The 117184-nt window shown below is 40.7% G+C and overlaps 6 protein-coding genes and 1 pseudogene across 16 annotated transcripts; 4 read left to right on the forward strand and 3 right to left on the reverse strand.

The window, feature by feature from the left end:
- Window positions 1–4022: 4022 nt before the first annotated feature.
- On the forward strand, window positions 4023–12794 carry LOC110520559 (aspartate aminotransferase, mitochondrial). The gene is made up of 10 exons (XM_021597949.2): window positions 4023–4209; window positions 5112–5268; window positions 5453–5581; window positions 5687–5746; window positions 5886–6047; window positions 6178–6282; window positions 10874–11024; window positions 11136–11301; window positions 11393–11543; window positions 11733–12794. Exons 1-10 carry the CDS (start codon window positions 4130–4132, stop codon window positions 11853–11855), a joined length of 1284 nt encoding a protein of 427 aa, XP_021453624.2. The 5' UTR covers window positions 4023–4129; the 3' UTR covers window positions 11856–12794.
- A 3157-nt stretch (window positions 12795–15951) lies between these two features.
- On the forward strand, window positions 15952–20811 carry LOC110520570 (synaptotagmin 1). 2 transcript variants are annotated; one of them, XM_021597967.2, is made up of 7 exons: window positions 15952–16189; window positions 16757–16938; window positions 17083–17162; window positions 17416–17817; window positions 17890–18009; window positions 19364–19475; window positions 19598–20811. In XM_021597967.2, the coding sequence occupies exons 2-7, from the start codon at window positions 16770–16772 to the stop codon at window positions 19906–19908; spliced, it is 1194 nt and encodes a 397-aa protein (XP_021453642.1). In that variant the 5' UTR covers window positions 15952–16189; window positions 16757–16769; the 3' UTR covers window positions 19909–20811. The 2 variants fall into 2 exon arrangements, with proteins under 2 accessions (XP_021453642.1, XP_021453635.1); XM_021597960.2 differs by having other exon boundaries at window positions 15953–16189; window positions 16749–16938.
- Window positions 20812–28220: 7409 nt separating this feature from the next.
- On the reverse strand, window positions 28221–65002 carry LOC110520584 (choline kinase alpha). 2 transcript variants are annotated; one of them, XM_021597978.2, is made up of 12 exons: window positions 64506–65001; window positions 61541–61649; window positions 59216–59269; window positions 47026–47139; window positions 44995–45128; window positions 43968–44072; window positions 42081–42139; window positions 41885–41972; window positions 33606–33714; window positions 33398–33504; window positions 32755–32836; window positions 28221–30203 (listed from the first exon to the last, which is right to left on the reverse strand). In XM_021597978.2, exons 1-12 carry the CDS (start codon window positions 64739–64741, stop codon window positions 30144–30146), a joined length of 1257 nt encoding a protein of 418 aa, XP_021453653.1. In that variant the 5' UTR covers window positions 64742–65001; the 3' UTR covers window positions 28221–30143. The 2 variants fall into 2 exon arrangements, with proteins under 2 accessions (XP_021453653.1, XP_021453662.1); XM_021597987.2 differs by lacking the exon at window positions 59216–59269 and having other exon boundaries at window positions 64506–65002.
- Window positions 65003–69332: 4330 nt separating this feature from the next.
- On the reverse strand, window positions 69333–76705 carry LOC110520608 (histone-lysine N-methyltransferase KMT5B). 8 transcript variants are annotated; one of them, XM_036975282.1, is made up of 11 exons: window positions 76573–76705; window positions 75611–75662; window positions 74662–74847; window positions 74353–74500; window positions 74082–74247; window positions 73884–73993; window positions 73605–73771; window positions 73473–73492; window positions 73240–73376; window positions 72925–73121; window positions 69333–71549 (listed from the first exon to the last, which is right to left on the reverse strand). In XM_036975282.1, the coding sequence occupies exons 3-11, from the start codon at window positions 74792–74794 to the stop codon at window positions 69817–69819; spliced, it is 2811 nt and encodes a 936-aa protein (XP_036831177.1). In that variant the 5' UTR covers window positions 74795–74847; window positions 75611–75662; window positions 76573–76705; the 3' UTR covers window positions 69333–69816. The 8 variants fall into 8 exon arrangements, with proteins under 8 accessions (XP_036831177.1, XP_021453715.2, XP_021453707.2 ...); XM_021598040.2 differs by lacking the exon at window positions 76573–76705 and adding an exon at window positions 75945–76020; XM_021598032.2 differs by lacking the exon at window positions 76573–76705 and adding an exon at window positions 75888–75975.
- Window positions 76647–78715, forward strand: LOC110520650 (F-box protein). The gene has a single exon (XM_021598074.2). It carries the CDS (start codon window positions 76674–76676, stop codon window positions 77805–77807), a length of 1134 nt encoding a protein of 377 aa, XP_021453749.1. The 5' UTR covers window positions 76647–76673; the 3' UTR covers window positions 77808–78715.
- Window positions 78716–78788: 73 nt separating this feature from the next.
- Window positions 78789–94550, forward strand: LOC110520598 (aminopeptidase N). 2 transcript variants are annotated; one of them, XM_021597997.2, is made up of 21 exons: window positions 78789–80135; window positions 80258–80299; window positions 81592–81734; window positions 83220–83362; window positions 83640–83766; window positions 84300–84454; window positions 86188–86301; window positions 86426–86569; window positions 86704–86769; window positions 86933–86998; window positions 87137–87285; window positions 87892–87971; window positions 88243–88376; window positions 91740–91795; window positions 91990–92137; window positions 92260–92348; window positions 92438–92548; window positions 92808–92975; window positions 93072–93212; window positions 93776–93857; window positions 94053–94550. In XM_021597997.2, the coding sequence occupies exons 1-21, from the start codon at window positions 79543–79545 to the stop codon at window positions 94218–94220; spliced, it is 2919 nt and encodes a 972-aa protein (XP_021453672.1). In that variant the 5' UTR covers window positions 78789–79542; the 3' UTR covers window positions 94221–94550. The 2 variants fall into 2 exon arrangements, with proteins under 2 accessions (XP_021453672.1, XP_036831144.1); XM_036975249.1 differs by lacking the exon at window positions 80258–80299.
- Window positions 94551–97035: 2485 nt separating this feature from the next.
- LOC110532163 lies at window positions 97036–116686 on the reverse strand (annotated as a pseudogene).
- Window positions 116687–117184: the final 498 nt, after the last annotated feature.

Genomic DNA, 117184 nt, shown 5'->3' on the forward strand with positions numbered 1-117184 from the left:
TCTGTGGCAACTTCAACAAGGATCTGCTATCCAGGTCAAGCAAGCCCATCTTGACATTGTTTCATGATAGAGGGGCACGGTGGTACGCACGGTTGATACAAGCTGCTACCACAGAAAAGAATACCAGGCTGAAAATCCAGTGTTCATTTCTCATCCACAACATTGCCTCCATTCAGGTGTGCTGCAGACGTACTACAGCTAACACAACCATGTGTACTGCATTTTCACTTCAGACATCTCTCAGGTATGAATCTTGACCAAAACATTGGTATCGCATTAGTTCTTCCTTCATGTTAGTGTAAAAAAGCAAAAGTCAAAATACGTTGTGAAAGCGAAATACATTTTTAACTGTCTACATGCTCATGGTAAAAAAAACGAAACTACAATTGCATTTCAAATAATGATTATCAGATGTATGCTATGCTCAGTTAACTTGTGTCCCCCCCTGGGCGCAGAGGGGCTCTGAAGGAAGGGGTTCCCCCTTTCTGGCCGGTGGGTCCCTCTTCCCATTTATCCTCCTCCAGCCCAGAGAGGATTTAATGAATATCCTGCTGTCGTCCAAATATGTTGTGAAAAAATACAGTTATGTTTTATTTAAAACTTCATCAATGCCTCATTATCTTCTGTAATCTGTTATTACAGTTGTCATATACTGTGATATTCAAGTAGGAGAGTGTATAAAAGTTTAGTCTGGATGTAGTTATTTCTGATGAAATGTGTGCTCTAACTGCCCCACAATCCAAGGTAATAAGGTTGATAAAGTAGTATATCAAAGTAAGCAGACCAATTATTTTACTACATTTAGCTTTGACTATATTTAACTGATTAGCTTAATTAAAATGTTTTAAACTTCTTCCACTACCACAAAAATACTTTTAAAGAGTTAAAGCAAGTCCCACAAGTTTTCTTCATGGAAAATTACCATCTAGTTCATCTATGTATATATCTGGTATTTCATCCTTATATTATTACCCTGTTACATTTAGATTTTTTATGTTGCGTTTTCTGGCTGATACTGTTATAATGAGGATGTGATAGAAAGCATTAAAAAATATATATTACGATTAAGATTCTCAGTTTTTTTTTGGTCTACACCTTACTCTCTCTCTACACCTCCTTGTGCTTGGAATTTACACAAAGAATATCTGGCATAGTACTCCAGTAGTTAAAAATGTTGTTGATAATCCATTAAATTGAATATTGATTTTGAAAAAAAGTACATCAATTAGTATTAATAAAGATTAAGTTGGTGTATGAGTAGCAAATAAAGAGAGCCCTGTCATTACCAGATATCAGGGAGGTACTGCAACCACACACAGAAACACTCACATTTTTTATAATTACAAGAGAATACCTAGCCTGGTTGCAGTCTCTGTTCAGGTATTACGTTCCACCCCTTGCCACTCCGGTTTTTGGCAAATGACAGGAGTGGCATGGAGTGGAATGTTAGCTAAAAAGACTGGTAACCAGACAAGAGAATACTTGTATAAATTCCTAAATTTCCTCTATCAGTATTTCTGAAGCACGACTTCATATTTCTAGTAAAAATCCCCTCTAATTGTGTGCAGATGCTTTTAAAACAAGTTCAATAATTCAGCAGTAAAACTTCCCTCTCTCACAGCAGAGCTTGTAGAAATTCCTATCAATTAATAATCACTATTTAAATATTTAATTGAAAGCCATGTTTTGCAGGAAAAGACTGGCTTTTTTTATCCAATGTGCAATGCACAGAGATGAGCATTTGCGTTATGTTGTAGTAATTTCTATGAGATGCTTATTAACAGACCATATTAGTGTACTGTATATTTTTTAGTCAGAGTACTACCTCAATTTACTATCTGCATGGGCACCTCCCATCAAGGTCTCCTTTGGAAAGAGATATTCCAAATTCATGATGACCATGTTTATCTCCATATAGGTTTCACATGTAAGGATGTCAATGAAAAGAGTGAACAAAAGTAACAATCTATCATTAAGATTCACATAGACGTGTTTTAGCTTTGTTGAATGTGCAATCACCATCCTGATCTTAACTAATAACTGATATTATGACTAGATATCAGACACATGGAGAGGAGAACAAGGGAGAACAGTTGCATACATGAATATACCTTTCATTATTTAAACATATATTGTATGAAAGGAAACTTGGTGTTTTATTGATGTACTCTTTAAATATAGCTCCTGTGAATTAAATAACTAATCGAATGGATGTCTCTGCCTAGATTCCCTACAGTATATCCACTGAGTACCACACACACAAACACCAATACACACTCTGGTGACTAAGACATAAATACTGAACAAATTAGCCTTTTTGCTGTGCAGTATACTACAAAATAATGAATATCTGCATAGGAGGCTGCTGAGTGGAGAACAGCTCATAGTAATGGCTGGAATGGAGTTAATAGAATGGTATAAACTTGATATGTTCGATACCATTCCATGTATGCCATTCCAGCCATTAATATGGGCCCGTCCTCACCTTATTAAGGTGCCACCGGCCGGCTGCCTGTGATCTACACATGGATGGTCCTGTGAGTAAAACAAACAAGTTTGAAAAGCTTAATCTCAAGATGGTTTAAATAATGAAATACGTACATATGTACAGGGAAGGGGCAAGCTGATAGACAGATGTAGGCAATGCCCAATTAAAACAAAACCATATTGGGAACATTTTGAGGCCTGGCCCAATTCCAGTGATAATCACTGAACCGGCACTGGACAACTAACAAACTGTAAATTAAGTCAATAATGTTATCTAACACTGACAACATGCCATCAGCACATGACAGAGGTATTTCTAAGCATCCCACTGCAGCGTTGATAATTGCACACAGACAAACCAGTCTTTATCCTAAGGGACTATCCTCCCACAAACCCATAATGCAATATAATACATTTGCTATGGACTTAGGCCATCCCAACACATAGCTTCCTGTGTGGTGAGATACAAGATCCAAAATAATATTGGTGCCGTACAAAGGCAACAAGGAAATCCAATAATATAACAGGAGTAGTCTATATTCTCTCAACTTCAATTATGTTTACACATTCATTGATTGTGGTATCAGAGCATTTCACTGCTATACTTACTAAAATCCATTCCATTTTCCACACAGATTGTAGATGACAATATTAAAATGGCCTTTTCATCAGACTTGCTGTTTCAATCAGAGAGGAAAGGCAGACTAATATAGAAGCAGACAGGAGAGGAAGTCGTTTGGGTGATGGTAAGCTAGAAATACAAGATGGGGGAAGAAAGGGAGAGGCTTCTCGGAGATAGAAGTACACTTACTCTTGCTTCACTAACCCTAAATCACACCTCACTTTTGCTATACACAGCGGAATGCACTTAGTCCTTCCTGCATGAAAATGTTATCTGCAATTTCATCACTCAGTCATAGAAAAAGTCCACCGAACATCTCTCCCTTGACTTGAGAGAATCTCTAAATTTATTGCATTTACAAACATTCCCACACATCTATTTCACAGTTATAAACGATGGACTAATATTGCATCTAATATTCTAGATCATAAGGATAATTTTTTTTGTTTTAAAATGGAGTGATAAAGCACTGAAAGACACTGCAATGACTGGACATGGTAAGCTACAGTAACCATTTGCATGCATTGGTAGAAAACTTATTTTTCAATGGTAACACTTTAAGTGAATGCAACCAACAAATAAAGCATTCCAGGTAAGGCTGTGCATGCTTGATTGCCGTTGGGACTGTGGTCTGTATAACCTAATCAATCTTTGAATGTGACATATTTAATGACAATAAAGAGCTGATTATCAACTTATTTAAGATGTCAACATTTACAGTAAGTACACTGGGTGGGCTAATAAATACAATAGCATTTACAAACCCGTATGGGCTGTGGAATCTTCTGCATGGAGACCATGTATTTGATAAACTACTATGGGGCTGTATTGCTACCAAGTGGCCAATAATATGTATCACATGCTACTCCCAAACCTACAGTGCACTCAAAAAGACTGAACTCTTCTTCGTGGCGCTGTTGAGCACGTGGGGGTGTGCTGCAATTGACAGCAGAGCTACATAGTACAGTTTGTGGGAACTCAGGAGACGGTTTTCCGTGCGTGTTGTGTTGAGTACCAGCAATGGCCCTGTTGAAATCTAGCAAGATCGTTTCTACCGTCGGTGTACACCCTCCATTGGGTGTGCTCTCCATTCGTGCCAGGTAAAATGTGCTCCGAGAGTACTTACTACTTTATTGACTAGCTACCACGTTAGCTGACAGCCATAGACAACTAGTCAGTGCAGAGCTAGCTAGCAGACGAACGACCCCTTGTATTTTCCCTCAAAGGGAGCAGGTTGGTTGCTAGCTATCTCAAGACAAATGGACAACTAGCATGTTAGCTAGTTGGTTTTTGCAGCCATTTTCGGGTAATTAGCAAAGTAGCCAATGATATAACGTTAGGTAACTGATTTCATAGGCTTTGTGTGGCTGGTTGGCTATTTGCAACCAAGGTTGTTCAGTAGCTAGCTGCCAAGCTAACCTAACGTTACTTAACTAGGATACAACGATGTGTTTTGGCAGCTAACTGGTAACCAGATAGCCACAGCTATAGTAGCTACATGCAGTTGGATGAGTTGAAACAGCTTTAGCACTGTTAGAAATATTTGACTTTAATGTGTAGCAAACTAACAAGGTCACAAAACACTAACGAGCTTAGCTGGGCATGTAGTGCTTTTCCCTCTCCACATGACTGGTCAAGCATGTTTCATTACTGTACTGCTGGTGACTGGCTGACCACTGAAAGAAAGATAGGCCCATCAACTGAAGCCATTGATGCAATAAATTATGATATAAGTGTATGACAGAATGTCATCCTTGCAACATTAGTGGTTGGTTGTTGCTGCCACATGCATGCTGCCACATCCAACATTCCTGTGTGTGAAAGCAGACTAGTTTAATCAACTTCAGACTGTTAGGGGATTATCACCTAATTTGGATCAAATCCTACTTAGTGCAAAGGCATCAGACTACTTAATCGGGTGTAAATTGAGTTGATGCAAGTCTGTAATTGACCCTTTCTATCTTCTACGGGATGGTTCAATCTCCTTCCCCAACTGTCTCAGCTCATGGTGGTCCGAGGTGCAGATGGGTCCCCCTGACCCCATCCTGGGGGTGTCAGAGGCCTACAAGCGTGACACCAACCCTAAGAAGATGAATCTGGGTGTAGGAGCATACCGTGATGACCAGGGCAAACCATATGTCCTCAGCTGTGTTCGCAAGGTGTGTAATCACTGCTTGATGATGATGATGACGACTCTCATTATAAACCTTAAAACATGAGAAACAACCAAATTTTATGAGAGACTATAAGTTAAAAAGAAAAAAAAAAAGCCTAGCTGCTTACAATCACTTGGACACAGAGAACAACAGACTTTGGCTGGACATTTACCCTCTGTATTCTTAGGCTGAAGCTCAGATTGCTGCAAAGAAGCTGGACAAAGAATACCTGGCTATTGGTGGTCTGGGGGACTTTACCAAAGCATGCGCCAAGCTGGCTTTGGGAGACAACAATGAGGTTACCAAGAGTGGCAGGGTAAGTTGAGCCTTTCCTAGAACCTCAGACATCCTGATTCCACATTCTACAGCACAGCTTTAGAAGCCTTATTTTGACCGTTTGTTGTTTATTCCTTGTTCCCAGAACATCACTGTCCAAACAATTTCTGGAACTGGGTCCTTGAGAATCGGAGCCAACTTCCTGGTAAGAGCCCTGATCCTTTTGCTTTTAAAAAAAAAATGTATTTTTTATTTTTTTTACAAATCCAACCTTCATCATGAATGCTAATGAATGAAAGTCTCTTCTTTTCCCCACTGTCTTTGTTCCTGCTCCCCTCCCTCAGTCCCGTTTCCATACAGAGGCCCGGGATGTGTACCTGCCCAAGCCCTCCTGGGGGAACCATACACCCATCTTCAGAGATGCTGGGATGCAACTGAAGGCCTACACCTACTATGACCCAAAGACCTGTGGCTTTGACTTCCAGGGAGCCCTGAATGACATCTCTGTAAGACATGGCACAGAAGCCTAATCATCCCCTACCAATGTGTACACATTGTACTCTCCCTATCAATGTGTACTTAAAGTAACTGCTGGATTATAGATGAACAAATGTGTTATTGTTTCCTCTTATTCAGAAAATACCTGAGAAAAGTATCATCATGCTTCATGCCTGTGCCCACAACCCCACAGGAGTGGACCCTCGGCCAGAGCAGTGGAAGGAGATTGCTAACCTGGTGAAGGTAAACGCAACTGAATATAAAGTGAAAAAGTAGTAGGGTCGTTCCATGAAATGAGTGCCTTTTGCGTCCCTTTGATATTTTAGGTAGAAATTGTGCACAAATATTGAATTTGAGAAGCCTGTTATATTAAATGAAGTGCCCTTTTTAATATAGACAACATGAAAACAAACAAACCTGTCCCTAATTTTAAGGTCAACCCTGTTAAATGAACTGAACTCTCCTTTTAATATGGTAAAACTATTCCTTTAAAAAATTGTTTTAAAAGATACTTGAACATCTGTTAGTCAAATCATAGTGTAAAAGCAGGTGAGCTGATTCTACTCTTTTTGGCCATTTTCTGTTTTTTTTGTGGAGGGAAACTGAACGGGTCGAGAATAACACATCAACCCTGTTACCCATAGATTAACAGGCTAGAAATGTTTTTTAACAATCATTTTTGGGTGATGAAGCTTGCATTCATTTGCCCCTCTCTGTTGTACACAAGCAGCTTCTATTCCCCTTGTCACAAGGGGATTTATGGCTGATATTTAAGATTAAACGTCAACCCTGTTACAGTTTTAGGGGGTGGGCATGGCAATGGGTGCGGCTGGCCCATTGACGCTGCTGAATTTTAGAACACATTTTAGAGGCCCCTATCTTGGCTGTGTAGAATATTTAGCATTTTAAAATCCATTTCCTGCAATGCGACATTTCTCCATAGAGCGGCAATTCTTAATTTTGCAGTTTTAAAGCTAATTTCCTGCAATTTTATTAATTTTTCAATGGCTATTGCTGTTCTTTTGCTTAAACATAAAACAAAATCAATACGGCTACGGAGAATTTTCCATTCTCCCTGACTGTCTAGATTTTAATTTGGTGATTGTTAGTTCTCAAAGATTATATTATTAAAAATATTATAGGTCATAATCTTTTCTACATACTTTATATCTGGTTTTAGTCGTTTTAAGTTTACACTGAAATGTGTTTTTTATTATGTTGAACATGTGCTCTTTATGACAATGTTAAGATTAGGTGAAACAAATGTTTTCTACTACAAAAAAATGTATTAAATTGGTGGAACGACCCAGTAGCCAGATGAAACCTAATTATCCACCAACCAGGCCAAAATACAGTGCCTTCAGATAGTATTCATACCCCTTGACTGAATCCAAATTTTGTTGTTAAACTGAATTTAAAATGGATTCAATATTTTACAAAATTCTCACCCATCTACATTCAATACCCCTTAACGACAAAGTTAAAATGTTTTTAGACATTTTTACAAATTTATTGAAAATGAAATACAAATATCTAATTTACATAAGTATTCACACCTTGACATGTTAGTCACCTTTGGCAGCGATCAGTGCTTTTTGAGGTCAGTTCGATTATTTAAAAAAATGATCACGGATTTAGATAATTTAGGTTGAATGCTGTAACAACACAATTAATAAAACTCCCATGATGATAGTGACTGCTCTTTACTGCTTAACATATTTCAGTTGTGTGTATTACATTTGGTTATTTATTTCATTCCAAGTCATCATCTCATCTCTAGAGCTGCTGCATATGCTGTCTGACAAAGTCGCTATTTTGTAGTTCTTCAAACTAAATAAAGCATACTTTTATGACTGCTGAATAACAGCTATCAATCACTTAGATCATGTATTTTCAGGTAGAGCAGGGTTCGCGGAAGTTGCTTGAGGTGCTTAAATGCCGGGCAAATGTAGATTCAACCCTGCCTGCAGGATATAGATTTTTATGAATGGTTTTGCCAGACCCATCCAGGGATGTAGTAGAGGATAAATTCCGCTTACGCACCTTTTTATTTGTGAAATAGCATTTACTCGCATTTCTTTATTTAATTTTCATTTACTCACTTCTATTGCGTTCCCAGCGTTGAGCAACGCTCAGAAGGATTCTTGATCTGAGTTCTAATCGTGCTTACCTTGGTGAACGAGTGGAATCATAAATGATTCATGTATGCTCGTTATGTTTCCTGCTCCCCCGGACAGTGGTTTTTGTAGTTAAAAAAAAAAACTTCCCTCGCCTCCTGCCATGTCAACAGACATCCCACAAAAACAAAAAAAACTCACTCTCTGAGAATGAGTGTACAACTGGTAAGTAGTCGATGATATTTCATTCCGATGTCTAGCTGGCTAGGTAGGTAAGGGCTCTGGCTGTTAGCAAGTTAGCTAGCTATAACTAGCTGGCTAGAAGGATGAAGTTAGAAGCTAACGTTGAACGGAGCCTGACCTCAGCAGGAGCAGTTGAATGAAATTAAGCTAGCTATAATCAAAAGATTGGCTAGTATACATTCTCATAACAAAATACCTTTTCTTTACAATGAGTAGTGAGACAGACAGTGGTGAGTCAGGCTGAAGGAGGCAAAGGAGATTTTTTTTATTTTATTTATTTTACCTTTATTTACTAGGCAAGTCAGTTAAGAACAAATTCTTATTTTCAATGACGGCCTAGGAACAGTGGGTTAACTAGCTGTTCAGGGGCAGAACGACATATTTGTACCTTGTCAGCTCGGGGGTTTGAACTTGCAACCTTCCGGTTACTAGTCCAACGCTCTAACCACTAGGCTACCCATACACAGAGAGAGGAAACATTGAAGCAAGCAGGCAGAGAGGTTAGTAGTACGATGGTTCCCCAACTCGGGGTCTGGGCCTCATGTGTTGTCCCCATTTGAAATAGTGTCCCCTGAGAGAATCTTTAATTTTATCAAACACAATAACATTTTTCTCTTCAAATGGGCATTGAATACATTCTATAGTTAACTAAGGTCCTTTTACACTGTCAGAATTCACTTTCATGTCATGTTGGGACAGCCTGGGGGACCTAAAATGTAGTGAAATATTAAGAGGATTTAAATATAAAGAAATGTAATATCTACACTGAACAAAAATATAAACACAATAATTTCAAAGATTTTACTGAGTTACAGTTCATATAAGGAAATCAGTCAACATCTTCAGTACTGACTTACCACTCATGTATGTAGTGAAACATATTGAGTAGAACTTGTAAGGTAGTGATGAATAATAGTAAGTTAGTGTTTTTTTTTCATGGGGTTGTGGCGATATACTGCCATCTTGTGGCGACTAGAAACAATTGCGTATAGAAACTATTGCAAATTGATGGTCCTTGAAAATAAATATTAGTGCTTGAAAAAGTACTTAAGACCTTGACTTGCCACTGTCTGTACAAACCCTGGTTAGCGATAGATTAGGAAGCAACAGCTGCTCTCTCTATCCCCTCACGATCGTGCATTCTTCTGCCTCTTCCGTAGCAGGCATAAAAGAAACACAGACCGGACAAGTAGATATGCAGTGGATTATGGTCATTGTAGTTAATTACCACGTTTTATACACTAAACCATAGAATATTGCCCTGTTGGAAACAACTCCCTACTACATCGCACAGTTCAGGCTGCATCTGATTTATCTCCAGAGGAACTGCAATGTGCGCATTGAGCTCACAGGGAAAAAAAACAGAACGAAATGGAATTCAAATCATTTAACCGACATTTGGTCAATTAGTTGTTTAAAAACTGAAAAAATTACAGAAATTTAAGTCAATTGCTCAGCACTAGCAGATTACAGCTGTGAGTCTCTAAGAGCTTTACACACCTGGATTGTACAATATTTGCACATTATTCTTTTAAAATTTCTGTCAAGTTGGTGGTTGATCACTGTTAGACGGCCATTTTCAAGTCTTGCCATAGATTTGCAAGTAGATTTAAGTCAAAACTGTAACTATGGCACTCAGGAACGTTCAATGTCATCTTGATGAGCAACTCTATTGTATATTTTGGCATTTATGTTTTGGTTTATTGTCCTGCTGAAAAGTGAATTTGTCTCCCAGTGTCTGTTGGAAAGCAGACTGAGACAGGTTTCCCTGTAGGATTTTGGCTGTACTTAGCCCTATTCTGTTTCTTTTTATTTAAAAAAAAAATCCCTAGTTCTTGACAAGCATATCCATAACATGATGCAGCCACCACCATGCTTGAATATATGAGGAGTGGTAATCAGTGATGTGCTGTGTTTGGATTTGCCCCAAACATAACTCTTTGTATTCAGGTCATAAAGTTCATTTGTTTGCCACATTTTTTCAGTTTTATTATAGTCCCTTATTGCAAACAGGATGCATGTTTTGGAATGTTTTTATTTTGTATAGGCATCCTTCTTTTCACTGTAATTTAGATTAGTATTTAGATTAGTATAGGCAGTTAACCCACTGTTCCTAGGCTGTCATTGAACATAAGAATTTGTTCTTAACGGACCTGCCTAGTTAAATAAAGGTAAAATAAAAAAATGTGGAGTAACTACAATGTTGTTGATCCATCCTTAGTTTTCTCCTGTCACAGCCATTAAACTCTGTTCTAATGGCCTCTTGGTGAAATCCCTGAGTGGTGTCCTTCCTCTCCTTAGGAAGGACGCCTCTATCTTTGTAGTGACTGAATGTATTGATACACCATCCAAAGTGTAATTAATAACTGCTCAAAGGGATATTCAAAGTTGTTTGTTTTATTTTTAAAGTCCAGGGCTGTGAATACTTTCTGAAGGTACTGTACATAACAAGTTCTCATGTTTTTCTCTTCCAGAAAAGGAACCTCCTAGTGTTCTTTGACATGGCCTACCAGGGCTTTGCCAGTGGTGATATTGACCGTGATGCCTGGGCTGTCCGTTATTTCATTGAGCAAGGCCACAACATTGTGCTCTCTCAGTCCTTTGCTAAGAACATGGGTCTCTATGGTGAGTTATGATAATTGCATTGGTCAAATTTGAGGATAATGTTTTGGGGGAAACAAAATACCATATTTATTATTTAAGCTAAGCTTGTGTGGTGGTGTGTGATGTCTTCAGGTGAGCGTGTTGGGGGCTTCACTGTCGTGTGTAAGGATGCTGAGGAGGCCAAGCGTGTGGAGTCCCAGCTGAAGATCCTCATTCGGCCCATCTACTCCAACCCTCCCATGAACGGGGCGCGCATCGCTGCCACCATCCTCAATACACCAGACCTGTACAAAGAGTGGTGAGTAAGTCATCCACGAAGTGTCATATTTCAATTGCCGCATAGCCAACATGATACGGGCCCAGTTGAGTGACAGCTCTTCTCTCCCTAGGCTGGGGGAGGTGCATGGCATGGCTAACCGCATCATCACAATGAGGGAGCTGTTAGTGGCCAACCTGAAGAAGGAGGGCTCCACTCAGAACTGGCAGCACGTCATTGACCAGATTGGCATGTTCTGCTTCACAGGGCTGAAGCCTGAACAGGTAGAGTAACTTGCTGAGACTCTACACTGTCTCATAATATAGTATGTGGTTTCCATTGGGTTACTTACTGGTAAGGAATCATTGGATGAAACATTGAACGTGGCTATACTTATAAGTATCTGTCTAGATATTAAATAGCTTAAAATGCAGTTGATGAGTCGTAATGAGTAACTATTCCAACTTGTGCAGGTGGCGCGCCTCACAAAGGAGTTCTCCGTCTACATGACAAAGGATGGGCGTATCTCCATGGCTGGCGTCACCTCTGGCAATGTGGGTTACCTTGCACAAGGTATCCATGCAGTGACCAAGTGAGATGGCTAACCAGGAGTCACACCGTAGTCACCACCAGAGGAAGGAGGGGCGGTAGCTTCAGACAGGAAAATCAAAACAACTTATGTAAATGAACCCTCTCCTCTGCTTTCCTTTAGGGAAAGAATCAAACGTAATAAGATACCATAGGGTTATTTTATTTTGAATTTTCTGTTGGCATTGTCTAGATATTGTATGTTGGACTTTCTGTGACTAGGTTTTTAATGTGCGGTTCCCTGAAAAAATATTCATGGAATTCTTGAATCTTTTTTTTTACCCTCCCTCAGACATGCATGCTGTGGTCATGAGCTCAAAATATCTTGTGTAAGTCATACTTGACAATGAAAACTAACAAGCACAATATCACTGTTTGGAATCATGTCTTATATTGCAGCATGTCCTCTTACTTGGCCTGAGCACACCCTGTATCTAAGAACTGTGCTCAACTATTGGCTGTGATATGGAACACCAAAGTAATAATGGTTAAGACATTTTTCTAGAAAATTCTTTACTAAAAATACTGTCTCTTTAAGGTAATTGTATTGAAATGTGCGTCTAATTTATTAAGGATTAATTTACAAAACCTTTTTCAAAAAAAGATGTCAGGTGCTGCAAACCTTTGTTTAAACTTTAATGCCAGTGAAACCTTTCTAGGTGATGGTACTGGGGTCATGGCACTTGTTTTATGTGGGATGATATGTGCTGCATGGAGTCCCTGGTTGTGATGATCCGCCAGCCACAATGTGTGTTAAGGATGTTATTTTGCTGTGTAACGGAAGTGCACTGTCTAACAATCAACATCTGCCACATCTCCCATTGATACTGTACCATTTAATCAAACAGATTATTTATATACACTACCGTTCAAAAGTTTTTTTTTTGTCCACTAAAATATCATCAAATTGATCAGACATACAATGTAGACATTGTTAGGGTTGTAAATAACTACTGTAGCTGGAAACGGCTGATTTTTAATGGGATATCTACATAGGTGTACAGAGGTCCATTATCAGCAACCATTACTCCTGTGCTCCAATGGCACGTTGTTAGCTAATCCAAGTTTATAATTTTAAAAGGCTAGTTGATCATTAGAAAACCCTTTTGCAATTATGTTAGCACAGCTGAAAACTGTTCTGATTTTAAAGAAGTATTAAAACTGGCCACAAGGACATTTCTAAGTGAGCCCAAACTTTTGAACGGTAGTGTGTGTAATATATGCTGTATACTGTATGAACTCTTGACTCTCAATTTCAGGAGCATGAAAGGTGTTTTGTTGCTTGCACATTGCCGTTTACTCCCATGCCCCCTGATTTTCAGTGGTGCACTGCCCTCTGACTTTCAGTAGTGTACTGTACATCACAGGCTGCTGGTGGCACCTTAATTGGTGAGGACGGGCTCATAGTCATCACTAGAACAGAATAAATGAAATGATATCGAATGCAGCAAACACAAGTTTTCTATGTTTGATTCCATTTCATTCACTCCATTCCAGCCATTATTATGAGCCGTCCTCCCCTCAGCAGCCTCCTGTGGTGTATGTTTCTGAGGGGCCATGGAAAGCACAGCTCAGGTGCCCTGTAACACACTTTCCCTCAAAGCCAAGCACTGGTTTTTACTTTGTGTTGTGAAAGAACAAGATTAATGGTGGACTCCACCTTGTACATTATGGAATGCAGGGTCACAAATGTTCTAAAGCATGTCCGTAGAAGCTTTAAATGGGTTTTCAACCACCTGCTCTGAGGTTCCAGGACTCTGACACCATGTGGTCTCAGGAGTTAGAATTATTTTATTTTGCACATTAGGTGGAAGCATCTGTTTCTGTTCCGAATAGACACAGATTTTTAACTACTGTACCCCTGATCTTTTTCTGGCCAACATCACTATCCACATCTGTTTCATAGATTCATTAAACCGACGTTAATTTGAATGGTACAAATCTGATCATCGTGATTGTGCACTGTAATCTTCAGAGTTTCTCAGATTTCGGTAATGTCAGACCAGTGTAAGTTCTCTGTAAAATAAAAATGGTTACACAGTTTGTGTAAATGTCAGATTCTTCCTTTTCAGCAATGATTCAAGCACAAAGTGAACTGTATTAGTGAGAAGGTGAACTTGTCTTACCATAGTCGGGTAGGCAAAAGGATAAGGTGCTTTAGGCCTAATACTTTTGAACTAAATACTACACACATTCGGCTACATTTACTTTCCATGATGTGCTATGTAGGCCTACTGTTGATGTGGTTATTGCGCCCTCTGCCTTTAATTAGGTGACTACGCTAAACCACTGAAGTAAATCTTTGTGTACTGTAGAGTCAGTAGTCACTACAGTGCATATGAAGAAATAGGCCAAAATATCTAATGGCTTTTCATAATAACCATGAGTTACGCTTAATTTTTGGGGACTAATGTTAAAGGTGACAGGACCCAGGCGAGGCCTCGGTCTGCAAATAGTGGAATTCTGGTGATGTGAGCTCTGCTCCGGGTAAGATTATTGCCAGAAACCTAGCACAAAGGCCGGAAGATGGCGAATGCATGCAGCTGATTATACACACTTCTACACTTCCCGTGGACCAGTTCATACATGACACATTCTCCATTCAGGCTGCAAAGGCGTTGATTTCCTCCTTAACTCGATTTAATGGCAAGAAGGTGGAGAAAAAAACAGAAATATGAGGACGACGAGCACGCAGATGTGTTTCCCTGAGGGGGTTTCTGACAGTTTGTGCAGAAATTCTTTGGTTGTGCAAACCCATCAGCTGTCAGGGTGGCTGTTCGCAGATGATCCCACAAGTGAAGAAGCCGGATGTGGAGGTCCTGGACTGGCGTGGTTACACATGTACAGTTCTGTGGCTGGTTGAACGTACGGCCAAATTCTCTAAAACAACCTTGGAGGCGGCTTATGGTAGAGAAATCAACATTCAGCTCTGGTGGACATTCCTGCAGTCAGCATGCCAATTGCACGCTCCCTCAAAACTTGAGACATCTGTGGCATTGTGTTGTGTGACAAAACTGCACATTTTAGAGTGGCCTTTTATTGTCCCCCGCACAAGGTGCACCTGTGTAATAATCATGCTGTTTAATCAGCTTCTTGATATGCCACTGTCAGGTGGATGGATTATCTTGGCAAAGGAGAAATGCTCACTAACAGGAATGTAGACAAATTTGTGCACGAAATAAGCTTTTTTGCATATGGAACATTTCTGGGATCTTTTATTTCAGCTCATGAAACATGGGACCAACACTTTACATGCTGTGTTTTTGTTCATTATATATGACATAAGCTTAATTTGCTGTAACACTGATACTGTATGCCTAACCTATGTTATTAAAAATAGACAAGTAAATTGTACTGTAGGCCTATGTGCAACAGGTTGAAGTGGCAAGTAATAAAATAGTTGACATTCTGTTTTTCTTTGAGAAAGCTGTTCTTATTTGTATTTGAATTTATTAGGGATCCCTCTTCCTGGGGTCCAGACACATTAAGGCACTTACATTACATATAAAACAAAAGATAAAGCTTTGTATAAGTAACTTCCCATGTGACTTCTTTGTAAACCACAAATTCTAAGAGGATATTCAATTATAATATTTTATTTCTGAGCAGTGAATGATCCAGTTCTTTATGTCATTATATAGAAATATCCCACTGTTATGTCTGAAAGGGTGATGCATTTTATGGCTCTCTTTTCCAATGAAAAGCATTTTGGTGTTATTACATAATATAGTAATGGAGAGTATTTATTTGTACTACGTGTCTTTAGAAAATTTTGTAAGAATCCTGCAAAATAACATTTATCCCATGTGTTATCCCCTATGACGCATAGTAGGAGTTTTTCTGATGTTAGATCAATCTGAAATACAAGTTGTGCACAAAAGTTTTTAGAAAATGAGGAACAAGGAAGTGGATATGATTAAAAAAACTTTTTCATCCGTATGTTAAGAATGCTTTAGTTTGCTCTTTAGTTATCCAAACACTGTTAGGTAAATGCTGAAATAATTTAAGCCTGTTTTATTTTATTTGCACTGTCTTATCATTCTTCTGGCAGCTATTTGGGTACTGCATGTGACAAACCTTATCTAACAGTTGCTTTGCAAATAGTGCTGGTGGAACAATGAGCCAGAGAGTAATGTGAAACCGTCTATCTACAAATGTCAAGGCTGCTTGTGGAGAAAGTACAATAAGACAAGGCAGTCTGGAAACTTCCTTAGAAACTAATCAGACCTGTTAAACCAGGTGGTGGATAGGATCAGTAAGTCATTTTGCCAGAGGATGAATGTATGGTAATGGAAACACAGGTGATAGTGAATGGAGAGGGACAGACGGATGATGTCATATGGTATTAAGTCTTATTTTCTTACTTCACACATATCACATTGTGTTTAGTCTTTTACCATAACTGTAGTTCTATCAGATGATGTTTGCCAGTGTGTCACTGTATATTTGTATCTGCCAATTGTAAATGAATGGACAGAATAGAGTGATTAAGGATATAGGGTGACTTTATTGATATGTACAGTGCTTGTACATTGTGTAATACTGTAACATGTTATTGGGGAGCCAGATGACATGATAGATATCTTTAGTTTACTTATCTGATATAATCTCCTTGTTATGACTGTTACAGAGTTGTTATACAGCAACACTAACAGAAAAATGTATCTCTAAAATGTAAATGTGCATTAATAATATGAACCTGTGATGGGTCGAACATGAAAATGTTGAAGTAACATTCCATAGAGGAGACTGTGGTCTAAAGTTTGTTACTGGATCTCATGAATGTTGTTTAAACGTTGAGAATTGCACCAATTTTGCATATACTGTAGGACACCAGGGTCAATATACGATTTGAATAGAACATTACAAGTGCTGAAATGATATGGCATCCTGCTCTGCAGGGTTTTAGATGGCAGAGAGACATGCGTGTCCTTCCCACTGTAGACCTGTCTATTGGGGACCTACGCATGCCCTTCAATGAAGAGGTCAAGTACTGTATCCTGGGAATCTCTGTAACCCTCTTCCTGATTGCTATGGGCATTCTGGTGTGGCAGTTATACCACTACTGCTCACAGGCTCCAAAGGAACCTGGTAAGTTAACTAAATAAGTTATCAGTTGGTTGTTGGTTAAACCATATATGGGTCAAGCACCAACGTACAGTAGAACTGGATGGAATTCTTTATTGCAAATTCCAATATTTTTTGGATGCTGCTTTAATTCTCTATTCAATGCAGTGGATGACTTACTTTCATCTGATGGAAAGCCAGCAAAGACAGAAGACCTCTACATGGAAACCCAGAGGCCTAATTTTAAGGTTAGAGCACTCTATTACTTGTAACTATTAATTCCTTTGGTTACTCACAAGGAACGCTCTCCCATCTTGTCTTATGTCTACACTGAAATATGGAGCAACAAGCTTCTACTATGATGAATTGCTAACATTCTGTGTGTATCTTTACAGTCGTGCTGTTCTTGAATGGACATAAATCAAACAGAGGGCTTATCTCAGTGAGTTGTGGTTTAGAGAACGCACTGAAATAGACAGTATGACCATATCTGTTCCCCAGGTGGAGAAGCTCCATGAAGAGGCACAGAGGTTGAGCCGTTGCCTGTCCATGGGCAGCCATGTGGAGCTGCCTGGCCTGGGGAACCAGCTGAAGGGCTCCCTGCGCTTCTCCCTCTACTATGACCAGCTGCAGTCCAGACTGGTGGTCACCGTCCTGGAGGCCCGGGGCCTGCCGGTCAGGGACTTCAGCCGCAGTGTGGACCCCTTTGTGAGGGTTCGGCTGCTATGGGCCAAGCATGATAATGAGGAGGAGAAGGAGGAGCAGTCCTCTCCTTCACTGCAGTGTGTGCTCCATGAGTGGCAGTCCCGTATGGTGAAGGACAGCAGCAGCCCTACGTTTGGGGACCAGTTCTCCTGCTCTATGGAGGAGGAGGATGTCCCTCACACCACCGTCAGGTTTGAGGTACATAACGTAGTGTTACATTGATTAGCTAAATTAAATCAGATAACCAAAATATTTTCCTCTTTTCTGCAGGTCAGAGACTTTGATAAGTTCTCCAGGCATGGGTTCTTGGGAGAGGTCAGAGTTTCTCTGTGTGATGTGAAAATCTCATACCCTCTTGAAGTACTGGAGGATCTACAGACACCACAAAAGGTGGATGATTCACTCTATCTGGACCTACACTCCGCTATGTATTTATTTGGACAGTGAAGCTAAAACATTGATTTTGGCTTTATACTCCAGCATTTTGGATTTGAGATCAAATGTTTATGAGGCGACAGCTCAGAATGTCATCTTCTATTTGAAGGTATTTTCATACATACGTTTTACCGTTTACAAATGAAAGCACTTTATGTGTCTAGTCCCCCAATTTGAAGTATTTGGACAAATTCACTAATAGTGTGTTATATATATTTGTTATTTTCTGAACCCATCCACAAATCTTGTTTGTTTGTTTTTTTTTACAGCTTTTCTGCTACATACACAGTACCATTCAAAGGTTTGGATCCACCTACTCATTCAAGGGTTTTTCTTAATTTGTTTGACTATTTTCTACATTGTAGAATAATAGTGAAGACATCAAAACTATGAAATAACACATATGGAACCATGTAGTAACTAGAGAAGTGTTAAACAAATCAAAATGTATTTTTGTTTAACACTTTAGGTTGCTACATGATTCCATATGTGTTATTTCATAGTTTTGATGTCTTCACTATTATTCTATGATGTAGAAAATAGTAAAAATAAAGAAAAAGCCTTGAATGAGTAGGTGTGTCCAAACTTCTGACTGGTAAGAGTGTGCAAGCTGTCATCAAGGCAATTTGTGGCTACTTTGAAGAATCTATTTAACACTTTTGGTTACCACATGATTCCATATGTGTTATTTCATAGTTATTCTACAATGTAGAAAATAGTAAAATAAAGAAAAACCCTTGAATGAGTAGGTGTTCTAAAACTTTTGACTGGTAGTGTATTATATTCTTATTTACAATAAATTATTTAGCATTCATTTATATTGGGCAAAACATCATCCGAAACACAAACAACAAAAAAACTGCAAATGCATCTAACAAGTTTGTAGAGTCACACGTGTGATGTAGTCATTGTGTGCTAGGAATTTGGGACCAAATACTAAACTTTGACTAAATTGAATACACTGTAAGTGAATTGTTCAAAATACTTATGACACCTTCAGATGGGGGGACTAGATACATAAAGTGCTTTCACTTCTAAACAGTAAAACTGATACGTATACAGAAACCCTCAAATTAAAGGTGGCATTCTGTACTGTCGCCTCATGACTTGCCTAGTTAAATAAAGGTTATTTCAATAAAAAATATAAAACGTCTGATCTCAAATCCAAAATGCTTGAGTATAGAGCCAAATTTTAACTTTTAGCTTCACTGTCCAAATAAATACACAGGGGAGTGAGTGTATGTTCAAATGATATCAAACCTGTCGGTGTACTGTCATGACTTTAGTAATACAGTATTACCATTTCCAGGACATGGTTGGAGAGGTGCTTCTCTCTCTAAAGTACCTCCACACCCTCCAGAGACTGGAGGTGGGTCTGCTGAAGATCAGGGCACTGCCTCAGCAAAGTCAAAAAGACAAAGGTAAATGCCACTTTTCTTGTGTGATAAACTCATTATTGAGCAGACGTTGTATACTGTTGCGTTGTAGATACAGGTAGGATTGATTGGTGATTGTTTAAACAAAGTTAGTTTCATTTTTCTAGTTCGGTTGTATGCCCGGATCAGTGTCCTCTGCAACCAGTTCAAGCTGCGGCACCAGAAGTCCACTGCTAAGACCCTGTGTGAAGTGACCGTCTTCAACGAAGTCATGATGTTCACCCTGCCAGACCCACAGATCAGGGCGTGCTGCATTGTGGTCTCTGTGTACGAGATCCATGCAGCCAGGAAGTCATCCAAACGCCTGGTTGGCCAGGTCACCTTTGGAAAGGGAAAGAGGTCAGAGGAGGAACACTGGTGTTTGATGATGCGATCAATTTGTCAGCCAATAGCAAAGTGGCATCCATTGTTGATCTGAGGTCAGCCAAGCCCCTTACTTTGACTATGTTCTTGTAATGTACAGATGGTTTTCACAAAATCTAAGATGAAACCTCATACTCTTCCATGTATAGTGACTATGCAGGACAAGCAAATAGAAAGTGGCAAATTACAAGAATTTGGTATCTTGATAGATGAGTGTCTCACCTTTAAACCCCAAGTCGAAGGTCTTGTGAAAAAGCTTAGGCTCAAGTTTAGTTTTTATTTTCATAATAAGTCATGTTTTTCTTTTAAAGTGCGAAAGAGGCTTGTTTCCGATTCTTTTGTCCCTGTAATTGATTATGGTGATATCTTGTACATGTATGCCCCTGTGGAGTCATTATGTATGCTGGACACTGTGTACAATGGGGCGCTGAGGTTTATTACTGACTTTAAAGCGTTCACACATCACTGTATCCTCTATATGAGAGTGGGCTGGCCTTCATTAGCTCTTCGGAGATTACATCATTGGTATTTATAAGGCCATATTGAAACAGCTCGCCTGTGCTCACTTGACTGTGTTTTGGTGATTGTGTCTAAGGCCCGTACGGAGAAAGGGAGAAAAACATTCCAGTTCCAAATGAAAGGAGCTTGTCCCTTTATATTAGTTAATAGCTAGGTTAACACTATAAGGGGAAATTATGGAAAGTTATGGAAAATGAAGTGGGGGGCTGTCAATATTTTGACTCCTAGTTGCACCACACTTTCCCAAATCATCTTGCTGTTAAGTGTGTAAATTGGTGTTTTTTAAACTGTAGTTCTTTGTGTTTTACGTTGTAAACGTGTCTGCAACTCTGTGTGCTGCTATTTTGGCCATGTCTCTCTTGTAAAAGAGTTTAAATCATCTCAATGAGACCGAACTGGTAAAATAAAGATAAAATAAAAAATGGAAATGTGTGGAGGACCAGGATTACTAACATTTAGTTTTTCAAGCTATTTCTCAAAATTGATATCACCTCTGTGAAATAGACTATGCTTTACTATTATACTATACTGAAATGTGGATAAATCATAAGTTCCAGCTGCTCACCTGATATGAGCAATGCCTGATCACCTGTGAATATTAGCTTGTCGCCTTCAGACTCAGGAGAATTGGAACCATGTTCTTGAGTGATTAATCACACTTCACCATCTGGCAGTCCGACGGACGAATTTAGGGTTGGCGGTTGCCAGGAGGAATAATGGTCTGGGGCTGTTTTTCATCGTTTGGGCTAGGCCCCTTAGTTCCATTGAAAGGAAACATTAACACTACGATTCTGTCCTTCCAACTTTGTGGCAACAGTTTGGGGATGGCCCTTTCTTGTTTCAGCATGACAATGTCCCCGTGCACAAAGCGAGGTCCATACAGAACTTGTTTGTAGAGATCGGTGTGGGAGAACTTGACTGGCCTGCACAGATCCCTGACCTCAACCCCATCAAACACCTTTGGGATGAATTGGAACGCTGACTGCGATCCAGGCCTAATCGCCCAACATCAATGCCCGACTTCACTAATGCTCGTGGCTGAATAGAAGTAAGTCCCCGCAGCAATGTTCCAGCATCTGGTGGAAAGCCTTCCCAGAAGAGTGGAGGCTGTTCTGGCAGCAAAGGGGGGACCAACTCCATTTTAATTAAGTGCACAAATATTCTTAATTTATGGTAATTGTTGCATGTCAGCATCACTAGAACCTTGAAGAAATCCATGTTTAGTAAAAACATTCACATATTTATACAGTCTCAGCTCTGAAGTTGGACTCCCACAAGCAGTTTATGTATGTTCATCCTGGTCTAGCGTGTACCTTTGTTGGCCACATGAGGGTACTCTGCTGTAATTTATGAGTAGTGATGAGCTTCGGCTATTTTCGGTGAGCCAAAAAGTCTCGGAATGCCCGTCGACCAGATTGACGCGCTGTCCCCACTATTTAATCATTTTGTAATTTATCTGCAGAAAAACGTTGTTTTAAGCTCTACATGCAGGGGTAGCAGTATGCCATTTAGGGAGCCAAATGAACAGCTCTTTCACCATTCAAAGAGCCATTTGTTCGACCCATCACTACTTATTGGTAATGCTGCTTTCAAGACAACTTGGAACTCGGAAAAAACGAAGTCAAATTTTGACATCAGTGATTTTCAGATCAGCAAGTCGGAGCTCTAGAATAAATACATTTTTTTATTTATTTTTATTTAACTAGGCAAGTCAGTTAAGAACAAATTCTTATTTACAATGACGGCCGGGATTAAAATGATTACAGGGATTAAAAAATAAAATATAGGACAAAACACACATCATGACAAGAGAGACAACACTACATAAAGAGACCGAAGACAACATAGCAAGGCAGCAACACATGATAGCAGCACAAAACATGGTAAAAACATTGGGCACAGACAACAGCACAAAGGGCAAGAAGGTAGAGAATGCATCTCGACTTGGAATTCCGAATTGGGTGATTTCCGAGTTCCCAGTTGTTTTGGATGCGGCATAAAGGCCACATATGCGTCATGTGTCACACGACTAAGGGTTGTTCTTTTGCACGACGCAACGCAGAGTGCCTGGATATAGTCATTAGCCGTAGTATATTGGCCATATACCACAAACTCCAGAGGTGCCTTATTCCTATTATGAACTGGATACCAACGTAATTAAAGCAGTAAAGAGAATGTTTGTCATACATGTAGTATACAGTCTTATATACCACAGTTTTCAGCCAATCAGCATTCAAACCACCCAGTTTATAATCATTCATAGATATATACACACTGTAGCTCAGTGGTTCTATTACTGTACTTTCCCCAGTTTACCAGCTACTGTATGTCATGATACATTATTTATTATCTAGTCAGTTCTGTCCACACATGTGTCTATAATGCTAAGACATAACTGTCAACAAGACTCCCATGCCAGACTATACAGCTATGATGGTAGTCTGAGGATATGCAATATTCATAGACATGTCTGGCTTTGCAAGATCAGTCATCAGATATTCTATCATTCAGTGTTTGTCCTTGATGTGGCTGTGCTGCAACAATCATGAGGAAAAACTGAAATGTGGCAGCTGAGTCAAACCCCAACCTTACTCAAGACTAGAGAATGAAGAGCAAAGAACAATCAGAACAGAAGAGAATTCTTTGAGTTCAGACTGCAACCCCAATACATGTGCATCCCCAATCACAAAATGAAACGCGACAAAACTTCTCTCAACACTGTGAGCTGCTGATGTGAGATTAGTAGCCAGCTTGCATCTCACCCTTTCAAGGCCATTCCCAGGCAGTGCCCACCCCTTCTCCAGGGCAATGTGCTGTTAGCTGGCTGATACCCCCCTGCCCACTATCTCCTAATTTGTCTGTCCGTGAACAGAGGCATGAGAAAATAAACCCAGAGACCTTGCAATGGAAGGGGCTTACTGCCATGCCTTTACAGGGGCGGCAGTCTGCCTGCAATTACTGTCCACACTCTTCATGTTGTACAGCTGTTAGAGGGGAGATTCTGTTCAGTCTACTGAGGGGTTTACAGAGTGGAATGCACAGACATAATGCTCTTTAAGTGGTCATGCAGCTTTCAATCTCATAGTTCCCTTCTGTTTGAACAATGAAAAGTAGCTCTCGTCACATTTGATTCAGACTGTAGTAAGGTGCAGTTAGAAAAAGTGCAGTTAGTCATTAGCTGCCCTGCCATTTCGTTTATTGCTCAGTGTGAAATTAGAGGTAAACATTTAGCCACTGTTGTTTACCGCTCTACTAAACCTCCTGGGATCTCCCACAGTGAATACAGCTGAGAACTTCTCTTCACCTGTGGCGTTCTCTCATTTATAGAAACGTAAATTGTGTGTAGAAAAACAAAAATGAGGTGTATTTTACAGCTTGGCTTTGAAATGCAAGTATGGGATGTCCTGGTTATAAACAGAACAGTTATTTGCTGCAAGCCACAGCAGAACTCGATACTGTATACAGGACTTTCAGGATATACTGTAGTCAGCACACTTTACGCTAGACCATTACGTAGGTGACATGCAGCCAATCATCTGCCTAAGAGAAAAATGTAAATTCCATGTGGTGTAGGCTTGCTATACATATTCCGAAGGTGTATCACATCCGGTCGCGATTCGGAGTCCCATAGGGTGGCGCACAACTGGCCGTCATTATAAATAAAAAAAAATCTTAACTGACTTGCCTAGTTAAATAGAAAGATATATTCCCACTGTCAAATGGCCCTGATGAAGTCAATAGAGTGGAATGTTGGGTTACATAGGAAAAGGTTGTGTGTGAGTTTATTTTCCTGAGTTTCAGAGCTAAGCTGTTTGAATTTACCATGTAGGATCATCCATTCTTAGTTTTTATTTAATTTCTGAAAACTAACAAACATGACTCCCAACAGGTGGGATATGAGTATAAGACAATTACTCTAATAGTGACATCGGGTGTGGCACCATCGAAGTTGTGTGAAGTTTGTGTTGCAGCCATCTGACCTCAGCACAGGAAATCCTAACAAAGCAGAGAGGTCTCTTACCCGTCAGCCCCTCCCCCTGACAAATTCCACATTCCATCTCCAGACTTCTAAATTCTAGAAGTTTCCAAGCCCCTGACAGACCTCAAGTTCCTGTGAGGAACTACCATCATAGCTCACTGTTGTCCTGTCTGCTCTTATTTTTCCTCCCAGTTGAAATACAATTTACACACATTTGCATCTTTGAGTCAGCGTTAGAGACAAGCCAAAGACCCACCTCCCCCACAATAAAAGCTGTCTTTGGCTCACTACCATGTCTCCCACTCCCCCTGCAGTTGACACAACCTGGCTCTTAGATGGTGACAAGTGAGGGAGTCCACGCAGGCAGTTAGGAGTAACAAATATTAAGTAACTAAAGTATAAAACTACAAAGGAAAAAGAACCTGTGAAGTGTGAAAGTAGGCATGTGAGGGGTGTGATGGAGATGCATGGATGAAGGTAAAATGTGTGTCAGTGTTAAAGGGTGCATCTAATCAAAAACATACTCAACCAGATCACAAGAAAAGTGCTTGTGGAGAGAGCCAGGACTGGACACCAGGAACTTGTCTCCTAGTTGATCCCAAACCCAGGCGTAACTTATCACCCCGAACAGCTCCACCTGTCCCCAATCTGCAAATGAAAGCACAAACAGAAGAGGCAGGGAGAGTGAGTGGGCATAACATCCCCCTCCAATAAAAATCAGGGACTAAGGACTAGATAACAAAACCCACACAAATACAACTGATCAATAACCATAACTAATAAAGGTTTATACCAACCATAAAAGGTAAGAGGCCCACCGGATGCCCATGACACCAACCCAACCAAATCGACTGACCCCATCCAACCACGGTACCTGGAAGCAACAATTTAAGAGAAAGAAATGGAGAACGAGAGACAGGAGAGCAGAAGCCAGAGCAACAGGAAGGACAAGATAAAAACCTGTACAGACCACCAACCGAAAACCACACGCACAACAAAGGCATCTGAAGATCTATTAAATCGGTGCATGGGAAAGCACATCCACAACTTTCACACTGCGTACATCCAAATGGAACGCCTGCAGGAACAAACCAGCGCATAATCCTGCGATTTGGGGAAAGCATGGTGTGCAGGAAAAAGGTTGTGGTCAGTGTAAACCACAATAGGGACCACACCTGACCCCAAGTCGCTCCCAAATGTCACTATAAACAACCACATCTAAACAGCACAGCCTTCAAGGCCAGCGATTACCCTATTCATAAGACGCTGAAACATAGCAGGAGCGTTGTGTAGGCCAAAACTCACGACAGTATAGGAGAAAAGAGAAATAAAAGCAAATATTTCACAAGCTCTTGAGGACAAAGGTACCTGCCAGTAACCATTCAGTAAATCAAACTTGCTGACAAACCGGGCAGCACCAACCTGATCAACACAATCTTCCAGCCATGGGACTGAGTAACAGTCAGGTTGTCACACTATTAACCTTCCGGTAGTCAGTGCAAAATCAAAGAGAACCATCTGGCTTGTTCACCAAGAAACACAGGGAGGCCCACCTGGAGAATGGTACAGCGATTTCATTAACAGGCATGTACTTCATCTGAGTCCAGGTGACATAGGGTCTCCAATGACGCACAATAAAAACGTTTAATGGGGAAAGCATCCCCAAAATCAATATCATGGACTGCCAAACGTATATGAGAAGGTGTCAGCAAACAGACTGAAAATCAGTTAACTCTGCTTGTCAATTAGACAGGTGACCCATCAACTTACAACGCAAAATACCATCAGGGCCTGGCACCCCCTCTTCACACAGCCACTGTATGTGAAGGTGGAGTGGCTGACCTCAGATCAGATTCCACCAAAAGAACATGACTAACCACATCAGTTTTAGCACAGTTCTGATTTAGCCAATTCAGAAGACAAACAAGCATACTAGGGCTTCAACAAATTGACATGGAAGAGCTGATTCACCTTTCTGCGTTCAGGGTATGGACTGCTGAATTTGGCCTGAAAAGGAGAAGTGAAAATGGGCAGCAGGGCCAGAACCTGGTCCCCTGGACCAAATTGTCACGGCTCAGGTACTACACTTTCAATTAAGATTTTTTTTTATCCTGATTTTTTTCAGTAAATTTAGGAAACAACCGGAGAATACCAGCAATATCAAAAGGTGGAGAACGACCTAGGGAAGAACTTCCCATTGGGGAGCTTGAATAGTCATACGCAAAATAATATTCACCTGAAAGCTTGCCTTCTGACAAGTTCTAACTGCTGATGTTGCAACAGTTTAGCTTGTTCCAATCCCGCTACAACCTTCCCAAATCAAGTTATTTTTGCTTTATCAACCTTTCCAGATCTTTGTCATGATTTAGCTGCAATAAAAGTAACTCATTTTTCTGCTCAAACCAGTACTAGACACAATTGGTACATCCAATATAGCTGGACATGGTTAACTCAATTCTGCCTTCAAAATACCAGCGGAAAGCAAATTAGCTGGCAGAATTGACTTCACTGTATCGGCAGGTTGGCAGGGTAGCCTAGTGGTTAGAGCGTTGGACTAGTAACCGAAAGGTTGCAAGTTCAAACCCCCGTAATATGGGTGTATTACGTAAGTTATAGCTAAACTTAGTTGTCGGTGGCATTGCTGCGGGTATTGTTGCACTAGGGGACACCAGTACTAGACAGCACAGCTGGACTTGGTTAACTCACAAAGGAGGAACCAGCTCGCTGTTAACCCCAAACCACAGATGTGCTCCCGAGACAACTGCTCTGGCCACGATCACCACACAAAAACAACAAATGACGCACAATGTTCTCCCAGTGGGGAAACACCACTATACCTAACCGGGGAAAAGACCATAGCTCTGATTAGTTGGCCATGATGGAATGAGGGACAGATTGGGAATTTAGCCAGGACACCAGGGTTAACACCCCTACTTTTATGATAAGTTCCATGGGAAAAGTGCCATCGGTAAACCCTAGACACTGTCGTGCATGAAAAGCCCAGGAGGACGTCCATTTCTGAGATACTGGAACCGGCGCCCCAATGATCTGATCATAGTCGCTTAGGTCACTCGTTTGCCCATTCTAACGTTCAATCGAACAGTAACTGAATGCCTCGATGCCTGTCTGCCTGCTTTATATAGCAAGCCACGCCCTTGTGACTCACTAACTGTAGGATCTAACGATTTTCGGGAACAGGGTGGTGTACCTAATAAACTGAGTGCATGTCACCATTTGAACGTGATCCATTAACCTGCCCCCAGAAAGTGTATGGTAACACTTTATTCTGTCCACTGTTCTGTAAATGTCCCGCAAAATTGTTCCCGTGTCACACATTTGGGCTTTTTAGATGTGGTCACCCTGGTGAAATTTCACCGGTGGAAACATTGCTACTGCGACATGTTAACACCATCTTTTCACGTGTCTGCAATTTCACATATGAAAGTGAGATTTTCACATATGGCATTTTCTTCCATGTGAATCTGCAAATTTGATTTTCACATGATTGATTTTCATGTGAACTTGCAATTCCACATGTACAACATTTGATTTTCACGTGAAACTTCAATTTACATGTTAGGTGAAAACATGTTTTTATCCTCACATGTGAATAGTTGGTGTTAACATGTGAACTCAAAGTAATACATGTGAAAATATAGTTTCAAATGTGAAATTTCACATCAACATGATTTTCATGTGTGAAACTGCAAATGTGACATGTCTTTTTGTAAGAGCAGTCACACAGACTAATATTATTTCTCGAATCAGGTGTGTGCACTGAAATAATTTACTGCTTCATGTTTTCAATAATATGTTGTCAAATATTTTCATTGAATCCAGTGAGACACTCACAAATGCAAGACTACACATTTCCTCTTTGCTGTAGTATTTATACAATGCAGTAGAAGGTACAGTAAATGTATGCACTTGCAATAGTGGTACATTTACAAAGCACTTAACCCGTACTATTTTATACAGTACATTGTTTCTTCTTTTATAGTATTTGCATACCTGTATAGCTAAGCAAGGCTAAATGTTTGCACAAAATAGAGTAGTTGGGTTCCTTTCACAGCATAAACAAATTTGGACACTCAATTCAACTATCCATAAGTATACAATATACATTATCAACAATATTCAGTGTAACGTAGAGGAGCTCCTTCTTACCATGTTTGATAATCAATTACATGTACATTTGATTTGATCACTGTATTGGATGGCAAGACATGAAATACACCAAGGATGTACTCAGAAATTTGAATGTGACACTGTCAATTACATTTGAAAACAGTTGGATCAATTCTTATTTTGTCTCAAACTAATAATATAGCATGAAAGAGAGGTGTAAGGTATATACAAATACATGAGAATGGAATGTAGTTGATCACACAATTCTGTAGGAGGTGTGGAGAAAACAGGAGTGAGACATATTTCATAGGAAAGAGACAACTTCTTATTATGAAAAATACTTATTTCATTTGAAGAAAAAATAGAAAAAGTTTATCTTAAAAAATAAACTGGGTCAGGAAAGTGCCACTAACCTCGTCCCTAGGCTAATTGCATCCAAGCATTGGGAAGAAGTGTCTGGTGAACGAAAAAAAGTGACACTGACATTATATATAACGATGACATTTCAAAGTGAAGGCTCATAACGGTCTCAATAACATTGTAACAAGATTAAATAAACTATTTTACATAAAACAAATATGATGAAATACAGAATACAAATTCATATATAAAACATCAATAATTCTCACAGTTCGGTTATGAATTGGAAAAAAAGTCAAGTAAATATTTCCAGTCCCCAAACATATTCTAAAGATATCATTATAAACATTCAAAACCTCTACATGAGGATTTTTGTCACACCTTGCTAACAGTTCTTCTCACAACTTCATCTACAACTGCTTAACCCAGCTGAATAGCAAGCTTTGCTGCTTGCTATTTCCTTACCAATGTATTATCCAATGTGTTCTTGATGAATATATCTGTTTAAATATCATTACTGGTTCAATGACATATTCAGAGCTGAAACCATTTCTGGGGGCTGTGTAAAGTAAGAGTAAGTACAGAGTAGAGTTGCGAGGTTACCTTCACTAGTGTATTTCAGGTCACATTTTGCACATTATATTCACAGTACTGCAGGTGGAAAAAAAATGCTGTTGGCCAGAGATGCTCCCATCTCATTGGAGGTTCTAGATATTTCCATATACAAGTCATTTTAGAGGAATTTCAGTTGATAAAGAATGGAGGAAAACTGAGCATGGATGCAAAGAACCAAACATAATCAATTGAAACTGAGACACTGAGTCAACATGGCCATTTGGCTTATCACAGTTAGGTCACAGATTACTGGCTTTTCAATTAGCAAGGGTCATTGAGACTTCCTTTCTTTTCCACTATCCCAGTACATTTCCAAACAGCAATAGACTTCCCAGAGATGTAACTCAGACCTCCTTTCAGAATGAAGATTTTTTATCCCGTCTTAATCTGTCTGATATTTTGTTGAAAAGACAAGCCAAGAACCAACTGTGCCCTGTGAGTATGTGTAATATTAGGAGCTTAATATTGTGTAAATACTGAGCAGCAATGCATGGGGCCTAATTTAACACCAAACCAGATATTCATGGTTTCACTTTGGTCCATGCAATAACAACTGTAGTGAGCATTTCATTCCCAAAGCAGGGGGTCACCATTAAGCATGGTCCTACACCCTGTCTGCATTCATTTCAGGTAAAGCGCTATTAATCCATTTATCTTCCACCTCCTTGTTACTATATGTGGTCCCTCACTTAGACACCCAGGCTCCGCTTCTGCTCAAAGTATGCATCAAACCTGGCCATGGCATACTCCTGTGGACAGACAGAGGAAAGAAAAATATTGGAACATTTGCACAGAATGGATTTCAGACAATAGATAAAGAGAAAAAAAAGGTATGTATACTGTTTATACAGTTCCTTGCGAAAGTATTCGGCCCCCTTGAACTTTGCGACCTTTTGCCACATTTCAGGCTTCAAACATAAAGATATAAATCTGTATTTTTTTGTGAAGAATCAACAACAAGTGGGACACAATCATGAAGTGGAACAACATTTATTGGATATTTCAAACTTTTTTAACAAATCAAAAACTGAAAATATTGGGCGTGCAAAATTATTCAGCCCCATTAAGTTAATACTTTGTAGCGCCACCTTTTGCTGCGATTACAGCTGTAAGTCGCTTGGGGTATGTCTCTATCAGTTTTGCACATCGAGAGACTGAAATTCTTTCCCATTCCTCCTTGCAAAACAGCTCGAGCTCAGTGAGGTTGGATGGAGAGCATTTGTGAACAGCAGTTTTCAGTTCTTTCCACAGATTCTCGATTGGATTCAGTTCTGGACTTTGACTTGGCCATTCTAACACCTGGATATGTTTATTTTTGAACCATTCCATTGTAGATTTTGCTTTATGTTTTGGATCATTGTCTTGTTGGAAGACAAATCTCCGTCCCAGTCTCAGGTCTTTTGCAGACTCCATCAGGTTTTCTTCCAGAATGGTCCTGTATTTGGCTCCATCCATCTTCCCATCCATTTTAACCATCTTCCCTGTCCCTGCTGAAGAAAAGCAGGCCCAAACCATGATGCTGCCACCACCATGTTTGACAGTGGGGATGGTGTGTTCAGGGTGATGAGCTGTGTTGCTTTTACGCCAAACATAACGTTTTGCATTGTTGCCAAAAAGTTCAATTTTGGTTTCATCTGACCAGAGCACCTTCTTCCACATGTTTGGTGTGTCTCCCAGGTGGCTTGTGGCAAACTTTAAACTACACTTTTTATGGATATCTTTAAGAAATGGCTTTCTTCTTGCCACTCTTCCATAAAGGCCAGATTTGTGCAATATACGACTGATTGTTGTCCTATGGACAGAGTCTCCCACCTCAGCTGTAGATCTCTGCAGTTCATCCAGAGTGATCATGGGCCTCTTGTCTGCATCTCTGATCAGTCTTCTTCTTGTATGAGCTGAAAGTTTAGAGGGACGGCCAGGTCTTGGTAGATTTGCAGTGGTCTGATACTCCTTGCATTTCAATATTATCGCTTGCACAGTGCTCCTTGGGATGTTTAAAGCTTGGGAAATCTTTTTGTATCCAAATCCGGCTTTAAACTTCTTCACAACAGTATCTCGGACCTGCCTGGTGTGTTCCTTGTTCTTCATGATGCTCTCTGCGCTTTTAACGGACCTCTGAGACTATCACAGTGCAGGTGCATTTATACGGAGACTTGATTACACACAGGTGGATTGTATTTATCATCATTAGTCATTTAGGTCAACATTGGATCATTCAGAGATCCTCACTGAACTTCTGGAGAGAGTTTGCTGCACTGAAAGTAAAGGGGCTGAATAATTTTGCACGCCCAATTTTTCAGTTTTTGATTTGTTAAAAAAGTTTGAAATATCCAATAAATGTTGTTCCACTTCATGATTGTGTCCCACTTGTTGTTGATTCTTCACAAAAAAATACAGTTTTATATCTTTATGTTTGAAGCCTGAAATGCGGCAAAAGGTCGCAAAGTTCAAGGGGGCCGAATACTTTCGCAAGGCACTGTAGTTCGGCATAGAAAATAACAATAACAGAAATAATCATTCTCAGACACATTCCAGTGGTTATCAGGTTGCCCTGACCATGGAAAATACTTGTGTATAGTTTCAGAGTAGTCTGTGAGACCAAACATGGCAAGGAACACACTGGTCTTAGAATCTTAATTTGACCAGTATTGTCATAGCAAAATAAGCCTGCAGCAACAGGATAAGAAGGTTTAGTCCATAATGTGGCATGATTGGTGGTTAAGCTATTAGCTGGACAATAGTAGGATATATGAAAAGTCAATACTGTTAATATAACCATGTGTTAGTGCAGGTTTTCAGTGAATGTATGTAAATCATGAAGCTCATCTAAATATCCTGTCTTAAAGATGTAGGATCTTAATTTGAGACAGTTTGCTACAGCAGGAAAATAATTCTGGAGCAACAGGAAATTATTATGTGGATTCTAATTATTGGACATTTTTTGTAGGGGTTGATAAATTTATTATTAGGACAAACCAAGTCAGACATTCCTTTTAAACCTCAAATACACCACACATTTGCATTTCCTGCTGTGCTGGGACATTCTCAGCAACAAAAGAGTGATCAAATTAAGATTCTACATCTGTATATAACATACACCACTGGGAAAAACTGGTTGAATCGATGTTTCCATGTCAACAAAAAAATTCAATGTGATAATGTTGAATCACCGTGGAAAACTGATTGGATTTGAAAAAAGTAATCAACGTAAAGGGAACTTAGGGAGAATGGCTGTTTTGTTTATATCACAAATATAAATGCTTAAAACAAAAGCATGACAACCAAATAATGGACACCTACCATGTACCCAAACTCAATGGTGGAGATTCTCGCCTGAATCATCGACCACAGACCCCAGAAGAAGTGCGAAGCCAGAGCAAACCTGTGTAATTACCAACCGACAAATGTTTCAATAAAACCGTGGACAAGCACATTGACAGTACGGTCCATTAAACATACAGCTGGGTGAACTGAGCAAACCTTTGGTCCACAGCAACGGCCACATGGAAATATGCTATTTCATCACTACTGAGCTGATTCCAGGGTTTTATTTCCCAGGGAGCATTTTACAGTAACCAAGAGGCCCAGTCTTAGGGGTTCATTATTGTTATGATTTACTGCTGCTCTCTCAACAGGAGGCCATTATAAGTACTAAACCACAAGTATCCTCAGATTTGAAAAAAACAACAACAAAAAAACAGTAAGTCAACATGTCCTCATATGTCCTGTGTGGTTCAGTTGGTAGAGCACAGTGCTTGTAATGCTTGGGATGTGGGTTTGATTCCCATGTGAGACCAGTACAAAAAATGTATGCACTCATAAGACACCCTGGATAAGAGCATCCGCTAAAATGAAAAATAAAAATAATGACTCATGAGGTGTAAATACTGTGTGTCTGAGACACAGTGCCCCACATTCAAGAGGAATGCCTTGGGGCCCTTACCTGTTGACTTCCACAAACAGCTCCTCTTTGAGTTTAATCTGATCTTCAGTGCTCAGATTATGGAAACCCTGGTCAGTCTCTGACAGGTAGCTTCCAATGAAATGCAGCTGCAAAGAGAAACATCAAGGTTATTAGATGGCTTTTGCCTAAAGAGCCACTCATTAAGATTCAGAGGACAAAAAGCCTTCATTTTGTCATCCTTACTCACCTGTTGGGCTTTAGTGGGATAATTATTTGAGTTGACATGGAAAAATGGGAACTTGTCATTTGTGTAGTCATACATCCATTCACAGAAGTGGTTTCCTATGTCGAATCCCCTGAAAGCACAAAATATGGAGAGAAAAAAACAACATTAACAATGATATCACATTGGTCACGTCAGCAGTCCTGTCTGTAACACCAGATATTTTATAAGCTTATTTTCACGACAAAGGCTGGTGCGGAAAGCCCACAGGGTCGGAGTAACAAATCATAGGCCCAGGGGCTTTGGTTTTTTATTAATCAGTTACACAACCAAGGCAGTGCCCCCCAGTTACCAACGTGGGCCCCCTAAATCCTCTCCTCCACCATCTGATGATTAGTATAGCGGAAGTAGACTATCTACACTCATTGATAATGGATTCCTGTGGTTGGAGGTTGCAGTAAAAAAAAAAAATCTCTGCATCAAGGGCCCCCATAGGTATTGGGCCCCAGCCCCTGTATTATTCAGGCCCTGACAGCCCGTATATCACTGGTACTCCCTGTATATACAGTGCCTACAGAAAGTATTCAGACCCGTTACAGCGTTATTCTAAAATCGATTCAATAAAACAATTTCCACAATCTACACACAATACCCAATAATGACAAAGCAAAAACTGGTTTAGAAAATGTTTTGTTAAAAACAAAAAACAGAAATACCTTATTTACATAAGTATTCAAACCCTTTGCTATGAGACTCGAAATTGAGCTCAGTTTCCATTGATCATCCTTGAGATGTGTCTACAACTTGGGGTCCACCGGTGGTAAATTCAATTGATTGGACATAATTTGGAAAGGCACATGTCAAAGTTGTCCCAAAGTTGACAGTGCACGTCAGAGCAAAAACCAAGCCATGAGGTCGAAGGAACTGTCCGTAGAGCTCCGAGACAGGACTGTGTCGAGGAACAGATCTGGGGAAGAGTACCAAAACATTTCTGCAGCATTGAAGGTCCCCAAGAACACAGTGGTGACCATCATTCTAAAATGTAAGAAGTTTGTAAACACCAAGACTCTTCCTAGAGCTGGCTGACCCAGCAAAACTGAGCAATCGTGGGAGAAGGGCCTTGGTCAGAGATTCCGATGGTCACTCTGACAGAGCTCTAGAGTTCCTCTGTGGAGACTGGAGAAGGACAACCATCTCTGCAGCACTTCACCAATTAGGCCATTATGGTAGAGTGGCCAGACAGAAGCCACTCCTCAGTAAAAGGCACATGACAGCCCGCTTGGAGTTTGCCAAAAGACACCTAAAGAATCTCAGAGCATGAGAAACAGGATTCTCTTGTCTGATGAAACCAAGATTGAACCATTTTGTCTGAATGCCAAGGGTCACGTCTGCAGGAAACCTGGCACCATCCCTACGGTGAAGCATGGTGGTGGCAGCATCATGCTGTGGGATGTTTTTCAGCAGCAGGGACTAGACATCTTGTCAGGATCGAAGAAAAGATGAACGGAGCAAAGTAGAGAGAAAGATCCTTGATGAAAACCTGCTCCAGAGCACTCAGGACTTCACACTGAGGTGAAGGTTCACCTTCCAACAGGACAACGACCCAAAGCAAACAGCCAAGACAACGCAGGAGTGGCTTCGGGACAAGTCACTAAATGTCCTTGAGTGGCCCAGCTAGAGCCCGGGACATGAACTCGATCGAACATGTGAAAATAGCTAAGCAGTGACGCTCCCCATCCAACCTGACAGAGCTTGAGAGGATCTGCAGAAATTAATGGGAGAAACTCTTCCAAATACAGGTGTGCCAAGCTTGTAGCGTCATTCCAAAGACTTGAGGCTGTAATTGCAGCCGAAGGTGCTTCAATAAAGGACTGAGAAAAGGGTCTGAATACTTACGTAATTGTGATACATCAGGTTTTTTTATTTATATAAATTAGCAAAAAAATCTTTAAACTATTTTTTTATATTATTATTATTTTTATTTAACCTTTATTTAACTAGGGACGGGGCTGGGATTTTAAATTTTTTTTAGGACAAAACACACATCACAACAAGAGAGACACCCGAACACTACAAAAAAAGACACCACAGATACCAAGATGGTGCCGACAGAGATCGCCTCGCTTCAAGTCCTTAGGAAACTATCCAGGAATTTGTTTTTTTATGTATTATTTCTTACATTGTTAGGCAAGAAAATCTTAAGTGTTATTACACACAGCTGGGAAGAACTATTGGATATACAGTTGAAGAAGGGAAGTTTATATACACCTTTACCAAATACATTTAAACTTTGTTTTTCACAATTCCTGACATTTAATCGTAGTCAAAATTCCCTGTCTTAGGTCAGTTAGGATCACCACTTTATTTTAAGAATGTGAAACGTCAGAATAATAGTAGAAAGAACTATTTATTTCAGCTTTTATTTCTTTCACCACATTCCTAGTGGGTCAGAAGTTTACATACACTCAATTCGTATTTGGTAGCATTGCCATTAAATTGTTTAACTTGGGTCAAACGTTTTGGGTAGCCTTCCACAAGCTTCCCACAATAAGTTGGGTGAAGTTTGGCCCATTCCTCCTGACAGAGCTGGTGTAACTGAGTCAGTTTTGTTGGCCTCCTTGCTCGCACATGCTTTTTCAGTTCTGCCCACAAATGTTATATAGGATCGAGGTCAGGGCTTTGTGATGGCCACTCCAATACCTTGACTTTGTTGTCCTTAAGTCATTTTTCCACAACTTTGGAAGTATGCTTGGGGTCATTGTCCATTCGGAGGACCCATTTACAACCAAGTTTTAAAATCCTGACTGATGTCTTGAGATGTTGCTTCAATATATCCACATAATATTCCACCCTCATGATGCCATCTATTTTGTGAAGTACAACAGTCCCTCCTGCAGCAAAGCACCCCACAACATGATGCTGCCCCCCCCCCCCCCCCCCCCCCCCCTACATGTTTGTGATGGTGTTCTTCGACTTGCAAGCCTCCCCCAAACATAACGATGGTCATTATGGCCAAACAAAATATTCTTGTTTCATTAGACCAGAGGACATTTCTCCAAAAAGTACATTCTTTGTCCCCATGTGCAGTTGCAAACTGTAGTCTGGCTTTTTTATGCCGGTTTTGGAGCAGTGGCTTCTTCTTGCTGAGCCGTCTTTTAGTTTATGTCGATATTGGGAGGCCACATTACACCACTGCGCGTGTGCACACACACACACACACACACACACCACTGTGCGTGCGCGCGCACACACACACACACACACACACACACATTAAAGTAATAACCTCTGCTTCCTGTTGTTGGCCTTCTTATTGGTCTACGATTGCTCATCTCTAGGAGACAGAACGCGTCTCCTTCCTGAGCGGTATGACGGCTGCGTGGTCCCATGGTGTTTATACTTGCATACTATTGTTCGTACAGATGAACGTGGTACCTTCAGGTGTTTGGAAATTGCTCCCAAGGATGAACCAGACTTGTGGAGGTCTACAATTTTTTTTCTGAGGTCTTGGCTGATTTCTTTTGATTTTGCCATGATGTCAAGCAAAGAGGCACTGAGTTTGAAGGTAGGCCTTGAAATACATCCACAGGCACAGTCAACTTAGTGTATGTAAACTTCTGACACACTGGAATTGTGATACAGTGAATTATAAGTGAAATAATCGGTCTGTAAACAATTTTTGTAATGGCTTGTGTCATGCACAAAGTGGATGTCCTAACCGACTTGCCAAAACTATAGTATGTTAACAAGAAATTTGTGGAGTGGTTGAAAAACAAGTTTTAATGAGTCCAACCTAAGTGTATGTAAACTTCCGACTTCAACTGTAAGAGCGACGTCAACTTACCAACATTACGACCAGGAATATGACTTTTCTGAAGCGGCTCCTTTGTTCAGACCTCCACCCTGGACATTGGATCTAATCCCAGAGGCCGACCAAAAACAATGTCGTCTCCGCAGGAGAGGCAGACGGAGTGGCCTCCTGGTCAGACTTAGAAGGCGAGCACACCACCCTCCGCTTCCAAGCATTTTAGTCACCAATGTCCAGGCTCTAGACAACTTTGTGGGCGAAATCAGGGCACAAATTGCCTTCCAGAGAGACAGAGATTGTAACATTCTCTGTTTCACGGAAACATGGCTCACTCGGAATATATGTTGTCAGAGTCGGTACAGCCACCGGGTTTCTTTAAGCGTCGCACCGACAGAAACAAACATCTCTCTGGTAAGAAGAAGGGCGGGGATGTATGCCTCATGATTAACTACTAATGGTGTAACAATAATAACATACAGGAACTCAAATCCATTTGTTCGTCTGACCTAGAATTCCTTACAATCAAATGCATTATCTCCCAAGAGAATTATCTTCAATTATAGTCACAGCCGTGTATATCCCCCCCAAGCAAATACCTCGATGGCCCTGAAAGAATTTCTCCAGACTCTATGTAAACTGGAAACCATATATCCTGAAGCTGCATTTATTGTAGCTCGGGATTTATTTGAGAATTTGAGAAGAAGGCTACCTAAATTCTACCAGCACATTGACTGGACCACTGCTGCTGTAACTTACGCGATGCATACAAGGCCCTCCCCTGCCCTCCCTTCGGCAAATCTGACCACAACTCCATCTTGCTCATACCATCCTATAGGTAGAAAATCAAACAGGATGAACCCGTGACTAGAACCATTCAACGCTGGTCTGACCAAATGGAATCCATGCTTGAAGACTGTTTTGATCACGTGGACTGGAAAAAGTTCTGGGAAGCCTCAGACAACATCGATTTATATGCTGACTTGGTGAGTGAGTTTATTAGGAAGTGCATTGGTGCAGTGCACTGCAGTGCACTGTTGTACCCAGTTACTATTAAAACCTACCCCAACCAAAAACCGTGGATTTGATGACGGCATTCTGGCAAAACTGAATGCGCGAACCACCGCATTCAACCATGGAAAGTGGTCGGGAATATGTCAGAATATAAACAGTGTAGTTATTCCCTCCGGAAGGCAATCAAACAAGCAAAGTCGCAATTCAACGGCCCAGACACGAGACATATGTGGCAGGGTCAACAGGCAATTACGGACTAAAATAAGCCAAGTCATTGACACCAACGTCTTGCTTCCAGACAAGCTAAACACCTTCTTCGCCCGCTTTGATGATAATACAGTGGAATCAGCGCGTCCCACTACCAAGGACTGGGCCCCCCCCCGCTCCTTCTCCTTGGCCAACGTCAGTACAACATTTAAATGTGTTAACCTTTGCAAGGCTGGTGGCCCAGACGGCATCCCTAGCCGCGTCCTCAGAGCATGCGCAGACCAGCTGGCTGGCTGGTGTTTACGGACATTTTCAATCGCTCCCTATCCCAGTCTGCTGTCCCCACATGCTTCAAGATGGCCACCATTGTTCCTGTACCCAAAAAGGCAAAGATAACTGAACTAAATGACTACCGCCAGAGCACTCACTTCTGTCATCATGAAGAGCTTTGAGAGACTAGTCAAGGATCAAATCACCTCCCCCTTACCTGCCACCCTAGACCCACTTCAGTTTGCATACCGCCTCAACAGGTCCACAGACGATGCAATCGCCATCACACTGCCCTGTCCCATCTGGACAAGAGGAATACTTATGTAAGAATGCTGTTCATTGACGACAGCTCAGCATTCAACACCATAGTACCCTCCAAGCTTATCATTAAGCTTGAGGCCCTGGGTCTCAACCCCGTCCTGTGCAATTGGGTTCTGGACATTCTGACATTCCCCAGGTGGTGAAGGTAGTAAACAACATCTCCACTTCACTGATCCTCAACACTGGGGTCCCACAAGGGTGCATGCTCAGCCCCTTCCTGTACTCCCTGTTCACCCATGACTGCGTGGCCATGCATGCCTCCAACACAATCATCATATTTGCAGACGACACAACAGTAGTGGGCTTGATTACCAACAACGACGAGACAGGCTACAGGGAGGAGGTGAGGGCACTCGGAATGTGGTGTCAGGAAAATAACCTCTCACTCAACATCAACAAAACATAGGAGATGATCGTGAACTTCAGGAAACAGCAGAGGGAGCACCCCCCTATCCACATCGATGGGACAGTAGTGGAGAAGGTGGAAAGTTTTCAGTTCCTCAGCGTACACATCACAGACAAACTGAAATGGTCCACCCATGCAGACAGTGTGCTGTTGCGCCTCTTCAGGAGGCTGAATAAATTTGGCATGTCACCTAAAACGCTCAAATTTTCACAGATGCACAATCGAAAGCATCCTGTCAGATTGTATCACCAGTACGGCAACTGCACACCCTCAACCGCAAGGCTCTCCAGAGGGTAGTGAGGTCTGCACAACGCATCACCGTGGGAAAACTACCTTCCCTCCAGGACACCGACAACACCCGATGTCACAGGAAGGCCAAAAAGATCATCAAGGACAACAACCACCCGAGCCACTGCCTGTTCACCCCGCTATCATCCAGAAGGCGAGGTCAGTGCTGGTGCAAAAAAACAGCTTCTATCTCAATGCCATCAGACGGTTAAACAGACATCACTAACATAGAGGCTCACTTTAAATAATGCCACTTTAATAATGTTTATATATCCTACATTACTCATCTCATATGTATATACTGTATTTTATACCATCTATTGCATTTTGCCTATCCCGCACGGCCATCGCTCATCCATATATTATATATTTATATCTTATATCTTATTCCATCCCTTTACACTTGTGTGTGTGTAAGGTAGTTGTTGTGAATTTGTTAGATTACTTGTTAGATATTACTGCACTGTCAGAACTAGAACCACAAGCATTTCGCTACACTCGCTATAACATCTGCTAACCATGTGGATGTGACAGATAAAATTTGATTTGACCTAAGATAACATAGCATGGCAGCAACACAACATGATAGCAACACAGATTGATGAGGGAAAAAAACAATTTAATAAACTGTAGATTAAGGCTGAAGCCTAACAAAATGTGGAAAAAGTCAAGGGGTCTGAATACTTTCTGAAGGCACTGTAGCTTCATTCTTATGTTTTATTTCTATTGTGTTTTTATTTTCTTCTTCTGCACTGTCGGGAAAGGCATGTAAAGTAAGCATTTCATTGAATGGTCTACACTTGTTGTATTCAGCCCCTGTGACAAATAAGATTTAATTTGACTGACATTGTATTGCCACATGTATTCAGGATTATGATTCCTTGGGCTCTTTCCTTGCTTGTCCAAATGAAAACTAGACCTACAGTAAAATGTTCCCATAGCAAAGGAAGAGACGTTCTCACAAAGGGAGTGAAAATAGGTAGCTCTTTGCGAAGGGAATCACAGTTGCTGTGGAAACCAGACAAAAGGAACAACTTGGAGGCTAAACTCCATTCCAACCTTTCTCTACCCGTGGCTGCGGCAATATGGGTCAATGTTGAAAACCTGTACAGTTCAAGCCCTTTCAAGCGAGCCACACTAGCTGCCAATGAACCCGACTTGGAAGAAAAACAGTGGGAAAACAAACAAAATGTGAGTCTAATATGGGCCTCCTTGGACTTTTGTCATAGCGTACAGATGTCCATTAGACTTAATACTGTTTTATTATGAGCACCCAGCTTCCTAAACATGATCTATGTTTTACCCTAGACCCCCATACAATCAAAGCTTTGGGGAGGACACAGGAGATCCCAGTGAAACCTGATCCGGCTTGAGAATGAGGAGCACGTGTGGTGACGTACAATGACCATGAGAGAGCCTGAGGGTCAGGACGGCAGGGGTGGGCTGTTTTGACGGTACTAACTTAGCTGTGAGCCAAGGCCAACAACAGTGAAAGTCCTTTCCGAGAAATAGGGCACTCATGAATTCCACACTTTACAAAACAAACTCAATACTAAGTGGTACAGGAAAAACTACAGTAAGATACTGGATGGATTGTTTGGTCTGGCTGGCTTGTTTACATGATGAAATAAGACTCAGACACCCAGATGTTTTGGATCACAAATATGTGCGACTACGTTCTTGTCTTAAATGTTGTAAAAAACATGACAAATCAAACTACCTGGGTAAATTCCTTCCATCCCTCTCTGTGTTAAATACGATTTACATTCTGCAGAGAAAGTGTCACCTTGGACAGACAGTGTTTACTGCTGGATCTAGCTCCTTTTCTGAGGAATGTGCCTCAGCTCTCAGAAACCCAAAGAAATGCTGTACATTCAGTATACAAGTTTTGTCTATGACTCGGAAGTAAAGGGGATGATTACGGTAATAAAGGGGACGATTACAGTAATAAAGGGGATGATTACAGTATGCACTAGGGCCTGAGTTACAGACCTGTAGTTATAACTGCTGTATTCAAAGTCAATCAGCATGAGCTTCTGTTCGTCAGAGCCCTCACGACCACTGAGGAGCAGGACATTTCCTAAAGGATGACAGGAATAATTATTACACCACACAGTACAATACCTTGTATTTAAAATACTATCTTCACTAGCTTTACAGAAAGCAATGCTATGCCTAAAATCCTTACCCTCTTGACAGTCATTGTGGCAGAAAACAACAGGGGAGTGAGTGGAGTCCAGCAAAGATCTACAAAGAAAAACAAACCATATTTCAGGAGGTAAGAAGCAGAAGTTAGAATGCATTCGGAAAGTATTCAGACCCCATGACTTTTTCCACCTTTTGTTACGTTACAGCCTTATTCTAACATGAATTAAATCGTTTTCCCCCTAATCAATTTACACACAATACCCCATAATGACAAAGAGAAAACTGTTTTTTAGGTATGAAATGTCACCTTTACGTAAGTATTCAGACCCTTTACTCAGTACTTTGTTGAAGTACCTTTGGCAGCAATTACAGCCTTGAGTCTTCTCGGGTATGACGCTACAAGCTGGGAGTTTCTCCCATTCTTCTCTGCAGATCCTCTCAAGCTCTGTCAGGTTGGATGGGAAGCGTCGCTGCATAGCTATTTTCAGGTGTCTCCAGAGATTGGGTTCAAATCCGAGCTCTGGCTGGGCCAATCAAGGACATTCAGAGACTTGTCCAAAGCCAATCCTGCGGTGTCTTGGCTGTGTGCTTAGGGTTGTTGTCCTGTTGGAAGGTGAACCTTCGCCCCAGTCTGAGATCCTGAGCAGGTTTTTTTTTTTTCAAGGATCTCTCTGTACTTTGCTCTTTTCATCTTTCCCTAGATCCTGACTAGTCTCCCAGTTTATGCTGCAGAAAAACCTCCCAACAGCATGATGCTGGCAAAACCATGCTTCAACGTAGGGATGGTGCCAGGTTTCCTCCAAATGTGGCGCTTGGCATTCAGGCAAAATAGTTCAATCTTGGCAGTCCAGAAAATCTTGTTTCTCATTGTCTGAGAGTCCTTTAGGTGCCTTTTGGCAAACTCCAAGCGGGCTGTCGTGTGCCTTTTACAAAGGAGTGGCCACTCTACCATAAAGGCCTGATTGGTGGAGTGCTGCAGAGATGGGAGATCCTTCCAGAAGGACAACCAACTCCACAGAGGAACTCTGGAGCTCTGTCAGCGTGACCATCGGATTCTTAGTCACCTCCCTGACCAAGGCCCTTCTCCCCCAATTGCTCAGTTTGGCCGGGCGGCCAGCTCTAGGAAGAGTCTTGGTGGTTCCAAACTTTGTACATTTAATAATGATGGAGGCTACTGTGTTCTTGGGGACCTTCAATGCTGCAGAACATTTTTGGTACCCTTCCCCAGATCTGTGCCTCGACACAATCCTGTCTCTGAGCTCTACGGACAATTGCTTCGACCTCATGGCTTGGATTTTTGCTCTGACATGTACTGTCAAGGTGTGTGCCTTTCCAAATCATGTCCAATCAATTGAATTTACTACAGGTGGACTCCAATGAAATCGTAGAAACATTTCAAGGATGATCAATGGAAACAGGATGCACCTGAGCTCAATTTCGAGTCTCATAGCAAAGGGTCTGAATACTTATGTAAATAAGGTATTTCTGTTGTTTATATTTTTAATACATTTGCTAACATTTCTAAAAACCTGTTTTCGCTTTGTCATTATGGGGTATTTTGTATAGATTTATGAGGGGGGGAAATTATGTAATCCATTTCAGAATAACGCTGTAACGTAACAAAACGTGGAAAAAGTCAAGGGGTCTGAATACTTTCCGAATGCACTGTATATGTCCACTAATTCACTGTTTACCCCCCAAAAAACAGAATGCCAAATTCCAACACATATTTCAACCACTCAGACAACAGAGTCTTTGTATGGAATTATTGGCTTATTATTGTTGACTGGATTCCACACCAATTTATTGGAAAACACCACGTGACTATTACATATCTGAATTACTGCATATACATGTTCATGTCTGTTCCTGTGTGCTTAGTCTAAAAGGTGTTATGTACGTGATTCAGGAACCAGGGTGGCCTTACTTGAGACTCTCCATCTCCTGGGGCAGATTATAGCTCCTCAGACGGGCAAACTTGCGAATGTGTGACTCCCTGGTGAAGGTTAGTCTCATCACCTGGTTCAGGTACCTGTGGATAGGGGAAACATTAGGACAGTCAGGGTACATATGGGATGCAAGAGGTTGTAGAGTTTAAAGATAAGAGAGATATCACAATTTTATCACAGCGATGATGATAATGCACTTCTTGTCTATACTCGTACAAATGACGCATTATCTGTGAGGACAAGCAACTTTTTCTCTGTGATTTCCTTGAAACTATCCTTAGGCCACGAAGCAGGTCAACAAGTCAATATTTCACTCCGATAAGCTAACCCATTAAACAACTTATATGCCCTGTTTTAACTGTAAGTAAATACTGTAAGTCAATTCACTAGGCCATTCATAAAACACATAATCAAAAGGAAGGCAAAGAACATTCACTAAGTCTGTTATTGGCGTGTTTTATTCTTCAAATACTTTGGGAAACATACTGTTTCAATTTTAACATGTAATCAAATCAATTTTAACCCATGGAATTTGGTGTACCGTTTGTCAGTCCGTTGCATTCCACACGTTAACGCTCTAACCGCTGCTTTCTCCACAAGCTCTATTTGTTTCTACTTGAGGGCTATTGCATGAAATTATATTAGATCATTAGAGAGAAAAAACAATTCAATTACCTCTAGAATAAGGATGCAACGCAACAAAACGTGGAAAAAAAACAAATCAATTCTAAAAGCTTTAACAAGAAAAAGGTATTGTGTTTCATTTGAAAACAGCATCACATTTTGTAAAAGCAGAATATTTCAGGTCATCCTACCCCCCTAACCTCTCTGTTATTCTCAAACCAGGTGACTTGAGGATTGACCAACAAAAGCAAACTAGCAACCATTTTGTAAGAGGAGATATGTGTGATAGCTAATGTTTGTTTGGAGCTTTCAGTGAGGTCAGGTTAGGCAAAGAGGGTTTACAGTTTCTATTGGAAATTGCATTATAAGAGACCAACTCACTTGTCGATAGTTCCAAACAGCCATTTGGGCTCCTTGTTGAAAGGCATCCTCATACCATGGAACTTGGCCATCTTCTCAGCTATTTCAGCAGATATGCTTGGCATGCTCAGCTCATCTGTGTCCAATTTGCGACTCTATTAACACAAAGGACATCAGGTCTTCAAGTCTTAGCTGAATACAGCTTGTCTTAAATCCCATCAAGCTGACAACTTTTTATGCAACAATAAACAGAGACAACATTATCAACTGCTGATAGGGTTGTCAAAAAGAATGGAGGATATAACCAGCTTCAATGCATTCTTCCCTCCACTCTGGCCACTGTCAACACTAACAGTTTAAGATCTTATCACAGCAGAAGCTGCTTAAAGGCCATTTGCTTGACCTCTGTGGTTTCTTGGTCTCCGAGGACTTTAAGTGGATAACTAAAACATCTTTACTGCTGTTCTAAAAAATGTATTAAGATGTACCAGTCAAAAGTTTGGATACACCTACTCATTCAAGGGTTTTTCTTTCTTTCTTTTTTACTATTTTCTACATTGCCAGCAGCATACCACCCTGCATACCACTGCTGGCTTTTTTCTGAAGCTAAGCAGGGTTGGTCCCTGGATGGGAGACCTGATGCTGCTGGAAGTGGTGTTGGAGGGCCAGTAGGAGGCACCCTTTCCGCTGGTCTAAAACAAAAAAATATCCCAATGCCCAAGGGCAGTGATTTGGGACATTGCCCTATATAGGGTGCAGATGGGTTGTTAAATGGGTGTCCTGACTCTCAGTGGTCACTAAAGATCCCATTGCACTTATTGTAAGAGTAACCCTGGTTTTAACCCTGGTGTCCTGGCTAAATTCCCAATCTGGCCCTCATATGGTCACCTAATCATCCCCAGCTTACAATTGGCTCATTCTTTCCCCTGTAACTATTCCCCAGGTTGTTGCTGTAAATGAGAATGTGTTCTCAGTCAACTTACCTGGTAAAATAAGTGATAAATAATGAAGACATCATTCTGTCAACCAGCTTCACGAGGTAACCACCTGGGACACTTTTCTTGGTTACAACATGACTCCATATGTGTTATTTAATAGTTTTGATGTCTTCACTGTTATTCTACAATGTAAAATAAAGAAAAACCTTGTATTGAGTAGGTGTTTCTAAACTTTGGATTGGTACTGTACATCATACAAGCAAAACTGGTGATTCAGATAGAACATGACTATACTCTTGGTCTGTACCTATTTCAATTGATTAAATTGTCTAGCCTGAGGTGTGGGTTGAATTTTGCAAGATAACTCTTGTTAGGACAATGCCTCGGCAACATGGGCATGGAATCAATTTACTTATCACTTCAAGCTATTTTTTGCCACTTTAAAAAGGGAAGATATTTAGTATGGTTAGGGCAGCAGGTAGCCTAGCAGTTAAGAGCGTTGGTCCAGTAACCGAAAGGTCGCTGGCTCAAATAAAAAAATCTGTCATTGTGCCCTTGAGCAAGGCACTCAAACTTAATTGCTCCTGTAAGTTGCTCTGGATAAGACTGTCTGCTAAATTACTAAAATGTCAAATGTATTCCCTTTGTACATACTGTAAATTAAACACACATCACTGAACAGAACATGCACAGATCCTACAGGTTTCCTATCTTAATTTGAACAATTTCTCACAGCAGGAAAATAATCCTACAGGAATTGTGGATAATAATTTATGTATAAAAATAAAGTATAATCAATACACTCTATGGATTATAATTAATGGACCTTTTTGTAGAGGTTGATACATTTTTTGTTAGGGGAAATCAAGTCTGACATTTAAAGTGGAAATTACAAACTTTAGAATACTTTTTAAACCTTGAATACACTACAAGTTTGCATTTACTGCGGCGCAGGATCATTTTCTGTGACAGCAGAGTGATTAAATTAAGATAGTACACCTGTACACACATACACGTACTCAGGCACGCACACACGCACACACGCACACAGAGGCACACAGTCGTAAATATTTGTTTTCTCTATCAATGATTATCACTCCACAGAGTCACTTACAGGGACAAACTGCTCCAGTCTGCCCTGGGGGAAGATGCCATAGAGTTTGGGCCCAAGCTCCCGCTCTGCCAGAATGGCAAACATCACACTCTCCAGCACCATGGCCTCAGCACCCTGCAGACACATAGAACAGAAAGTTGTTAACTTCTATTGAACTTCAGGATTGTCAGTCACTGTTGCCTTGCACAACCAACCTTAGAAATTAGGAAGGAAAATGACTTAGTCATTGGTTGATGTTTTCATGGTAACTGGAAGAGAAGACAATTAATAGGATAAGCTAAAAACGACTGCAGCCAACCTGTGGTCCAATGTTAGCTGTGATTTTTCATCAAGTGGGGGTTAGTAGGACAGAAACTCATTCAATTCTATAGGATTAAATGAGAACAGCTTAGACAGCGGAAGCTGATGATGAGGCACATGACCTTACATCACATGAAACAAGCTTAGGCTGTCTGGAAGAGATAGGATCATTTTCCCAGGGATCTAGCATTCACAATTTATAAATCAATGATACACAGGTCCAGTTTAAAAGCAGATTTGGACCAGAAAGGGAAGAAGTGAGTTGCGTTCCACATGAGGAGAATAATAAAACGAGGGGCCAATTGTACTGAGAGAGGCAGAGCCTGCCAACAGCATCAATTAGTAATTGTGGCTGCTTAACCAAAGAAGATACCAGGGCTTTCAACTGTGGAGTAAAATGGTGGCAGGAGCAATTATCTGAGCCCAGAGCTCTAAAATAGCTAGAATTCAAAAGATAGGCCTATACAGTCTGACACAATTTATTAGAAAAGTCTGTTAACTTACAGATAAATATACAGTGCCTTGCGAAAGTATTCGGCCCCCTTGAACTTTGCGACCTTTTGCCACATTTCAGGCTTCAAACATAAAGATATAAAACTGTATTTTTTGTGAAGAATCAACAACAAGTGTGACACAATCATAAAGTGGAACGACATTTATTGGATATTTCAAACTTTTTTAACAAATCAAAAACTGAAAAATTGGACGTGCAAAATTATTCAGCCCCTTTACTTTCAGTGCAGCAAACTCTCTCCAGAAGTTCAGTGAGGATCTCTGAATGATCCAATGTTGACCTAAATGACTAATGATGATAAATACAATCCACCTGTGTGTAATCAAGTCTCCGTATAAATGCACCTGCACTGTGATAGTCTCAGAGGTCCGTTAAAAGCGCAGAGAGCATCATGAAGAACAAGGAACACGCCAGGCAGGTCCGAGATACTGTTGTGAAGAAGTTTAAAGCCGGATTTGGATACAAAAAGATTTCCCAAGCTTTAAACATCCCAAGGAGCACTGTGCAAGCGATAATATTGAAATGGAAGGAGTATCAGACCACTGCAAATCTACCAAGACCTGGCCGTCCCTCTAAACTTTCAGCTCATACAAGGAGAAGACTGATCAGAGATGCAGCCAAGAGGCCCATGATCACTCTGGATGAACTGCAGAGATCTACAGCTGAGGTGGGAGACTCTGTCCATAGGACAACAATCAGTCGTATATTGCACAAATCTGGCCTTTATGGAAGAGTGGCAAGAAGAAAGCCATTTCTTAAAGATATCCATAAAAAGTGTTGTTTAAAGTTTGCCACAAGCCACCTGGGAGACACACCAAACATGTGGAAGAAGGTGCTCTGGTCAGATGAAACCAAAATTGAACTTTTTGGCAACAATGCAAAACGTTATGTTTGGCGTAAAAGCAACACAGCTCATCACCCTGAACACACTATCCCCACTGTCAAACATGGTGGTGGCAGCATCATGGTTTTGGCCTGCTTTTCTTCAGCAGGGATAGGGAAGATGGTTAAAATTGATGGGAAGATGGATGGAGCCAAATACAGGACCATTCTGGAAGAAAACCTGATGGAGTCTGCAAAAGACCTGAGACTGGGACGGAGATTTGTCTTCCAACAAGACAATGATCCAAAACATAAAGCAAAATCTACAATGGAATGGTTCAAAAATAAACATATCCAGGTGTTAGAATGGCCAAGTCAAAGTCCAGACCTGAATCCAATCGAGAATCTGTGGAAAGAACTGAAAACTGCTGTTCACAAATGCTCTCCATCCAACCTCACTGAGCTCGAGCTGTTTTGCAAGGAGGAATGGGAAAAGATTTCAGTCTCTCGATGTGCAAAACTGATAGAGACATACCCCAAGCGACTTACAGCTGTAATCGCAGCAAAAGGTGGCGCTACAAAGTATTAACTTAAGGGGGCTGAATAATTTTGCACGGCCAATTTTTCAGTTTTTGATTTGTTAAAAAAGTTTGAAATATCCAATAAATGTCGTTCCACTTCATGATTGTGTCCCACTTGTTGTTGATTCTTCACAAAAAAATACAGTTTTATATCTTTATGTTTGAAGCCTGAAATGTGGCAAAAGGTCGCAAAGTTCAAGGGGGCCGAATACTTTCGCAAGGCACTGTATGTTGATACTTAAAAATAAAGGGTTCTTATTATTGCATATTAATGTAGCTAAGTACATTAAAAATAATCGCCATTATTACACTTTATATACAGTACTATACAGTAGTAACCCATATAGCCTTGAGTACAATCCAAATACGTTGTAGCCGACAGGTGCATGGCCGCGGGAAAACCTTAGTGCTGCTTTTGATACCATTGATCGCCACATTCTTTTGGAGAGATTGGAAACCCAAATTAGTCTACACGGACAAGTTCTGGCCTGGTTTAGATCTTATCTGTCGGAAAGATATCAGTTTGTCTCTGTGAATGGTTTGTCCTCTGACAATTCAACTGTGAATTCCGGTGTTCCTCAAGGTTCCGTTTTAGGACCACTATTGTTTTCACTATATATTTTACCTCTTGGGGATGTCATTTGAAAACAGAATGTTAACTTTCACTGCTATGCGGATGACACACAACTGTACATTTCAATGAAACATGGTGAAGCCCCAAAATTGCCCTCGCTAGAAGCCTATGTTTCAGACATAAGGAAGTGGATGGCTGCAAACTTTCTACTTTTAAACTCGAACAAAACAGAGATGCTTGTTCTAGGTCCCAACAAACAAAGAGATCTTCTGTTGAATCTGACAATTACTCTTAATGGTTGTACAGTCGTCTCAAATACAACTGTGAAGGACCTCGGCATTACTCTGGACCCAGATCTCTCTTTTGACGAACATATCAAGACTGTTTCAAGGACAGATTTTTTCCATCTACGTAACATTGCAAAAATCAGAAACTTTCTGTCCAAAAATGATGCAGAAAAATGAATCCATGCTTTTGTTACTTCTAGGTTAGACTACTGCAATGCTCTACTTTCCGGCTACCCGGATAAAGCACTAAATAAACTTCAGTTAGTGCTAAATACGGCTGCTAGAATCCTGACTAGAACCAAAAAATGTGATCATATTACTCCAGTGCTAGCCTCCCTACACTGGCTTCCTGTCAAGGCAATGACTGATTTCAAGGTTTTACTGCTAACCTACAAAGCATTACATGGGCTTGCTCCTACCTATCTCTCTGATTTGGTCCTGCCGTACATACCTACACGTACGCTACGGTCACAAGACGCAGGCCTCCTAATTGTCCCTAGAATTTCTAAGCAAACAGCTGGGGGCAGGGCTTTCTCCTATAGAGCTCAATTTTTATGGACTGGTCTGCCTACCCATGTGAGAGACGCAAACTCGGTCTCAACCTTTAAGTCTTTACTGAAGACTCATCTCTTCAGTGGGTCATTTAATTGAGTGTAGTCTGGCCCAGGAGTGTGAAGGTGAACGGAAAGGCTCTGGAGCAATGAACCCCCCTTGCTGTCTTTGCCTGGCAGGTTCCCCTCTTTCCACTGGGATTCTCTGCCTCTAACCCTATTACAGGGGCTGAGTCACTGGCTTACTGGTGCTCTTTCATGCCGTCCCTAGGAGGGGTGGGTCACTTGAGTGGGTTGAGTCACTGATGTGATCTTCCTGTCTGTGTTGGCGCCCCCCCTTTGGGTTGTGCCGTGACGGAGATCTTTGTGGGCTATACTCGGCCTTGTCTCAGGATGGTAAGTTGGTGGTTGAAGATATCCCTCTAGTGGTGTGGGGGCTGTGCTTTGGCAAAGTGGGTGGGGTTATATCCTTCCTGTTTGGCCCTGTCTGGGGGTATCATTGGATGGGGCCACAGTGTCTCCTGACCCCTCCTGTCTCAGCCTCCAGTATTTATGCTGCAGTAGTTTGTGTGTCGGGGGGCTAGGGTCAGTTTGTTATATCTGGAGTACTTCTCCTGTCTTATCCGTTGTCCTGTGTGAATTTAAGTATGCTCTCTCTAATTCTCGCTTTCTTTCTCTCTCTCAGAGGACCTGAGCCGTAGGACCATGCCTCAGGACTACCTGGCATGATGACTCCTTGCTATCCCCAGTCCATCTGGCCGTACTGCTGCTCCAGTTTCAACTGTTCTGCCTGCGGCTATGGAATCCTGACCCGTTCACCGGACGTGCTACCTGTCCCAGACCTATTATTTGACCATGCTGGTCATTTATGAACATTTGAACATCTTGGCCATGTTCTGTTATAATCTCCACCCGGCACAGTCAGAAGAGGACTGGCCACCCCTCATAGCCTGGTTCCTCTCGGTTTCTTCCTAGGTTTTGGCCTTTCTAGGGAGTTTTTCCTAGCCAATGTGCTTCAACACCTGCATTGCTTGCTGTTTGGGGTTTTAGGCTGGGTTTCTGTACAGCACTTTGAGATATCAGCTGATGTACGAAGGGCTATATAAATAAATTTGATTTGAAAATGTTTTGGGGTGGAGGTGCTGTCAAGGGGTATTTTTCTCTGCTCATACAGGAGTAATAGGCCTAGTGCACTAATTTGGTGGGAAAAAGTTTATTTTATACATATATTATTTTTTCTTTAAATATATTTTGGCAGGATTTTGATTCATCAGCACCCCTACTTCCTGCGGCTATGAACAGGTGCCCTTATCGACTGTAAAGGCTATGAGCTGGCAGTGGTCTGTGGACTCTGACTATCGGGCAAGAAATTTGCTAAGTGTGCACTTCAAAGTGACTCAGCTCTTTCTGTCGGAAGCCAAATAGGAGGAAAATAAACCATAGTAGTGCTTTGCTAATGGCGTGTTGAATGCACATTGGACTGACCTCATATGACTATAGACATAGGGAAAACATTATTAGTAAACAGGGTTGGGTAGGTTACTTTCTAAATGTAATCTATTACAGTTACTAGTTACATGTCCAAAATTGTAATCGGTAACGTAACTTTTGGATTACCCAAACTCAGCAACGTACTCCGATTACATTCAGTTACTTTTATTGCAGGATAAATCAATGTTAAAGTTTACATAGCTGGCCTTTATGGTTTGGTTATGTAGGCTTCTTCTAATCCATCAATTTCTACTACATATAATAATGATTAAATTATATCTTTACATTAACAACCAAAGTCTATCAGAATTCCAGTCATTCTAATAAATGTTGTACCCCTTCCGTCTCAAGGAGAAAAACAAGCTTTTGGGTGTAACAGTTGAACTAAACTCATGAGGCAATTCTAAGTTAGATCCTTCAAGAATCAATGGATATATATATATAATTTATGAATCCAAAAATGGATGTAGCATCTACAGATTGCCCCATTAAGTCTATCAAAAGTGTGCGAGTTTGAGCATGTGTCCATTAGGCCTATGGACTTTAAAAAAAATCAGCATGAATTAGATTGAGCAAAAAAAGCCGCACTTTTCTTCCATAGGCTTGGATCCGCACTATGCAGCTGTTGCAAGAGCACATTTTTCACTGGCTGTCCACTGGTTTCAAAAACAATTATTGATAGGCAGCTTAAACTTCTTGAATTCAACCATTATTTGGTTCAAATACACATTTGTGAACAGCCATCCACAACAACCACAATCCGTAATACCGTGACTACACGGTCTGCGAGCGTTGCAAAATAAATGTAGAAATCTATGTTATTCAATTATTGCACCCACACTGTTCGCGCGTCAACGAGCGTCTGCGTTGCCAAGGGCTAAAATAGAAGTCCTTTCTATTTCTGACACAGATCGTGCTGCAGTTCCTGCCTCTCCCATCTCCTCATTGGTTTATAGAAGCAGGTACCCACGTGCCATCTCCTCATTGGTTATACCCACGTGGGTGATTGAAAGACGAACTGTGTTGCCGGTCGTCGTGGTAATACTATGAAGGTTTAGATGCCAATCACCATATAAGTTCAAAGATGAAAAAGCCTGGAAGGAGGAGAGATGACTAGAAACGATTCGGTTGACCGTTTTATGTGTGGATTAATTGTCGGAGTAGAGGACCTTGTGCATTTCAGGTAAAATAACAACTCAATGTTTATATCCCAGGACAAATTAGCTAGCAACAGCAAACTAGCTAAAAAGGACAAATTAGCTAGCAAGTGCAAGCTAACTAGCTAAATTGCCATAAATGTTTAATGCTTTTCGACCTGTCCCCAAATTAATGTAATTGGTTCAGAGTTTTTTTTATATTTTAACCTGAGTGTCGTGATCGCGTTTGGTGTAGGGGGAAAAAATAAATGTATGCACGATGGCGCACGCACTCAGCCGGTTTGAGTTCCGTGTAAGGCGCAAATAGCTAAATGAGAGAGCAAGCAGTGGGATTCACATCAATGCGCTATGTAGATATCAATAATAAGTATCACTGTAGACTACACCAGTGCTGTCATCCTTACCTATAAGCGTTTATTCAAGTTGGATAATCTTTGGATGCTGACCTGGATGCTCACCTTTGGAAGACAGCTTGAACTGTAGCCTACAAAAGCCTATTCCTGATAATTTCCCTTGATCCATCAAACACATCTGGTGTGTTATCATAGTAGTCTCTGACTTGTGGTCAGACTCACTCAGGTGGAACAAATGTAAATTTGCGCCTTTTTTCAATGCTGATTTCAATGTCATTGAGAAAACAGAGAGGTGTCTACAATGTTTTTCCGCAAACATACTTTCTGAATTTAAAAGTAATCCTCAAAGTAATCATCTAGTTTTTCAAAAGTATCTGTACTCTGATTACAATATTTTTGCTGGTAATGTAACGGATTATAGTTACCATTACATGTAATCCGTTACATGTAATCCGTTACTCCTCAACACTAAGTAAATAATCACTGACAACATGGGGAACTTCTACAGTACTCATTTTTGAATGGCTTTCCCACTATTCAAAAGAGAGATATCATCTTTAGGTCTATCCACTGTGTGGATTTCATGCCATAAAATGGGTGAGACCATAGATTTGTACATGTGAAGCCATAATGATCCTTAGTGTGGCAGAACTATTAAAAACAACTAAGCCAATTTTAAACTCTGCAAGTATTCATATTCGACACATTCGCAGATGGGTTCTGCTCCGATGATATTAACAACATATCTCTGTGGTGCTGATGGATGCCAAATGGAAATCTGCTCAACCTGTTTTCATAATCATCCTGACGAACATTGTGGCCTTGCAGCCTGTATGTAGGTCTACATGTACAATGCATTTCCATGTCCATGAAATCACTCTAAAAGTGGGTCAGCAGTCCAACGACATTTATTTTACGACCTATCACAACAGGTTGTTGAGCAAGGCTTTTCAAATTTAATTGGCTAAGTAGCCTAATTTTCAGGTTAATAATCAACAATGCTATCTATCATCCACATCCTGGTCTGTTGATGACCACTTTGTCGTGAAACTGTTCAGCACTCCATTCATTCAACCTTCCTCAGTATTGAAAAAAAGAAAAAGTGTTTTTTTTAATGGCTACCATTTCCTCTGTTGAAACTGAATATGCAGTATGATTTGTCAATTTAAATACATGATTACAACTAATCTGTGGAACAGAAAGTGATACAATGTGATGTCCCTTTTATCAGGATACTGAGGTCCACTGTGGGCTGTCCAGGTGTGAACACTACTATTCTGACTGCTAAATCACAATTCCTCAAAAACACTACTGTGGTCCACATTTCCTAATTAATAATAATTTAGCTGGAACCTCTAGCGCCAAAACCGTGAAAGCTACAAACACCAAAACAGCTTTAAAATGTCCAGACTACCATTGGTTAGTGTGCTTGAAAAAAACATTTTGATACTACTTATACTTTTCACACTGCAACCACATTTGCATAAATCCCAATGCTTTTCAATGGTCATAGACTTGAATGGGGAAAATGTCCACCGTAACTAGTGCAGACCGGTCTGAAATATTGTCTTTGGAAAATGACTTCCCTGTTGTCACGACTTCTATCGAAGTCGAAGCCTCGCCTTGTTCGAGCGGTGCTTGGCGGTCGACGTCACAGGTCTTCTAGCCATCATTGATCCATTTTTGTCTTGTCTTGTCTTCTTACACACATGGTTTCAATCCCATTCATTACCTGTTGTGTATTTGACCCTCTGTTTCCCCTCATGTCTTTGTCAGAGATTGTTTGTATTTCAGTGTTGTGTTGTTTTTGTATTGGTGCGCGATAGGACCTCGTACCCACTTTGTTTATTGTTACAGTTAGTGTTTGGAGTATGTTTTGTTTATTGTTATTAAATAACTTCATTACACTCCGTTTGATTCTCCTGCGCCTGACTTCCCTGCCACCTATACACACGACTCTGACAGAATCTCTGACCAAAAAATGAAGTCAGCAGGAGAAGGTACCCGGCCATGGAGGTGGAGGAGCGCGTCATGGAACACATGGAGATGATTGACAATCTGAGCGCCTCCATGGATCGCGTTGTCCAGAATATGGACCGCTGGGAGAGACTGAGTTTTTCCAGTGCCTTCACCAGCACAACCAGGGTCTCCCCTGAGCGCCCTTTCCCGCCTGAACCCAGCAGGATCCATTTATCCCTACCTAAGGGGTACGACGGAGATACTGCCGGCTGCCAGGGTTTTCTCCTCAAACTAAGCTTGTATCTGGCCACGGTCCACCCAGCTCCATCGGACCGTGAGAAGAGTTACGCCCTCGCCTCGTGCCTCACCGGGAAAGCCCTGGAGTGGGCCAGCGCTGTGTGTAGAGGAGGTTGCGGCGTTGGACCATTTTGAGGAGATTCAGGACAGTATTCGACCACCCACCCAAAGGCAGAGCGTCTGGTGAGCGCCTCTATCATCTGAGGCAGGAGACGAGGGGCGCACAGGAGTTTGCTCTGGAGTTTAGGACCCTGGCTAACGGTGCTGGATGGAGCGACAGGGCCCTGATCAACCATTACCGCTGTAGTCTCCGCGAGGACGTCCATCGGGAGCTGGCCTGTAGAGACACCACCCTCACCTTCGACCAGCAGGTGGACATGTCCATCAGGCTGGACAACATGCTGGCTACTCGTGGACGTCTAGATCGGGGTCTGGTTGTTCCATCCTCCCGCACCCTCTCTCCTGTACCCATGGAGTTGGGAGGGATGGTGCGCAGGAAGACCGGAGGGGGTTCCCGCTCGAGCACCATATGTGGTCGCAGAGGTCACACTGCTGGTCGGTGCCGGGTTGGTTCCTCTGGGAATCAAGGCAGCAGGCAGGGCACTCTGGCGTTACCCCAGGTGAGTAGGCACCATTCTCATCCAGAGCCCTCTCTTGTAGATATGTTTGTCTCTGTCACTTTTCCTGAATTTTCCCCGCGTTCCCAGTATAAGGCGCTAGTAGATTAATGTGCGGCTGGGAATTTCATTAATAAAGGTTTAGCTCATAGTTGAGGGATCCCCAATGTTCCTGTGGATATGCCTTTCCCCGTTCATGCCTTAGATAGTTGACCATTAGGGTCAGGGTTTATCAGGGAGGCCACCGCTCCTTTGTATATGGTAACGCAGGGGGGTCACAAGGAAAATATTTGTCTTTTCCTTAATGATTATTCTGCGTATTCTGTGGTGCTAGGCCTACCCTGGTTAGCTTGTCATAACCCCACTGTTTCTTGGCCACAGAGGGCTCTCACGTGGGGTGGTCGCGAGAGTGCTCAGGTAGGTGTTTAGGGGTTTCCGTTGGTGCTACCACGGTGGAAAGTCCAGACCAGGTCTCCACCGTGCGCATTCCCCCAGAATATGCCGATTTGGCGACTCAATTACCACCCCATCGACGGGGGGATTGTGCGATAGATCTCCTGGTAGAAACTCCATTTCCCAGGAGTCCCGAGTATCCCCTGTCGCAAGCGGAGACAGTGGCTATGGAGACATATGTCTCAGAATCCCTGCGTCAGGGGTACATTCAGCCCTCCATTTCAACTGTCTCCTCAAGTTAATTTTTTTGTGAAGAAGGATGGCGGTTTGTGCCCATTCATAGATTATCGAGGTCTCAATAAAATCATGGTGAGGTATGATACCTGCTACCTTTTAACACCACGGCGATTGAGTCAATGCACGGGGCGCGCTTCTTCACTAAACTGGATCTCAGGATGGCGTACAATCTGGTGCGTATTCGTAAGGGAGACGAGTGGAAGACGGCATTTAGCACCAACTCAGGTCATTATGAGTACCTCGTCATGCCATATGGGTTGACGAATGCTCTATCAGTCTTCCAATCATTTGTAGACAAGATTTTCAGAGACCTGCACGGGCAGGGTGTAGTGGTGTATATCGATGATATCCAGATATACTCCACTACACGCGCCGAGCATGTCCCTGGTGCGCAAAGTGCTTAGTCGCCTGTTGGAGCATGATCTATACGTTAAGGCTGAGAAATGCTTGTTCTTTCTCTTTCCTAGGGCATTGGATTTCCATGTCAGGAGTGGAGATGGAGAGCGACCGCATTGCAGCCGTGCGTAATTAGCCGACTCCCACCGAAGCTGGGATAGGAGCAGTGCTCTCTCAGCGCTCGGGTACGCCACTGAAGCTCTGCCCCTGTGCCTTCTTCCTGCCGGAAGCTGGGCCCGCGGTTTGTGAGGTCATTTAAAGTCCTGAGGAGAGTGAACGAGGTATGTTACAGCTTCCCCCTAATTACCATATTAACCTCTCATCCCATGTGTCTCTCCTCAGGCCGGTGGTGGCTGGTCCATGCGTTCTGTCACGACTTCCGCCAAAGTCAGCTCCTCTCCTTGTTCGGGCAACGTTCGATGGTCGAAGTCACCGGCTTTCTAGCCATCACCGCTCCATTTTTCATTTATCCATTAGTTTTGTCTTGTTCCCTGCATGCCTGGTTTTCATTACCCAATCACACTACATGTATTTATTTATTCCTCTGTTCCCCCTCATGTCTTTGTGTGTGATTGTTTTGTGTTACGTGTCATTTTTGACACGCTATTTCTGGTGTGTGTTTATTCAGTGTTTTATATTCACAAGGTATGTTAATTTGTTTGTACTTTATTGTTGTGACTGTTTGCGCGTTTTTGCACTTTGTCATATTGGATGGAGGTTTCCACGCAGTGGCGTCCGTCTGTTGGTTTCTCCTGCCTAAATAAAGTGTGCGCCTGTTCACAACTCTCTGCTCTCCTGCACCGGACTCCGCTCCCAGTACGCACACCATTGACAGCACCTCTATACAATGTATTAACACTGTTCAGTGCCAGAGTACCATCCGATGGGTACCACTTGCCATCCCTCTACCCCCTTTGTGCCAGGGCTACGGTCACATGACCATGGCACAGCAGGTGTGGAGATTTTCCACTTGAAGCTACAGTTAAGACGACATTACTGTAATTAGTCATGTGAGTCTATATTAAAGTATGCCACGTTGCCCTTAAACCGTATTTAAATAACCTTACGGGCAATATTGTTGTCCATGTGAACCTAAATCACACTGTAATGAGAAAATGGCTACAAACATGCACACAGTTAAGAAGCAGTGAGGTCTATGAGGGGACAGACTGGCTAGCCAAGGTAGGATTAGCCTCTAGGATAAATCTGTGAATCTCATGCAAAAGATACTAATGGCATAGCAATGACAGATGAGTGACATGGACACATTGGTCGGATTACCCTCTCTTTATCTTGCTGTCATCAACTAACACAGGTGACCTCCATCCAAAGTGGTGACTCAACATGGCTATTTCTTAACACACTTTTATACCATCCCGTTTGGGGAATGGTCTGGTATTTTTCAAAGTGATCACTACGTCCATTGGCAATTACGAAAACCTTTCATGATAAACTATTAAGACTTATTTGATCAGACTCCAGAAAATGAAAACAAAAACAGTCTTCAGGCCAGAAAAATGAAACATTGTGGGGATTTTCACAATCAGATGGCAAATCTAACCAATAGTCTGGGTAGATCACCTTTGCCATTAGTTACTTACTTGAAAGAGATTTTCTTTGTTTGACTGTCTGGGCTCCCCCTTATTACAGGACATCTATCAATGAAAGAAAAAGCAAGAAACTAACCATGAGTACATGTACATTTTCAAAAGACTCATCATGCTACAGCATCCTCACAAAGAGACAATGACAGAGTACAGTATAGTCCCCAAGTTAACGGCCAAAAAGGCAATAGGAAAGCGCTCAGTGCCTTTTAAAGACCGACTTGAGATATTAAGGTCGTAGAAACAGAGAGATGAGCTCTATGAAAGGGATCTGTTATCTCCTGATCAAGGCAGGTGGCATGAAGGTTAAGGTTTGGCTTCAACACCAGCTAAATCACTTACGGTATGCTCTGGCATAAAAGGCAGATATTGGCATGGCTGCCCTATCTATAAACTAGCACTTTAAATATTTTCTCCTCTTTGGAAACCCAGTTACTCATGAATTTCAGAGATATTAATCACATTCGGTATTTGATAAGACATTTCTAATTCCTCTGTAGATATGGTCGAAACATTTGAGAAAAATGTATTGTGTAATTTTCTGTCAAAATGGGCACGTTACTTTGGTGAAGTACATAGTGTTGCTAGCAACAGGTGTGCTAATATTGCACTGAGAACATTGGCATTAAAGGGTACCCACTGCCATTATCATTCAGAAAGAATCTCCTAAACTGCATGAGACCATAATAAATAGATATTAATATTCAATTTTATTCGATTCTTACAATAATCTTTGTTGCTTTACATCTTATGGCTAATTCTACATGTTTAATTCATGGGTCTTTGTCCTCAGGTTCCAAATGGTGTATGACTTCTTATTAGATATGTGGCGTGTCTCATTCTATTTTCTATTTTATAGTGTTACTTCAATTGTTTTACGCTAAAATGGTTTAGATCAGAGTTGTTGCTTTTGTCATTCCCATCCAACTAAAGGAGAATGTCAGCTTGACGGACTCTTGACCTGGATTCTCTGGTCATCTGATTTTAGCCAGGAGGTTATCTTGGAGTTGTCCTAACTAGCCTTCCATCATGTGATCTATGAGCAATGTAATGTGGACCTAATGACACGTCATCAGCAATGATATCCCCCTGTGTCATTTGGCAGTAGCTCATGACGCAAAAAAAAACTAGATTACGAAATGTTGTTATTACTAGTTGTTATAATTACTGCGCAACACCTCACATTTGAATTGCTGTCAGGTGAGCTCCAATTTATTTATTTATTTGCAATGTGAGTTTTCTCATTGGTCTTATTTTGTATTACTATGTTATTTGACAACTTTTTTCCAATATGAAAAGGATAGGAAAGGTTAACACACAACCCCCCACCCTCCGTATCTTCACAAGTGCATCAATTCACAAGCTGCCTTCCATAACAATGTGGATGAACTTTGTTGTGGACAATACTGAGACTTCAGGGATCTCATACTCTACCGTGTATGGTATGGTGGAATCACCTGGAAACAAGTGTGCTCAAGGCACGCTCCTTTTGGAAGGCCTACGGCAAAGAACATATGCATGTACAGCCATGGGGGTACATCACACCACAACAGCAGAAACACACACACACACACACACACACACACGCACACAAACACACCCACAAACACACACACACACAAGTAAGCGTACACACACACCAACACACATGTGCACACGACTTGAGCCACCCATCATGTGGGTATTTGGCCGAGAGGGCATTTCAACCACAAGATGTTTGAGGAAGAAAATATCTCCTTCCCCTCCTGTCAAACCCCAAATTCCAGCAGCAAAGCCTAGACCACTGCTCAGCTTTCTTAGAACCTATCAGGGAATACATGTAGGCTGTGTTTTTCCTAAACTTGTATATTATCACATTCTATTCTATTCTAAAACATGACCAGAAAATCAGGTTAGTTCAAATGGAACTTTTCAAGGGTCCAAGATTGTGCCTTTTGGTAGGCTACGTATTTAGCCTAAAGAACATTGACGGAATTTTTCAGTTAAACTGAATATAAAATTCAAAGGACACACAACACATACAGTGGGGTCCGAAATGATTGACAGCCTTAATAAAGATGATCAAAAATGACCACATAACATCTTTATAAAGGGTGTTCTTCAATCTTATAAAGGGTGTCAATAATTTCGAAATTCCACTGTATATGGGTGCATTTCATTGAGACATGATAATGATCACCAGCTTAGTCAATGAAATTCAAACAAATAATATATTAAATGTATGTTTTATACACTGGACATTGTGTGATAAGAACATGTGTTTGGTAAGATATGACTGACTCACTCAACATTTCATTGTCTGTTTATAGATGTTATACACACCTGTAGAATAGCTCCATACAGGCGCAGGAGGACGTTACGGGGTTCATCAACTACACTGGTTTGGGTGTCGGGCAGGGCGCAGAGGAAGAGCTTGTTGCTGAGGCCACCCCTGTCACAACATTACAAAAAAACAAATAAAGTTCATAGAAGAGTCACATTCCCCCAGGTCAATGAATGTGGCGGGCTAAATAACATTTTTGTTCTGGGATAGAAAGCCCATAAATAATAAGTGATGCTTTAAAGGCCAAATACAGACGTTTTTATATCTATATCAAATCATTTCTGGGTAACAATTAAGTACCGTACTGCAATAGATTTCCATTCAAATGGGCAAATATAGATTTTTAGCTAAAATTGTTTCTCAAGCAAGATTTCTGCTATAGGACTGTCTGGGTGGGGAGGGAAAAACTGAAAATTAGCTGTTATTTGCAGAGAGGTTTGGAACTCTCTTTGTTATTGGTCTATTAACCAATTTACCACATGATTATGTCACCATGGAAAACCGAAACTCCCACCAGCAACTATCAGGAAATAACACTGGTCATTTTTTTCTCACTCTTTAATAGTGTTAGTTTCAACAGCTGTTGTACAATATGATATAAAACAGGAATAACATAATTTTGACTGCACTGGGCCTTTAAATTCAAAAACACATAATACAATCCCATATAGACATAGGAATCGTTTTAATTTGAAATTACATTACTTAGGTTTATCACAGTATCATATTCTCTGTTTATTAAACCCTATCATACCACTGGACACCATGATATGGAGGACCAAGCATGCCATAATAATAAATAAATACCTAAATAAATGAATACACATACATAAATAAATAAATAAATAAATACATGAATAAATAAAGAAACGCACACATAACTAGATAAATAAATGGATGAATGAATGCACACATATAGATAAAAAAATATATATTTAAATGAGTCACACTTTCATTCATTCATTTTATTAATTTAGATTATATTTTCATATATTTATTTCTGTATTTCTTCCTCCAATATGATGATGACGGGGTGTCAAGCAAATGTATGAATCTAGCAAACCATTGGTTAATCAATGTCACTGTCATGCCCTGACCTTAGAGAGCCTGTTTATTTCTCTATTTGGTTAGGTCAGGGTGTGATTTGGGTGGGCATTCTAGTTTTCTATTTCTTTGTTGGCCGGGTATGGTTCCCAACCAGAGGCAGCTAGCTGTCTATCGTTGTCTCTGATTGCGAATCATACTTAGGCAGCTTGTTTTCCACCTGAGTTTGTGGGATGTTTTTTTTGCACGGACGTAACAGTCACAGAGCGTTGCTCGATTTCATTTGCCTGGGGTGAATTCAGTACAACAGAACAGTTTTCAACATTTAATTAAACAGAAACGATACTGTACTGAATGACCAGTTGAAAAACGATGTGATTATGGTGGCCCAGAGGGTGATTGTATATGGTGTGTTGCACCAGGACTCTCTGTTATAACCTGAACTCTGGTGAATTCGTCGGGAAACTTCCTCCAAAGAAGTAATGGGTCCACCTCTGTGCCCATTGTAACAGCTAGCTGACCCAAGTTTTCAATGCATGCCTCTATAACCAGGGTCAGTGTGCTAGCTTAGCATATAGCGCTGCCTCCTTGAACATTCCACTGACTGGGCTTGAACGAGGGTCCTATACCTCACCAACACATGTGACTGCCAGCTTGACAACATGTGAACCGAATAAGCTATACAATAGGTACCAATTGGATAGCTCCATCTGTGACATTTCAAGCTAGCTGTGGAGTGAGGTTATGGTACGTTCTTACCTTCATTTAGCCCTTGATCATGATTCTCAGTTCCATTACATTACACATAAGTGTCATTGGACGAAGGCGTCTTCTGTATGGGGGAGCATTGTTAAGATTCGTCTGAACATTAACATGTATTGTTTGCGGTACGGGTTTGGAAGCATAAGGACCTTATCTTTCTTTTTACCAAGAAATATTTTTTTAAACACAAAAGGTTAAATTGACGCACCTTAATAGGGTTAGTGTTCCCACATGGTTATATCTCCATGTTACAGCACTTGTTTACTGAAAACAGATGGAAGACAAGAGGTTTACCACCTGTGATTATTAGATATCTAGCATTCTCCAAACAGCGTGTAAGTGTAACTTGGGAAGTGTAGTTTCCTCAGATGGAGGCACCCATAGCTGTATGGATCTGTGCAAAACTGCTACAGTAAGTGTATCTTTTTTATTTGAATGATTATTTCTCGCTGATGAAAGATAAGGGCCATATGCTTCCAAAGCCATACTGCAAGCAATGATTATTGATGTTTTTAAATGTTAAAACACAGCGTCCGGATTGTAGTTCACATGAGGCAGTTGTGGGCGAAGATAATGGCTGAGAACTGTAAGGAGTTCACAAGAGCTAACCTCCGTTACACTTCCACACGGAAAAGCAGGTAATCTGGAGAGGTGTTGTTTTCAGCAGCGTTAGCCAGCACTGCCAAGTCTCTGGCTACTGCTCGCCTGATTGCAGCCATCCTACTTGTCAGAAGAAGTGGGCTACTGTAGTTATCTACCGGTTGTAAATCTATCAAATGTGTGTAGTTTAATTGTTTACATTTCGGACCATCGGCCAGAAAAAAGCAACACACAGTGAAATTGATCAACCAATGGTGTGTTAGATACCACCCACAGTGAATAATTATATAATAGATTAATAAATATTTGAATACATACAGATATGTAGAGAAAAATGAATGCATTTTGGTCAGTATTTATGTATTTTATTGGTCATTTATTTATGTGGAATTATTTATCTATTCATGTGAGCATTTATTTATTTATAATTATGGTAGGTTTGGTGTTCCACACCATCATGACTAGGGAGAGAAAAACGCAGCAAATAACGGTTTCTCTGTGTAATGTATGAAAATTAAATATTGATAAGTAATGGTTGGGCTCAAAGATTATATTTACCTTATTAAACTGATTTGAAAGTCCTCTTCTGTCACCGTTTTCCACGCACCGTGGAGAAATTCTTTGCACCATAAATATGCCTTGCGCTTCGTGTCCAGGTCGGGCTCATCCGGCCGGATGATGTCCTTGCATTCATCCTCAGTATCTGGCTGCACCTCAAGTGCATTTTCAGTGATCAACAAACCCAACGACATAGAAGGGGAGGATGACACCCCGTTGATGAATTTCGTCTTCATGTTGTCTTAAAATTAATACTAAATAACCTACAGTTTGAATTAATTAGATAAAAGTAAATGTAGAATCAGGCTTGCTTCGACAAAAAATACTCAGATTTGATTTCAAGCAATGTGTTTTTAATTAATCTAGAAAATATGCGTCTCGGGTTTATTCAAACAGCAGAGTAGACAAGACCGTTAAATGTCAAGGAGTGAATCGACTGAAGAAACACTACTGGTTACACCAGTCAATAGGCTGAAATCGACGGGGGTTGCACGGATTGCACGTAGGGTTTGCATCTATACGTCATACTACCACACCCATTCTCTTACCTCATTGGTTGGCACAGGCACGTCGTTTTAGGAGCAAAATAGGGACAGCCCAGCACCATTTCCCATGCATGGTAAAGGCCTTCTTGTAGCTGATCACAGATATTATTTTGTGGTGCTATGATAAACCTGACCAAAATATTGTTTACATTAGCCTATGCTATGGATTATGCTATTGTTACCCAAGATTGACTAATTATCTTTCTCTAAAACAACTTCCACCTCAATGAGAGATGGGATTTTATGTTTTCACAATGCATTTCCTACAAATGTGTTGACTATGCAATGTTTGTGCTGATCAGTGTGCACAAAATGGCAATTTAATATGGGAAAAGCTGAGCTGCTGAGGTGAAGTCTGTGTACCCAAGTAGACTTCAAATGCTATTTTGTCCCATTGCCCACTCTCAAGTATCGGTAGCTAGTATTCCATCCAATTGGCGACAGATTGGATATGATACATTTGATTTCCCACCAGAGTGGTATTTCCATCAAACTTACTTTTTAGCTGATAAAATGCTGTGTGTGATGACAGTGCAATAAAATCTCTTTTGCGCTAACTTCTTTATGTACAGAATTTAAAAAAAATATTAGTTTAATGTGTTTCCACCGAATTTTCAACTCTACCAATGGTTTTTATCACACACACTTGCCCAATCTGGTTTTGGTGCATGCTCTACAGACACGTTTGCTGATAAAGTAGACAGAGTAGGTAAAGCCTTGCCTATATGTCAAAATATGGATAAAAACAAGACAATTGTCCCCCACAATGAAATCGGGGAGGGAACTATGGATCTGTTTTCATCCGTTAATGTGTTCTTCACACGAAATATCTGACAGCACTGGCCCGATTTTGACAAAACTTGGGTGAATGATGCGTCTTGCCAAAGAGATTCGGCATTTACAAAATTACATTGATTGCCCCATGGGGGGCGCTGCATCATTCGTGGGGGACGAAAGGTTTACTGTTGCATTGTTTTCTTTCTATAATTGGCAGCCAAGCACCGATCATCGTGTCACCAGCATCATTCAAATGATCGCCTACCCTCAATATTTATTGGAAATTTGCATGAAGCTCATCACTGTGTACTTAACCACTATAAGTTGAAGTTATTAAATAATTTAAATTCATAATAATTTATTGCACATGCCTATGAACTCTTCATACTTTTCCATGTCGTAGTAGGCTAAAACATCATTGCGTTTACTGCGACATTATGGTTTGTCTATCAATATTTGCAAATAAAAGTGTTTCCACCTAAGTTTTCGCATAATTTATTTCCCTGGGAAAAATTGTCGAGCATTTTGTTTTGTCGACGTTGGGAAATTTTACGGACAAATTTGATGTTTCCATAAGGCCTGTTGTACACTTTTTTTATGAGTCAGATCATTCATCATCTTTAAAATGGTTGGAAGGAAACATGGTTAATGTCTTTAATGTCTCACTAAAAAGTCTACATATTATTTCAAGACACCTCATACAGTTTTCAAAGAATGCAGGCGCAGCCATAAACTAGGTGTTCATCCAATTGGCAACATTTTTCGTGTGAATATTCTAGAATACGCATAAAGAAAATATACACATTTTCCTACCAGTGGTGTTTCCACGAAATGGACTTGTTGCAGATAAAAATCAGTGCGTGATGACGTTTTTCATGATCAATACTTAAAAATATGTATTATGAACCACTAACCGTGTACCTTCTGTCCTCTGTAGTTGTGTGCTGAAATCCATGCTTTTCAATTAACATAATCAAATACAACCACCAACTATTTCCTTGTTAAGATTCAATTGGCACATGTGCATTTGCACGGAGTTGCCATTTTAGAAGAACTGCAATGAGCAATCTGTGATTGTATATGATTAACATTTATTGTTAGCGTATTGACCTTGGACGAATCAATGTGGTCAGAGCTGCATTCCACAAAGCATCAGAAGCTTCCTTCACAATGGAGTGGAGTTTAGTCAGCTCAGCTAGTCATTCATCTGCATAAAATGTTTGGATTAAAACCTATAATAAGTGAATTAATAGGATATTTATGGGGGCAGCTATTATGAATGTAATATTGTACCATCTAAACAACCACGAAATATATTATGCAGAAATCACTCCGTCATTGTCTGGTTGCAAAAACTCTAATAGTTCGCCTAATTTCAGTTGTGACAAAACAAGCAAGTATAGTGTAGAGAATCAACGTACCATCTAAACCACTGTGAAATATATTTTCCATAACCAAAAATGTTTGACGCTGGTATACGAAAATTAAAGTAAGACGCAAAAACTAAACTTAAGAACGGGAAGCATAGAAATAGAGCACATATTGCAACTTCAACTCCGCATTGTTGGGATGGGCTAGTAAGCAAGCATTTCACGGTTAAGTCTACACCTGTTGCATTCGGTGCATGCGATTAATAAAAGTTGATTTTTAGAAAGTTACAGAATGTTCCTTCCTTAGTTAAATAACACAAAAGAGAACGTCCCAAATAAACAGCAGCTTAGCACAGCAGGTCATGAAGACAAAACACTTGGAAGAAACCTTTAATTTGAGTACTTAAAACTGTAAAATAAAAACAAGCATTTGTGATTTGCATTATATAAACTACATTCACCAGAAATAAGGACACGTTTAGTACAGTTTTTTCTGAGGTAGAAAAACAATTAAACATGGAGATAAATGTTAAGAATTACATACATTAAGTTATAGAATGCACAGCCATATATATGAAATTCAACTGTAATTCTCAACATTATACAAGCAACTCAAAAAGGTACACTACATGACCAAAAGTATGTGGACACCCCTTAAAAATAGTGGATTTGCCTATTTCAGCCACACCCATTGCTGACAGGTGAATAAAATTGAGCATAGCCATGCAATCTCCATAGACAAACATTGCCAGTAGAATGGCCTGTACTGAAGAGCTCAGTGACTTTCAACATGGCACCGTCATAGGGTGCCACCTTTCCAACGAATCATTTAATAACATTTCTGCCCTGCTAGAGCTTCCCCGGGCAACTGTAAGTGCTGTTATTGTGAAGTGGAAATGTCTAGGAGCAACAATTGCAAAGTGGTAGGCCATACAAGCTCACAGAATGGGACCGCTGAGTGCTGAAGCGCATAAAAATAGTTTTGCAACCGAGGAGATACTGACTACTGAGTTCCAAACCGCCTTTGCAAGCAACGGAAGCACAATAACGGTTTGTCAGGAGCATCATGAAATGGGTTTCCATTGCCGAGCAGCCGCACACATGCCTAAGATCACCAGGTGCAACGCCAAGCGTCGGCTGGAGTGGTGTAAAACTTGCTGCAATTCGACTCTGGAGCAGCGAAAACATGTTCTCTGCAGTCCAACGGAACATGGGTTTGGCGGATGCCAGGAGAACGCTACCTGCTCGAATGCATAGTGGCCACTGTAAAGTTTGGTGGAGGAGGAATAATGATCTGGGGCTGTTTTTCCATGATTCAGGCTAGGCCCCTTAGTTCCAGTGAAGGGAAATCTTAACGCTACAGCATACAATGACATTCTTGACGATTCTGTGCTTCCATCTTTGTGGAAACAGTTTGAGGAAGGTATTTTCCTGTTTCAACACGATAATGCCCCCATGCACAAAGCAAGGTCCATACAGAAATGGTTTGTCAAGATCGGTGTGTAAAAATTTGACTGGCCTGCACAGAGCCCTGACCTCAACCCCTTTGAACACCTTTGGGATGAATTGGAACGCCGAAAGAAAGTCCCCACAGTAATGTTCCAACATCTAGTGGAAAGCCTTCCCAGAAGAGTGGAGGCTGTTATAGCAGCAAAGGAGGGACCAACTCCATATTAATGCCCATGATTTTGGAATGAGATGTTCGACAAACTTTTGGCCATGTAGTGTAGCTTAATCAAGACCACAGACAGTAGCCTACGAATGACAGCATACAGTGACAGGTCCACCAAAGTTGTACAACCGACTTTAAAATCAACCTAGTATAAAAAAAAATGATAAGAGCAATTTAAGAAGTTGAGACATGCACATCATTCACACACAGCAGACAGAAAGTCATTCAGATGAACAAATGGTGAACAAAATAGCAAAGAAAAAAATCTGATTTTCAAAGTGTTTGAATATCTACACTACCAATGCCAGACCAAGTAAGTTGTAATTAATTTGTGATTGTTAAAACGGAGACTGAGAAGTGATACAGTTTGAGAATTGAGTGACTTAGTGAAATGAATAGAATAAAAAGAAAATCTCTCTCTTCACAAACTGAAAAGTTAACATAATACATAATCACCAAGACATTTTGATTAATGAAGGAATTATTAAAAATGGGGCAAAAATGTCACAGACCAGCTCCCAGGAATCACTGGAAGTCAAACACATTTTCACAGACTTCCAGCAAGAAACAATTCTGTTCCTTTCAAACTCTCAAAACAATATATAAAACACATTATTTTATATGCATGTATACACTGCCATGCGGACAAAAGCACATCAAGTGTGTTCCCAAAAGGTTCCATTCTTGTGAATGTCAGTGAAGCAAAATTTAGCATGTTTACCCCACAAACAAGAAAAGGCTTTAAATATAATTAACAATTGTACAAAATAAAGCTGAAGATATAAAAATAAAGGCTTACACATATGCTATGTAAAATATACACATTCTACTATATGAATAACAAATCAAGTTCCATCATGTACAAAAATAGTTAACATTTTACAACAGCATGGGATTTTTTTGTTTTGTTGACTTAAATCAACTAGTCAAATAAAGATCCATAAAGCTCATGCATTGACTGTGCGTGACTGATTTTCAAGTCTCCTTGATGCAATATCAATATCTATAGAATCTTTACCAACAATGAGGCGGAGGCGTTTTGTTGGTGGAAGTGGAATGAAATCGTCAAACTCTTCATGGTCAGAGTCAGAGACGTCGTCTTCATCCTCTTCTTCAGAGGAGGACGAGTCTTCCTCTGTGTCATCATGCATCCCAAATGTTGCTACAGTCGGCCCAAAGACCTCCCCTGCTTCCCTCTCTACTATACCCGTGAAGGGCCCAGTACCATGGTGATACTGGCTGAGCCTCCTGCAGTCCTGCTCACGCTGCAGCTGAATATGCAGTTTGGAGGAGCAGATGTGGTCCACAGGACTGAGGCCATGTTTGGAAGAGCGGATGTGGTCCACAGGACTGAGGCCATGTTTGGAGGAGCGGATGTGGTCCACAGGACTGAGGCCATGTTTGGAGGAGCGGATGTGATCCACAGAACTGACGCCATGTTTGGAGGAGCGGATGTGGTCCACAGGACTGAGGACATGTTTGGAGGAGCGGATGTGGTCCACAGGACTGAGGCCATGTTTGGAGGAGTGGATGTGGTCCACAGGACTGAGGTCATGTTTGGAGGAGCGGATGTGGTCCACAGGACTGAGGCCATGTTTGGAGGAGCGGATGTGGTCCACAGGACTGAAAGTCCCATTACTCAGTCTGGCTGCATAAGAACTCCTCTTGGTCTTTGCATGATGGTCCTTAACAAATTTCATGCTGGTCTTTGTGGCGCTGGAGGACTTGACAGGGTCTGCATCACCAGGCTCAATCCTGCTGCTGCTGCTGTCCCTTCGTCTCCTCAGGGTCAACTTGGGGACACCTGAGTTGTTGTTGGCTAGGATCAGCTGGGAATCATAGCGCGTAATCTGCTGTTTCTTCTTCCCCTTGCCAAGGTGGAGAAGCTTGTCTCCCTTAGACAGGTTGTAGGGCTCATGACCATCAGGCAGGCCTTGCAGCTCTTTCCTGCCATCAGCTATGTCTGTGGTGCAGGCTGTATGGTGCAGGTCTGAAACCTCCTCCTTGAGAAGGGATGCTGGTCGGAAAGAGTGCCCTTCCTGCTTTATCATTTGCTTATATCTGTGACAGTTCTCAGTCTTTGGACAGCTGATATCCAGGCTTGAGCTGTTCATCCAGTGACTGTCTGTGACACAATCTCCAAGGTCCATAGGCTTGGTCTTACTAACCACACCGCAGTGGATGGGTGGCAAGTTTGGTTCAAGTGTAATGTTGTCAGACTCCTGTGTGCCAACTGATGCTCTGGTTGAACTGCGAGTTCTGTGAGTGCATGCTAAACCATCAGGGCACCTATTAACATCTTTCACTGATTTCTGATGGTTTTCCTTCGCAGTATAGTGCTCAAGATCTCCCCTTGTTCCCACCACTTGCACGGGCCCTTTCTTATCCATCTCTCTCTTTTGTGAGACCCTGTTATTGACAAATTCTGTGGGGTCTTTAAGGCACAAACCCATAGCTTCCACCTCAATGGGGCACTTGTGGGCAGTTACCTGACACCTTCTTCCTAACTTGAGCAAAGGCTTTATGGACTTTGATTTTAGCCTCTTTGGCACGTTGGAGTTCTTTGAGTGTCTTTGATTGAACGATGAGGTAGGGATAGGCATTTTGGACAGAGTTTGCCTGCTTAGAGCTTGTGAGTCACTGAGCCTTGTCACACTAGAGCGGGCTGTCCTCCCTACTGCTAAGATGTGAACAGAAAAGAAGAAATAACGTCAGAACAGTCATTCAAATGTTTGAGAAACAGGACAACCTACATACAATCATCGTACAATTACAATGTATATTAGTATGTACCATAAAATGTTACAGTTCTTAATACAAGTACAGCATGTCACGTAAGTGTTATAATTGACCAATAGTAGCTCAGGAGTATTTGTTTAGTTGCCAGAAGATCTGCATTGACCCTTCTATTTTATTTTTGCACTGACTCTATGCATACTCAAACTGACACACTTCATTTGCTCACACACACACACTCAAACACAATCATCATACAGTACATGCTGCTACTCTGCTTATCATATATCCTGATGCCTAGTCAATCACCTTACCCCTATACATATCTAACCCTACCACTCCAGTATCCCTACACATTGTAAATTACCTGACCCTGGAACTAACACTGTATATAGCTTACTTACTTTCTCAGGTTCTTCTTATTTCTATTTTGTTTTTGTCATACTTGACTTCAATGTTGGGAAAGACTAAGCAAGACAGGTATTTCACTGTACTTTTGCACATGACAAAAACTTGATTTCGAAAATGTAATCTTGGCCTCCCGGGTGGCGCAGTGGTTAAGGGCACTGTACTGCAGTGCCATCAGAGATTCTGGGTTCGCGCCCAGGCTCTGTCGTGACTGGCCGCGACCGGGAGGTCTGTGGGGCGACGCACAATTGGCCTAGCGTCGTCCGGGTTAGGGACGGCTTGGCCGGTAGGGATGTCCTTGTCTCATCGCGCACCAGCGACTCCTGTGACAGGCCGGGCGCAGTGCGCCAAGGTTGCCAGGACAAATGTTTGTTTCCTCCGACACATTGGTGCGGCTGGCTTCCGGGTTGGATGCGCGCTGTGTTAAGAAGCAGTGCGGCTTGGTTGGGTTGTGTATCGGAGGACGCATGACTTTCAACCTTCCACCTTCGTCTCTCCCGAGCCCGTACGGGAGTTGTAGCGATGAGACAACTAAACAATTGGATACCACGAAATTGGGGAGAAAAGGAGAAAAATTCAACAACAAAAAATAAAATAAATGTAATCTAGCTTTTTACATGCAGAAATGCCTGCATGCAGAAAAATCACTAATCAAATTCTTTGTATGTTGGTTATCACAGAAAATGTACTGAATTTCCTGTACCTAAATTGTCTGTCTTTCACTTAAACAATGGGGAGGAACCAATAAGATAAGTTTCAGGCTACTGGAATTCTTTGTATTTTGGTTGTTGCCCAATGGGGCAACCACAGAGCAGGCTCAACTTGTGTGACTGCTCAATTCCCTTCACCTAGTCTAGGAAATAGGGCAACCATTAATGTCAATCCCTGCTCAACCTCAAAGGTGCACTTACATGGATGTGTGTCATGATTTTCCTGAGAGTCTGGATCAATATTAGAGCCTTCCAACTGACTGCCAGAGCATTTGCTGTCTTCTAGTTTCTTCAGCCGATTGAGACGTTTGTCTGTCTCTCTCAGGCCATACATGCTGTTGATAATTGGAGTGGGTGTAGGCTGTCCAGTCTTCGATTTGAAAGCACCAGCACCTCGTCTGGAGGGAGTAGAAATTTAAAAGATGTGAAATCTCAAAATCCTAGTCAATGTATGACTCATTATTCTACATATAAAGTAACGACAAGTTTGATATTTAAGCAAGAAATGAATGATACCTTTCACATGTGTAACATTCACATAGTTCATTATTTTCCCCAAAGAAGCCATCTCCATAATAACAGGAGATCTCTTCTCCGGGTTCAATATCCCCAAGAACCTTGACACAAGCTGTATCTCGCCCAGTGGAAACAAACTGTAACAACATATACAGAAAAAGGTGTTATTTATTTCCACAATTCACTTCCTTTTTACATATTACCTTTGATTTGCAGGCATAATTATTACTTACCTTGCAATTTGGCCTGCAATCTGAAAAACAAGAAAACATTTGTTTAGTCTCTTAATACTGGTATTTTAATTATAGTATATGTGTGTTGAATGAGGCAGATACAGTTGGTGTCAAGTGCATGGGTATGCATACCATGGTTGATGAAGGCTGCAGGTCCCAGCCACAGTTGAGCACAGTTCTTGCGGGTGGAGTACATCACACTGAAGTCATTTTCTCCATGTCGCAGTAACACACTTTCCTCATTCTGCGATAGCTCAGCGATGCAGCCCACCAGGTATTCTATCTTATCGTTGGTTTTCCTTGGGATAATGCGAATAAGGAATATTTGAGTTTGTAAAAATGACTATATACTTAGTGCAACATTTTGTTATAACTAAATGCAGACTACTACAATTTAATTTGGATATTTACCAGTCTTTTGTTGCTACAATTTTGGCTCCATTCTGCTCAGAGGAATAACGATTGCAAGGAAGTATTTCAAACCCACTGTTCGTTGCAAACATTCGTAGGTAGACAAAAACCTGCCAAAACACAAAAAAATAGTGTTAACATTTTCGTTTTGATGGTTCATGCTTTTTGCTCAACAATGGATATTTCTAGATAACTTACATGCTCTTTGAAGAGTTTGCCCTGTGCCTTCGTCTTGTGCGGAAAGTGGTGTCTTGACCAGTCCCCTGCAGTCAAGGCAAGGAAGGCCTTCTCAAGGTTGTCATGTTTTTTAAAGCACTCTAGCACCTCCTTCAACTGTCTATGTCGGTCCTTGACAGGTCGAAACCTAAAAGTACACCATAGACAGTCAATTTCGTAACTTTGGCTGCTTACCTATGCCCAAGTCATTATATGACAAATGTGTACAATTGTGAGCCAGAAAGAAACAAACCTCCGATTCATCTTATGGGTCTGGAAGCCGAGGTAGGGGTCCAGAATAAGGCTTGTAGTCAAGTCATCATTCTCACAGAGCTCTTTTGCAGTCATACCAGATGATGGGGTATGACGTCTCTCTGCCTCTAGGGCAGAACTGCTGACACCTGAGGTGAGAGAGGGAGGAGATGAGGAGAGACAAAAAACTTGAACAATTAAACCATTTAAAAATCAGGAAAAACTGCAGTGTAATTTATTTATGAAGCTGAAAGGGGTCACTTATGGTTCTGTAATTGTGTGGTGAGCATTGCCAAAGGAAAGCACTTACGTCGACTACATCTCCTGCTTCTAAAGGAGCCCTTGCTCTGTCGCAGCGACCTGGCCGAGGTTATGGATAGATCACTGGAGAATCTGCTGCCATGCCGCCTGCCATTCAACACCATGTTCTTTGATTCCCCCATCTACTTCATTACGCCAGAGTCAGGCGCATATACTCTAATCTGTGCTTGAAGATCTGCAGAGTGAGGATGAGGGGAGGCTAGCGTGGTTTAATCTTCTGTTGATATAGACAATAATTTAGCACTATGCATTCTGGACCTAAACAAAGAAACAAACAGGTTTGAGAGTAAAGATTTGTAGGCAATGCACTTGTTGGCACTGTAAGCAAATAAATTAAGCAGAAAGTGGGGCACCACAAAACTAACAGAGATCCTGAACGGATTGTAGCTAGCTAATTCATGGCTTATCAAATGATGCCATCTTGTGGTTGCTTGTCAACTTTGAGTTTCCATAGCATTGCATTTCATCGTGGTTATTAATTTAGTCTTTCTCGAAAGGCAAAACAAGCAATGCACCTGCAGAAATAGGGTCGTGCTAGCCAGTGTAATGTGGCACAAGAATCAATTAACTAATGCCTGAAAGATTATAAATGGGTAACTAACGTTAGGCTAGCATGCCAACACCCCCATGACTCATGAGGTCTGATTTAGAGGCTATGCGTTTTCTGGTTACCTAGCAGAGGCTTCACATCTAATTAAATAGCCAGAAGTTAGGACTACATGCCATTAGTACTAACGTTACTTGCTCTGCTTTTGAAAGTGTGTTCTTCTCACTTAGCTAGCTAAATAATAACAAGCGAATGCTACAGCAAAACACCACAACAACAATTGCTAGCTAGCTTGCTAACGTTAGTAAGCTAACATTGTTCCACAAAAAAAGTCCATGAAATATCAGTAAAAAAAGTGTCGCTGATAAGACAAACTGTCTAAAATACTCACTTTGTTATTCAAGCGTTTGTACTATTACGTGATTCATCCTGCAATCCGAGATCTGAACAAATAGAAATACCATTAGTTTAAACGTCAGAGAAAACAAACATTTAAAATTGAAGATGGCGGCCAGGCGAAGATTGGGGGGGGGGGGCTTGTCTGGACATATACACATATACATTGTTTGATTTTACGGCAGTTTGTTAGATAAACCAAGGACTGCATGTAGTTTAATAACTGTTGTATAAGCTAACTTCATTGTTGTAGACAAAAACCATCACAGTACCTGGCGCTTTATAAATGCCCTATAAATGTAAATAACATTAGCCTGCGCATTGCTTACTCAAACTTGAAACCCATGGACATTTAAGAACCTTGACGCGCGGTTTGATGACGACATTTCCAACAACAACTCAGCTGTTAACCTTGTAAGCTAGCTGGCTAACCAATACTTTCTTTACATAAATTGTTCTTATAGACATTTATTCTCCGTAACCTATGTAATTAAACATAATTATCGACAAGAAAAAACGACCACGGTTGCTAGCAAATAGCTACTTCTCTTCCTTTTGTTGCATACAATCATCACAAGGTACGTGAAATGTATAACTAACTATAACGCTAGCTAGCACAACACACCAGTTGGTATTTAACTTTAGATTTAGAGCAGATTGAAAAACGAAACATATTTGTTCCATTATTTCGTTGCCACATCGATGACAAGCACAACATTTACGATGTTGGTGTCATTTGTCTGTCTGTCTACAAGCTCTCTTGCTACAGGTTAGCTACCTAGCCAGCAAATATTTAGCAAACGCTCTGTATCGTTACACATTCTGTGGAACATGCGTGTTATGCAATTAACATAATATAACATATGATACCAGTAACCAGACATGTATGCATTGGTTAAATTGTTTGGTTAAGAATATAATGTATATAGTATACTATAACGTTAGATGATTACTGACAAACACTTGATTATCTTTCTCAGACTTGGGAAGAACTGGACCAGAATGTATATGGCATAATTAAATCAGACTTATCCTGGTGGGGATTTTGTCCTCCACCAATGAACACCATGTCCCCAAGGAAGAAGCTTCTTGTCCCTGTCAGTAGAAGAAGAATGGCAAAAGCAGGGGATGACTTATTTCCTTTCAATCTTCTGCCGGTGGAATGCCAGCTGCATGTGCTTTCCTTCCTGAGTGAGGTTGACAAGTGCAATTCTGCACTTGTATGCTCCAGTTGGAGTTGCCTTGTGCGATCAGGGAAGCTTTGGAGAGTGGCAGACTTTTCTCGCCGTGGGGTGATCCACCTTGGACAGGAAGGACTGCTGGTGTCCAACCGAGAGTTTGAGCGTTGGAAAGCATGGGTTCAGCACTACACCCACCACCTTATATCCCGTGGGGCAAGCCTGCTCACCCTAAAAGCCAGCTTTGACCTGGGGGACCAGTGCAACAAATGGGGGGAGCTTCTCTCCGACCTCCTGGAAAATGTCCACTGCAGGGATCTCAGTCATCTGGACCTGAACTGGACATTCACACTACTGGAACCACTGGACCTGCGGGTTGGTTCCAATTCCCACCATGACAGCATTACCAAGATCAAGATGGACCAGGTCACTAACTTTCAGGTGTTACTGGGAAAACTTTCCCACAGCTGCCCTCGGATCACCAAGATGCGCCTGCACTTTGACTGGTCTGAGACATCAGTGTCACTCCTTACTCATTTCCAGCACCTCCGTGTCCTTGAACTCAAGTACTTTTGGGTCTTCAAAGGAGTAAGCCCAAGCACTTTGCAGACCCTGACCAAGTCACTGCCCAACCTTAAGTCCTTGACATTGCATATCCTGGTGCCACTCCGAAACCTTGGCATATCTTACACGCTGGAGTCCATGTCTCTAGAGTTCCTGGATGTATCGCCTAGTCGTGGTCTGGTCTTCTCCAGTCTTAATCTGCCAGCATTACGGGAGCTAAGGGCCAAAAAGATTGTCCGCGGCATTACTTTAGACCGTCGAACCAGGCTTAGGATACAGAGCAGATGGCCCTGTCTGTACCAGGTTCTAAGAGAGGGGACCCCCAGGCTACAGGCCCTTAACAATGAGCGACTGCTTCCTGGTTGGAGAGAGCAGAGTTACAGAGAGCTGTCATCTATCCTCCAGCAGTCCTGTTATTGTCTCCAACACCTGGACAGTTGGCTCTGGTAAACAAAATGCTATTACAAGACGGAATCATAAGCTGTTGGAATTCAGTACAGCTTATCAGGAATGCAGCGTAGTTAGGCTAATCAGGGTCCATTCCAATGGTGGCTGGAATGTTTTAGCTTATTCCTTCACCATTCAATTGCACAAAAGGATTGTGTATTTGATTTTACCATCCATCAGACATTTTTTAATATTTTTCTTAACTTATTTCTTAGTTTACTGAAGAAGCTGAATCAATCATAATGTTTAATTGGTCCAATATTTCTCTCACACCATTGACAACTAAAAACAATACACATACTGTATATACAGATTTCATATTTCATATGCTGTTCTTGAGTGAAGGAATATAATGAGCCTTTAGATCTTCCACGATAAACATTTGCATTGATTCCTTGTGTGTGATATTGAAACAATAGTTCTCTGTTAAAATAATTGTAACAAATATACATTGAATGTTCAGAATTTCAACTTATTCCACTCCATGGAAAATTGCCTTTGTGTGAAGTAACAGGTTTTACTTGACATGTTGTCAGGTATTTTTGGGGGGTCACTTGTTTGTAGGGTAAACAAACGCATATGTATTACTTCAAGAATAGAATTAGTGATGCTGCAGTGCCTCACTTAACCATGAGGTCCTTATCCTTAATGTTTTTGTTTGACCATGAAGATTTCTCTCAATAGGTGTAATTTGCAACTGAACTGGTAAAACATAATTTGCGCTCTCATTAATTAGTTTGTAACCAGTAATGTAGTTAGGCCTATTTATGGAGGGTATTAGATAATGACATTCCAACAAATCATTGAATTGTATCCTGACATTTCCTTTTTTGTCATTGTTTTGTTGATATAAAACAAATTTGCTGTGATTTTACAATAAAACGGATCCATTAAAGGACCCATGTAAAGTTTTTGCTGCTCTATTTATGTTAGTTGGTGTTGGGGGGAAAATCACTTGTCGCAGATCCAATATCCTAGAATGTTCCTTTACTTCCATTTTCATTATTTTTCTTTTTGAGGTAAAGAATGTGTGGTGAAGGGGGGCATTCCAAATAATTATGTCCTAAATCCCCTCCCCTAGAACACACCCTCCTCACACAAACACATGCTCCTAATTTCCCCTGAATGCATAATAATCCAGTGCTGGTGGGACACAGACCTGTCAGTGCACTCAGAGGTTGTATTGGAAACGGGTAAAGAACTCTTGAGGACTCAGAGGGCTGCAGCGCTTGCTGCTGTCCCACACAGCTGGTTCTATCATTACTTAGAACCGCGAGGATCAACATAGACACCAGAGGGCCAACATGCTTTTTCTCTTGCTTTTAAAGGAAATTTTTTCTTTTGAGAGGAGCTCACGCGATATAAAGTATGTATCACTTTTTGTGAGGCGTGTGATGTTTGGGTTTCAAAGCATTCCCGTTTGAGGTTCACCTAACCCAGGGTTGATGGTATGAGAGGATAACCAATGCCAGATGTGTGGGAGAACAATCTGACTGATTTCATTTGAATGAATATCGACCTCTGCAAGCAAAGAGTATTACTGAAAAAGGCAAGTTCATGCTAAATCTCTGAGCAATAACTGGTTAGCTAATCCCCATAGCGATCTGCATGTTTATGGGAGGTCGGATAGAGACATAGAGCCAATTAAAGGCAGCTCAGTTCAGCTTCAAGTTCAGTTCCGAGTTCCAAGCTTTACCAACACAACAGGAGGCGTGAGGCTCTTCCAGAAGGACTGGACATGGCCACAGGGGTGTATATCTCAAAGTTCCTGGCCATAGCCATAGTGGTGTTGACTGTCTCATCTATTGGTGGAATAATTACAATGATTATTGTGTATGAGAATGAAAGAATCAAGACACAACCTACAGCACCACCAACACCTAATTCCACTACTCCGTATCCAACTGGACCACCACCCAACATGAGACTCCCTGGAAACCTGATTCCAGAGAGCTATGACATCGTACTACAGCCTCACCTCTACATCGTGATGAACAACACTACCAATCAATCTCTCGTCTTCACTGGAAACTCCACTGTGTATTTTAGATGTGTGGAGAACACCAAAACTATCGTCCTTCACAGTAAAGAACAGAATGTGACTGCTGTAAAGGTGACAGATCTTGATAAGGGAAAGATCATCAAAGTTGATAACACCATACTGTATAGTAATGAAAGCAACTTCTTAGAGATTGGACTAGACAGTGTTTTAGTCAAAGATGGGAACTACAGTCTCTTTACTGCATTTGAGGGGGAACTCCTTGATGATCTGGCTGGTTTTTACATGAGTTCATACAAAAAAGGGCAAAGCAAAGAGGATGACACTGAAAGGTAAGGTTTTCTTTGATAACTGCTGAGACACTAAAAATATCAAAGATTTGTTGTCAAAATTATATGAAAGGAATGCTGTGAGATGGAAATTAGATTTGACTTGTATGAAAACCCATTTACAGGTGGTTTGGGAATGAAACGATCATCGTCGAACTTGATGAAAGGTATAACTTGTACAAGTCTGATGTTTGCATTATTAATTGCATTACATAACTGGATTGATCACAAACCACCACCCTAAACAGTGCTCCGGTTGGGATAGAGCTTTCTCTGTCTGATAAAGGCCTGATTACGTTGCCAATTTACAAGTGATAGTGTAGTGACCTTTTGATAATAAGGTAAGCACACTCCTGAACCTTAAAGTTGAAACTTCTTGACAGGGAGGATACGTACTTCCCCTGTATCATCATGAGGCACAACACTCTGTATGCCTCAACTAAAACAGAGGCACATCCAACGAAGGCCTGACATACTATGGGATAATTTGCCCCTCTGCCACCGATGTAGTAATTGAGGGGGACAGCCAGAGCAGGGCTTGAACCAGAGACCTTGCAATTACAAGGCAGACACATTGCTCTACCTACTGTGTCATTAGGTCAGACCTCTTGTTAGAGACTGTTATATGGTTACATTTAGGAGTCTGGCAGGAAAGATAAGGACTGTTTCATAAGTCCTCACAGGTTAGGTCAGGCAGTAGCTTATTCCTTTAATATGCAGTGCTTCCTTGAAATGAATTAGTAGTAGTAGTGAAAACAACCTGAAACCACCTCGTCATTACACCTTGACGCATATTAATATGTGATCGTTTCCATGCTATAAATCAGTGACCTGCTAGTTTACATGCTTGAACAGAGATCAAATACAAAGTTCCTCATGGTTTGTATTCTATTGCACTCTTTCCCTAAAAAAAACATGATTTGCTTACAGATGGAATTCCAATTTCTTAAAAAAAGACCCCAAAGTGGCTTCTTCAGCGGACATGTGTACAGATGTATACATCATGTCCCTACAAATGGGACTATATTTCTTTATTTCTTGTCATATCAAATCACCCAGCAGTTGTCCAGTCCTGGCTCATATTTATATGTTCAACTTTAAAAGTGTTTATTATAAAAAAGACCCCCTGGGAGAATGTTGCATATTTTTCCTCTGTTCACTTCAGCAACAGCTTTGCTGCTCATTCCTTGAAAAGATTAGGACACTCATTTGAGACAAATTGTTACTTCCTCAGTGGCTTTACAATTACAGTCCTGTATTGCAATAAATGTCCATCACAGTTCATACTGCAGCTGCATAGACATTGGAAGCATGGATCATTTGAAATACTGAAAGAAGCTAATTGAATCAAAATTAACTAACAAGTAACTATTTTCTGTGTTTTATTGCTGTTGATTCATTGTTATTCAATTCCAGTTGTAATATTTATCCTATTTTTCAACAAATACTTTCCACACAGATTCATCGCTACTAGCCAAATGCAACCAACCGACGCCAGGAAAGTATTTCCTTGTTTCGATGAGCCAGCCATGAAGGCTACATTTAGAGTCTCTCTCATCCATAGGCCTGGCACAACAGCACTAGCAAATGGGAAAATCATAGGTGAGAAGCACATTTCATACTATTGTCATACTAGGGAATGTTAAGCCACCTAAAAGGCGCCTCACATTCTTGTGTACCCTTACAAAAAGGTTATAAAGGAATCCTGCAGGGAAAATCCTGCATAATACAGTATATATCCTGCAGGAATAAGATGTCCTGCAGAATATTCCATAGGATTTTCGGGGCCACTTTACTGTTGGACAATTCCTGCAGGTACAGTGAGCTCCAGAAGTATTGGGACAGTGCCAATTTTGTTGTTTTGGCTCTGTAATGATACAATGACAATGAAATTATAAAATTACTATAAGGTTAAAGTGCAGATTGTCAGCTTTCATTTGAGGGTATTTTCTGAAATTACAGCACTTTTTGTACGTAGTCCCCACATTTTAGGCGACCAAAAGTATTGGGACGAATTCACTTATGTGTATTAAAGTAGTAAAAAGTGAAGTATTTGGTCCCATTTTCATAGCACGTAATTACTGGTAAATAATGTATTGTGTCATTTTGGAGTCACTTTTATTGTAAATAAGAATATAATATCTTTCGAAACACTTCTACATTAATGTGGATGCTACCATTTTTACGGATAATCCTGAATGAATCGTGAATAATAATGAGTGACATCGTTACAGACGCACGAATATCATACCCCCCGCCCCCCCCAAAATGCTAGAGGTTATCATGTCTTGGGGGTATGATATTTGTGCATCTAACTTTCTTACTCATGATTATTCACAATTCATTCAGGTAGCATCCACATTAATGTAGAAGTGTTTAGAAATATATTATTTTGTACAATAAAAGTGTAAATGACACTCCTAAATTACACAATACATTATTTACCATTCATTTCTATTGGGCACAAAGTAATCTGAAACAACCATAACAAACAGCAAATGTATCCATAACATTTGTAGAGTCTCAAGCTTGGTGTAGTCATTGCGTGCTATGAATATAGGACTAAATACTGAACTTTGACTGCTTTAATACACAAGTGAATTTGTGTACTTTTGGTCCCCTAAAAAGGGGAGGACAATGTACAAAAAATGCTGTAATTTCTAAACGGTTCACCTGATGGAAGAAAATGCTCTCAAATTAAAGCTGACAGTCTGCATTTTAATCTCATAGTCATTGTATCACTATCAATCCAAAGTGCTGGAGTACAGAGCCAAAACAACTACAAAAATTAACTTTCCCAATACTGAAATTAGTCCGTCAGGAAAACAATATGCAAAACTGTATATTAAAAAATGTAGACATACATTTATGACTTCTCATTAAATTCATAATTTTAAATGCATTACTTTTTGTAAACAATAATTCACAGATTATGAGGGTAATGCATGCATATACTGTGCCTTTTCTTTTGCTTATATTGAGCATTTACTGTAGATACTATTGTGTGACGAGTGTCAAAACAAAACTCTTCCCTTTCATACTATCAAAGTCTTCAAGTAATCAGTGAGTCTTTTTTATCCCTTTTAGGTACAACCCTTGAGGATATCGATGGAGAGACCTGGGAAGTCACTCGCTTTCAAACGACTAAGAAAATGTCAACTTACCTCTTAGCTTTCACAGTGTCTGATTTCGATTCCATAGGATCTACACATGAAAGAGTTGACATTAAGGTATGTAGCTATAGTTGTTGAATCATAACTGCAGTAGTGTATTATATCAACAAAATTACTTGTGAAAAGGTTTGTATTTCACTAGCAATATCAAAGAAAGTTAATACTGTTGTAAATGACAAATTCTCTCTAGATTCCATCCAAACCGCTATACTATTTAAATGTATTCAGTTTAGACTACACTGCTAATTTTCATGGTAGAGATGTTTTTACTCACCAAATCATATTGATATGATACTAAAACTCACATTTTTATTTACTCTTCGGTTTGTTAAAGACATATGCTCGACCAGAGGCCATAAAAGCTGGACAGGCAAAGTATGCTGCAAGTATCACTGGAAATATACTGGCGTTCTATGAGAGTCCTGGAGTATTCAAAATGAATTATCCTTTGAGCAAGCTAGGTATGTATGGCATGATTGCATCATAACAAAGTAAAATAAGCATGAGTAAATCATAACATTGCAAGTGTTCAACAAAGATGAATTGTCATAAAATCCATCTAATCAATTTAATTCTTTACTCCATACATAACCTGTCTAAAACAATGTAAGAAGAATACTGATTATGTTGTGAAATTCAATTAAAATAACCTATTTTCAGTGGTGTAAAGTACTTAAGTAAAAATACTTTAAAGTACTACTTTTACATTTTGAGTGCTTAGTAAATAAATACAAAAAAATCAAACAGTGCTGTCTGATTTGCTTAATAAAGGGATTTTTAAAAACTTTTTATACTTAAGTATATTTTTTAAATGACATTTTTGATATTTAAGTATATTTAAAATCAAATACTTTCAGACATTTAATCAGGTAGAATTTTATTGGGTGACTTTCAACCTCTACTTGAGTCATGTTCTATTAAGTTATCTTAACTTTTATTCAAGTATGACGATAGGGTACTTTTTCCATCGCTGCCTATTTTATGTCTACTTTAGATCAAATTGCTCTACCAGACTTCAGTGCAGGTGCCATGGAGAATTGGGGCTTGGTAACATATCGTGAGACAGCTCTGCTATATGAGGAAGGGGTGTCCTCCACATCAAACAAAGAGTGGATTGCCACAGTTATTGCACATGAGCTTGCCCATCAGGTACAAAAACTAAAACATACTATTTCTAAATGTAATATACGCTACCGGTCCAAAGTTTTAGAACACCTACTCATTCAAGGGTTTTTCTTTATTTTTACTATTTTCTACATTGTGTAATAATAGTGAAGACATCAACACTATGAAATAACACATGAAATCATGTCGTAACCAAAAAGGTTTTAAACAAATCTAAATATATTTTATATTTGAGATTCTTCAATGACAGCTTTGCACCCTTTTGGCATTCTTTCAACCAGATTCATGAGGTAATCACCTGGAATGGATTTCAATTAACAGGTGTGCCTTCTTAAAAGTTAATTTGTGGAATTTCTTTCCTTCTTCATGCGTTTGAGCCAATCAGTTGTGTTGTGACAAGTATACAGAAGATAGCCCTATTTGGTAAAATACCAAGTCCATATAATGGCAAGAACAGCTCAAATACGCAAAGAGAAACGACAGTCCATCATTACTTTAAGACATGAAGGTCAGTCAATACGGAAATGTCTTCAAGTGCAGTCTCAAAAACCATCAAGCGCTATGATGAAACTAGCTCTCATCAGGACCGCCATAGGAATGGAAGACGCAGAGTTACCTCTGCTGCAGAGGATAAGTTCATTAGAGTTACCAGCCTCAGAAATTGCAGCCTAAATAAATGCTTCAGAGTTCAAGTAAAAGACACATCTCAACATCAACTGTTCAGGAGGAGACTGTGTGAATCAGGCCTTCATGGTTGAATTGCTGCAAAGAAACCACTTCTTAAGGACACCAATAAGGAGAAGACTTGCTTGGGCCATGAAACATGAGCAATGGACATTAGACCAGTGGAAATCTGTCATTTGATCTGATGAGTCTAAATTTGAGAATTTTGCTTCCAACCGCCGTGTCTTTGTGAGACGTGAATGGGATGATCTCTGCATGTATATTTCCCACCGTAAAGCATGGAGGAGGAGGTGTTATGGTGTGGGGGTGCTTTGCTGGTGATGCTGTCTGAGATTTATTTAGAATTCAAGCCACACTTAACCAGAATGGCTACCACAGAATTCTGCAGCGATACACCATCCCATCTGATTTGGGATTAGTATCATTTGTTTTTCAACAGGACCATGACCCAACACACCTCCAGGCTGTGTAAGGGCTATTTTACCAAGAAGGAGGGTGATGGAGTGCTGCATCAATCAATCAATCAATCAATCAATCAATCAATAGTATTTATAAAGCCCTTTTTTAAATCAGCCAATGTCACAAAGTGCTATACAAAAACCCATCCTAAAACCCCACACAGCAAGCAATGCAGGTGTAGAAGCACGATCAGATGACTTGGCCTCCACAATCCCTCGACCTCAATCAAATTGAGATGGTTTGGGATGAGTCGGACTGCAGAGTGAAGGAAAAGCTATGTGGGAACTCCTTCAAGACTGTTGGAAAATAATTCCAGGTAAAGCTGGTTGAGAGAATGCCAAGCTTGTGCAAAGCTGTCATCAAGGCAAAGCGTGGCTTCTTTGAAGAATGTAAAATCTAAAATACTACATGATTCCATAGTTTTGATGTCTTCACTATTATTCTACAATGTAGAAAATAGTCAAAATATATAAAAACACTTCAATGAGTAGGTGTTCTAAAACTTTTGACCGGTAGTGTATGTATTAATGTAAAGTGAACTACAATTAATTAAAAACATGATCTTGCATTGTTGTGGCATTCACTGTAACAGCACCTAAATGTGTTGTTTTCAGTGGTTTGGAAACCTGGTGACAATGAAATGGTGGAATGACCTGTGGCTGAATGAGGGATTTGCAACATATATATCCTATATGGGAGTGGATCATATTGAGCCAACATGGAACATAGTAAGTCCCTAATAACTTATTAATAACTGTATTTTTTTTCTGCATATGTTGCGTCAGATTGCAAATTGTAATACTTCTAATAGGCCTCTTTTCATTTGCTCTCTGATTGTTTTGTTTTTTCCAGAAAGATCTGATTGTTCTAAATGACATCCAGACTGTATTTCAAGTGGATTCATTGGCCTCCTCCCATCCTCTAAGCTCTAAAGAGGATGATGTTCAAACATCTAGTGACATCACTCAGCTTTTTGATTCCATCACCTACAGCAAGGTCTGGTTGTCACAGAGCCCCATGGGGGAAGAGAGATGATATCAAAAATGTTTATTTTTAACATTGTACAGGAATGTTCTATATAGTGATAGAATGAGTTGATGCATGAATATTAACATATCTTCACTCTTCAGGGGGCAGCTGTGCTGAGAATGCTGGCAGATTATCTGGACGAGAGGGTCTTTCTGAATGGCCTGAGAGTACGCACACATACGGCTTTGTCCATTAATGTGTAGGATGGCTTATTGTCAGTGTGTGGAACATCTATGTTGTATATTTGCAATTTTCCACATGGATGTATCAAAACTAATGGGAACTTTTTGTGTAAGTGTGTGTAAATACTATTGTTTCAAAATGTTTCAGAAATATCTTCAGGCTTTCCAGTACAGTAATACTGTACACAAAGACCTGTGGGAATATTTACAAGAGGTAAAAGCTGAGTTTTGCGAAGGCATATCAACACAAAACTAGTATATGTAATTGTGTTCTTTCAAGCATGTAAAACTTCTAGAATGCTTTAGGGGCATGAATACACTGTATAAAATGCTAATGACAAAAACGTTATAGGCGGTGGACGAGGACAGCAGCCACATTAAAGTTGCTGAAGTCATGGACACTTGGACAAAGCAAATGGGTTACCCAGTCATCACCATCAACACCACCAATGGGGCAGTTTCTCAACAACATTTCCTCCAAAATCAAACCTCTGACTACGAGTAAGTCCTGCACTATGTCAAACATCACAGAGTGAGAAAACAAATATAACAGGTTTCCTGAACCACTGATTGTCCCCTCCATGTAGAATTAGATGCCCAAATGGCTGACTTTGGATTGTTGCTATAGTAATGGATTGTTGTTATAGTACTCTGACAGACATTTCCACTCAACAGTTTTAGAGTAACACTTTAATTGAAATATAAACCATAACAGCATCATACTATTATCATCAATATGACATAATGAATGCCATAGGATGTCATTTTTCATACATCAGAAACAGTGATGACATATGTTGACATAACCGCTTATGTTGCTTACTCACCTAAACATTGTTGCTAAAATTGTTAGTTGTAACATATGTCATAACCATTTCCAATACATACAAAATGGCACTGCCTTGACATTCAGTTATGACATGTTTATGACAATAACAGTTATCATTTCAAATTAAGTGTTGCTATAGTATATTATTCCAGTTTTAATTGGATTACATTGTAATGAATTAGGCCAACAATTAAGTATTTTATTAGCATATGTGAATATAGCTGTAGATCATAATATTATGCCCATATATATTTTTAAAACTTGTTCTCTTTCATTAGTTTTGAATGGCATGTTCCAATCAGAGTGAAGAAGGAAGGTGAACCAATAAAAATAGCTACACTGGATAAAAAAGGTCAAGGTAAGGAGTATTTCATTGAATATACATGTACAATTGTTAATATTTGTCTTAGTATCACCTTGAGTAACCTCGTCCCCAGGCTAATTGAGAGAGATGATCTGATGAGCTATATTATGTACAGTAATTCTCCATTATAGATAGACTGAACATGGCAAATATAATGTATGATAATAGCAAACCCAACTAATTAAATGGTGCTAGTCATTAGTTCTGTCAATAAAAACCTAATTAAGGCACATTGTAACTCTCATGTTCTGAATTTGCTAAACAGTGCTGATGCCAGATTTCCTGTCTGAAGATGGCAAGTGGGTGCTTGCCAACATCAACTGTATGGGATATTTCAGAGTCAACTATGATCCAGTGAATTGGGATAGACTGCTCTCTCAGCTGGAAATTAATATTCACGTAAGTCTTCCTCATTTGTGTGGAACAGTGTTGTCCATACAGTCCAAGTCAGACACAAAACAGAGCACATTATATATGGCAAGTGCCTAGAAAACTGTGCCTGTGCTTTATCAAAGCAGCCTGTTGATCCAAAATAAACAATGTAGCATATTCTAAGAAGACTAGGTAATGTTTTGTTATGGTAAGACATATTTGGAGAGAATGTGCTGGTCAAGGTTTTTGTGAGTACATTCTTCAAATCAAATGTACTTGTCATGTTAAGTTTACAGCAGGTTTAAAAGGTGCAGGAAAATGCCTTGTGTGCTAGCTCCCTCAAAATGGCAGTACAGCCCCCCCCCCCCCCCCTCCTCAGTTGGGGTATCAATTTACTGTTGAATAGTAGATTGTGCAACAGTAATTTTTCTCTTGCTATGTCAGTCGCTGACAATCACTGAATTATCCATGTTGGCTAACAATTTTTTAATTGGTAAATTAGTCTAACCAGCACGTGCCCAGGGGCCTCCAGGGGGCCTCCATTGATTTTGTTAGTCACTCTCACTCAGATATCATTAACATGGCATAATCATGGCAAAATGTGTAGAATTGCAGGAAATCTGCTTCAAAGCTGAAGGGGGGGGGGGGTCTTGCTAGGGCCCTCAAAAGGCTAGAACCGGCCCTGTATACACAATAGGTTCTGCAGTATAGATAATGATTGTGCTATGTCAAGTATGACTGTATTTCATAGGCGAAATTGCCACGGGAATGGGGGGGGAATATCCCCACAATATTCAGAACAGGTCAATTCTCCCCCCCCAATCAGTTTTTTGTAGCATTTGAATACGTCATAAGCAATGGCAAAATGTGTAGAATTGCAGGAAATTAGCTTTAAAGTAGCTGCCCAGTGTTTCCAGATTTCTATGAAATATGACACATAATTAATTACAATATGAGTGAAATTGTTTTCCTTCCAAGAAATCATTATTAAGTATGTTAAAATGCAGATTTTCTGTGTTGGAATGGTGTGGGCGTACCCCAAAAACAGAATGGTGCGGGCAGTCCTAAAAAATATTAATGCAAGTAGACCACTGATTAGCCAGCTCATCCTCCTCAGGAGGGTGACATCATCCTCTATGAGGAAATGGCAAGCATTTTTTTTAGTTTTCACTGGACAATTACTTAACCCCATGGCTTTAAAACTGCAACATTTTATCTCAGCCTCATGACAAAATGTGTAGAGAAGCATTATAAAACTGCCGATTGTTCTATCTGCCCATGGCAAAATGTGTTGAAATTCTGGACGTTTTCAAGAAAATAATCAGTAATCAGTAATTTGAGGTTGTGGGGCCTTCCACTTATATTGTTTTCAAAATACCCCTCCTTATACCCCTTGAGAGGTACAGTAAGTCATGTCAAACTGTGTAGAATTGCAGGAAATGCATTTTAAAATGTCAACAACAACAACATTCTGGGGGAGGACTACCCCTGGAACCCCCTGTTTATTGTTCACCCCCCATCCCCCTCCCACTATCTACACTACAATTATATTTACAGATATAAAGTGGGTTGTGTCTTGGTCACGCAGTTGAATAAATAGTATATAATAGAACAGCGGCATTGACTGCGTGTTGCTAGTGTATGTCTGTTTATGGATGGTTGTGTGTGTGTGTGGAGAGTCGGTGCAAATGGTCACTAAGGCTCAGGTCTGTGCAGGAGACAGCTAGGGTTAGCTGTTCAGCAGTCTGATGGCCTGGTGGTAGAAGCTGTCTCAAAGCCTGTTGGTCCGAGACCCAATGCTCCGATATTGCTTGCCAGATGGTAACAGAGTGAGCAGTCCCTGGCTCGGGTGACTGGAGTCCTTGACAATTTCCCGGGCCTTCTTCAAACACAACCTTGTGTAGATGTCCTAGAGGGCAGGGAGTTTGCCCTCAGTGATGTATTGGCCTGTCCGCACCACCCTCTGTAGAGCCTTGTGGTTGAGGGCTGTGCAGTTGCCATACCAGGCGGTGATGCAGTCGGTCAAGATTCTCTTGATGGTGCAGTTGTAGAACTTATTGACGATCTGAGGGCCCATGCTGAATTTCTTCAGTCGCCTGAGGTTGAAGAGGCACTGTTGCGACTTTTTCACCTCTGTGTTGGACCATGTCAGGTCCTCTGTGATGTGCACACCAATGAAATTGAAGCTTTTGACCTTCTACACTGCAGTCCCGTCAATGTCAATAGGGATGTGGTCCCTCTCCTCATTCTTGTAATCCACAATCAGCTCCTTCGATTTGCTGATGTTGAGGGAAAGTCTGTTTTCCTGGCATCACTTTGACAGGGCTCGAACCTTCTCCCTGTAGGCTGTCTCATCGCCGCCGGCGATCAGGCCCACCACTGTCGTGTCGTTGGCAAACTTAATGATGGTGTTGGAGTAATGCGCGGCCACGCAGTCATGGGTGTACAGGGAGTACAGGAGAGGGCTGAGCAACCCCCGGGGGACCCTTGTGTTAAGAGTCAGTGTGGCTGAGGTGTTGTTGCCTACCCTCAACACCTGGGGGCGGCCTGTCAGGAAGTCCAGCATTCAGTTGCAGAGGGAGGTGTTCATACCCAGCGCCTTGAGCTAAGTGACGAGTTTGGAGGGGAATATGTTGTTGAAAGCTGAGCATTCTCACATAGGTAATCCTCTTGTCCTGGTGGGATAGGGCAGTGTGCAGAGCAATGGCGATTGCGTCATCCCTGGATCTGTTGGGTCGGTATGCAAAGTGTTATGGGTCTAGGGTGTCAGGTAAGGTCAAGCTGATGTGGTCCCTGACCAGCCTCTCAAAGCACTTCATGAAGACAGAAGTGAGTGCTACATGGCGATAGTCATTTACCTCTGTTTTCTTGGGTAGGAGGGACAGTGGTGAGTACAATAAAGAATGCTAGACACCTGGCATGCATCAGATAATTCGAACCCCTCACCACAGATCACAGACCATGGAGCATGACACTTAAAAAGTCAAATAAGACAATATGCTAGCTCACTTGTGCAGTTTGCTTTCAAGACGCTCTTCAGCTTTGAACTTTTCCGGTTGAAAAACAATATAACAAGTATAAATACAGTAATATACAGTACACGCACGACAAAATATATGTTTTGAGTAAAGTCATATTTTTTAAACACATCTGTAAACTTCAAGGAGTAGGACATGATGGTCTGATGTGACGTCATCGGCCTCCCTCTTCCTTACGGGAACAATAGAGGAGTGCTAGAGGGGGGAAAAGGAAAGGCCCCTCTTGTGCCATGTCGTACCTGGACCACCTATTGAGATGTGCCATTTGTTAAGTAAATCAGGTGTTCAATGAGGTGAAAAAAGAGACTGGAGTAGGACTTTAATAATTAGAACTCATTTGATTTATTCTCAGGAAATTCCAATCATCAACCGGGGACAGCTTATTGATGATGCATTCAACTTGGCAAGGTAATCTCATCTAAGACTGATACATTCATGGACTTCCTTCAAAATGTATACTCTGATAAACATTTTTTACACATCACAATGATTTAATTTTCATGGCTTGAGACCTTACGGAAATCATAGTTTCTTGGTGTAATTAATATCCTCTTTGGACGGCTACGGTCTTCTTATATTATGTATTTTATTTATTTATCAAGGGCCAAACATATCAATGTGACACTGGCTTTGAGAACTACCAAGTACCTCTGGAATGACACAGAGTACATACCATGGGAATCAGCACTGAGAAACCTGGACTATTTCATTCTCATGTTTGATCGCTCCGAGGTCTATGGTCCAATGCAGGTCAGTCATCAAATCAAGATACTGTACATTAAAGTGCCCTTGTATCATAGCAAACTCTATTCCTACAAATGTAAATGACAAATATGAGTGTAATACTGTATTTTTTCCTATGTTATTTCCAGGCATACTTAAGAAAGCAAGTTGGTGGCCTTTATCAACATTTTGAAAATTTCACCATGTTTTCTACGGTCCCAGAGAAGCATTCTGCACAGTAAGAAACATATTTTCGTTGGATATTGCAACCCTCTGAACACATCCTCACTTGAAGCATATTATTAACATGTCATTATTCGTTCCCAGGTACAACCAGATTAATGCCATTTCAGTCGCATGCAGCAATGACATTCCAGAGTGCCAAGAAATGGCAAAAATGCTCTTTGACAACTGGATGACAAACAAAACCAGCAATCGGTATGGAATTATGTTTCATCAAGCCAACACGGCCAGATGCATGCTAGTTCATGCTGTACTTATTACTGCATTTCACAGTTGAATGGGGTGGTCATATCATTCATAAAACATAACACATAAACTGAAATATGCATGAGATTAATTCAATGACCTAATACCAAAAATGTTATATGCAATTTGGGATATATTGAGTGTATTGATCCTTTTAACTGTAATGACCAGATTCTGTTTCTCTCTTTGATTGTCCTCACTGCCACAGTATACACCCTAACCTGAAGGCCACCATCTACTGCCAAGCTATAGCTGCTGGGGGAGAGAAGGAATGGGAATTTGCTTGGGGCAAGTTTGAGAATGCCACCACAGCCACAGAGAAAGACAAACTAAGATATGCCCTCTCATGCACAAGGAAGATCTGGCTCCTGAACAGGTTAGATTGATTTCCGTCCGTACCACCCTTTTCGGGATATAAAATTTAGTTGCTGTGCAAAGACCATTTATTTGGCATTTCCTTCTCATCTTGCAGATACCTTGAGTACACTTTGAACCCTGACAAGATAAGAAAAATGGATGCCGTTTCTACCATCAGCTACATAGCCAGGAATGTGGCAGGACAAGCAATAGCCTGGAATTTTGTACGCGCAAACTGGAACTACATCAGCTTGGAGTATGTTTTTCTGTTGTTAAGTACTGTATATAGCAAGGCCTAATGTTAAGACAAACAAGCCAGAGGACCAAGTTCCTTTCCAACTGAAATAACGGAACCATAACTTATTAGCAATTATTTTGTATGGTGTTTCATAAAGTGTAAAAATCACCTAAATAAACCTCAAGCAATATACCAATAAGAAAAGTGTAGACCCGTCAAACAAGTCAGGTACAAAGGTCTCCTTGGCCAATCAGAGGAAATCACCTCTAATTTATTTGTTTGGAGTTGCCAGTAAGTGGGCAGGACCCCATTTCCTGTTTCTGTAGCTTGAGGCAGCTTAATGTACACCCCCAGGACAGGATGCTAGTCTATCGCAGAGTGCCAAGCAGAGACGCATCAGGTCCCATTTTTACAGTCTTTGGTATGACTCTGGCAGGGATTGAACTCAACCTTCCAATCTCAGGGCGGACACTAACCACAAGGCCACTGAGTTGCCAGGCAGTCATCTAAATTGGCTTCTATCAAACTGCTTGCTGAGCAAACATGCTCATTTCACCCCTCTCCTCCACTCTCCTCCTCAGGTACGAAGAAGGGATCATGTCACTTGGCAACCTGATTGATGGAGTGACGCAGAGATTTTCCACTGACTTTGAGCTTGAAGAGGTGAGCGTCTCCCTATTGGTAACAGGCAAGGCCCACAACGCTATCTGAGTCACAAACCTCTCCTCTGCCTTGAATGCAGTGATTGATTTTTAATGTCTGGGGATGAGAGACTAGGTTCAGCTGGTGGGAGTTGAGTTTTGAGTAATTACTGGTTTCCGCCCTAATTCAAACTTTTCCCTGATTGTTATTGTGCAGCTGTGGCAGTTCCTGACCGACCATGATGTGGAAGAACTGCATTTGGCAATCAGGGCCCTAGAGCAAGCCACTGAGAGAACTGAGGCCAACATTAAATGGGTGAAGGAAAACAAGCAGACTGTTTTGGAGTGGTTTAAAAATGAGTCAAGGCGAGAGCAGCTGAACTGAGCTGATAGGATGAGAAACAGATGGACCAAAGTGCCATGATTTTGAACACACCCTGTATTTGACTTGAGTCTTGGGGTGTATTAATTAGTCAGATTTTGCAACGGAAACAGTTTACTGTTTACTCTAAGAAGCAAATGGAAGCAAACGTAATCAAACGTGGAGGGACCTACCTGAATTTGTCCTTTAGAAACAGCAATGGTTTCCGTTGCATAATGTTTTGCAACAGAATCCAACTAATAAATACCTCCTTGATTTCATTCCAGTTAGATCTGAAAACAGGCTTTGTACAATCAACATGCAATATAATCCTAAAATAAATATATATTTCAATGTTTTTGTCACTTGTAATTCAAAAAGAGGAGAAATTCTAATCAATTTGATTTAAACAAGTAACATTCCACCATTTCTTGTTTGAGACCATATTGTTTACACTGACAGTCACACCCAAAGAAAGCGCTTTCTCAGGTTGACAACTACAATTATTTTGTTAAACGACTATCAAACTACACAAAACTATAGCAATAAAATGTCTAACTGTATGTATTTGTAAAAATATGTATTGTGTCAAAGCATATTTTTATTTACATTTTAGTCATTCAGCAGACACTCTTATCCAGAGCCACTTACAGTAGTAGTGAGTGCATACATTTATTTAAACAAATATATATTTTTAAAAATGTAACTAGTTGATTGAAGTTAGATTGGTAAAAGCACTAGATTGAGAAGGGCTATTGTGTTATTGATCTATTTTGGAGAACGCATGATTTCAAATCACCTACAATAGTTGACTTATTCTACTGTAGCCTAGATCTACAATGGGGCAAAAAAGTATTTAGTCAGCCACCAATTGTGCAAGTTCTCCCGCTTAAAAAGATGAGAGAGGCCTGTAATTTTCATCATAGGTACACTTCAACTATGACAGACAAAATGAGAAAAAAAATCCAGAAAATCACATTGTAGGATTTTTTATGAATTTATTTGCAAATTATGGTAGAAAATAAGTATTTGGTCAATAACAAAAGTTTATCTCAATACTTTGTTATATACCCTTTGTTGGCAATGACAGAGGTCAAACGTTTTCTGTAAGTCTTCACATGGTTTTCACACACTGTTGCTGGTATTTTGGCCCATTCCTCCATGCAGATCTCCTCTAGAGCAGTGATGTTTTGGGGCTGTTGCTGCTCAACACGAACTTTCAACTCCCTCCAAAGATTTTCTATGGGGTTGAGATCTGGAGACTGGCTAGGCCACTCCAGGACCTTGAAATGCTTCTTACGAAGCCACTCCTTCGTTGCCCGGGTGGTGTGTTTGGGATCATTGTCATGCTGAAAGACCCAGCCACGTTTCATCTTCAATGCCCTTGCTGATGGAAGGAGGTTTTCACTCAAAATCTCACGATACATGGCCCCATTCATTCTTTCCTTTACACAGATCAGTTGTCCTGGTCCCTTGGCAGAAAAACAGCCCCAAAGTATGATGTTTCCACCCCCATGCTTCGGTATGGTGTTCTTTGGATGCAACTCAGCATTCTTTGTCCTCCAAACACAACGAGTTGAGTTTTTACCAACAAGTTATATTTTGGTTTCATCTGACCATATGGCATTCTCCCAATCTTCTTCTGGATCATCCAAATGCTCTCTAGCAAACTTCAGACGGGCCTGGACATGTACTGGCTTAAGCAGGGGGCACTGCAGGATTTGAGTCCCTGGCGGCGTAGTGTGTTACTGATGGTAGGCTTTGTTACTTTGGTCCCAGCTCTCTGCAGGTCATTCACTAGGTCCCCCCGTGTGGTTCTGGGATTTTTGCTCACCGTTCTTGTGATCATTTTGACCCCACGGGGTGAGATCTTGCGTGGAGCCCCAGATCGAGGGAGATTATCAGTGGTCTTGTGTGTCTTCCATTTCCTAATAATTTCCTAATAATTGCTCCCAAGTTCAAACAGGTGCCATTAATACAGGTAATGAGTGTAGGACAGAGGAGCCTCTTAAAGAAGAAGTTACAGGTCTGTGAGAGCCAGAAATCTTGCTTGTTTGTAGGTGACCAAATACTTACTTTCACCATAATTTGCAAATTCAATTCATAAAAAATCCTACAATTTGATTTTCTGGATTTTTTCTCATTTTGTCTGTCATAGTTGAAGTATACCTATGATGAAAATTACAGGCCTCTCTCATCTTTTTAAGTGGGAGAACTTGCACAATTGGTGGCTGACTAAATACTTTTTTGCCCCACTGTAAAGTGGCTACTTCACACATTTACACATGCAGATATTCTGATTAGCAGGCAACGTTTACTACTCTACTAGTCAAAGCTATAACTCCATCCTTGCATGATCACTCTTACCCAAGTGATGGTTTACATTTTGGATGACACGTCATTAGAACAACAACACCATCCAATAAATTGCCATTAGCTTTATTACAAGGTTAGCCTTATAGATGTGATTTGTACCCTTCTACAGACAATGATGCATTTTCAATAGAGCGATTAGTAGAGGGGGTAAAGCATGTATGATGATTACCAAAGAGAGGCTTTACACCCCTATATCAAAAGTACTCTGCAATACCAAGATTTGTCAGCGTCTTGTAGAGTCTATATTACATGCAGAATAAAAAACAACATTAAAAATTAAACGCCTCACTTCTTCTTCTGTGTGCATATGCTGCACAAGCAACGTTGGACGCTGTGCAATTCTATTCATCTCCCCAATCATCCTAAGATAGAAATGGCAGTCAAATAGGGGTGATAGGGGCCAAACATTGAAATGGGGTGTCATAAAAGATATACAGTACAGAGAAAAAGCTATAATTTATGTTCAGTGACTAGACTGTAGATCAGGGATGGGCAACTGTGATGGGTGTGGGGACCACAAAAAATCTGAACTCATGAGGGCCCGCAGTTGCTCGCGGGTCTGCGTACCCACATCTTCCCCTACTTGGCCCTCCTCTTGACAGCGGAGAGAATTGTTTTAAGTTTTAGAGTACATTTTGTGCAATTCTACACATTTTGCAATAGGGTGTAGAGAATGTTGCAGTTTCAAAACAAGTTTGATATACACTACTGGTCAAAAGTTTTAACACCTACTCATTCAAGGGTTTTTCTTTTATTTTTTGCTATTTTATACATAATAGTGTAGACATCAAAACTATAATACCAATAGGGCTATCTTCTGAATACCCCCCTACCTTGTCACAACACAACTGATTGGCTCAAACGCATTAAGAAGGAAAGCAATTCCACCAATTAACTTTTAAGAAGGCACACCTGTTAATTGAAATGCATTCCAGGTGATTACCTCATGAAGCTGGTTGAGAGAATGCCAAGAGTGTGCAAAGGGTGGCTATTTGAAAAATCTCAAATATATTTAGATTTGTTTAACACTTTTTTTGGTTACTACATGATTCCATAGGTGTTATTTCATGGTTTTGATGTCTTCACTATTATTATACAATGTAGAAAATAGTACAAATAAAGAAAAACCCTTGAATGAGTAGGTGTGTCCAAACGTTTGACCAGTAGTGTAATTCTACACATTTTGCCATGGGACAGAGAGGAAAATAATTAGTTTTACAGCAAATTTCCTGCAATTCTACACATTTTGCCATAGGGTGGAGAGAAATGTTTGCAGTTTTTAATATGATATCTGAGTGAGACTGACTAACAAATCTATGGGTGACCCCCGGTCCAGTAATTCGACCATGATAAGTTTAGATAACTGGCTACTAAACTAACTTACAATCTAAAAAATGTTAGCTGACATGGACAAATTAACTGACTATCAGTGACTGACATAAGAGAAACTGCTGATGTATAACCAACTATTCTAACTCACAACAGTAAATAATTTCATCCAAGGGCCCATGGGCCACCAGTTGCCCATCGCTGCTGTAGATCATATCTGTGCTGTAGATAAAATTTGGCATGTTTTCCCAAAGATAACAAGGTGAAAAGTTAAACGTACATTGATTACCTAAATTATTCCCTATGTGATTACTGTAAACAAGGACTAAATATGTGAGGAAAGCAAATAAATTGTGCTTCAGAAATCCCCTGCTCCTCTTACCCATCCCGTTGCTGACATCTGATTTGTTGGCCATTATTTTGTCTGTCCACGATGCTCCTGCCTTTTCGTCGCCTGCCAAATTGCACTCGGTCACTGTGCCTCCATCGACTTTGGCCAAGGAAACTGAAAGGGCAGATGACAACTAAGTACACAATGCTGTTAGTACTAAGAGCTTGGAAATTCCACAGTGACAGAGTGGTGCTGAGACTCAGATTATTCACTTCAAAATGTATGCTCAACAAAAACCAATGACTACAAAGTTAAACAAACCATACAACTCTGTGCACAAGGACAACTTTTAACAATTTGCACAGAAAATCTTACAAACACATTTACTTGAAGAACAGTGCAAATGCAAAGTAACAGAATAAAGTCACAAACAGCACAAACTGTCATTTTGTTCCCAAACTTTGCATCTGTACTGTTCTTGAAGTGAATGTGTTTATGTAAGTTTTCTATGCATTGGAATCATTTAGGTAAGCAAAGTACGTTTTATTTTTCAACTGTCATTTTGTTACCAACATTTGCATCTGCATGGAAATAGTTCAAATAAGTCCTTGTGCATATTTGGTTTGTTTAACTTTGACATCATTGGTTTTTGTTTGACATGTATTTTAACATGAAAATCTGAGTTCTCTACTTTTCAAAGGAACATTGAACTTACAAATTAATGGGCAATAAAAGCTCATCACTAAGCTTAGGACCCTAGGACTAAACAACTCCCTCTGCAACTGGATGCTGGACTTCCTGACGGGCCGCCCCCAGGTGGTAAGGGTAGGTAACAACACATCTGCCACGCTGATCCTCAACAAAGCGTATTCCGCCTCAAAAGGTTCTACAGCTGCAACATCGAGAGCATCCTGACTGGTTGCATCACTGCCTGGTATGGCAACTGCTCAGGCTCTGACCGCAAGGCACTACAGAGGGTAGTGCGTACGGCCCAGTACATCCCAGGGACCAAGCTTCCTGCCATCCAGAACACCTGTACCAGGTGGTGTCCAGAGGAAGGCCCTAAAAATTGTCAGACTCCAGCCACCCTAGTCATAGACTGTTTTCTCTGCCACTGCACGACAAGCGGTACTGGAGCGCCAAGTCTAGTTCCAAAAGGCTTCTTAACAGCTTCTACCCCAAAGCCATAAGACTCCTGAAAAGCTACCCAGACCCCTCTTTTATGCTGCTGCTACTCTGTTTATTGTCTATGCATAGTCCCTTGAACTCTACCGCCATGTACATTTGAAGTCATGAAGTTTACTTCCCCTTAGGTTGGAGTCACCACAAATTTCTTGTTAACAAACTATAGTTTTGGTAAGTTGGTTAGGACATCTACTTTGTGCATGACACAAGTAATTTTTCCAACAATTGTTTACAAACAGATTATTTCACTAATGATTCACTGTATCACAATTCCAGTGAGTCAGAAGTTTACATACACTAAGTTGACTGTAACTTTAATCAGCTTGGAAAATTCCAGAAAGTGATGTCATGGCTTTAGAAGCTTCTTGGCTTTAGAGGCGTCATGGCTTTAGAGGCTAATTGACATAATTTGAGTCAGTTGGAGGTGTACCTATGGATGCATTCCAAGGCCTACCTTCAAACTCAGTGCCTCTTTGCCTGACATCATGGGAAAATCAAAAGAAATCAGCCAAGACCTCAGAAAATAAATTGTAGACCTCCACAAGTCTGGTTCATCCTTGGGAGTTTTTTCCAAATGCCTGAAGGTATCACGCTCATCTGTATGAACAATAGTACGCAAGTATAAACACCATGGGACCACGCAGCCGCCATACCGCTCAGAAAGGAGACGTGTTCTGTCTCCTAGAGATGAACTTACTTTGGTGTGAAAAGTGCAAACCAATCACAGAACAGCAAAGGACCTTGTGAAGTTGCTGGAGGAAACAAGTATAAAAGTATCTATATCCACAGTAAAAATGAGTCCTATATCGACATAACCTACAAGGCCGCTCAGCAAGGAAGAAGCCACTGCTCCAAAACCGCCATAAAAAAGTCAGACTACGGTTTGCAACTGCACATGGGGACAAAGATCATACTTTTTGGAGAAATGTCCTCTGGTCTGATGAAACAAACAGAACCGTTTGGCCATATGACCATTGTTATGTTTGGAGGAAAACGGGGGAGGCTTGCAAGCTGAAGAACACCATCCCAACCGTGAAGCACGGGGGTGGCAGCATCATGTTGTGGGGTTGCTTTGCTGCAGGAGGGACTGGTGCACTTCACAAAACAGATGGCATCATGACTGAGGAAAATGATGTGGCTATATTGAAGATACGTCTCAAGACATCAGTCAGGAAGTTAAAGCTTGGTCGCAAATTGGTCTTCCAAATGGGACAATGACCCCAAGCATACTCCCAAAGTTGTGGCAAAATGGCTTAAGGACAATAAAAGTGTGTGCGAGCAAGGAGGCCTACAAACCTGACTCGGTTCCACCAGCTCTATCAGGAGGAATGGGCCAAAATTCGCTCAACTTATTGTGGGAAGCTTGTGGAAGGCTACACAAAAAGTTTGACCCAAGTTCAACAATTTAAAGGCAATGCTACCAAATCTTAATTGAATGTATGTGAACTTCTGACCCATTGGGAATGTGATGAAAGAAATAAAAGCTGAAATAAATCATTCTCTCTACTATTATTCTGACATTGTTGGTTAAGGACTTGTAAGTAAGAATTTCACTGTAAGGTCTACACGTTGTATTCGGCACATGTGACAAATAAAAATTGATTTGAATTGACCATTGCCTTTGGTTTTCAGTCGAATGTCCTGGCCTGTTTCTAGTTCGATCTTGTCTATCTCTCCCTCTGGGTGCCAAAAAGTGTAGGTCCCACTGGGACAGTTTTTCCCTGTCACATTCACCAGATCCTCCTTGGTCACTAGGTTTTCCAGCTGGACCTCAGTGAGGCGGTCAATCTCTCCTCCACCTCTGCATGGTGGTAGTAACCAACAGACAGCACCACTAGAGTCGTTTTACAAAAAATACAGTATCGTGGCAAATGCATGCACGTACATTTTTACATTATTCTGAGAGTCCTTGGAGGAGCTGTGATGAGCCCTTTATAGGTGTCTCAGTGTAAAGTGTACCAATAAGATATCTTTAAACAAAATAATCTGTGAATCATCCGACTGTAAGATTATTCATATCATTCTATGAAGTGGATAGGAATACTCACTGAATGATGACGAGATTACCTGTGTTGACCTTTTTGGTATCACTGAAGTTTGGTTCTATTTCCATTCCTTTAGCATCACATTTACTCTAGTGGATTTGACTGCTTTTGATGTATGAAACAGAAATGTCCCTGCCAAATCAGCACAATATGTTGTAAACGGACAAATTAGGAGTCCTAGAAATCCAAGTAGGCCTAGGTCCTCATGCAGTCATACTTTCATAGTACAAACAGCCAACAGTAGGACTACTGGATAGCAGTAGAGTAGAACAATTAAAAAAATAAAATAGCCTTATAACAATAACAGACTCATCATATTTAATTGAGGTTATTCCATAATGTCAGTTTACATTTGTTGATGTCAGTAATAACATGGCGTGAAACATCAACCAACATTCCCTCTAATAGGACAACTAGACCACTAGGAGAAAAGTATTGTAGGCTACTGTATACAATTTTGCAGTGCTGTTAATGCACGAGTTCTTGCTTCCTCTCTATCTCTCTCAATTGCCTCAAATAATGAGCTGAATTTATCAGAATACATCCTTGCAGAATAAACCTGTTCATAATGAGAAGATTGGGTTGTCCCCATCCTCATATCAGAGGTATAACAAATTAATTTCTTAATTTCACTTACTTAGCTAACAAATGCAGCTGGCTAGTTTAGTTACTCAAACACCCGGCTCAAACAGAGGGATGCTACGTTAGCTAGCTGGCTATGACTATTCAGCACAACACTGGAACTCTTCCAAGTCAAGGTAAGCTTTTGGTTTTATAAATGTATTGCCACGGTGGCCCGTCGATGTAACTGCTTACTGACTATACTCTGTAACGTTATGTTGCATGTTTGCAGTAACGTTATTGCATGATTGTAGCAGGTTTACTAACGCATTAGTTCTATTAGCTATGTTGACGAAGATGTTCCTTTAGCTAATATGGGGACAACAATGTAGGCGTGTGTAGCAGTTATAACATGGTTTGGCTTGGGATTTTTTTTGACTGATCAAAAACAGCAGGTGTGTTGTTCATTGAAGTCCACAAATGAAGGGAAAAGGTGAGAGGAGGAGAGTGCATAGAGGCTAAAATGAATACAATGTGGCTGCTATGAAAGTGAACTGTTTACGCGTGATCAGGGGTGTATTCACTTCGCTGATTCTGTTAAAAAAACGTTTCTTAAAAACAAAAGCAAACCAAACACGGATAAAAATACCTGAATTTGTCCAATTGAAACTCTTGTCTGCAACTGTTAGACTAATGATTACACCCTAGATAAGCTAGATACAGGCAAGAGTGTGAAAGGCGGTATTGAATGTGTCCCCGTCTGTCCATGTGTCACTGTCATCTCAACTTTTTCTCTCGACCTGTGTGCACCTAAGTTGTAAACTTTCATTCACAGGCTAGGTTGTAGCAACCTCATGATGGGTATAGGGAAAACTTGAGTATCATGTAGTAGCCTAAACCTATCGATGTTACATTGAACTGGGTGAATGGAATATGAATGACAGTCTTCCATCATGCTGTAATAGAAATAAGGCCATGCTCATGAAAAAAAAAAAAGTCCTCCCTCATCATAAACGGAACTGACCGCCACTGGTATTAACGGTCCATGCCAAAGTTTTCATCTCAATATGAAATCATTTCTGGGTAACAATTAAGTACCTTACTGTGACTGTTTTCAATTACAATGGTCAAAAAGAAACAAAAATAGCTTCTTAGCAAAGAGCAATTCTTCTAGCAAGAATTTTGCTAGGACTCTCTAGGAGAGGTCTGAGTGGGGAAGGGCAAACTGAAAACTAGCTGTTGAAAGGTTGGCACAGAGGTTTGGAACTCTTATTCTTATTGGTCTATTAACTAATTTACCGCCTGGTGGTTCCATCAGTCAGGCCAAAACTCTATCCCACCAGAACAGGCTGAAGTTTCAGGTGGTCTTTTCAAACAGCTCTTACACTAAAAGGGTATTATCATAATTTTCACAATTTCACAGGGTTATTCCAACCTCATATTGTGGAAATACACTACATGTTCAAAAGTATGTGGACACCCAAATTAGTGGATTCTGCTATTTCAGCTACATCCATTGCTGACAGGTGTATAAAATCACGAACACAGCCATGCAATCTCCATAGACAAACATTGGCAGTAGAATGGTCCGTACTGAAGAGCTCAGTGACTTTCAACGTGGCACTGTCATAGAATGCCACCTTTCCAACAAGTCAGTTTATCACATTTCAGCCCTGTAAGAGCTGCCCCGGTCAACTGTAAGGGCTTTTTCTTGTGAAGTGGAAATGTCTAGGAGCAACAACGGTTCAGCCGCGAAATGGTGCTGAAGTGCGTAGCGCGTAAAAATCATCTGTCCTCGGTTGTAACACTAACGAGTTCCAAACTGCCTCTGGAAGCAACATCATCAGAGGAACTGTTCGTGAAATGGGTTTCCATGTTCGAGCAGCCGCACACAAGCCTAAGATCACCATGTGCAATGCTAAGTGTCAGCTGGAGGGGTGTGGAGCAGTGGAAAAGCGCTCTCTGGACTGATGAATCACGCTTCACCATCTGACAGTCCGAGGGACGAATCTGGATTTGGCAGATGCCAGGAGCACGCTACCTGACCGAATGCATAGTGCCAACTGTAAAGTTTTGTGGAGGAGGAATAAAATCCCCCCCCTGCAGAAAGCAAGGTCCATACAGAAATGGTTTGTCGAGGTCGGTGTGGAAAAACTTGACTTGCCTGCACAGAGCCCTGACCTAAACCCCATTGAACACCTTTGGGATGAATTGGAACGCCGACTACGAGCCAGGCCTAATCGCTCAACATCAGTGCCCGACCTCACTAATGCTCTTATGGCTGAATAGAAGCAAGACCCCACAGCAATGTTCCAACATCTAGTGGAAAGCCTTCCCAGAAGAGTGGAGGCTGTTATAGCAGCAAAGGGGGAACCAACTCTATATTATTGCAGTTGATTTAGGAAATAGATGTTTGACGAGCAGGTGTACACATACTTTTGGCCATATAGTGTATGTATAAAACACAGAAAAACCACGTTTTGACTACATTGGGCCTTTAAGGTTGCCCTGCAAAGCCACTTACTTTTAACATCCAATTACAGTCATGAGATGGCAGGACAGAATGAATACAAAGCAGTAAACATGTAGAAACATAAACCCATGTAACCGCAGTGAGGATCTTATACATTTATTAAGCAGAATATAAAACTGACATATCTGCAATTCAGGTCACAAAATTATAAACTTAGTTTTGAAAATCCATTATTCTAGCCTTAGTCAACACCTTACAGTTGCTCAAAATCACAAGTGACACAAATGACCTTGTATGTCCTTCTACAAATGACATACTGTATCAAACCCATGACCCGAAGTCTTCTGAGGACCATGTTCCATCTGTGCTCAGATTTAATCTAATGTCCCAATCCGTTTGGAATTAGCACTCCTGTCGGCCTTGTCTGCCGGTGGCTTCACTCTTTTACTACTGTGGTGATCACAAGATGCTGCATCACTGGCGGCAGCCAACCCATCAGCAAACCTATAATCAGGTGACTACTTGAAGGAAGTGTTAGGCAAGAGGCAGATAGTACAGTCATGAATACACATTACTCAGAAAAGTAGGCTAAATCAGATGGAAAATATTTGATTACACATTGATTCCCTAACCCATGTATACAAGGCATTTTTTCCTCCTACATCTTAGAAATGGTCTTAATTACAAGATCCAGTGGTTGCTAAATTTGTTGTTATGGACCCCAAGTCACTAAAACACATTGTATGTCCAGGCAAAAGTCAGATTTTTTTCTCAAATGTTATTGTTTCGCTTCTTCTTCAATGTTGTTGGACATTGCTTCTCACTTGAACCTACAAAGACAACCCCACTTTACAAAGATACTTCACACTGAAAATGAATGAAACTAACATGGAAATAAAAAAGCTATAAAATCCTAACATAAGATAATTAAACATAATCCTATTCACAAGCGGAATGCTTTCAAGGTGTGCTTTCTTGTCTTACAATTCAGAGACCATGTTATGTTTATAGTGATGTCTGTCTGTCTAACATTAACACGCAACGTTTGCCTTGGTGCACCCTGATTCAGACCTAGAAATGGCCTCTGTTTGTGTTGCGGTTGAGCTGTATGTTCAGCAATGTGTTCCATCTCTGGCGTCAGCCCCCAGGAACCTCCTCCTCACAGAGCCGATCCCTTTGTTTCTGGCACATCAACAGGTATTTCCTGCACACTGGAGAGGAGTAGGAGACATACAATGGACAGTTTCCTGGAATTGAGACTTCCCAATTTGTAAAGAAGTCATTTCAACATCTATTCCACATTGGTTCAACATAATTTCATTGTTATGACTTGGAAACTATGTTGTTTCAACCAGTGTGTACCCAGTGGGCTGAATACAATATCACTGTGGGTTGAATGGGGTAACTTTGATGTTGTCCTGAATTTGTCCTGAATTTTCCATAAAGGATTTACTGTAAATCAAATCAGATGTTATTTGTCACATATGCCGAATACAACAGGTGTAGTAGACCTTACTGTGGAATGCTTAATTATAAGCCCTTAGCCAACAATGCAGAGTTCAGAAAATAAGAGTTGTAAGAAAATATTTGCTAAATAAAATAAAGTAAAACATTTAAAAACACAATAAAACAACAATAGCAAGGCTGTATACAGGGGGTACCGGTACCGAGTCAATGTGCGGGGGAACAGGTAGGTTGAGGTAATATGTACATGTTCATTGAGAAAACCTCACATTGTTAACATTTTGGAACATGGTGTAACAGGGTGTAACATGGTGTGTAACATGGTTCCATTTGATCTGAAAGTGTTACCTCAACATTTTTGAAGATGACAAGCTGGCTAGCATTATTTAAAATGTAGTGTCATCTAAAAGTGTGGGTCTATGTTTAAAGATCCATTAGGTTAGTCCCTTCCTGTAAAATAAAGTACAGCTAATGTGAACTCTACCCATCCTCTCCTGGCTCCAAGATATCTCGGTTTGGGACTAGGTAAACAGTCCTTCAAAACACACCATAAATTGTTGTGCATTCAACCTAGTGATAGCGTGTGCCATCTCTAAACTGAAACATGAGTGGCAGCCCCAAAAACGTACCTGATTGCAGTAGCAGTGTGTGGGTAAAATCACTGAGGTAGCCAAGCCAGTAAAAAATGCATATTGCAACCTACAGTACCAGTCAAATGTTTAGACACACCTACTCACTCAAGTTTTTATTTTTTATTTTTTTTACAATTTTCTAATAATAGTAAAGACACCAAAACTATGAAATAACACATATGGAATCATGTAGTAACCCAAAAAGTGCTAAACAAATCAAAATATATTTTATATTTGAGATTGTTCAAAGTAGCCACACTTTGCCTTGATGACAGCTTAGCACAGTCTCTCAACCAGCTTCACCCAGGATGCTTTTCCAACTGTCTTGAAGGACATTTTCTTGAAGGACACTTGTTGGCTACTTTTCCTTCACTCTGCGGTCCAACTCATCCCAAAACCATCTCAATGGTTTCAGATGCAGCACTCCATCATTCTCTTTCTTGGTCAAATAGTTCTTAGACAGCCTGTAGGTGTGTTGGGTCATTGTCGTGTTGAGTCATTGTCCTGTTGTGTATCGCTGCAGAATGCTGTGGTAGCCATGCTGGTTAAGTGTGCCTTGAATTCTAAATAAATCACAGACAGTGTCACCAGCAAAGCACCCCGACACCATCACACCACCTCCTCTATGCTTCACAGTGGGAACTACACATGCAGAGGTCATCCGTTCACCTACTTTGTGTCCCACAAAGAAACGGTGGTTGGAATCCAAAAAACTCATCAGATCAAATGACAGATTTCCACCGGTCTAATGCCCATTGCTCGTGTTTCATGGCCCAAGCAAGTCTCCTCTTCTTATTGGTGTCCTTTAGTACTGGATGCTTTGCAGCAGTTCAACCATGAAGGCCTGATTCACACAGTCTCCTGTGAACAGTTGATGTTGAGATGTGTCTGTTACTCTGTGAAGCATTTATTTAGACTGCAATTTCTGAGGCTGGTAACTCTAATGAACTTATCCTCTGCAGCAGAGGTAACTCCGGGTCTTCATTTCCTGTGGCGGTCCTCATGTGAGCCAGTTTCATCATAGCGCTGGATGGTTTTTTGCGACTGCACTTGAAAGAACGTTTAAAGTTCTTGAAATTTTCCGTATTGACTGACCTTCATGTCTTAAAGTAATGATGGACTGTCATTTCTCTTTGCTTATTTGAGCTGTTCTTGCCATAATATGGACTTGGCCTTTTACCAAATAGGGCTATCTTCTGTATACCCCCCACCTTGTCACAACACAACTGATTGGCTGAAATGCATTAAGAAGGAAATAAATTCCCCAAATTAATTTTTAAGAAGGCACACCTGTTAATTGAAATGCATTCAAGGTGACTACCTCATGAAGCTGGTTGAGAGAATGCCAAGAGTGTGCAAAGGGTGGCTACTTTGAAGAATCTCAAATATAAAATGTATTTTGATTTGTTTAACACTTTTTTAGTTACTACATGATTCCATATGGGTTATTTCATAGTTTTGATGTCTTTACTGTTATTCTACAATGTAGAAAATAGTAAAAATAAAGAAAAACCCTTGAATGAGTTGGTGTGTCCAAACTTTTCAATGGTACTGTATGTTCTGATAATTGCGTTGTTTGCTCTATAACTGATTCGTTCATGCGCCACGTGATATACAATGCGGTGACAACAAAAAGACACACAGTGGCGGAATAAATTCAACTACACATTTGTTTCATCACAAAACCGGAAAGCAACATCTGTCCAGTGAAGTCCACAAAGAAAATATTGCATTCAAATAGTTATATAACAGTCAAGCAAGTTAGGGCTTTCAACAGTTTACCAAACAACTACTGATTTAGAACCACAGAGTTACCGCAAGTCAGCACAAAGTCAACAGGAGCACTGCCTCCGCTATTCCAGCACCACTTCAACTTAAACATCATCAATTCAACAAGGCTATATATGCTTAGTTTATTACACTGAAAACAATCTTAAAGATACCAAAAACAAGTTAGTCCAATCAATGTTGCTAAATATCATGTGGTTATCCATGGTACTGATTTCTGTGTGTGTGTGTGTGTGTGTGTGTGTGTGTGTGTGTGTGTGTGTGTGTGTGTGTGTGTGTGTGTGTGTGTGTGCAAGTAAAACATTATTTTTTTTTTTACTCATGCTACTTGTAGACATGGTACTTGTAGACTAGTTTAAAGCCAATGCCATCCTCCTCTCTTTCATACTGGCAAAACAGTCTATGGCAATGTACATACATACAGGACACTCTTAGTTTTTGTTGTCATAAGCTACTTAGCTAAAATGCTTGCTTGCCTGACTTCCTCGCATGGGCAGCAATGAACCAGCTAAGTTAGCTAGCTAACTAGTTAATGTGAGCCTACTAGGCTATATCTAGGCTACATATTTAAGTTTAATTGTCTCAGGCCAGTGGCACAACATATTAATGTATGGTACAGAGAATTAAGTCATTAAGCCAAATCCCCATCTCCATCCATGGTTTAGGAAAGGGCCGATTTATCAAGATAGCTACTGCAGGACATTGACACAAGCAGACCAGAAACAGACAAGTTTTTCTGAAAATGACGTTTTGCAAAGGAAGTGATTTGATTGGTCTGAAGCCAAATCCAAACTGGCCTCCTTTGGGGGGTGTTTTGCTGCACGGGGACAACCCACAGTTGAGCTCAGCTCAACACTGATTGGCTAATTATTATTATTTATTTTTTTTATCAAGGGAGGCTACAATGTCTATATAAGGGTGAAAATGAAAAATACTCATAAAAGCTCTGATGAAGGCCTTGAGGTCGATATGAAAAACTTAATAAAGAGAACTGAGACTAGAAAGAGCAGTGTGCGGGTTTCATCATGTTATCAAGGGAGGTCAAATGCTTGCTGGCATCCCTCAATCAAATGCTACTGTGGCAACAGTTATACATTATATTACTTTGGTCCAGACAGCATCAGAAACATGGGCTACACATACTGAGACAGAGGGGTGCTGTTTCCCTCGCTCAGATGATTTCTCCGGTGCAATTCAGCCACTTGCGAATTGACAAAAACAGAGATAGACAGATAAAGATAAAGATAAGATAAATTATTTAGTATTTTTTTATAGGTCAAATATTCTGGGTAAGCCTGGCTTTCCTTGGCATCCATGAATACACGCCACTGCCTGACTTTGTACTAATATAAATTTAGCGATCTTTCCATGGTACAACCAGCATTGACATAATTGACCTTTGAATTTATAATACTGACCCACCTTTAATCATGCTTGGGGATATGGTACAGCTGATTCCTATCACTTCCTCATTGGGGAAGGATGTTTTAGTCTGTCAGGATCTGCAGTGCCATACCTTTCCTCCTCCACTGAGTCCCCACGCACAGTGCCAAGAACAGGAAGCTGATAGCTTTGATTTGTGCATCCATCACACAGACTTCCTGAAAGAGCCAATTATACATTATGTTGCTTTGACAAAATGATTTAAAACATATGCAACAGAAAAATGTATTCCTCCCTACACTGTTTAGCTTTTTAAATGATTGACTTGAAAACAGGAATGGGATGATTGAATGTGACACTTTCCCCTAATTCTGTCTCACCCAAATTCAACATGTACAATACAGAGCCTTTTGTGTAAACCAAGAGCATAAGGTAATGGTTTTGATTTTCACAACTTCCTGTGCAGCCTTACTATTTTCAATATCAGGTAACCACATAACATGTGTTGACATAGCAACACTCCCTGTTCTAAATAGAAATTGCGATGAGAATCGATGGGCATTTTCCTATGCTTAGAATTTGCTGATGCCTGACAAATCTAGTGACGCCTGGATTGGTATTTTAAGTATCAGCTAACCATATGTAATAGCAATTTGTCAATCGAGTACACAGTCGATGATGTAACACTCACCCATTAGTTGTTGCGTCACCTCGCATTAGCTGTGAAACGGGCCCTTTGACTGCGTTTACATAGGCAGCCCAATTCAGATTTTTTTTCCCTCATTAATTGTTTTTTGACCAATCACATCAGATATTTTCACATCAGATCTTTTTCAGATCTGATCTGATTGATCAAAAGACCTGGCAGCAAATTGGAATCAAACACAATGCTTTACCTTTCTTTTTGATGGTGCAGAATCCAACTGCCTCTCCATTGTGCCATAGAATTTTGCCAAATTCCCTCAGAATTAAATCTCTTCCCCAACCTTTCCCAAACTCCCAAAATAATCTAAGCAGGAACAGTATATCTTTCTGTAACAGACTTTCCCTGTGAATGACCTACACATCTAAGCCACATCCTAAACACATAGATAAAAAACCCATTCAGTTGTTTAAAACCTCATTTGATGTATTTATGGGTATGGAGGGGCCTTTGCATGTTATTACATGCACCCTTTAGATGTAATAACCATGTAAAAACATAGCATTTACGGTATTATATTTAATATATGTGCACCTATCCCATCTAAACATGAAGGTAATGGGAAGTCCTATATTTAGTGACACCATTGCCAATTACTTACCATAGAGGACATAAGCGCAAATGAAAATAACATACCATCACAAGACCAGATCTGGATTTGCTGGAAGTCTTGAACATAATTTAAAGACCACCACTTTCCATGCAGGTTCAGGGCCACCACTGTGAAAACATTTTACATTTTATGTAACATTATACTGTAGCCTATATAACATCAACCAAATTAAGCGGATCTGAAAGTTTCTCTGTAGGGTATCAACATTGAGTTTCGGCTGCAGGCATGTGCAGAGCCGCGGGAGTACAAGGTGGATCATGATCACCGAACAGCAGGAGTTTGCCCACATTGTCATGTGTCACCTCCACCTGATGGAGGGAAGCAGGGGTTCTATGTGCAGGGGTTACATTTGGCAGGTGATAGATCTGTCACAAACATTGGATGGTTGTCACTTTAGATAGATGCTCAACTGAAAAAAAGCAGAAAGTACCAGTGATTCACGCAATATGGAAGGGGTCAGACGACTCGGATGCTATGCTACATTACTATTTTGCTAGCACAGACTGGAATATGTTCCTGGGTTCATCCAATGGAATTGAGCAGTATACAACCTCAGTCACCGCATTCATCAATAAGTGCATCGACGACGTCGTCCCTACAGTGACCATACGTATAATTCCCAACCAGAAGCCATGGATTACAGGCAACATCCGCACCGAGCTAAAGGCTAGAGCTGCTGCTTTCAAGGAGTGGGACACTAATCAGGATGCTTATAAGAAATCCCGCTATGCCCTCAGATGAACCATCAAACAGGCAAAGCGTCAATACAGGACTAAGGTTAAATCCTACTACACCAGCTCTGATGCTTGTCGGATGTGGCAGGCCTCGAAAAATATTACGGACTACAAAGGGACACGTGAGGGAAAGGGACGTGAGCCTACCAGATGAGCTAAATGCCTTTTATGCTTGCTTCGAGGCAAGCAACACTCAAGCATGCATGAGAGCACCAGCTGTTCCAGACAACTGAGGGATCACGCTCTCTGTAGCCGATGTGAGCAAGACCTTTAAACAGGTACACATTCCCAAAGCCACGGGGTCAGGTGGATTACCAGGATGTGTACTCAAAGCATGTGCATACCAACAGGCAAATGTGTCTTCACTGACATTTTCAACCTCTCCCTAACTGAGTCTGTAATCCCTACATGTTTCAAACAGACCACCATAGTCCCTGTGCCCAAGAAAGAGAAGGTAACCTGCCTAAATGATTACCACCCCATAGCACACATGTGGGTAGCTATGATGTGCTTTGTTAAAGGCTGGTCATGGCTCACATCAACACCATCATGCCGGAAACTCTAGACCCACTCCAATTCGCATAATGCCCTAGCAGATCCACAGATGATGCAATCTCAATCGCACTCCACACTGCCCTTTCCCACCTGGACAAAAGGAATAGCTATGTGAGAATGCTGTTCATTGACTACAGCTTAGCGTTCAACACCATTGGGCCCACAAAACTCATCACTAACCTAAGGACCCTGGGACTAAACACCTCCCTTTGCAACTGGATCCTGGACTTCCTGACTGGCTGAACCCAGGTGGTAAGGGTAGGCATCAACACATCTGCCGTGCTGATCCTCAACACTGGGGCCCCTCAGGGGTGCGTGGTTAGTACCCTCCTGTACTCCCTGTTCACCCACGACTGCGTGGCCAAGAACGACTCCAACACATTCATTAAGTTTGCTGATGACACAACAGTGGTAGGCCTGATCACCGACAGCGATGAGACAGCCTATAGGGAGTAGGTCAGAGACCTGGCAGTGTGTTGCCAGGACAACAACCTCTCCCTTAATGTGAACAAGACAAAAGAGTTGATTGTGGACTATAGCAAAAGGAGGGCCGAACAGGTCCACATTAACATCAACGGGGCTGAAGTTGAGCGGGTCGAGAGCTTCAAGTTCCTTGGTGTCCACATCACCAACGAACTACCATGGTCCAAACACACTAACACTGTTGTGAAGAGAGCATGACAACACCTTTTCCCCTTAAGGAGACAGAAAATATTTGTCATGGGTCCCCAGATCCTCAAAAAATTCTACAGCTGCACCTTCGAGAGCATCCTGACCGGTTGCATCACCTGGTATGCCTGGTATGGCAACTGCTCGGCATTTGACAGTAAGGCGCTACAGAGGGTTGTGTGTTCGGCCCAGTACATCACTGGGGCCAAGCTTCCTGCCATCCAGGGCCTATATACTAGGCGGTGTCAGAGGAAGGCCCAAAAAATTGTTGAAGACTCCAGTCAACCAAGTCATACTGTTCTCTCTGCTACCACACGGCAAGCGGTACCAGAGCGTCAAGTCTAGGACCAAAAGGCTCCTTAACAGCTTCAACCCCCAAGCCATAAGACTGCTGAACAATTAATCAAATGGCCACCCGGACTTTTACATTGACCCCCCCCCCCCCCCCCCCCCCATTATCTATGCATAGTCACTTTACAAATTACCTCGACTAACCTGCACATTGACCTTGTATATGTCCTTACTATTGTTATGTAGTTTTCGTGTTAGTTTTGGATTTTATATTTTTACTTTATTTAGTAAATATTTTCTTAACTATATTTTTTGAACTGCATTGTTGGTTAAGGGCTTGTAAGTAAGCATGTGACAAATACAATTTGATTTTAATCCAATACGCTTGGATTACAACTGTGTAACTTGCTCAACTGTCAGCGATCTCTTAAGAGGATAAAACATGTATCATATATCGGCTACTGAACATTCTAGCCATTTGTCATGCTAACATGTCACATTATGGGCTCACATTACTCTCTTTTACCTGTGTTTTGTGTTTGGAATGTCTCGTTGGATTCCATTTTGAAAACTGTCAACTGGATGACAAATGTTATGCAACACTACCACCTTTTGGTGACAGAGAAAACATACATTGAAACCTTGTTTTTTAGAGGCACTTCAGTAGACAGCAATACACAATGCATGCCTTCCAATCTATCTACTTTGCAGAAGGATTGTGCAAATGATCAGGGCCTGGTCTCCCAAAAGCATCTTAAGAGTATGCTGGACCAAACCTGCCATAGTTAAAAAATAAATGAATAAAAAAATGGACTCATAGATAAATAAATAATGCACACATAATTAGATAAACAATTATTTAACTAATTAATCAAATTTTATTTCATCTTATTCATTTATATTATTTCTTCCTCTATTTACAGTACCAGTAAAAGTTTGGACACCATTCAAGGGTTTTTTCTGTATTTTTTAAAAATATTTTCTACTTTGTAGAATAACAGTGAAGACATCAAAACTATGAAATAACCCATATGGAATCATGCAGTAACCAAAAAATTGTGAAACAAATCCAAATATATTTTAGATTTGAGATTCTTCAAATAGCCACCCTTTGCCTTGATGACAGCTTTGCACACTCTTGGCATTCTCTCAACCAGCTTCATTCATGTGGTCGTCACCTGGAATGCACCTAGTGTGCCTTTTAAAATTTAATTTGTAGAATTTATTTCCTTCTTAATGCGTTTGAGCCAACCAGTTGTGTTGAGACAAGGTAGGGGTGGTAGACAGAAGATCGCCCTATTTGGTAAAATATCATATAATGGTAAGAATAGCTCAAATAAGCGAAGAGAAACGACAGTCCATCATTATTTTAAGACATGAAGGTCAGTCAATACGGAACATTTCAAGAACTTTGAACGTTTCTTCAAGTGCAGTGATGAAACTGGCAGTCATGAGGACCACCACAGGAAATGAAGACCCAGAGTTACCTCTGCTGCAGAGGATAAGTTCATTAGAGTTACCAGCCTCAGAAATTGCAGTCTAAATAAATGCTTCACAGAGTTCAAGTAACAGACACATCTCAACATCAACTGTTCAGAGGAGACTGCGTGAATCGGGGGTACAGAGCTGTTGGCCGGGATTGTGGTAGCCAGGTGGAAAGCATGGCCAGCCGTAGAGAAATGCTTAATGAAATGTGAAATGTTATCGTGGATTTATCGGTGGTGACAGTGTTTCCAAGCCTGTGGGCAGCTGGGAGGAGGTGCTCTTATTCTCCATGGACTTTACAGTGTCCCAAAACGTTTTGGAATTAGTGCTGCGGGATGCAAATTTCTGTTCGAAAAAGCTAGCCTTTGCTTTCCTAACTGACTATGTATATTAGTTCCTGACTTCCCTGAAAAGTTGCATATTGCGGGGACTATTAGATGCTAGTGCAGAACTCCACAGGATGTTTTTGTGCTGGTCAAGGGCAGTCATGTCTGGAGTGAACCAAGGACTATAAATTCCTTGATAATTTGGGTGAGATTGACAGTATCTAGTTTAGATTGTAGGATGGCCGGGGTGTTAAGCATATCCCAATTCCAATTGTTTGCATAGTCAACTTACACACATCTCTGACATACTCACTTACCCCACCAGACATGCCACCAGGGGTCTTTTCACAGTCCCCAAATCCAGAACAAATTCAAGAAAGCGTACAATATTACTGTATATATAAAGCCATAATTGCATGGAACTCCCTGCCATCTCATATTGCTCAAATTAACAGAAAACCCTTTTTTAAAAAAACAGATAAAGCAACACCTCATGGCACAATGCCTCTCCCCTATTTGACCTAGACATTGTGTGTATGTATTGATATATAGGCATTGTGTGCCATTTTAAAATGTATGTAGCTCTATCATTGAGCTGTTCTTGTCTGTTAATGTTCTGTATCATGTCATGTTTCATGTCTCGAGAAAGAGTAGCTGCTGCTTTAGCAACAGCTATTGGGGATCCTAATAATACAGTGGGGCAAAAAAGTATTTAGTCAGCCACCAATTGTGCAAGTTCTCCCACTTAAAAATTTTCACCATAGGTACACTTCAACTTTGACAGACAAAATGAGAAAAGAAAATCCAGAAAATCACATTGTAGGATTTTTAATGAATTTATTTGCAAATTATGGTGGAAAATAAGTATTTGGTCAATAACAAAAGTTTGAGTGTTTTCCATCCAAATATTATGCATATCTTATATTCTTGGCATGAGTAGCAGGAAGTTGAAATTGGGCACGCTATTTATCCAAAAGTGAAAATTCTGACAAATGTGGTTTGAGACAATTGAGATGTACAAACTATGTTATAATGGAACAACAAGCGGATAAGAGGCAATCCGTAATTTAGATTAAGTCATTTACACGTAGTCAATATAACCGACGTAGTCAATATAACTATTTGTTCAGCACTTTTGAAATGTACAGCGACAGAATTCAGAACATGGCCCGTTCTTACAGTATTCTCCGTGTACACCAAGTCAGAACCATAGGATAAATAAAGGGGGCATATAAGCAGACAATGAAAGCTCTTACAATATTTGAGGATTACATTTCTCTAAAACAGGCTATAGGCTACATGTGCACCATCAAGTCAGAACAGTAGGCTAAGTTATGACGGAGGAAAGGGACCAAATTATTAGGGTGAGGCACATGGGCTACTAACAGCTTACTATGCAACATACACTTAGTATTACTTTTCTGGCTACAGTATAGATATTTCCCTGGCATATTACATCACTTATACAGCAGCATACAATACATTTTTGGACCCACCTTGTTGTGCTGTGCTCACTTGAACAGGAAGGTGGCGCGGCAGTCCTTCATGTGGGCTCTAGAAAGAGGCCCGAAATCCCGACTTGGAATTTCGAGTTGGATGACCTTTCAAAATTATTTTCCATATTTTCCCAGTCAGAACTAGTTTTATCCAAGTTCCCAGTTGTCTTGAACTCACTGAAGTCTGATATTTCCCAGTTCTGATTTTCCAGTTGTTTTGAACGCGATTGACAGCATGGCCAACGTATTCAAACTTTTCTGGCCCATGGTGTTACACCCTCCTTTTTCCTGATATTATCCAATTGGTAGTTACAGTGGCTTGCGAAGGTATTCACCCCCTTGGCATTTTTCCTATTTTGTTGCCTTACAACCTGGAATTAAAATAGATTTTTGGGGGGTTTGTATCATTTGATTTACACAACATGCCTACCACCTTGTAGATGTAAAATATTTGTTACTGTGAAACAAACAAGAAATAAGACAAAAAAAACTGAAAACTTGAGTGTGCATAACTATTCACCCCCCCCCCAAAGTCAATACTTTGTAGAG

The sequence above is a fragment of the Oncorhynchus mykiss genome, chromosome 1 (genome assembly GCF_013265735.2).
Source record: "Oncorhynchus mykiss isolate Arlee chromosome 1, USDA_OmykA_1.1, whole genome shotgun sequence".
In the NCBI taxonomy this organism is placed as follows: Eukaryota; Metazoa; Chordata; class Actinopteri; order Salmoniformes; family Salmonidae; genus Oncorhynchus; species Oncorhynchus mykiss.

Coding starts and splice junctions, on each gene's coding strand:
- LOC110520584 (XM_021597978.2), bottom strand. CDS start 64,741: ATGAAGACGAAATTCATCAACGGGGTGTCATCCTCCCCTTCTATGTCG. Junction 45,129..47,025: donor GACTGGAGCAGTTTGTCCCT/GTAAGTGACTCT, acceptor TTGTGTTAATAG/AGTCGCAAATTGGACACAGA. Junction 41,973..42,080: donor CCACAATGACTGTCAAGAGG/GTAAGGATTTTA, acceptor GTCATCCTTTAG/GAAATGTCCTGCTCCTCAGT.
- LOC110520570 (XM_021597960.2), top strand. Junction 16,939..17,082: donor ACAGGCTCCAAAGGAACCTG/GTAAGTTAACTA, acceptor TATTCAATGCAG/TGGATGACTTACTTTCATCT. Junction 19,476..19,597: donor GCAAAGTCAAAAAGACAAAG/GTAAATGCCACT, acceptor TCATTTTTCTAG/TTCGGTTGTATGCCCGGATC.
- LOC110520559 (XM_021597949.2), top strand. CDS start 4,130: ATGGCCCTGTTGAAATCTAGCAAGATCGTTTCTACCGTCGGTGTACAC. Junction 5,269..5,452: donor TCCTCAGCTGTGTTCGCAAG/GTGTGTAATCAC, acceptor CTGTATTCTTAG/GCTGAAGCTCAGATTGCTGC. Junction 11,544..11,732: donor CAGGGCTGAAGCCTGAACAG/GTAGAGTAACTT, acceptor CAACTTGTGCAG/GTGGCGCGCCTCACAAAGGA.
- LOC110520650 (XM_021598074.2), top strand. CDS start 76,674: ATGAACACCATGTCCCCAAGGAAGAAGCTTCTTGTCCCTGTCAGTAGA.
- LOC110520598 (XM_021597997.2), top strand. CDS start 79,543: ATGGCCACAGGGGTGTATATCTCAAAGTTCCTGGCCATAGCCATAGTG. Junction 84,455..86,187: donor CACATGAGCTTGCCCATCAG/GTACAAAAACTA, acceptor TGTTGTTTTCAG/TGGTTTGGAAACCTGGTGAC. Junction 92,976..93,071: donor AAGATCTGGCTCCTGAACAG/GTTAGATTGATT, acceptor CTCATCTTGCAG/ATACCTTGAGTACACTTTGA.
- LOC110520608 (XM_036975282.1), bottom strand. CDS start 74,794: ATGGGGGAATCAAAGAACATGGTGTTGAATGGCAGGCGGCATGGCAGC. Junction 73,994..74,081: donor GCAAACTCTTCAAAGAGCAT/GTAAGTTATCTA, acceptor GTGTTTTGGCAG/GTTTTTGTCTACCTACGAAT. Junction 73,377..73,472: donor ATTGCAGGCCAAATTGCAAG/GTAAGTAATAAT, acceptor ATGTTGTTACAG/TTTGTTTCCACTGGGCGAGA.